At 60.1% G+C, this 129,894-nt stretch overlaps 5 protein-coding genes and 5 long non-coding RNA genes across 14 annotated transcripts; 5 read left to right on the top strand and 5 right to left on the bottom strand.

The window, feature by feature from the left end:
- Positions 1 to 13,921: 13,921 nt before the first annotated feature.
- LOC138845949 (uncharacterized) lies at positions 13,922 to 18,840 on the top strand. Its single transcript, XR_011383264.2, has 2 exons — positions 13,922 to 14,186; positions 18,424 to 18,840. It is a non-coding gene; the product is annotated as an uncharacterized LOC138845949 (long non-coding RNA).
- On the bottom strand, positions 17,414 to 41,166 carry LOC149121085 (uncharacterized). Its single transcript, XR_016223987.1, has 2 exons — positions 40,992 to 41,166; positions 17,414 to 18,357 (listed from the first exon to the last, which is right to left on the bottom strand). It is a non-coding gene; the product is annotated as an uncharacterized LOC149121085 (long non-coding RNA).
- Positions 23,292 to 29,582, top strand: LOC149121086 (uncharacterized). Its single transcript, XR_016223989.1, has 2 exons — positions 23,292 to 23,496; positions 29,358 to 29,582. It is a non-coding gene; the product is annotated as an uncharacterized LOC149121086 (long non-coding RNA).
- GPRC5C (G protein-coupled receptor class C group 5 member C) lies at positions 34,871 to 51,406 on the top strand. 4 transcript variants are annotated; one of them, XM_017339273.4, is made up of 4 exons: positions 34,871 to 35,412; positions 45,831 to 46,910; positions 49,010 to 49,104; positions 50,857 to 51,406. In XM_017339273.4, exons 2-4 carry the CDS (start codon positions 45,863 to 45,865, stop codon positions 51,037 to 51,039), a joined length of 1,326 nt encoding a protein of 441 aa, XP_017194762.3. In that variant the 5' UTR covers positions 34,871 to 35,412; positions 45,831 to 45,862; the 3' UTR covers positions 51,040 to 51,406. The 4 variants fall into 4 exon arrangements, with proteins under 4 accessions (XP_017194762.3, XP_051696546.3, XP_089173834.1 ...); XM_051840586.3 differs by lacking the exon at positions 34,871 to 35,412 and adding an exon at positions 39,936 to 40,933; XM_089317708.1 differs by lacking the exon at positions 34,871 to 35,412 and adding an exon at positions 40,300 to 40,532.
- Positions 50,002 to 56,834, bottom strand: LOC149121084 (uncharacterized). Its single transcript, XR_016223988.1, has 3 exons — positions 56,700 to 56,834; positions 54,500 to 54,653; positions 50,002 to 50,127 (listed from the first exon to the last, which is right to left on the bottom strand). It is a non-coding gene; the product is annotated as an uncharacterized LOC149121084 (long non-coding RNA).
- A 10,275-nt stretch (positions 56,835 to 67,109) lies between these two features.
- Positions 67,110 to 78,360, top strand: LOC103346051 (CMRF35-like molecule 8). The gene is made up of 7 exons (XM_070060358.2): positions 67,110 to 67,380; positions 68,718 to 69,047; positions 69,590 to 69,734; positions 71,775 to 71,869; positions 75,666 to 75,703; positions 76,080 to 76,187; positions 77,405 to 78,360. The coding sequence occupies exons 1-7, from the start codon at positions 67,233 to 67,235 to the stop codon at positions 77,549 to 77,551; spliced, it is 1,011 nt and encodes a 336-aa protein (XP_069916459.2). The 5' UTR covers positions 67,110 to 67,232; the 3' UTR covers positions 77,552 to 78,360.
- A 14,669-nt stretch (positions 78,361 to 93,029) lies between these two features.
- On the bottom strand, positions 93,030 to 104,469 carry LOC103346052 (CMRF35-like molecule 7). The gene is made up of 4 exons (XM_089317685.1): positions 104,283 to 104,469; positions 97,452 to 97,781; positions 95,812 to 95,908; positions 93,030 to 95,205 (listed from the first exon to the last, which is right to left on the bottom strand). Exons 1-4 carry the CDS (start codon positions 104,320 to 104,322, stop codon positions 95,040 to 95,042), a joined length of 633 nt encoding a protein of 210 aa, XP_089173811.1. The 5' UTR covers positions 104,323 to 104,469; the 3' UTR covers positions 93,030 to 95,039.
- Positions 104,470 to 106,472: 2,003 nt separating this feature from the next.
- Positions 106,473 to 114,378, bottom strand: LOC138846023 (CMRF35-like molecule 6). 2 transcript variants are annotated; one of them, XM_070060357.2, is made up of 4 exons: positions 112,956 to 114,378; positions 111,774 to 112,103; positions 110,359 to 110,458; positions 106,473 to 109,292 (listed from the first exon to the last, which is right to left on the bottom strand). In XM_070060357.2, exons 1-4 carry the CDS (start codon positions 113,044 to 113,046, stop codon positions 109,163 to 109,165), a joined length of 651 nt encoding a protein of 216 aa, XP_069916458.2. In that variant the 5' UTR covers positions 113,047 to 114,378; the 3' UTR covers positions 106,473 to 109,162. The 2 variants fall into 2 exon arrangements, with proteins under 2 accessions (XP_069916458.2, XP_089173810.1); XM_089317684.1 differs by lacking the exon at positions 110,359 to 110,458.
- Positions 114,379 to 115,836: 1,458 nt separating this feature from the next.
- LOC138846022 (CMRF35-like molecule 6) lies at positions 115,837 to 121,360 on the bottom strand. The gene is made up of 4 exons (XM_070060356.2): positions 120,447 to 121,360; positions 119,232 to 119,558; positions 117,841 to 117,952; positions 115,837 to 116,774 (listed from the first exon to the last, which is right to left on the bottom strand). Exons 1-4 carry the CDS (start codon positions 120,535 to 120,537, stop codon positions 116,645 to 116,647), a joined length of 660 nt encoding a protein of 219 aa, XP_069916457.2. The 5' UTR covers positions 120,538 to 121,360; the 3' UTR covers positions 115,837 to 116,644.
- Positions 121,361 to 123,048: 1,688 nt separating this feature from the next.
- LOC149121083 (uncharacterized) lies at positions 123,049 to 128,997 on the top strand. The gene is made up of 3 exons (XR_016223978.1): positions 123,049 to 123,167; positions 124,370 to 124,489; positions 128,763 to 128,997. It is a non-coding gene; the product is annotated as an uncharacterized LOC149121083 (long non-coding RNA).
- The last annotated feature ends 897 nt before the right edge of the window (positions 128,998 to 129,894 follow it).

The raw sequence follows: 129,894 nt of genomic DNA, 5'->3' as shown, positions 1-129,894 counted from the left end.
GTGGATGGGTGGGTGGGTGGATGAGTGGATGGATGAATGGATGGATGGATGGATGGATGGATGAGTGGATGGGTGGGTGGATGAGTGGATGGATGAGTGGATGGGTGGGTGGATGAGTGGATGGATGAATGGATGGATGGATGGATGGATGGGTGGGTGGATGAGTGGATGGGTGGGTGGGTGGGTGGATGATTGCACGGGTGGGTGGCTGGATTGGTGGATGAGTGGGTGGGTGGACGGCTGAGTGGATGGATGAATGGATGGATGGATGAGTGGGTGGGTGGATGAGTGGATGGGTGGGTGGGTGGGTGGATGATTGCACGGGTGGGTGGCTGGATGAGTGGATGGGTGGGTGGATGAGTGGATGGATGAGTGGATGGGTGGGTGGATGAGTGGATGGATGAATGGATGGGTGGATGAGTGGGTGGGTGGATGAGTGGATGGGTGGGTGGGTGGGTGGATGATTGCACGGGTGGGTGGCTGGATGAGTGGATGGGTGGGTGGATGAGTGGATGGATGAGTGGATGGGTGGGTGGATGAGTGGATGGATGAATGGATGGATGGATGGATGGGTGGGTGGATGAGTGGATGGGTGGATGAGTTATCCCCAGGCTACCCCCTTTCCCGGTCCTGCCTCTGGGTGTCCACATGGATCTCCTGTCTGGCTTCCAGTGTCAATGCCAGGGAATGAAAAGGAAGACAGCTACACGACTCCGGGCGTTTCCTGGGCTGGAGCAACGAGCCTCTTTGGCTGAGCAATGGGAGGGGGAGTCTTTAGGGGGAGAGAAGTGCCCAGGGCCTGCAGAAAGGGGTGGGCTTAGAGCAGATGCGAGCCAGGCCTGTCTCTGGTCAGCCCAGGGGGAGACACAGCCCCTCGGGTCCCGAGCCTCCTGCTCTGATTCTACAGTGCACCCTGCCCTGGGGCTGGAGCAGGTTTGGGGCCCAGAGTGGGCACTGGGGCTGCACCAGCCGAGCCAGGAGGGAGGGATTCCCCGGAAGCGATCCTTCGTCTCTGCTGACCTCTCTCCCCACGGAGAAGGGGCTTTCTCTCACCACAGGAGGAAGGAAGTGTCCTAGCCCCTCCGCAGCCCCCTCAGGGCCCCTGTCCTCGTGCTGCAGGCCTGGGGTGGCAGCTGGGAGAGATTAGCAGATGGGACTCCCACCTGCTCCAGCCTTGGGTAAACACATTAGGCGGCCGAGCGGGGGCTGTTTCTGCTTCCCGGTCAGACCGAGCCGACCTTTCCCCTGCAGGGGGGGCTGGCCTGCCCTGCCCCCACCTTCCCCCTCAGGGCCAGGACACAGGTCCTGGATGTGTGCCTGGTACACAGTCAGTGCAGAATACATGCCCAGCTCTCGCCCTTTCCTCTCCACTTTGCCCCAGAGCAAGACGCCCAAGCAGGGGGTTTCAGCTGTGCCCAGAAAGCAGAGGACACGGGTCCCCTGGGCGTGGGGGTGAGGATGATGGCACAGCCAGACTTGTGAGCTGCAATGTGACCAGGAACAGCCAGCAACGGGTTGCGGGGGAGAGGGGGAGGCTGTTTGAGGCAGGTAGAGTTCTGCACAGGTGGGAGCCATGAGCCGCCAGAATCCGGGGTTAATGTGAGTGACCTCACCTGTACTCAAATGCTAAGGCAACGTCGGTGTGTTCAAACAGCCCTACTTACAGACGGAGGGAACTGAGCCCAGGTCAGCGGCATGCCCACAGCCCCAAAGCCGGCCAGCAGTGGCGCCGAGACTCAAACCCAAGCCTGCCTGACGCCCCCAGCCCCATCCTGGTACACACAGCATAGTGGGTTAGAGGCAGGGCCCCTCAGGGATTCTCGCCATGGTCCCACACTTAGCAGACTGCAGGGAAGGTATCTATTTTCCTAATAAAATGCACCAGGGTCACGGTCATTTTTCAATGCACTTGCATTCCCTGATGAAATGGAGACATCATTGCTTTGCCAAGCACCCCGCTGAAATGCAAAGGAAAATCTTCTTAAATCCGCTCCGGTTGACTCTTCTATGCATTTCCGCTCCTAAACCCCCAACCGACTGCTGGCCGTCCGTGTGCCTTAGAGAGCGAGTTAATCACCGCTCCGAACGCCCGCCCTCTGTGTCTTCCCGTCACAGCTGGGTGGCTGCCCCCTCGCTCCGTCACTCCCCTCTGTCCTTGGGGGGCTGTTCTCCTGTCGCTGGCTGGGCCTCCCCCAGGCCCCTGCACTGCTCCAGCCCCAGGGGCCGTCTTCGTTTGGGGTCGGGGCTCCAGGTCTGTGTGGGTCGCCTCGCACTCCTGTCTCCTCCCACCAGGTGCTTCCAAACGCTGTCCCCACTCAGCATCTCCGGTGTTGCCTTGGCCCCCCGATGTCCAGCTGAGACCAGGTCATTTCTACAGAGCGGCAGCGTACTTGGCTCCTGGTTCTGGAAGCTGGGTAGCCAGGAGCGTGGTGCTGCCACCTGCTCAGCAGCGGGCGGGCCCTTCTTGCGGCACCGTAACATGGCAGAGGGCGTCCCGCGCTGAGACGGAGCAGGTGCGCCAGCTCTGGCCTCTTCCTCTTCTTTCTCTCTCATTTTTAAAGATTTATTTATTTATTTGAGAGGCAGAGTTACAGAGAGAGAGAGAGAAAGAAAGAGAGAGAGAGAGAGAGAGAGAGAGAGAGAGAGAGAAAGGTCTTCCATCCTCTGGTTTACTCCCCAAATGGCCACAACAGCCAGAGCTGGGCCAACCCAAAGCCAGGAGCCAGGAGCCTCGAGCCTCCTCCAGGTCCCCCACATAGGTGCAGGGGCCCAAGCACTTGGGCCATCCTCCACTGCTTTTCCAAACTATGAGCAGCGAGCTGGATCAGAAGAAGAGCAGCCGGGACTTGAACTGGTGCCCTTATGGGATGCTGGTGCCACAGTTGGAGGCCCAACCTACTAAGCCACAGCTCTAGCCCTTCTTCCTCTTCTTTCAAAGCCACTGACACCCACCCTCATGACCTCTCCCAAACCTAATCACCCCCAAAGACCTCACCTCCAAATGCCATCGACACGGGTGTGAGTTGGGGATGAAATTTCCAACATGTGAACTCAGGGGGACCCACTGGGACTGTGGCCAATGTAGCAGGCAAGCTGGTTGGACACAAGGCAGCCGTGGGGTTCCAGCTGTGGCTCCCAGGTCTCCACAGGGAGCCCTGCGACCCCTGGCTCTGCAAGGCAGGTGTGATGGGGACAGGGAGACAGGCATCTTGGGAAATCCTGCAGAATCTGGCCCAGGGGTGAAGCCCCCCAGGAAGCAAGACCACATTTTCTAAACTTTGACCCCTCAGCGGGCTGGGCTGAAGATAGACTAACAGGAACCGCGGATGCTCTTTGGCAAGGGGGTGTCCTGCTGATCTCACCTCGCCTCCCCTGGGCCTGGTGGGGGGCTTCCTGGAGGAGGGCCCACCTGGATCCAACTCCTGCTTTCTCACAGCCCTGTTGGCCCTGTTGGCGCAGACAGCAGGGGGCACTGCAGGACAGGCTGCACCACACAGGGCCCGGCTCTAAGCCAGATTTACAAGATCAAGTTCTCACACTGAAGCCTGGTCTGTCCTGGGAGCCACGGTCAGCGGGGAGTCCCTGGGTGGGAGGGCTCAGCTGTTCCCCAGAGCCACGTCACCCGCCCACCAGGGCTGGCCAGTGCAGGATGTCGTGTTCTGCAGCTTTCAGAGTGCATCTGGGCAAAGCGCGGTGTGAGGGCCTTTCGTCACCTGCCTCTCTCCATCCCCCTGTGGCAGGGGCCAGTGAGCCCCTCTTCCTGCCCTGCCCACTGTGGGGGGCTCGGCCTACCTGGGGGCAGACCCCAGGGCCTCAGTCAGTGTGTCTGGGGCAGCTGGGGCCCTGCCTGCCCCCACCCCAGTGCAGCTCCACCAGGGTCCGCCTTCCCCCCAGCAGTGGCTCCTGTCCCTGGCAGCCACTTGGGCATCCAGCCCAAGGGAGGGGTGGGGCAGGTGGTCAGGAGCAGAGTGGGAAGGGGACCTGGGGCTCCATCCCTTGTCTGCCACGCTTGCTCCCAGAGGGGTCCCTGGAGCCACACCAAGTCCCTCCCTCTTGCCACAAAGCAGAAGGGCGGGTCTTTGGGCTTCTACCTCTTACCTCCTGCCCCAGCCTGCAGTCCCCAACTCCCCCCCACCTCCCTGGAGGGCCATGCTGCGCTCTGGGGCTCTTGGGCAGATGGGCCCAGGCGGAGAGGTGCCGTGGCCAGAAGAGAGGGCGGGAAGGGATCCAGTGTCACCACAAGGTGCCCACCCCCTGTGTCTGGACCTGCCCCAAGACTTTTTTTTTTTTAAGATTTATTTGAAAGGCAGAGTGTCAGAGAGATTTTCCATCCTCTGGTTTACTTCCCCGCAATGACTGCAACACCCAGGACTGGGCCAGGCTGAAGCCAGGAGCCCAGAACTCCATCTGGGGCTCCCACGTGGGTGGCAAGGCCCAAGCCCTTGGCTCATCACTCACTGTCTTCCCGGGCACATTAGCAAGGAAGCCAGATCAGAAGTGAAGCAACCAGGACTCGAACCGGCACTCTGATGTGGATGCTGGCACCAGGGTGGCAGCGTAACCTGCCACGTCACAGGGCTGCCCTCCCCCCGCCCCCACAGGGGACAGAATGGGCACCTGCCAGGCCACCCCTCCCTTCTCTTGAGAAGAGTGCTGGGCCTTTGGCTCCTCCTGGAGAAAGCGGGAGGAGGCCTGGATTCGCGGGTGCCTGCCTTGAGATTGGAGCTCAGAGGCACACAAGTGCCCGCCCCGCCCCTTCCCCATTCCCTCCTGCTGGGCAGAGAGGGTGGCCTGGCGGGGAGGCCGTGAGGGCATCCTGAGTCCCCTCCCACAGGCCAGCCCATCATCTCCCCAGCCTGGTGCGGGGGCCCCTCCCACCTGTCCGATCTCCTTGCCGGCTGCCGGGGGGCCAGGGTTAATTACGCCTGGGTGGTTCCTTCCCGGACTCCTCGGGAGGTATATTTAGCAGGCAGGGCGGGCGGGTGGAGGCCACCACGGAGACGCCTGGCACTACCCCAACGGCTGCTGGCGCTGGGAGGGGCGGGGTGGCTCTGAGTGCAAGGTCATGGCCTCGGAGAGCTGCTCGGCCCCCGGGTGCCTGTGGGGGAGTGCTCTTTGTCCATGGGAGAAGGACGAGGGTCAGGGTCTCTCAGGGGTGTGCGGGGATTAGGGGGAAGGGGCTGGGGACAGAGCATCACCGTGAAGGCTGCTGGACAGGGGTGACTGGACGTGCTCCTGCCACCTACTGCATGGCTGAGACCGGGCCTGGGGACGCGGTGGCGTAGAGCGTTGGGGCAGGAAGGTCCTGCGGGTGCAGGTGCACCTGTTCTCAGAGCTGCGTTTCCTCTTTGGGGGTGGCTGCCAGCTCCAGGGTGGTCACTGGGGACAAGGGCAGAGGGTTTTCCTCTGTGAAGGACTTCCAAGGCCCCCACCCTGCACCGTGCGGACCAGGGCTCAGGGACGAAGCCTGCAAACCGCCTTAACCCCATCCCTCCGGGTCACCAAGACCTCTGTATCTAGTGCACGTGTCTGTGCCTGCGTCTTGTTGCATGCATGTCCACACGTGTGCCTGGTGTGCGTGTGTGTGCACATGTGTTCTGATGTGTGTGCGTGCATGTCCGGAGTGCATGTTTGCACATGTCCACGTGTATCTGCTGTGCGCAGTGGGTCTGGTGTGTGCATGTGTGTGCACATGTGTGTGTGCATGTGTGACTACATGTGTGTGCACACCTGTGCCTGGTGTGTTATCAGCAGCGTCTGCACCCTTACAGGACTCAAGGATGATCATCAGCCCACAGGTCAGCCCTCAGGGCGGAGACGGAGGGCCTGGCCCTGGTGAGTGGGGCAGGTGGGCCTGGCCCAGGGGAGCCCCTGGCTTCTTCTGGAACATTCATCCCTGGCTCCTCCTGGCAACACAGAGAGGCGGGGTTTGCCAGGTGAGGCCCTTCCAGGTACCACCTCGGTTCCTTGTCTGTAAAACCTGGAGGTTGGACTCGATGGGATCCACGGTCCCTTCCACTCCCCACGCTCTCTGCTCCCAGTGAGGAAGGGGGCGGGGCACCCAGCAGGACCGGGCCAGGCTACGTCCTTCAAGCATGTCCAATGAGCAGGCCACTGGCTCAGTATTTTTTTAAAGATTTATTTATACCTACTTGAGAGTCATAGTAACAGAGAGACAGAGAGAGAGAGACAGACAGAGACAGAGAGGGACAGAGAGAGAGGTCTTCCATTCGCTGGTTCACTCCCCAAATTGCTGCAACAGACAGAGCTGCACTGATCTGAAGCCAGGAACCAGGAGCTTCCTCTGGGTCTCCCACGTGGGTACAGGAGCCCCAAAGACTTGGGCCATCTTCCACTGCTTACCTAGGCCACAGCAGAGAGCTGGATTGGAAGTGGAGCAGCTGGGACTCGAACTGCTGCCCATATGGGATGCCGGTGCTGCAGGTGGATGCTAAAACCTACCATACCACAGCGCCAGCCCTGGCTCAGGTTTTTCTAGTCCCCATCTCCTAAAATCCCCCAGACTAACCCCACCAGGCGAGGATTGATGCTACGCCCACTTTATAGAGGGGCATGCTAACGGCCCAAAGATTTAAACCCCAGCAATACAACCAGTTCACAGAGGAGGCAGGATTCGAACCCAGGTCTGTTCATCTCTGAATTCTGTGCAGGGAGCCTTCGTGGGCAAGGCACAGGGAGAAACAAGGCTCAGGCTGTGCGCTACGTGTCCAAGCACTCAGGAGCACCCCGCCTTGATTCTACGCAACAACGGACATGGCAGGTGGCAGGGGCTGCCGGTGACGGAAGATGGAGCCGAGAGAGTGAGCTGGTGCCCGCGCGGGAGACTTTCCAGGGCAGGCTGGGAGTCTGAATGCACTGATGACCCAGGAGCCGGGGTGGCCGCACCCCGGCCAGGGAGCCCAGGATGGTGGGTGGAAGAGCGGCACACACCTGGGCAGGTGCCCTGGGGCTGGAGGAGGAGAAATGGGCACGCCCCCTGGGGCCCTTCTGGGGAGCAGGACGAGGACTGGAGGCAGAGGGGATCACTGTCCCCCCCGAGTCCACGGGGGTGTCGCACCCTGGGACTCCACCACTCCGCTCACGATAGCGCCGCGCCCGCGGGGGCTCCGCCCTGGGGCCCAGGATTTCCGAGGTGCCCCAGGAGTGGTATGAGGGCAATAGGGTGACTGGGGACAGCACCCTCCCTGCCCCCTTCCCCACCCCCCTTGCTCACTCTACTTGTGCAGGACTCCGCGGCCATCTGACCGCTGTCCACGACACAGCGGCCTACAGCGAGTCTGGGGGTGATGAGGAAGCCTAGGCCACTCCCCTCCTCTGACACCCCCTGTGGTACAGACCTCAAATCTCCTCACAGTACCCCGGCTCTGCACTCTCACCCAGCATTCCAAATTCCCTAACTCCGTAAGCAAAGCTAGGGCTATTTATGGGGGCGGGGAGGGGGTGCAGCCACAAGGGCGTGGGCCGCCAGCAACCCTGGCTGTGGTGATGCAGACTCCCCTGGGTGCCGCTGGTCAGCTGGGTGTCCGGGACTCCTTCCGTGGTCCTGTGGAGACAAAGAAGCAGAAGAAACTGCCTCCCAAAATGGCCGCTTGGCCACGGCCCCACCCTTCCTGCCTCGGTTTCCCCTAGAACCACAGTGTGGAAGGGCCGCACCGGCCCGGCAGACAGAGCAGCAGGTGTGGCTGTTGACTTTTCCAAGTGCAGTTTCTGCTTCCTGCGAACACCTCGGGCCACGTGGCGGGGGTGTGGCCACAGCTGACGGGAGCCAGGATGCTCCATCAGCCTCCTCTTCCACCACATCACCGGGCAACAGAGTCCAGGGAGGGAGGGGACTGGCCCTCAGCACCCCTGCTCCTCTCGCTGCCGGAGGCCGGGTGGGCAGGGGCCCCACACCTCCTCTGAGTGTCCCGCGGCTCTGCCTCCTCCCCTCCTGTTTCCTCCAGTGGGGGTGGGGGTGCAGTGGGGTCCTGGGCTGAGCAGCCAAGGCAGAAACAACAGCGTGGGTGGGGCAGGAGGAGAGAGCGAAACACAGACCCCCCCTTCTTCCATCAAGCGCTCCTTGGGGTTTCCTTCTCCCCAACTTCAGGACAGAAAATTCACTCCCACTGCGGCTCTCAGCGGCTCGGCATATGACGGTGGTTTCTTCCCCCCTCTCTCTCGGTAAATGAGAATTTTCGCCTTTTCCCTGAAGGAGCGCTCTTGGCAGCGGTGGCCAATCCGAGCCGCCGCCCGCACCCCTGCTCCGGCATCCGGGGCCTGAACGCGGGTGCCAAAGGGCCATGGTCGCTCTCACCGCGGCTGCGGCTCCAGGACGGCTCCAGAGATGCCGCCGGGGTAGCTTGTGTCACAGTACATTGCTAGGACTGTTCTGGTGGATTAATAGTCTCTTCCTACGCCTAATTTAGAAACTGAACTTTTTAATAAGTGTGTATGTGGGGCCGGCGTGGAGGTGCAGCGGGTTAAGCTGAAGTCAAAGACTCTGGATCCCATATGGGTGCCGATTTGAGTCCCAGCTGCTCCACTTCTGATCCAGCTCCCTGTTAACGCGCCTGGGAAGGCAGTGGAAGATGGTCCGAGTCTGTGGGCCCCTGCACCCACGTGGGAGACCCGGATGGAGCTCCAGGCTCCTGGCTTCAGCCTGGACCAGCCCCTGCCATTGCGGCCATTTGGGGGAGTGAACCAGCAGGAGGAAGACCTCTCTCTCTCTCTCTCTCTCTCTCTCTGCAACTCTTCCTTTCAAATAAACAAATATTTTTAGAAGGTGTGCATCTGTGGGAAGAAACACAGTGGCTACAATACAGGTTCAGCCTTATCTGGTGTCAGGCAGAGGTCGGAGGATGTGGGGTTGGGAGGGAGAAGCCGAGGGCTCAGGGGAGCGAATGCCCAACGGTGCACTTACGAGACAAAGCTCTCCTTTGGCAGAGTGCTTGGTGCCAAAGCAGAGCAGGCAGAGGCACACTTGGGTGTTATTAAGGAATCAGTAGTGGATTATCGGTGGGGTTGGGGGAGCCTTGCTCCTGGACCTTCCTCCCGCTCCAGGATTGCAGCCCTAGGTCCCCGCCTCTCTCCTCCAGGCTGGTCCTGCCCTCTCTTGGTGCCAGAATCCTCCCCCCTCCCCCATGCAGGCCTGGCTCTGTCGCTGCGGGCAGCCCTCCTCTGCTCCGGGAGGAATCCTGACTGCCCGGCGTAGCCAGCCCGGGGTGGGGGGCTTCCCGCTCCTGGCCTCTCAGCTCCGTCTCTGCAGCCTACCCCCGCCCCCGCACCCCACCAGCCGTGCTCCAGTCAAGCTGTGGGGTTCACCATCGGACTCCGTGCACCTGCTCAGGGCCTGACAAGTGGCCACTGCTATCCATGGCCTTGATACGTATGGGCAGGCATAGCAGGTACGACACTGGCATCCCATATGAGCACCTGGGAGAGCAGTGGAAGACGGCCCAGGTACTCGGGCCCCCTCCACTCATGTGGGAGAGCTGGGTAGAATTCCGGCTCCCACCTTCAGCCTGGGCCCGCCCCGTCACAGCAGCCATCTGGGGAGTGAACAGCGGGTAGAAGATTCTCTCTGTCTCTGCCCCCTCCTCTAGCTCTGCCTTTCAAATAAACAATTTTTTTTTTTAAAAAAGGCAGGAAGGATATTTTGCTTTGATCTTTGCAAGGCCCGAGATGGGCAGGCCCCCCAGGCACACGTGCCTTACCACCCTGGCTGTGCCAAACCCCACCCTGTGGCCTTGCACTCAGAATCTTGAGGGCCTTCTAAGCCCTCCGACCACCCACATGCCGGTGGCCCGCGGACAGTCCTGCCAAGCCTCTTGCTGCCCCCAGCCCCAGGACCCCAGGGGAGGGGAAAAGTGCAAGGCCGGGCAGGTGGCTTCCCCTGGGAGCTGGGACTGAGTTGATTGGCTGCAGACAGAGGGACCCTCTGGACCTCTTCAAGGGCCTGCAACTCATGGCTGACAGCAAAGGCCAGGGCTGAGGGGGAGGGGGCTGACTCAGCTCCTGCGGGGACAGGCGGGCAGAGGTACCAGTGGCTGTGCTGCTCCGTGGTACCGCCGGAGGGAGGCCCGGCAGGTAAGGCCGGCACTGTGCGGCTGCAGGGGAGAGGCGGTGCTCCACTTGGCCTTGCTGTAAGGAACAGGCCTGGAGAGGGGTAAGATACCTGTTAAGGATCAGCCCCTCAGGGAAGCAAGAGGCCAGGCTGAGAGAGGGGGCCAGGAGCTGGGTCTTCCCCCTCTGCGTGCTTCCCAGTGTCCCATGTCAGGGCATCTGTGGGGACAAGCCAGGAGCCGGGTGACCAAGCGATGGCCAGGGCAAACCCAGGGGCTGCCTGTCCAGAGGTCACTGGGCCCAGGCCTGCCTCCTCCCTCGGGGTGTGTGTGTGAGGAGGGGTGAGGTGGGAGAGTGGGAGGTGGGAACTCCAGAGTGCAGGGCTGGGGGTGTCAGGGAGGCAGGCCAGGGCCATTCGCGCGTGAGCTCCATGACACGGGAACAGCCGGGGACACCCTTGTGCATAGCTTTGGGCCTCTGCTCAGGGTCCGGTTCCCTGGGGCTTCAAGAACAAGGAGCCTGCAGAGGGTGGCCGGAGACCTCCGGAGCTTATGGCAGGAGCTGAGGCCTGGTCGCCCCACGATGGCTGGGGGAACCACGCAGGGCACCGATTTGGCCAGAAGACAAGCCCCCTTAGCCACCCTGGGTCCCAGCCCCCAAAGCCTGAGATGCTGTAGGGAATAGACCTCTTTTTTCCAACTTATTTTATTTATTTGAAAGGCAGAGTCACACACACACACACATACACACAAGGGGAGGGGAAAGAGGCAGAAAAAGAGAGAGCTTCTATCGGCTGGCTCGCTTCCTAAGTGGCCCCAACAGCCAGGGCTGGGCCAGCCCGAAGCCAGGAGCCTCATCCCAGTCTCCCATGTCGGTGACAGGGGCTCGAGCACTTGGGCCATCCTCTGCTGCTTTCCATCAGCAGGGAGCTGGATTGGAAGTGGAGCAGCCGGGACTCGAACCTGCACAGGAGCATACTTCGACAGCCCCTGGCCTCTGTGCCTGGGCCTTCCCCTCTTGATTCGTTGCCTGGCCAAGGGGACTCAAGGAGTGTTCCAAGTGGCCGGCGAGTGGATCTTCAAATAGCGCAGGTCCCCGGCACAGCCTGTCGTGAGCTCACGCAGGGCAGCTTGTCGGGCAGCAGGAAGGAAGCTGGGGATAGGAGTCGCTGCACCATCAGCGGCTTACAGATGGGGCTGCTTGAAAGCCGCCTCCGGGAGCTGCCAGAGACCCCCCGTCAACAGCCAGCAAGCAAACAGGGACCTCACTCGACAGCTGTAAGGAACAGGCGTGGAGGTGGGTTCTTCCCTGGAGCCTCCAGACTCACAGCGCAGCCCCTCAACACCTTGGCCTTGGCCTTGGCCTTGGCCTTGGCCTTGGCGTGCTCTAAGCAGAGCCGCCGTGGAGAATGGCCCACAGGACTGTGGCCTCACAGGTGCCTGCTGGGTCCGGCTGCGGAAGGGGCGGTGATTTGCTCCACGGGCGACCGCTGGACGAAGGCTCCAGGCTCTGGATGCTGGAACTCAGCAGAGGGAGGAGAAGAGGGCAGCACTGGGGGTGTGGCCTCCCCCTGCTCTCTGTCAAGCCCCTCCTCCACACGGGGGCATCTTCCTCTCGTCCACACACATTAACCGGAGGCTGGAGCTCCTACCTGGGGCTGGGAGGTTTGGGCGCAGGCTATTTGTAAAGGGACCAATTGCAGGTGGGCTTGGCTGTAATTATCCAGTTTCCTCTACATTGGCTTCTCTGCTAACCCTGCCCCGCGTTTCTGCCCGGCTCTGACGCCGTCAGGTCTTCCAGGCCGTGGCAAAAGCAGAATGAAGCTGTCTCCAGCAGGTGAGCTGGGCAGGTCTCCCCAAGCTGACCCTCGAACTGCCCTTCCGGGACTTTCTCTCTCTTTCTCCCTCTTCCTCTCCCTCCCTCCCTCCCCTGACTTAAATACCTGGGCTTCGTCCTGTGCTAGGGATGGCCCGCTGTCTCCCACAGTCCCCACCGCCCTCATCCCTTTCACCCTGCAGAGCTGTCCCTAAGGGAGCAGAGACCATATTTCCCAGGTGCCCTTGCGAGGCAGTGTGGTCACGTGATGGGTTCTCACCAACAGGATGGGAGCAGAGCCCCGCTGCTGAGCCAGGGCAAGATCCTCCCCTCTGCCAGCTGGAGGCAGGTGATGAGGAGGCCCTGGGGAATGGCAGGGCCCAGAGACAGAGCCGCCCCAGGCTCTGAATCACCGGGCGGAGGAGAGCCGCTGGCCAACCAGCCGTGTCCACCTTGGGCTGTGTGTGAGGACGACATCCCTAAGATGTTTGAAGCAACACAGATTTGGGGGTGTCCTCTCCCGGGTCCTGCCTAAATCCAGTCTCACAGGATGCCGACTTAAGTCCCGGGATGCAGGCCTCCAACCGGCCCAGTATTTCACTTTCCCCGCCTGGCTCCAGCCCGCCTGGGCTTGCGCTGTCTGCTCGCTCCCAGGTCCTGTTGACTCAGCCCGCCCGGGCCATCATCCGTCTGCTGCCCATGAGCGCCTGGCTCCCGGCAGAATGCACGGCTCTTCCCCCAAACACAGGGCTCTTTTTCTTCGTGAAGGCGGCACAGCCCTGTGTTTGGAGAAGGGAGCTGCCCGGCAGCCCGGGGCTCCTGGTTACTTTGGGACTCAGCCAGCGAGCGCAGGTCTTCGGCCCTCCCTCCCGGAGTAAGCACCTCCAGTGGTTGGGGAAGGCGTGGCGAGGGCGAGGATACCAGAAGGAGGTGACAATTCTCTTAGAAAGCAATTAAGCATTTCTTGGTGGCCTTGGGGACAGACGGCCTCAGCTGTGTGTGCTGCCCCCCAGGGAGGCTGAGGAGCAGGGAAAGAGAGCGCCCGGAGCCGGTACCCCGTAGGTCCCACCTGCCCACTCACCACGCAGGGTGCTTCCTCCTCAGAGGCCTCAAATGCACCTGCTGGGGCCCAAGATGTAGGGCGCCTCTGCCCGCAGCCCCCTTCTGAGGTGTAGCTCAGGACGGCCGCTGCAGAGGGGAGCGGAGATGCCGGGCTGTGGACGACGGTTGAGCTGAGACAGGCTCCCCGTCTCCAGTGTGGCTGGCAGGTGCAAGAGCCCGGCTCCTGCCGAGGTGCTGTGTCCCAGACGCTGCCATCCTCCAAGGGGCTCCAGGAGGCCTGGGCCTCAGCAGTTTCTAGTGCAAATTCACTCTGTGTTTGAGCCAGGAAAGAACGGGCTGCAAACTCCCCAGGGGCCCAGGAATCCAGCCAGGGGCTCCACCTGGCTTCTGTCCCCTCCCTCTCCTCCTGGAGACAGAGCACAGGGAGCAGCGCAAAATTAAACTGCAACTGACCTGGGCTGCCTCCAGGATACCCAGAGACTCCACTTAGCCAGGGTCTGTGTGGGTCCCTGGGCCTCTCCCAGTATCTCGCTGCTCCTCCGTGCACAGCCAAGGGCGTGTCTCGACTTCAGACTCTCGAAGGTCTTTGCACTGCCCCTGGAGTGGCCATGAGCTGCGAGCTCACAGCAGGGGCTGCAAGGTGCATCTCTCGAGGTTTCCAGGGAGGACTTTCCCAACGTCCCTGTCCTGTTGCGTGGCTCACTGCTCCCTCACCTCCCCCAAAATCTTCTCCACTCCTTCCACACTCAGTCTGGTTCCTCTCATTTTCTCGTTCACAGCTTAGGACTTGCCTATTCATCCCCCCACCCTCAATGGCCATGCTCTCCCAGTCTCGCTGGGTCCTTTCCCTGCAAATGTGTTGCAAGTGTGTCTGAACCGCTCCCGTCTCCCGGGGAACTAGGAAGGCCATATTTGGCAGGTGCAATTCCCAGGCTGCTGGACACCCACAGGGAATGGCAAGGTCTTCCCAGGACTGGCTCCCGGGGCAGACAGAACCTGAGCCTGCTGCCCGTCCCTCCGTGGAGTAACTCAGCGAGAAGCCTGAAGACAGCCAAGCAACCCTCGTCCTGGGTCTTGCGGAGAGAACAGCAGGCAAGGCCACGGCCTCAGGCAGTGCGCGACGAGTGCTGGAGCCCACCCCGAGGCCCGGGAGCTGGACAGATGCTCAGCATCACCAGGGGTGGGAGAGACGTCTGAAAGCTGCACCCAGACCCCGCTTGGCACCAGGCAGACCCCGAGGATGGAAGGTTTGGTGACTCCGTGGGCGGGGGTGCGGGTGGGGGGAGACAGCACGTTTGTGCTTTGCTGCTGGGGCTGCAAACTGATACAACATCCCCCCCCGCCCGCCGCCGAGACCCTTTAGACACTATCTGCTAGATGCAGAACATCAGTGACCCAGCAGTGCTGCTTCTAGAAAGTACCATCTTGCTACGCTAGCACATTTGCGACGTGGGCTGGGGGGCACTGCTCGTTTATAAAATGACGCAGGCTCCCCGACAGGAGATGGGTTCCACACGCAGGGTGTGCCCTGGGGACGGGACACCGAGGCCCCTCAGGTCTGCGGAGCACGGGGTGGAAGGAGACTGCACACCTCCAGGAACGCCTTAAAGACCTCCTGTCCAGCGGCAGAGACAGATTGGCACCGCTGAGTTGTGAACAGGGCACAACGTGGGGCCCGCTGTCCTCTTCTTACTCCAGGCTCTTACCTCGCACAAAGATTTTTTTAAGATTTGTTTATCTGAGGGGCCGGTGCTGTGGTGCAGGGGGTTAACGCCCTGGCCTGCAGTGCCGGCATCCCATATGGGCACCGGTTCTAGTCCCGGCTGCTCCACTTCCAATCCAGTTGCTGCTCCACTTCCAATCCAGTTCTCTGCCATGGCCTGGGAAAGCAGTAGAAGATGGCTCAGGTGCTTGGGCCCCTGTACCCATGTGGGAGACCTGGGTTCAGATCGGCGCAGCTCCGGCCATTGCGGCCATCTGGGGAGTGAACCAGCGGATGAAAGACCTCTCTTTCTCTCTCTCTGCCTCTCCTCTCTCTGTGTAAATCTATCTTTCAAGTAAATAAATAAATCTTTAAAAAAAAAGATTTGTTTATTTGAAAGGCAGAGTTACAGAGGGGCAAAGGCAGAGAGAAAGAGAGAGAGAGAGAGAGGTCTACCTTCTGCTGGTTTACTCCCCAGATGGCTGCGACAGCCAGAGCTGGGCCAATCTGAAGCCAGGAGCCAGGAGCTTCCTCTGGGTCTCCCACGTGGGTGCAGGGGCCCAAGGCCTTGGGCCATCTTCTACTGCTTTCCCAGGCCATAGCAGGGAGCTGGATTGGAAGTGGAGCAGCTGGGACTTGAACCGGAGCCCATAAGGGATGCTGGTACTGCAGGTGGTGGCTTTACCCACTACATCACAGAGCTGGACCTAATAAGATTTAAAAAAAAAATTATTTATTTATTTGAAAGAGCTACAGAGAAAGAGAATTTCCATCCACTGGTTCACTCCCTGGATGGCTTCTGGGAGCTTCCTCCAGGTTTCCCATGTGGGTGGCAGAGACCCAAACATTTGGGCCATCTTCCGCTGCTTTCCCAGGCGCATTAGCAGGAAGCTGGATCAGAAGTGGAGCAGCCGGGACTTGAACCAGAGTTGCAGGTGGCAGCTTTACCTGCTACACAACAATGCCAGTCCCTGATAAGGTTTCTAAGTGCAGACACATACAAAGTGATAACAAAATTTATTAAAGTGGCCGGTGCTGTGGCATCGCAGGTAAAGCCGCTGCCTGCAGCACCGGCATCCCATATGGGCACCAGTTCGAGTCCTGGCTGCCCCACTTCCAATCCAGCTCTCTGCTATGGCCTGGGAAAGCAGCAGAAGATGACCCAAGTCCTTGGGCCCCTGCACCCACGTGGGAGACCCGGAGGAAGCTTGCAGCTCGTGGCTTCGGATCAGCCCAGCTCTGGCCATTGCAGCCATTTGGGGAGTGAGCCAGCGGATGGAGGCCTCTCTGTCTCTCTCTGCCTCTGCCTCTGCCTCTGTGTAACTCTGCTTTCAAATAAAATAAATAAATCTTTAAAAAATTGATTCAACAGGTGATAAAGTGAGTGCACACGCAAGCCTGAGCCTGGGTCACTGCACGGGGAGAAGCCAATGACGAATGGTCCAGAGCACGCCCCAGAGGAGGAGGCGGGGTGGGGGCAGCACTCCCCTGACTGCTGGCCTCTCGATGAGGTAGTGGGAGGAGCCTCTACAGGCATGAAGCCACCTGGGAATTTTGTGCGAACTTCGCAAGTTCCACACAGAGCTCAACATCTATGTTCCTGACACTCCTCTCTCCCTCCCCCTCCAGCTGAGGTCCCAGAAGAAGCAGGTGCATCCTGGGAAAGGAGTGTTTTGGTTGGCAGGTAGAGGGGTAGCACTACATCGTGGGTTCGCAGGGACACCCAGCTCGCCGGCTGCCCGTTCACCCCACGCCAGAACCCTGTCCTAGATGCATCAGCAAGTAGAAAAGCAAAACAAAAGGAGAGAAGGACCTGGCGTGGGGCTGGCTGGTTTCAGGTCTCAAGGAGTGAATGCGACAGCAGCTCCCGTTCGGGCAAGACCGGGTGGCAGGCCGGCACCGTGGCAATAGGCTAATCCTCCACCTTGCGGCGCCAGCACACCGGGTTCTAGTCCCGGCCGGGGTGCTGGATTCTGTCCCGGTTGCCCCTCTTCCAGGCCAGCTCTCTGCTGTGGCCCGGGAGTGCAGTGGAGGATGGCACAAGTCCTTGGACCCTGCACCGCATGGGAGACCAGGAGAAGTACCTGGCTCCTGGCTTTGGATCAGCGCAGTGTGCCGGCTTCAGTGTGCCAGCCACGGCAGCCACTGGAGGGTGAACCAACGGTAAAGGAAGACCTTTCTCTCTGTCTCTCTCTCTCACTGTCCACTCTGCCTGTAAAAAAAAAAAAAAAAAAAAAAAAAAAAAAAAAAAAAAAAGACCAGGTGGCAAAGAATGGGTCTGCGTGGACACCAGGAAGCTGCTTTGGCCGATTCGACGGAACACGCATTTTCACTGCATACCTCTCTGTTACTTGAGCATTTCGGAGTGTGTGCACCTGTTCCCTGTTGTGGCAGGCAGTCGGCCCAGCAGGTACCTGAGACGGCCGTGTCTCCCACTGCACTTTGTGAGTTTGAGTCTTGGCTCCGCTCTGATGCCGGCTTCCTGCCCCTGTGACCATGGGAGACAGCAGTGACGGCTCCGAAGTTGAGTCCCTGCCCCCTTTAGGGAGATCTGGACGGAGGTGCTGGCTCCCAGCTCTCACCTGTCTGCTGTGGACATTTGGGGAGTGAGTCTGCAGATGGTGGATTTGTCTCTCTCCTCTCTCTGCCTCTCCAACAAACATAAAGAGAGAAAAATGTGGTTTGAGATCCGTGCGTCCCAATTCTGTAAAGGAATAAAGTGACTCCAGGACTGCAAAGATGAGCTATTTTACTTTCACTTTACCTGTTGTATTTTTTTAAGGATTTATTTATTTACTTGAAAGGTAGAGTTACAGAGAGAAAGGGAGAGACAGAGAATCTTCCGTCTGCTGGTTCTCTCCACAAATGGCTGCGATGGCTGGGGCTGGCCGGGAGCCTGGAACTTCGTCTGGGTCTCCCATGTGGGTGCTGGGGCCCAAGGGCCTGGACCATCTTCCACAGCTTTCCCAAGTGCATTAGCAGGGAGCTGGATTGGAAGCAGAGAAACTGGGGCTGGAACCGGTGTCCCTACGGGATGCCAGCACTGCAGACGGCGGCTTTACCCGCTGTGCCACAGCGCCGGCCCCTTTTCCCTGTGGCATTTGTCTGCCACAGTCAGCCTGCGGGAAGGTCTGTTTCAGAGGAAGATACAGAAGCTCAGAGAGGCCAGGTGACTTCTCAGACGTCACACAGCGAGTGGTGAGCCGGGGCTCACGTCCGGGTTTCCCCGCAGCCCCTCACGTGCCTTTTGCCACCTCCCCCTCCGGCAGGCGGGTCCTGCGGGTTCTGTGACTGCTGTCCCGGCTGCCACCTGGATGCAGCCCGCGGTGTAGACTGGATCATCCGATGCCAGAAGACAGCGTCTGGGTCAGCTGCATCCCACCTGGGCGACTCAGCGGGGAAGCCGCTCACCGGGCCATGCTGTGGTCTGAATGCCTGCGTCTCCCCCACACGCACTCCCCTTGTGAGGGTGCTACCAGCTGGGGCCTTTGGGGGGTACAGTGACCTCACAGAGGAGGCAGGAAGGACCTTGGCCGTCCCTTCTGCCACGGGAGCTCCCAGCAGCCTGGTGGGAGGGGTCTCCCTGAGGCTCTGTGCAGAGATCTGTGCTGGGGCAGCCGGCAGGGGAGGGAGGAGAAATGCGGGTGCCCAGCACTGCATCTCATCGCCCAGCACTGAAGTACCCCAATATTTGTCTTCTCCGGAGTCACAGTCACCTAGAAATAGGCAATGGAGGGAACGGTTAATAAATAACAGGTTTTTTTTTTCTCTTTCTCCACCAGGTCGAGCTGGACTCTAAGCCTCTAGCTGGACACGGTCCCTTACAGAAACAGAGCAAAACTAGACAAGAACTCACTTTCTTCTTAATTCCACCCGCTCGCTTGCTCTTCTTCAAATGACAGGGCCAGCGTTGTGGAGCAGCAGGTTAAGATACCACCTGTGACGCCGGCGTCCGATTGCCAGTTCGAGTCCCGGCTGCTCCACTTCCTAGCCAGCTAATGCGCCGCGGAAAGCAGTGGGAGATGGTTGGGCCCCTGCACCCACGTGGGAGACCTGGACGGAGTCCCGGGCTCCTGGCCCAGCTCTGGCTGTTGCGGCCATTTGGGGGGTGAATCAGTGGAAGGAGGGTCTGTCCCTTGGTCTCTGCCTCTCTCCCTGTAACTCTGCCTTTCAAATAAACAAGTCTTTTTTAAAAAACTAAGCTATAGTAAAACTGAATATTTTTTCTTTGTTTTTGGTGTTTACTTTCACATAAACACGGCTATAATCAGGATACGGGAATATCCCGTCACCCCAAGAATCTCAAGGGTGGTTTTGGGGTGTCATGTCCTTCTCCCCCCTGCCAGTCCCTGCCTACCAACCACTGATGGTCCTGTCACTGTGGTTCCGTCTTTCTGAGAAGGTCGTAGAAGCGGAATTATCCGGAATACAACCTCTCGGCCGGCTTCTTTCGCTCAGAATACTGCCTGTGAGATGCTTCTTGATGCGTGCCTCAAAAATTCGCCCCTCGCCGGAGTCTGTCCCGGTTGCCCCTCCTCCAGGCCAGCTGTCTGCTGTGGCCCGGGAGTGCAGTGGAGGATGGCCCAAGTACTTGGGCCCTGCACCCCCTGGGAGACCAGGATAAGTACCTGGCTCCTGGCTCCTGCCTTCAGATCAGCGTGGTGCACCGGCCGCAGCGCACCAGCCGTGGCGGCCATTGGAGGGTGAACCAACGGCAAAGGAAGACCTTTCTCTCTGTCTCTCTCTCTCACTGTCCACTCTGCCTGTCAAAAAAAAAGAAAAAAGAAAAAAAATCGCCCCTTTGGGTTCCTGAGGAGTGTTCTGTTGTGCACGTGTACTGTAGTTTTTTTTTTTTTTTTAAAGATTTATTTGGAAGATAGATTTATAGAGAGAGATCCTCCATCTGCTGATTCACTCCCCAAATGGCCACAACTGCCAAGGCTGGGCCAGGCCAAATCCAGGAGCCAGGCGTGTCTTCCGGGTCTCCCATGTGGGTGCAGGGGTCCACGTACTCGGGACCCATTCTCCACTGCTTTCCCAGACACATTAGCAGGGAGCTGGATCAGAAGTGGAGCAGCCGGGCCTCAAACCCGTGCCCAAACGGGATACAGGCCCTGCAGGGGGAGGCTTAACCGGCTACACCACGGCGCCTGCCCCAGACCACGGTTCACCCACTCACTAGCGGAAGATGTTCGCGTTGTTCCCAGGGTCCGGGAATTATGAAGAGAGCTGCTACGGATACTTGTGAGAAGATTTTTAGGTGAACGAAACTCAACTGCGGGGAATTTTGCCCTCGCCACCCCTCCCTGGGGAACCCTTTGCAACAGCTCAAGATATTTTTGACTGTCACAGGTAGGAGTGCGGCTGGCATCTAACGGGCGGAGCTCAGGGACTCTGCTAAGCATCCTGCAATACAGGGGAGAGTGCCCCTCCCCCTCCATCCAACCCAGGTCTGCCCTAATGCTCCCCAGTGCCGGGGCTGCGAAAGGAGGCGCAGAGCCCCGGGCTTGCGAATGCTCAGCTCTGAGCAGCACCAGATGGTCTCCCAGCAGGCAGCACGGCGGTGCCCTCCCACCGCGCAAGCCTGCCTGTTCTCGGTGCTCTGCACCCTGGCCACGCGAAGGGGGCCCTCCCGGTGTTAGCCATCACAGCAGGGTGCAGTGGGGCGGCTTCGTGCGTTTCCTGAGTGGCCGCTGGGGCCGAGCCTCCCTCCCCGCGCTCTCCTGCCGTCTGTTTAGCCTCTTCGGGGAAGTGTCTGTTCCAGCCTTTTGCCCAGTTTTAACCTGGCTGATTTTTTTTACCGTTGAGTTTTGAAGGTTCCTATTATTCAAGGTTACTTCCGAATATTTGTGGAAGGTGGCGTTAAAAGGTGTTTGTTTTGGCCGGCACCGAGGTTCACTAGGCTAATCCTCCGCCTTGCGGCGCCGGCACACCGGGTTCTAGTCCCGGTTGGGGCGCCGGATTCTGTCCCGGTTGCCCCTCTTCCAGGCCAGCTCTCTGCTGTGGCCAGGGAGTGCAGTGGAGGATGGCCCAAGTGCTTGGGCCCTGCACCCCATGGGAGACCAGGAAAAGCACCTGGCTCCTGCCATCGGATCAGCGCGGTGCGCCGGCTGCAGCGCGCTGGCCATGGCAGCCACTGGAGGGTGAACCAACAGCAAAGGAAGACCTTTCTCTCTGTCCCTCTCTCTCACTGTCCACTCTGCCTGTCAAAAAAAAAAAAAAAAGGTGTTTGTTTTGGTACAAAAAATGTTTTTGAAATCCGTGCGTTTTTTTTTTCATAATATGCATTTCCATAAAGTTTTTGAAGGCCCCTCCTGGGGAGTACACGTGGTTTGACGTTTCTCCCAGGCTATGGGTCATCTCCCCAGCCTCTTAGAGTGTCTTTGACAGAACGAAAGTTGGTTAATTTTAATGAAATCCAATGTTTTGAATTGATTCACTTATTTATTTGAGAGACAGAGACAGGAGCTCCCATCGGCTGGGTCACTCCCCAGATGCCTCCGATGGCTGGGGCTGGGCCAGGCCAAAGGTGGGAGCCAAACACTCAGCCCAGGTCCCCCATGCAGATGTCAGGGACCCAGTGACTTGAGCCATCACGGCTGCCTCCCAGGATCTGCAAGTTGAAATCCAGGGCCGGAGGTTGAATCCATGAACAGCATCTCAAAGGGTCACAACAGCTACAAGCAGGGCTGGGCCAGGCTGAAGCCAAGAACTCCATCCGGGTCTCCCACGTGGGTGGCAGGCGCCCAAGCACTTGGGCCATCATCCGCTTCCTTCCCAGGTGCTTTGGCAGGGAGCTGGGTGGGAAGTGGGGCAGCCGGGACTCGAACCTGTGCCCTATCTGGAATGTCAGCATTGCATGCAGCGGCTTAGCTTGCCTTGCCACAACACCCATCTCTCTCTCTCTCTCTCTCTCTCTCTCTCTCTCTCTCTCTCCCCCTCTCTTACAGTGGGTGTCCAGTCATTCCACTGTCAAGAATCAGCCAGGTCTGATTGTGTTTGGCCTGCTCCTGGCCTCTTTGTCCTGTCCCATTGGCCCGTGGCTCCTACTCCCTCTCTCCTCCTTTTCAAGGCTGCTCTGGCTCTTGCCATCCCTTTGTTCTTCCGTAGCTAGGGTCGTCGCGGCTCCATCTGCAACCTCCCTTTGAACTTGTTCATTCGGGACGTAGGCTGACAATGCCCCGTCTGCGTCCTTGTTCCAGGGAGGCCTTGGACACAGTGCTCCAGGCAGGAGCTCTGGGCAGGTCCTAAAGGAGGGAGGAGAAACGCTGCTTCCATAGAAAACTCACAAACAGCCATTCGCCTGCTTCCTTCTCATTCACTGTGGGGTTCATGCTTCTGGAACGTTCCATAGGCTGCCACGTGCTCCAGGCCAAGGTCTGCTCACTTTCTGACAACAAACTGGAAACATTTATAACTGGTCTTGCAAGACACCAGGGTCCTTCCAAAAGTTCATGAGAAAACAGAATTTAAAGACAAGGTACGGAGCCGGGGCTGTGGCACAGAGGGTTAAGCTGCTGCTTGTACTTGTTAGAGTCCCGGCTGCTCCACTTCACATCCAGCTCCCTGCTGGTGCGTCTGGGAAAGCATCAAGGATGGTCCAAGAGCCTGGGCCCTGGCTACCCATGTGGGAGACCCGGATGGAGGTCCTGGCTCCCCGGTTTGGCCTGGCCCAGCCCCAGCCATTGCAGCCATTTGGGGAGTGAACCAGCAGATGGAGTCTCTCTCTCTAACTCTGCTTTCCAAATAAATATATATTTTTTAAAAAGTTTATTTTGGTGCAACACATTTTTTTAATCCATGCATAGGGTTTTTTTTTTTTTTTTTTTTTTTTTTTTTTTTTTTTTTTGACAGGCAGAGTGGACAGTGAGAGAGAGAGACAGAGAGAAAGGTCTTCCTTTGCCATTGGTTCACCCTCCAATGGCCGTGCTGATCCGAAGGCAGGAGCCAGGTGCTTCTCCTGGTCTCCCATGCGGGTGCAGGGCTCAAGGACTTGGGCCATCCTCCACTGCACTCCCTGGCCACAGCAGAGAGCTGGACTGGAAGAGGGGCAACCGGGACAGAATCCGGCGCCCCGACTGGGACTAGAACCCAGTGTGCTGGTGCCACTAGGTGGAGGATTAGCCTAGTGAGCCGCGGCGCCGGCTCATGCATAGTTTTTTTATACCATGCATTTTCCACGGACTTTTTAAAGACCCGCCACTCCTTGTATCCCTCATCTCTTTGAAGCAGGCTTTTGAGCTGGGCAAATAACCTACAGAAACCAGACAGTAAATTCCTTCTACAGGTGGGATGGGAATTCAACCTGCTCCGTGATTGGCGGATGTGAGCGTCACTCAGGCCGGAAGCTAAGAGCGGAATCGAAGTGGGAGTGGGTGCTGCCAACCATGGTCCCCGTGGTCTTCTGGGGCCTGGGCCTGACTGTCCATCTGCTCCTCTTCTCCCTGCCCCCTGCTGTGCATCTGGGGAGCTGCCCTGGCTCAGACCCCCTCTGGATGGAGGCAGGGAGGACGCCAGAGCTGAGCCCCACCCCGCCCAGCCCCTCACTGTGTCCTGTGTGACGCCCTGAGTGGAGACTTCAGCTCCGGGAAAACTAAGCGTGGTCAGAATTAGGACAGCCAGTGCCAGGGGACAGAGCGGCGGGCGTGGCCTGGGCTGGCACAGGTGCCTCCTCCAGCTCGGCCGCTGCCCTGCCAGCGAGGCCGGGGACAGGGGGCCGTGGCCCGACTCCCCTGGGGCCCCTTTTGCTCACCTGGTGACACTGCATCTGCGCCTGACCTGCCAGTCCCATGGAAGCAGCCAAGCCCGGAAAAGGTGCAGGCCAAGCTGTGGCTTCTCCCCGGGGAGTGGAAGAGGTGAGCAGGTACAGAGGGCACCGTGGGGACTTCTGGTCTCCACCAATTCTGGTCTTGTTTCAGAACAAAACAAAAAAATTTTTTTAACAAGTCTGAGTTCCTTTTGTGACCAGCGATGGCCATGTGATCATGCTGAAGTCTCCAGCCCTGCGGAGCTGCCTCCTCCAAGTGGGGGGCGTGGGTTGCCTCCCCAGTGTGGATCACACACAGCAGGACGGCTGAGGCTCCAGGCTTTGAGATCTGAAGGTGCAGGGGAAATCAGCTTAGGTGGGGGGAGGGGGAGGCTGTGGGAGGAGCAGGCAGGGCTCGGTTTTGGCTGAGAGGATGCCCCCTACCCCTGGACCTCCCAGGTACAGGACATATGTCTCTCCCTTGTGATCTGGCTGGACCAGCCAGCTGGCAGTGCCAGAGAGAGGGACAGAACAGAACGGAGTCAGCACGGAACACATTACAACGATCGATGGATCGATCATGGGGGCAGCAGCCCCCTGGAGCCCGGGCCGGGCAGCGGCCGTCCGGGGTGGGGGGGGGCTGACTGCAACTGCAGGTCCTGGGCGGGGGTGGGGTGGGGGTGGCTCAGCAGACACGGAGGCCAGCCTGTTCGGTGGCCAAAGGCACAGCCGGGCTGGCACAGCCTCTCCAGGCAGCGAGGGAGATGGGGGCCGTGTGCATCTGCACTTGTTTATCAGGTCTTCTGGCCCCTGGCTCCCAGGTGGGGTTGGTGCCCTGGTCCCCTCCTGTGGCTGATGGCCGCCCAGAGCCCCTCCCAGATCTGGCCCGTGGCAGGAGGAGGCACAGCCCCATACAGAAGCCAGGATACTAGGAGCAAGGGAGGAGGCCCTGGAAGGAGACCGCAGCTTTTCCCCATCCAGGCCAAGGACAGGAGGGCAGGCCCCCAGGACCTCTCCCTGGAGGAGGGAGAGAGGGTGGGGCTGGCCCAAAGCCCAGGACCCTCCAGCCAGCCAGAGAAAGCAGGTCACATGAACAGCGGAGCTCAGGTTACAGCGGCTCGCAGCCCTGGGCTCCGCTGGAACGGGAATTCACCTCTGCAGTCACTTGGGGGCCTGGGGGGAGGGGAGGGGAGGGCCGGGAACTTCTGGGTATTCTGGGAACAAGTTCTGTCCTGTCCGCCCGGGCTGCCTGGACCTGGGGACGGCTTGGGGGAGGCTGCTGTCCCCTGCTGGTGGCCTGCCTGGGCCTGGGGGGCTGCAGCTCAGGGCAGGGTGGGAGGACCAGGTCCTGAGTCCGCACCACCTCCCCTGCCCCCCTCATTCTGAATAAATCCTGCCCTGGGCGATGAGACGCAGACCGTGGCAGGTCCACACTGCAGCCAGTCTGTGATTGAAACACAAGCCGCCTCTGTGAGCCCCGGGCCAGAGCAGCTCCAGTCCCCCTTCTCCAGGTCACATTTCCTGTAAAGGGCCAAACAGCCAAGATTTTCTACCTCGCGGCCACGTCACAGCACTGTATCAGCATGGCCGGCTTCTAATAAAGCTTTATTGTTTTTTTTTTTTTAATTTTTTTTTATTTTTTTGACAGGCAGAGTGGACAGTGAGAGAGACAGACAGAGAGAAAGGTCTTCCTTTTGCCGTTGGTTCACCCTCCAATGGCCGCCGCGGCCGGCGCGCTGCGGCCGGCGCACCGCGCTGATCCGATGGCAGGAGCCAGGAGCCAGGAGCCAGGTGCTTTTCCTGGTCTCCCATGGGGTGCAGGGCCCAAGCACCTGGGCCATCCTCCACTGCACTCCCTGGCCACAGCAGAGGGCTGGCCTGGAAGAGGGGCAACCGGGACAGAATCCGGCACCCCGACTGGGACTAGAACCCGGTGTGCCGGCGCCGCTAGGCGGAGGATTAGCCTAGTGAGCCGCGGCGCCGGCTTAATAAAGCTTTATTGTTAACAACAAGAGGTGGGCCGGCCACGGCCTGCGGAGTGCATCTGCTGACCCCTGCTCCTCCTGGAGCAGGCCTGAGCACCCCTTGGTTCAGCCATCCTTCCAGAAACTTCTCTGGACTTGCAGCTGCTAGCCCAGGTTCCACCAGGGCCAAGGGCAGGAGAGCTCAGAACCCCTGTGTGTGGAGGGAGAGGAAGTGGATGTTTGCCCAAGGTGAATCATCTTACACTCACAGATAGCTGGCTTCAGTGGATACCGCCCCAGTGGGCACAACGCTTGTGGCCCCGTGCGTGGCCAAGGCAGGCCACGCGGGGCTCACGGGGATGAAAGAAAGGCCGGTGCACCTGCGCGGAGCCCGTGTGTCCGAGGAGAACAGGTGCGGAGGGGCCCAGGAGCGAGAGTTTTCACCCTTGTTCGCCTCACTTTGGGTTCAGCACCGGACTGCAGCCGCCATAAAGGGGTTCCTGTCTCGGACCTGCTGTCACTCACGAGCTGCATGGCCTGGACGGGTTAGTGTCCTTGATTTATAAAGTGGAGGTACAGCTAGCTCCTGGCTCCCGGGGCCCTGAGGTCATCATCCAGTGACACTCGTACAGCACCTGACACGCCTGGGGCAGTGACTGTGACTGGTAGGCTACTCCCTGGGCACCTGCCACGCGCTAGGAACCCCCGAGTTGGGTCTTACCTCCTGCTCATGGACAGTGCTGTGAGGCAGTGCTTATGCCATTGTTCAGGTGAGCAGAGTGAGGCCCAAAGAGATGACAGCCGTCTCGGGGGCACACAGGTTTAGTGAGCCAGCATCAGTGTGCGTGCAGAACCCTGGGACCCACCCAGATGAGGGGCAGACCGGCCGCCGTGCGGGAGTAGGATGAGGCATTGGCCACTAAACGCGTGCACTCAGCTGGGGGACCTGTCGCTCCTACACCTGCCAGTCTTCCCCAGGAAAGCCGGCAGTCCTGGGCGGGACGATCCCCTGGGTGCGGTTGTGGTGGACACCCAAGGCCAAGGGTAACAGGCTGATCCACGTCCCTCACTTTTATTTTGTTCAATTTTTAAGATTTATTTTGAGCAGCAAGACACAGAGACAGGCAACATACCGATGGAAAAACAGACAGAGCTCTTCCACCCACTGGTTCACTCCCCAAATGCCCGCAACAGCCAAGGCTGGGCTGAGAACACCAGGACACCAGGACTGAGTCATGGAGGCAGCAGGAACCAAGATCGCGAGCCATCACCTGCTGCCTCCAGGGTCCGCGTTAGCCTGAAGCGGCAGTCAGAGTGGACACAGGAATCACATCCGGGCACTCCGGTGTGGGACACGGGCAGCCTCACCGGCACCTCAGCCGCTGGGCCCAATGCCCACCCTGCCCTTCATGTCCTCCGTGTCCACTTGGAAGCTCCCAAGGTGGCCTTATTTGGACACTGCGCCTTTGCATTTGGGTGTAATTGAGGTGAGGGCTGGGGCTGGTCTCAGCAGGTGAAGATGGGCCCTACATCCAATGAGACTGCCCCAGTGGGACCAGCAAAGGATGCTTAGACGTGGAGGAGAAGGCAGAGTTGCCACAGAGACAGAGATGAGAGCCGTGCCTGCACAGGCCACGGAACACTAAGAACTGCAGCAGCCACAGGAGCCGGGAGAGGCCTGGGGCGATTCTTCCCCAGCACCTCCAGCAGAACCTGAGCTGTGAGCCTGGATTCTCTGGAGCCTGCACCACACTCACACCTGCAGTGCACACCACACTCACACCTGCAGTGTGCGCCACACTCACACCTGCAGTGCACACCACACTCACACCTGCAGTGCACACCACACTCACACCTGCAGTGTGCGCCACACTCACACCTGCACTGCACACCACACTCACACCTGCACTGTGCACACCACACTCACACCTGCACTGTACACCACACTCACACCTGCAGTGCACACCACACTCACGCCTGCAGTGCGCGCCACACTCACACCTGCACTGCACACCACACTCACACCTGCACTGCACACCACACTCACACCTGCACTGCACACCACACTCACACCTGCACTGTGCACACCACACTCACACCTGCAGTGCACACCACACTCACACCTGCACTGTGCACACCACACTCATACCTGCAGTGCACACCACACTCACACCTGCACTGCACACCACACTCACACCTGCACTGTGCACACCACACTCACACCTGCTGTGAAATTCAGAGGGCGGTTCCAGCGTCCTTGGTGCTGGTCCCCCTTGAAGTCCCCGGAGATGCTCACACAGGAGAAAATGGACGGGGAAGGGACAGAGGACTGGCTGGTGGAGCAAGGGTGGCTTGGGAAGCCAGGGTGGGGTGCGGGTACGGCGCCAGCACAACCAGGAAATGCTCCGAGCTCCCGAGCAGCTGTGAACAGATGGGGTGGGGACAAGTCCCTCATGCAGAGGGAAAAGGCACTCAGTGACAGAGCTGTGTGGTCAGGATGTAGGAGAGGCTGGGCTGGGCTGTGGCTCAGCCTTGACCTTGAGACACCAGGGTCCTAATTTCCATTGCCCCAGACAAGCCCAAAGTATCTGAGTGAGAGGGGGAGGGGCTGGGCTGCCGAGTGGCTTCCCTGTGCGGGTGGGGTGGGGGGGCTTCTGCCTCCCCCTATGGCTCTCCCCAGCCAAAGTCACCACCCCAGACCCCGCACGGTCACAGCCACAGCCCTTCTATCAGGCAGCTCAGGAGTCTTGGGGTGGGGCTCGTCCCTGGCTCTGGGCGGGAGGGCAGTTTGTCTCTGAAGGTGTTGGTCTCATGCCTCCCTCCTTGTCACCACCCTGCTGGGAGGTGGGGTCCCTCCCTCCGCCCTCTTCTCTCTGAATGGGGCAGCCTCCACCTGGGATGCTGCCAGTTAGGAATCCTGGGCCATGTGGTTGGAGCGAGGGCACGGGGAGGAGCCCAGGCTGCCAACTTGGTCGTCCAGCCCAGTGTGGGGTCTTCAGGGGATGCCAGCCCCAGGGGCTATCTGATTGCAACTGCACAGAGACCCTCAAGGAAGACCCGGCCAACGGAGCCCACGCAGCCGTGAGAAATCAAAAACGAACTCTTTAGAGCCCCTGCGTTTCAGTGCGGTTTGCTTACGATGCTATCGATTATAGGAATACTCTGAAAAATGCATCCATTCACCCCTCCCATCCTGGCTACCTGGGCCCACAGGGACCCCTAACCCCCCCAAAGCCCTCCCACAGCCCCCTCATTCATGACTGGCCCCAGCGGTCTCCCTGGAGACCAGCCCTGGATACAGGCAGAGTTGCTGGGTGCTGTTGCCCCACGTGGGGCTGGTAGGAAACCTTTGAATTCAAATCAACAAATATTTGTAAAGCTACGGCTCTCTGTGGACGCAAGACCCAGATAATGCCTGTTCTTTGGAAGGCATTAAGCAGCTTTGCATGCCCTGCAACACGACTAACCTCATTCCACCATGACGACAGTGAAAAGCCCAGGGCAGGCAGCACCCCTTCTGTTACGGAGCAGAAAACCGCATCAGGGCCACAGAGACAGGAAGGGCAGAGCCAGGGCAGGGAGCCAGGTGCTCCCTGTGGCGCCCAGACCAACCTGGACTGGCCAGGCCCATTTTTCCAGGTGGGAGGGGCATAAGAGGGAAGAGGCAGCAGCCTTGGCGGTAAAGTCCTGGATTGGACCGTGGCTCTGCCCTGAGTGGCAATGACGCAGCAGTCACTCAAGCTGGCTGAGCCTCAGTTTCCCCATCTGTCAGTGGCGATGCACCACTGCAGTCAGCCGGGGGAGACCTGGGGGAGGGGTGGGGCTGTGTGACTGCTCCGGCTGACGGTGCACAGTGGAAGCGGCCCTCTGTGACTCTGGAAGCTGGACCACAAAATGTGTGTTATCAGGGCTGGCCTCGTGGTACGGAGGGTTAAGTCACTGCCTTTGATCCCGGCATCCCAAATGAGAGGCGGTTCGAATCCCAGCTGCACCACTTCCAATCCAGCTCCCTGCTAAGGTGCCTGGGAAAGCAGTGGAAGAGGATCCGAGCGCTTGGGCCCCTGCACCCACGTGGGAGACCCAGATGGAGTTCCTCCTGCCTTCAGTATAGTCCAGTCCCAGCCGCTGCAGACATCTGCAGAGTGAACCAGCAGACGGAAGTTCTCTCTCCATCTCTTCCTCTCTCTGTAACTCTGCCTTTCAAATAAATAAATAAATATTTTAAAAAAAAGTGTTATCTGTACATCAGGAAGCAAGGGGACTTCCCTGAGGTCACCCAGCTCAGCAGAGGTGAGCTTGGTCTGGAAACCAATCCCCAGCTGTGTGTGTGTGTGTCTGTGTGTGTGTGTGTCTGTTTTCTCTCGCATGGGGGCCGGTTGGGTTGAGGAATCAAATGAGTGAGCACCAGGAATGAGGGGCCGGGCCCTGCTCTGGAGGGGCACCAGAACTCTGCCCAGAGACGAGGTGCTCAGAGGTACGGTGGTCTCCCCAACACAGAGGGAGACACTGGCCCCGGCAACGGTGGGGACAGTGGGGAGAGAAAGTGCTGGGGCAAAAACTGCCGCAGGCGATGGAAGAGCCAGGAAGGAACGAAGGCAAATTCTGAGGACAGAGTCCGCCAAGAATTCCAAGGACGCTTCAGTGAGAGAGGGCGGCGTGGCTCGGAAAATGGCCCAGGCAGCAAGAACTCCCAGAGTGACAAGCACTGCTCATTGTGCGTCCACCTGACGACAGCGGCAGGGCCACAGCCAGCGAGTCCACCCAGCCCTCCTTCCTCAGGCCCCGCCACTCCTGTCCCTAACAGCCCCCCGCACGGTGACAGCGACACGGACTCACACACGCACAGGCCTGGAGGCGCCTCCTAGCAGGTGCTGTTGGCTGAATTGTGCCCCACGCCCTCTCCATATGTGGAAGTCCTAACCCCTGGCCCCTGTGACTGGGACCCCATTTGGGGATAGGGTCTTTGCACACGTCATTTATTTAGGATGTAATCACCCTGGGTTACGGTGGGCTCTGAATCCAACGGGACTGGGTCCTTTTAAAAGAAAGTTTTATTTATGTATTTGAAAGTCAGAGTTAAAGAGAGAGGAGAGGTAGAGAGGGGGGATCTTCCATCCACTTGTTCACTCCCCAAATGGCTCCAAGAGCCAAGGCTGGGCTAGGCTGAAGCCAGGAGCCAGGAGCCTCATTTGACTCTCCCACAAGGACTTGGGCCACCTTCCGCTGCTTTCCCAGGTGCGTTAGCAGGGAGTTGAATCTGAAGCGGAGCAGCCGGGACTCGAACCGGCGCCCATATGGGATGCCAGTGCTGCAGACAGTGGCTCAACCCAACTTGCCACAGCGCCGGCCCCGGGGCTGGGGTCCTTTCAAGAAGGCCACTGGAAAAGACCGAGGGGAAGGCCACGTGGCCCGGGCAGCAGAGGTTGGGGTGGTGCCACCACAAGCCACAGGACGCCATGGATGGCCCACAGCCACCAGAGGCTGGAAGGAGCAGGAAGGATTCTTGCCAGCGCGTTCACAGGGAACGTGGGTCTGGGAACACCTTGACTTTGGACTTTTCTCCTCCAAGACGGAGACAATCGTCCCTGAACATTTAAGCCACCTGATTTGTGGTCCTTGGTCACAGCCACCTCCAGGAACTCACAGGGCTCCGTCTCCCCGGCCACCTGTGCGTGCACGCCTGTTGCTACTACAGGCCCATCTCTCCGGTGTTCACCTGCCCCGCGGGCCCCAGAGGCTCCCTGAAGGTGACAGTGCGTGGCTTCCCTGTGGTGCGGCAGCCTTTGCCTCACCTTCTCTAGGATCCTGGCGGGGGGGGGGGGGGGCACACTGGTCCTCACCGAGGTCTCCGTGCTGAGGAGCGGCGGCCCAGCCATCAGCAGCTTCCTGGGGGGAAGCCCCACCCAGTCAGGCCCCCATCACTCCGGACCCGACCCAAGCCGCGCCCTGATGCTGCACCCACAGACAGGGCCTGCCATCCTGGGGGTGACTGCTTTTCTGTCGCATCCCAGGTGGAGGAAATCGTGTGTCTTGGTGCCGTTAGGTAAAGCTCTGGGCCCAGTCACCTACTGACCTTGAACCAGTGCCTTCCGCCTCTCTGAGTTTCTTCTTTTATGAGCAGGTAGATAATTGTAGCTGCTTGATATGGTTGTTGGGAGGAAGCAGGAGTTAATATGTAACTTCTGTCGGTTCCCACAGCTATTAGATTAGATTGCTATTAGATGTGTCAAGAGAGACAGGCTGAGCCCAGAACCTGGGTTCCTGGCCTCCCTGGACAGCGCTCCTGGTCCAACTGAATGGGGAGGCAGAACGGGGTTGGGGGTAGGGGGAAGTTGGAGCATGCCATCATCATGGCAGGGCCCGGCTGTGCACGCTATGGCCGGTGGGGTCAGACAGCGGCTCTGGGCCTGGGAAGAGAGCCCCTTACCCGCGGCAGGAGGGGTGTTAGAAAGGTGACCAAGAGCAGGCGGACAGCAGGCTGGGCACCCTCCGAGAGGGGCTTTCCCGGATCCCGTTTCTTTGCCAGAGCAGGGCCCAGGGCAGGGACGGAGCCAAACGCGCGGCTGTTTGCAGGCCTGGTTAGGGGGGGCCGGGACAACTGTTTTGAAACGCAATCCGGCATTAGGTGAAAGGGCTGCCGGGACTGGCCGCTTTAGATTAAGCCGATCCAAATGACCTTGGAGAAGCAGAGGCCCAGGTTCCCCTCGAACGCCCCCTCCCCGCTCCCTTCTAGGCCTGGGGTTTTTCACCAGGAAACAGCCTGCCGGGCAAAATGCAGGAACAGAGAAGGCAGTGGCAGGTGAAACTCACCCCGGAAAGAGCAAGTCACCTAGGAAAATTGAATGCAAAGAGCCCCCAGGTGTGCGGTGCCTCAGCACCGGCCAGGTGTGGCGCTTTGAGACACATCACGGAAAGTCACTGGGTGTGGTTTTTCCTAAACAGTCACCTTTACCTAAAATGCCTCATGGCAGCACCCAAGGCCCTGAGGCTGCCAAAGCTGACTTGCAGAGCGGAGCTTGTGTGGGACGGGGCAGGACCAGACTCCGAGGGAAAATATTTAGTGGGGGAACTGGTGTTGTGGCATAGCGGGCTAAGCCACCGCCTGTGACGCCAGCACCCCATACGAGCGCTGGTTTGGGTCCCAGCTGTTCCACTTCTCATCTAGCTCCTTGCTTATGTGCCTGGGAAAGCAGCAGAGGATGGCCCAAGTGCTTGGGCTCCTGCACCCACGTGGGGGACCCGGAGGAGGCTCCTGGCTCCTGGCTCTGTCCCAGCCATTTGGGGAATAGCTGAGCTAAAGAAAAATCTCTGTTTTACCGAAATAAATCTTCAAAAAACAAAAACAGGGCCGGCACCGCGGCTCACTAGGCTAATCCTCCACCTAGTAGCGCTGGCACACCAGGTTCTAGTCCCGGTCAGGGCGCCGGATTCTATCCTGGTTGCCCCTCTTCCAGGCCAGCTCTGCTGTGGTCCAGGAGTGCAGTGGAGGATGGCCCAAGTGCTTGGGCCCTGCACCCCATGGGAGACCAGGAGAAGCACCTGGCTCCTGCCTTCAGATCAGCGCGGTGCTCTGGCCGCAGCGCGCCGGCCATTGGAGGGTGAACCAACGGCAAATGGAAGACCTTTCTCTCTGTCTCTCTCTCTCTCACTGTCCACTCTGCCTGTCAAAAAAAAAAAAAAAAATCCCACCCTTGTTCCCAGGAGTGCCTGTCTCATCACACTCCCCTCCTACCACGCCCTACCCGTCACTGAGCTCTGCTCGTCCGCTAACTCCCTCCCTCCCCCGGGAGTTGTTGTGGGTGTGTAGCGTGCATTTGTAGGTCAGCAGCTCTCAAACCTTGTTACACCTGTCACCACCTGCAGCACTTGTTGAACTATAGATTCTGATCTACCGGTTCGGGTGGGCTCAGAAACCTGTGGTAGGACTAAGCTCCCCTGAGCTGAGCTTTGAACCCCGAGCCTGACCTCAGATGGGGCTGGGAAATCTAGGAAGTGGGCACGAGGACAAGGGAAAGGAAGAGAGCAGTCTAATAGTGACTTCCTGTGCTTTCCCCACCCTGCCCATGGAGGCAGGCGCAAGCAAGGGACGCGGGGAGCAAGATATATAAGGCTTGGCTTTCTGGACCACCCTCGGTGTTCCCCCACCGCGCCCCCACTCTCCCTCTGTGTCCATCCTTCTCCGGGACTTGGCCAGCCTGACCGTGAAGATCCAGAACTCTGCAGAGGGGCACCTGTGGTTTGGGTTTTGCCCAAGTCTCCCGGCTTCAATACTGCCCGTGGACTTGGTCTCACTGGTTCTCAAGGTCCGTGTGCATTGCCCGGCACCTGGCGGGGAGTGGGGGTGTCGGACAGATCCCCCGGCCTCCTTGTGTAGAGACTGGACTCTAGCAATGCTGAAGCAGCGGGCCGTGTCCGAGAAAACCTAAGAACCAGCTCCCTCCCTCCCCCTCCCCCTCCCCCACACCATGGAACCTATGGCAGAGAAGCCCAGACGAGACGCAGCTCCAGGCACGGAGGTGAGGGGGGCTCTCAGATCTGGGGTTTCGTATAATGCGCACAACAATGAGTCACTCGAGGCAGGGATTATGACCCCTTTTCAAATAGTTTATTTATTTCTATTTATTTGAAAGGCAGAGAGAGGGAGAGAACGAGAGATCTTCCACTCGGCGGTTCACTCCCCAAATGCCCACAACAGCTGGTTCATCAGGAGCCAGGAGCCAGGGACTGCATCCAGGTCTCCCACGCGGGCGGCAGGGACCAAGTCCTTCACCTGCCGCTTCCCAGGGTGCATTAGCAGGAAGCTGGATCGGGAGCGGCGTAGCTGGGCCTTAAACCGGGCACTCCAGCGTGGAACGCGGAAGTCCCAAGCGGCGGCTTAGCCTGCTGCATCGCGCTGCCTACACCGATTCCTACCCCATTTGCAGACAGGAGAAGCCATGCCCCCTCGTTCTCCGCTGCCCCTCCCACTCCTCGAACGCCTTGGTCCCAGGACACGTGGTCATAATGCCGGGCGTCAGCTGTCTGTCCATCAGCCTGTGGCTCCTGCCCCACCCTGGCCTCCAGATGAGGACAAAGTCAGCCCCGACGTCTCTGGTGCTCTGTGGGGCCATCCCAGGCCAGGTTAATCACTGGGCTTAGCTTCACTGTACACGGGGTTGGACTGCAACTCTGATCTTTTGTCTCCCAAACTCAACCTTCATACTTTGATTAAAGAGAGAGAGAGAGAGATCCTCTATCCTCCACCTGCTGGTTCACTCCCCAAATAGTTACAAAGGCTGGGGCTGGATCAGGCCTAAGTCAGGAGCCACGAGCTCCAACTGTGTCTCCCATGGGGGCAGCAGGGGCCCAAGCACTCAGGTCATCTGCTGCTTTCCCAGGCGCATTAGCAGGGAGCCGGGTCAGAAGCGGAGCAACTGGGACTCGAACTGGCGCCTGTATGGGATGCTGGCTTCGCAGGCAGCAGCACCAAAACGCCAGCCCCAACCTTCAGACTTCCACTGCTTGCACGGCAGGTCACCCAGTCTCAATTTTGAAAAGCAGAGACGGAGCAACAGGTGCGGGAGGAGACCCACGATTGCACCTCGCAGGGAGGCCCTGAGCTGGGGTGGGGCCGAGACCAGTGCAGAAGGAAGACGGCTGTGGGCTGTGACTGACAGCAGGAACGAGGACCGCCGCGCAGGGCCGGAGCTCCGACCACGTTCTGCCCACGTTCCACTTTAGCGCGACCACAACTGCTCTTAAGACCCTCAAATGCGCTCTCGGCGGTTCTGAGCTCTGCGAGACGACTGAACTTGGCCTTCTCATCAGCGGCGAGGAGAACGGCGTGCAAACCAGAGGGGCTGAGGCTGCAGCTGCTGCCGGCTCCCGGAGCCCCATCTCGCTCCCAGAATAGCGCAGCTCAGTTCCCGGCAGCCTCAGGCCCCACCGCAGCTGGGCTTCCGCCACGGGCGGCGAAAGAGACAGTCAAGCCCCACCAGCCCTGGGAACAGCTGGGACTGGACACGCCCAGAAGCCAGCTGGCTGGGCCTGCCTGCCCTGCCCTGCCCGAGGTGCCATCTCCGGTGAGTGTGGCTGCGTCTGGCCCTCCCACACCGCCTGGGGGTCCCTGCTGAGTTGAGTCCGGGGGTGGTCTCACCAGCAACGGGGTAGGGGCAGCGACTGGTGGCTCCGCGGAGGGTACCGTGTCGGTGTTGGCTGGTGGAGGGCGGAACGGCCCTGCAGGGTGCCCTCGGGACCTGGTGGTCGCCAGCAGACCAGGGACGGGGGAAGGAAGAAGGACAAAGGGCGCTATGACAGGCTGGGCGCTGACCCACGCAGCGGTCTTGGAGGTTTGTGGGGAGCAGGGCGGGCAGCCGAGCCGGTTGCTGGGACGACAGCAGCTCTGCCCTGTGTCCCCTCCGGGCCCGCGCAGATCCTTGGTCTGTCTGTCCCCTCCTGTATTGGCTGAGGTCCTACAGGGGCGGGACGGCCAGGGAAATGCAGAGGGTTCAAGGACACACCTTTCCCCCAGTGGGGAATGAAACAGGTAGCTGAGCAGCCACACGCAGCGTGGCCGAGCCACGCCAGGGGTGGACAAGTGCTTCGGTGCGCTCCGGACAAGTGGTTCCAACCCACGGCTGACCACTCAGCCTCCGGGAACCTCAGTTTTTCAATCTGTAAAATGGAGACGACCACCTCCACTCTGTGGAGGTTTCCGGGGTTGTGAGCATCAAACACCTGTACAGGACGCTCTGGGATGGTTGGGTGCTGGGCAGAGGTAAACCCATTTCACAGCCTCGAGCACTGTAAAGTCACCTCGGCCCGCAGCTCTCTCACCTTCTCCACCCAAGACTCTGGGAGTCCGAGGGAGCCAGGGGCCCTATGCCCTCGGCTCCTGTCGGCAGCAGGGCCGAACCCAGTCCCTGAACCTCCAGTCGGCCTTAGGCTGACAGCCCCTCTCTGGTCCAGGCCAATCAACCCACCGATATTTGATGCCGCTCTGGGGATGTACACAGCGTGATGCCAGGGGCTGCGGGGATGGAGATGAAATGGCAGGGAGTTTAGAATCCATGGGAGGAGGGAGGCAAGATACAGCATAAGGTTAGCAAATGTCGGCCCGAAGGCGTGGGGAGGAGCCCAGGGCCTCAGAGGGTGCAGCCTGGATGGTGGTAGAGTGTGAGTGAAGCCACAGGAAAGGAAGTGGGGGCCAGGCTCGCCGGGGTGATGGCTTCCTGTGAGGAGGAGGAGGGAGATGGGCTGAGCCCAGGTGGGTACAGGTCGCTGAGAGGCCTTGATTGGCAGGTGGGGGAGTCAGCTGTGGGCGCTGGTAAGGTGTTCTGAGCCGAGTGGCGGGGCGAGGTCAGTGAACGGCCCACGTCGGGCAGGGGGCTACAGGGTGGCTACGGGCAAGACCGCAGGCAGGAGCGCCCACTCTGGGGGCCCGGCCCATGGTGCACCGGCCCTGCAATGCTCCTGGACTGGCAGCGATTCCTTTCTGGTGGTGGAGGGGGTGGGGGCTGAGTGGCCTGTCTCCCTGGACCTTGGCTTGGAGGCCTGGTCTTTAGCCTTGGCTCAGTCCGAGGACAGAGGGCATCCGGATCTGGGCCGCTCAGAAAATCATTCCCAGGGAGCTGGCGAGCGAGCCACCGCGGACAGGGAGAGGGACAAGGGAGAAACCGATTCCGCAGCTGCTGTTCGAGGGTTCAGCATCAGGTGACATTCCTGCAGGCGGCGGCCAAGGCCTGCTTCCGGGTACATTTCCAGAAGGCTCAGCCGTGGGCAGCCGGTCGTGGTGAATGAGCGTTTCACTCGCCTGCTCCCTGGAGCCTGGCTTCCTGCTCCTTAAGGGGCCCCTGTGGTATCTGAGTTGTCCGCAAAGACCAGGCGGGCCCTGCTGTTCCAACAGGAGGTCCTATGAGCTTGTAAGAAGGGCAGCAAGGAGAGGCCAAACACAGCCTTGCTCAGGCCCGGGAGGGAGGGGGCCGCACCCCTACGTATCAGGGAGCCAGGAGCCTCACACTCACTCAGTGCAGCCTTGCTCTCGCTCTGCTGAGGCCTGGCTGCAAGACCACGGGTAGGGAACCCCTAAGAAAGGCAAGCAGGCGTCCCACTGCCTGGAGGAAGAGGTGGCTCCTGGGAGAGACACTGCCTGAGGAAAAATTGCCATCCAGGACTTCAGCTTGGGGAGGCCCTCCGGCAGCATGAGGACTCCCTGGTGGGTGCTTCTCCGTTCCCAGTTCCCAAGTGGTCGCAGGACGCCCTCCCTGGTCCAGGGCAGGTGGACTCCAGCAGGCACGGGGGCTTCCTGCCTCCTGGCACGGCATGGCGTGGGTGCGGCGGGGGTGTGGAGGAGGCAAGTGTGGTGCTGTGTGCAAGGCTGTGTGTGTGTGGTGTGTTCCACAAGCATCCACTGCAAACATCTACCACGTGCCGCAAGCCGAGTGAGGGCCCAGTCTCATTGCCAGCCGGGCTATTTAGAAGGCTAATTACGACACATCAGGGTAAATGTTATACAAACAAGGCCCACGGGCTGTGGGGAAGCAGCATGGTCAGCAGGGGCTCCTTCAGGGAAAGGCGAGTACGGCTTCCTGGAGGAAGCGCAGCCCCTAAGCTGAGATGTGAAGCAGGGAAGATTTTTAAAAAAATATCTGGTGGGGGCTGGGGGCTTGGCACAGCACTTGGGACGCCAGCAGTGTGGGCTGCTGCGTTAGCCGCCCGGCCCAGCTGTGCTTCTGAGTCCAGCCTCCAGGTAACGTGTACCCTGGGAGGAGGCCATGCCACCCACGCGGGAGACCCTGGGAGGAGGCCGTGGCACCCACGCGGGAGACCGGATGGAGCCCCCAGCTCCCGGCTTTGGTCTGGCCCAGCCCCCGCCATTGCACACATTTGGGGAATGAACCAGCAGATGGAAGGGCTCTCTGTCGGAATCTCTTTTCAAACACACAGGACTTTAAGGAATAAATACAAATTCGGAAATAAAAGCAGTGTGGGACGGGGGAGACAGACTGTCCAAGGTAGAAGGAAGTGCACAGGGGATGCCTGGCGTGGCTGCCCCCATCCTTTCCTAACAGGGTTGAAAGAAGTCAGAGGAAATGCCTGGAACCAGGACTTTGGGTGGACACCTGCCGGACCTCTATCAGGGAAGAGGGGGTGGACAGTCGCCCGGGAAGGAGGGGCCGACCACTGCCGGCCTGAGTGCCAGACCTCCTAGAGCGCGTCATTCGGGTGCTGTTGTACAGACAGGAAGTGGAGCTCAGAGGGATGAGCGACTTGGCAGGTCACCCAGCTGGCAGGGGGCACAGCTGCTCTCACCTTGGCCTTGTCAGAACCTCAGCCCCAAGGAGGAAGCTCCTCAGGGCAGGCAGGTCGCTTCACCTGCGGTGGGAACCCCAGCACCACCCAGTGAGGGGGAGACCCGGATGTTCTCCAGAATCCAGCAAATCCAAGATCTCCGGACGGCGGGCAGGCAGGGCTTGGTGGGACCCTTCTCCAAGTGCTAGTTTCTGGGTCCTGTGCCTCCTGGTTATTAAATCAGGGCGAGGGGCTTGCAGGAGCACGGGTGGCCCTGTGGTTGGATTCTAGAAAAGCCATGGCACCCCCCTCCTCATGACTTCCCACCAGCCCAGCCCACTGGGGGCTGACCCGCAGGGGCTGGGGGTGGGGGTACGCTTTGTGCCTCAGCGCCCCTCCCTCCCCCATCCTGCACAGCCCCGGCCTGGGAGAGGACACTCAGAGACCCAGGTCATGTGCCTGGAGGGACTTGCTGTGTCCTTTGAAGTCAGATCCGGTTCCAGGGTGAGCCTGGGGAACCGGGAGCGAGCACTGCTTTTACTGTGCAGGGGGGCAGAGGGCGCGGCTCGGCCACCTGGTGCCCAAGGACCCTCTGCGAGGGGCTCCCCACAGGTGGCCGGGCAGGGAGACAGGAGCGGGGTGCAGAGAGGAGCTGCCTTTTGGAGGAGCTGGGGAGGGGGAGGGAGTCCCCTCGGATGCACAGTTCCTGTTCTGACTCCCCCTGCACCTTCCAGCTCTTCTCCCCAGCCAAGAGTCACCCCTCCCAGCCTGCACAGTGACCTCTTGGTCTCACTGAGGTCTGGCGGCTTCCTTTCCAGTGTGGGCACCATTCAAGGTTTGGCCCCCCCGCAGTGGGGGGTCCCCCAGCCCCCGGGGGGGGGGGGGGCGTGGACTTAGGGAGGGAGCTGAGGAGTGAGGCACAGCTCCGCCGCGGTCAGCAGCTTTTCCTTTGCGAACTTAAGAAGGGATGCCGGGTTCTAGAAGGTCAGGGCCCCACTGCCAGCCCCCCCCCCCCCCCGCTGTTAAGGAAACATTCCCCCCTGGAGTCAGCTGGGGGAGGAACCGGCCTGAGGTTTATCGCGCGGGCCACTGTGGGTGATTCAGAGTCTACACTGCTGGTTGTCATAGACCGAGGCTGGAAAACAAACAGCCCGGGAGGTGCCCTCCCCTCTCCCCCGCTCGCCCCCACCTGGCCGCCCACTAGTCCGTGACCGGCGGCCCCCCTCCCCCTGCGGCCGCCCCAGGTTGAGCAAACACGCCCGGCCTCCAGCCCCGCCACCGGCTGGCTCAGGCCGCGCGCTGCTGGCGAGCCCCCAGGCAACTCGGCCGCCAGAGACCCGGCACCCGCCCTCCCCGCGTCCCCGGGGGCCACCGCCAGGCCCAACAACCTCTCCCTTCCCTGGGCACCTGGGTCCCTGCGGGCCCCGAGCACAAGCTAACTGGGCCCCACCCCGGGCTCCGAGCTCCCGGCACAGCTCGCGGCCCCCGGGGGAAGGCGGCAGGAAAATCGGCTTGTTTACTGGGCCGGAGGGGTCCCAGCAGGGATTAGCGTGCCGGTTCCTGCAGATTCCAGGGGGCCGGAGCGGAGAGTGGGGCAGCCCCGCCGATCCGGCTCAGGCGCGGAGTGGGGGTGGGGCGCAAGGGAACAAGAACTCCTGGGCAGGTCCCTCCGAGTCGGGGCCAGCGTGTCCCGGAGCTCGGAGACCGCGGGGGCCGAGCCAGACACCGCACCTCGGGGAGCAAGACCGTGAAGACTAATTAGGACAAGCCGGAACAGGGAACCGGGACGCGGGGAGGGGAGCGCGCTCGGAGTTGGGGCCGGGTCTAGGGCGGCCGCAGGAAGCCCGGAGCAAGGTCTACCCGCGGCCCGCGGTGGTGCTGGGCTCGGCCGGAAGGAGCGCGCGTGCAAAAGGTGGACTGAGTGTGCGGTGTGTCCACGTGTGCGCCTTGGGGAAGGGAGGGGGCGCGGGAGGCGTGACAAAGACGGACTTTGTGTCCAAGTGTGTGCTGAGATCCAGCCCAGAGCTGCGAGCCGTGCCCGGGCCGGCCAGCCCTGAGGTGTGCGAGGCCGGGTGCCCGCCACGCAGAGACGAGCCCGGGTGGCCTGCGTGCCTGTCGGGGCGCGCGCAAGCTGGGCTGCCCCCCGGCCCGCTTCCCGCGGAGCGAGACGGGTGCAGAAAGTGAGTGCGCGCGAGTGAGCGCGCGCCCGCGTTCGGGGGCGTGGCGGTAAACAGCAACAACCCACTGGCCAGCTCCGCCAGAAACTCCGATCAGCCCTTCCCGGCCGCCAAGTGCACTCGGCCCAGCCTGGAGGTGAGTCGAGGGGGCGGGCCGGGCGGGCTTTGTTCCCGGGCGAAAGGATCGCACGTACCTGGAGCGCTGCGGGCGCCCGATAAGCGCCGAGAATGGAGGTGATGTCACGGTGATGCAGGCGCCGGCCCACCCTCGCCGAGGGGAAAGGCGCTGTGCGCGGGGAGAGGTCGGCCGGAGAGCGAGCGGGAGTGCGAGCGCGCGTGGCCAGCGCAACCGGGGCCCCGGGGAGAGGCAGGCTCCGCGCCCCCGCCCGGGCCCCGCCACCCCAAGCCAGGGCTGGGCCTGGCCCCGCGCCCCGCGCCGAGCCCCTCCCACCGCCGCCCGTGCCCCGCCTGGGGCTGGAGTTGGCCCCAAACGCCGCGCTGGAGCCGGGCCTGCGGCGCGTCCCAGGTAAGGACTGTCGACTCCGCTCCGCCCTCCCTGGGCGCCCGGAAGAATCGGGTCGGGCAGGCGGGGAGGGGGCCGGGGCCAGGGCCAGGGCCAGGGCCTGGGCCGGGGGACAGGGCACGCCCTGCCAACTCCGCTGGGTGCCCAAAGTTTCCAAACCCGAGCGGGCCGGGGACTGGGGATAGAGAAAGCCTGGAGCTGCCGCCCGGCAGAGGGCGGGGGAGGACCCCACCATCGGGGGTCCCCAGGGGCGCCCCTAATCCCCCCGTGGCCGCCGTCCTCCCGGCTGCCCACTGCTGGGCGCCGGGAGGGCGGGCTTTTGCGGCCGGAGGGAACAGGAGAGAGTAACCGGCTCCCCTGCGCCTTCTGTTCGGACGACCAGGGAAGCGCGGGTGTAGACGGCAGTGGCTCGGGCGGGAGCCTGGAGGGAGGGCCAGGAATCTGTCTGCGGGAAGTTTGGAATTCCGGACCCTCAGAGCCCGCGCTCCTGACCGCCGGCCTCCAGACCCCGCCCCGCCCCCACACCCCACCCTCGGCTTTTCCTGCCTGCCAGAGTGCCCCCCCCACCCCCGACCCCCGGCCTGCGCTTTCCCCCAGGGTTTGGCCCCTGGGGCCCCCACCCCTGCCCTGTGCCTTCCGTTGTGTGGGGGGGAGGTGGGTGTTGGGAGTGACATTCCAGAACTTACCCTGGGAGTCTCAGAATAGTGTATGCGTTTGCATCCCCACTGCCCACGCCTGGTGTGGGGTCTGGGCTGAGATTCCAGAAGCCCCCTCCCACTTGGCCACTGAGGGGCTCCATCCAGGCCCAGGCACACACACCCCCGCCCCTTTTTATTGGATGTGTTAAGCCCCAGAGTGCCTGGACAGAGGGTGGGACGGTGGGACCTGATGAAGGGGTAGACACAGTGGAGTCGGGAGGCTGCGGGGTGGGGGTCATCCATCCTCCTGCCTGGGCTGCTCCAATGGCACTGGGGAGGGAGGTCGAACCACAGAGGTCCCTGCCCCCACCTGCCTCCGGCTGTGGCTCCCTGGGAGCCCTGGGGTGGAGTCCAGGGAGCTTTTCCCAGGGAGGTCCCCAGTTCCCCACCAGGGGGGCGTTTTAGGGCTTGGTGAGGATGGTGGGGGGGTTGGCTGGAAAGCTCTGTGTCTCCCCTGGAGCTGGGGGGAGCCGGTCATGGCCGGCTGGGCCTCTGAGCCCACCTCTGGGCTCCCCCTGGAGAAAGAGGAAGGGGCTTCTGGCACTGGTCTGGGCTGCCTGAGACCAGAGCTGAGGGCTGAGGGGCCAAGCCCAGCGGTGCATACAGCAGAAGGGCCCATCTGTCCAGGAAATCGTCTGAAGCTGGGCTTTGGCTTTGGGGTCTGGAGACTCACAGGGCAGAAGAGGGAGGGCCCCCTCCCACCTCGCCTCCCACACTACTTTTAATACAGGACCCTCGAGAGTGGCTGGGAGGGAGGCGGGTGTCGGGTCCGTTCCAAGGACGACTGTCCAGTGCCCGCTGGGCCCGAGGCCAGGTGTTGCTGGGGTGCTGTGGTCACCAGTCCCCGCTCCCCATGGGAGAGACCCGGACACAGGATTCAGGTGTCGGAGGCCCAGGAGGCCCCATCTAAGGGTGGGGTCTAGGGACCCACAGGAGGCAGGAGGTGCTCCTGGGGCCTCAGAGAAGAGCCGGTGGGCAGAGCTGGGTCCGCCTTCAGCCCGCTTCTCCAAGGACTGCATTTGAGCTGTTCTGAGCTTCCTGTTCCTCCATTCTGGCTGGTCCCCAAGGACCCCCGTCCTAGGCAGAGGAGATGGCGAGGCCAGGCCCGGTGCCCCTTTTTTTGAGGACCAGAGAGAGGCGAGACCTCCCAGGGTGGGAGCGGTCATTGCATGGGAGGTCGGCAAGCTTCGGGGCAGCCGGGCAGCAGCGTGCCACTGGATGGAGGCGAGGGCAGTCCTCGGCACTCCCCATGGGGGGTGCGACTTGCAGGTAAGGCCAAGGAGGAAATTGTTGACAGGAAGTCAAGAGGAAGGGGGGGTGCTGTGAGGTTCTGGGGCCGGAGGTGCGTGCCCAAGTCCCCAGATTTCTAGGGCAAGAGGGAGCAACAAGGGGCGCCTGCACCAAACGGGACCTGGCCGGGTGTTTTGTCTAGGCGCGCCTGTTACCACATTGGAACTTGCCGTGTGTGCTTCAGCCCAATCCCCACCCACCCAGTCCTTAGATTTGGGTTTGGGGAAGGGTGCCTCTTTGGGACCTGCCCCTACGGCCTCGATCTGCCAGCTGGGATGAAGGTGTGCCCAACAGAACCATCACCTGCCTGGTGCTGCTCTTGCCGGACTGACCTCTTAGAGCGAAACCCTGGCCACACCCCCCACCCCCAGGGCTAACAGCAGCCTTTCGGGGGCTCCGCACTGCACACCTGGTCTGTGTGACTCTAAGCTGCCCCCTGCCAGCCACACTCAGCTCGTGCCTGGGGGAGTGGCTGCTGTCTTTGGCCCTGACCGTGGGCTCAGCTTGGGGCTTTGACCTAGGTCCTGGCTCCTGCCTTTCCTTCCCCTCTTCTGCTTGGTCCCGTCCCCTACCTGACGTCCCTCAGCCTTAGCGGCTTCGTGTGCCTGGCTTGTGGCGGTGTCTGGGACTGGGACGAGGCGCCTCTCTCTTACATCTTCAATAAGATGCCCCTGGAAGGTCTTTGGCTTCTGTCCCTTCCTCTTCTGCCTGCCTGCCGCACCTGTCTCCCTCCTAGAGGCGAACTCTCTTGTGTGGCGTTGAGCGTCTGTTTTCTCCTTTGTATAACTCATCTCTCATGTGCTTCCAAATCCCACCAAGTCGCCGCTGTGTTTGGTCCTGTGTGTTCCCCAGCTCGGAGAACAGCAGCTGCTGTCTCCACCGAGATGTCGGGAGTAAGTGGCGGGAGTAACACATTACCTCCCCGGTAACTTTGCATTGGGAATGAAGGACAGTCAGTTCACACACCCAGCTCAGTTTTAAGAGTTACCGGTGGGTGGTGTTTGAGGAGGTGAAAATGAGTAAATCCATCTTTCTCATGTCAGCTTCAGTTAATTTGAGGAGTTTCAATCCCCCTGGTGGCTCAGCTGGCTTCCACTTCGCAATTGCGGGGAGACTGTCTCTGTCCACCGAAACTTGGGGTGTTTGTTTGCCTGTTGGACGTTCGTAGCCAGATCGGGAAACAGCAAGGAGGTGAGCCAGGGCCAGTAACAAGCCCCTCCCAGCTCTCACCTCCAAAGGGGAGGCTGAGAGGTGGTGGGAGGATGGGGAGCTGGTTGGTGCTGTTCCCTCGCCAGCCACCAGTGGCCGCTGTCAGCCTGGGAAAGCTTGGGTGCTGTTTTCGGAGACCGGACTGGAAGAGGCAGGATGACCACTTGTCATTTGAACATGTGGGTGACTTACCTTTGGAGTATTTGCGTTTCATAATGTGGCACTTTACACCTTTCTTCTCAAGGCATTAACATTTCTGTGCTGAGTACGTTTTCGATGGGAAAACTCACGCAGTTGGTCTGTAACCTCCCTCCGCCTGTCCCTCCTCCGGTCCCACACGGGGAGAATCCGATTGGCGTTGCGAGCCGGGGTTGGGTGCATATTGGCAGAACTTCTGTGAGTGGCGGGAGTGAGAAGTTACCTTCCCGGTGTTAATAAAAGATGCCTCTCTTGCCTTCTGCCTACGGCGGCTTGAAGTCTTCCATTACAGATGAATTCCTTGGGGTTTTGCCTTGCCCTTGCCTGGTTCTTGGCTTTTAAAATGTTAATGTCTCATAGGAGAATTGTTGCATGAAGTCATTAGCTCCCTGGCTGAAGGATGAGTTTATTTTATCCTTGCCTTGAGCACCTGAGCCAGACAAAGGCTGTACCTCCACCTCTCCCCTAGTTGCTGGAGCCTGGGGAATGGTAGAACCTGGGTTACGGTGGTGGAGGGGAGGGAACCCACATCTGACCCCCAGGAGCGTCCTTTTCCATGGTGAGGAATGGGGATGACAGATGGGTTCCATTTCACTGGCCTCTGTGGTCCACGGGCATGCCTTTGGAAGCTCTGTGTTAAGAAGGATTCTGGGCCGGCACCGCGGCTCACTAGGCTAATCCTCCGCCTTGCGGTGCCGGCACACCGGGTTCTAGTCCCGGTCGGGGTGCCAGATTCTATCCCGGTTGCCCCTCTTCCAGGCCAGCTCTCTGCTGTGGCCCGGGAGTGCAGTGGAGGATGGCCCAGGTGCTTGGGCCCTGCACCCCATGGGAGACCAGGAGAAGCACCTGGCTCCTGCCATCGGATCAGCGCGATATGCTGGCTGCAGTGCACCGGCCGCAGCGGCCATTGGGGGGTGAACCAACATCTGTCTCTCTCTCTCACTGTCCACTCTGCCTGTCAAAAAAAAAAAAAAAAAAAAAAAAAAAAAGGATTCTGAAGCTCATATCCACTCGCATTGTCTGCCCAGGTCAAGCAGGAAGCAACTCTGTGCATGTTGGAGTCTGGCCTTGGAGGACTGATTTTGCTCACCCCCTCTCTCTCTCTCTCTCTCCAGGGTCCCAGCTGGAGCCTGGCCCGGGAGCCAGGATGGCGGCGCACAGAGCCCTGCTGATGTGCCTGGGACTGCCTCTCCTCCTACTCCCGGGAGCCCGGGCCCAGAACGCCCCTCCTGGCTGTAGCCCAGACCTCAATCCCCTCTACTACAACCTGTGCGACCGCTCTGGGGCTTGGGGCATCGTCCTGGAGGCGGTGGCCGGGGCGGGGGTCGTCACCACGTTCGTGCTCACCATCATCCTCGTGGCCAGCCTGCCCTTCGTGCAGGACACCAAGAAGCGCAGCCTGCTAGGCACCCAGGTCTTCTTCCTCCTGGGCACCCTGGGCCTCTTCTGCCTTGTGTTCGCCTGCGTGGTGAAGCCCGACTTCTCCACCTGTACGTCCCGGCGCTTCCTCTTCGGCGTCCTGTTTGCCATCTGCTTCTCCTGCCTGGTGGCCCACGTCTTTGCCCTCAACTTCCTGGCCCGGAAGAACCACGGGCCGCGGGGCTGGGTGATCTTCGTGGTGGCTCTGCTGCTGACCCTGGTGGAGGTCATTATCAACACGGAGTGGTTGGTCATCACCCTGGTGCGAGGGGGCGGCGAGGTTGGTGCCGCGGCCAATGGCAGTTCAAGCTGGGCAGTGGCCTCCCCCTGCGCCATTGCCAACATGGACTTCGTCATGGCGCTCATCTACGTCATGCTGCTGCTCCTGGGCGCCTTCGTGGGCACCTGGCCTGCCCTGTGCGGCCGCTTCAAGCGCTGGCGCAAGCACGGGGTCTTCGTGCTGCTCACCACGGCCACGTCCATTGCCATCTGGGTGGTGTGGATCGTCATGTACACCTACGGCAACGAGCAGCACAGTAGCCCCACCTGGGACGACCCCACGCTGGCCATCGCCCTCGCCGCCAACGCCTGGGCCTTTGTTCTCTTCTATGTCATCCCCGAGGTCTCCCAGGTGACCAAGGCCAGCCCCGAGCAAAGCTACCAGGGGGACATGTACCCGACCCGGGGCGTGGGCTACGAGACCATCCTCAAGGAGCAGACCGGCCAGAGCATGTTTGTGGAGAACAAGGCTTTCTCCATGGACGAGCCAGCCTCAGGTGCGTGCGCCCCCTGCCTGCAGCCTGCGTGATTTTGCCGTACCAGGGTAATTGGCCCCCAGGGCGAAAGCGAAGATTCTCTAGGTTATCTACAGTTTTTGGCCTTAAAGCCCCTCGATTCTACTTCTAAGAACAACTTTTATCTGTTTACTTGAAACGCAGAGTGACAGAGAGAGGACAGAGACAGAGAGATCTTCCACCTGCTGCTGGTTCACTTCCTAAATGCCAGCAACAGCCAGGGCTGGGTCAGGCTGAGGCCAGGAGCCAGGAGCTTCTTCCAGGTCTCCCACGTGGGTGCGGGAACCTAAACACTGGGGCCATCGTGTGCTGCTTTTCCCAGGCCATTGGCAGAGAGCTGGATTGGAAGTGGAGCAACTGGGATTCGAACTGATGCCCACATGTGGGATGCTGGTGTCATAGGTGGCGGCTTTACCTGCTGTGCCACAGCGCCGGCCCTGAACTTGTTCTCTATTATGTGTGAATCCCTGGTTATCTTCATGTCCTTTAAAACAAGGTCTTTTCCGCGAGTGCTGTGCCTCAGCAGCCCGTGGTTGACTGGAGGACCACGAGCATCTGCTGGGCGCCTGCTGTGTGCCCAGCCCCTGTGCTAAGCCCCTGTTGCATGCAGTCCACACCTTTCCCAGCTGCAGCCTCTTCCAAAAGCTGGCATGAACTCGAAGGCCTCCCCTCAACCCCAGACACCCTGTGCTGACTAAAATGGCTGGGGACTGGGGGCCGGCGCTGTGGCATAGAGGGCAAAGCTACCACCTGCATTGTCAGCATCCCATGGGGGCACCGGTTCAAGTCCCGGCTGCTCCACTTCCGATTCAGCTCCCTGCCAATGGTCTGAGAAAAGCAGCAGCAGATGGCCCACGTGCTTGGGCCCCTGCCACGCACATTTGAGACCTGGAGGAAGCTCCATGCCCAGCCCAGGCCGTGGCGACCGTGAGGGGAGAGAACCAGCGGATGAAGATCTCTCCCCTTTTCTCTCTGCATCACTGACTTTCAGATAAAATAACTCGTTTTTTCTTTTTTTTAATGATGGCTCAGGGGCTTAGGACTTCCTTTTCTGCCTGTTTATCTGCTGGAAAGGCAGAGGCGTGGGAGCTCCGGAAAGAGAAATCCCTGCCTCTCTGCAAACTGAGACCATGTCCTTCAGGGCACTTGATCTTGACCTGCCCACCTGGGCTGAGCACGCCCCCCCCCCCCCCCGCAGGTGCCACTGAGTGTGCACGGGGTGGGCGGCAATGATGAAGCCACAGGAGGGAGGGGGCTTGGCGACCCCCGCCCACCGCCCCTGCCTCTGCTCCTCCCCTTGTGCCTGTCTGTCCCGGCCAGACACTTCCCGGCCTTTCTCCACCCCCAGCAAACATTTCTGGGGCTGTGAGTTTTTACTCCCCCCCCCCCCCTTATTTTTCTAAATGGAAAGATCAGTAGCATGAGGCCAGCATTTAGGGAGCCCTGCGGGAGACAGGCGTGCGCGGTGGCTCCCAGGCCCAGGAAGCCAGCGGCCCGCAGGCAGGCCTGGGGGGAACTATTCCTGGAGCTGCAGACGCTTCTGGAAGCTCGCCCTCCCCCGCACCCCCAGCCCGGGGGCCCAGCCAGCGGCGTTCAGTCTCCCGGGCTGGCTCTGGGGGAACCCGCACCCAGCTCAGCCCTGCTAGCACACTGAGGAGTCTTGGGCTGGGGAGGGGGAGGGAGGGGCTCAGCTGTATTTACCCTGGCGCCTGGCGGCCGGCCCGGAGCGGTAGAGGCCGGAGCTGGAGGCTGGCCATCTTGGAAGGCGGGCGGAAGGCCCGTGTGCCCCTCTTGGCCTCTGTCCTCTGGTCCTGGAGGGCGGATGGGGATGTGAAGGTTGCTGACCCAGCGTTTTCTCAGAGCTGTTCCGGAGGAGGGAGGCTTGGCGGGGGTCCCACGCTGCAAGGAAGCCGGGCGGTGGGGAGGGGCCCTCGCGGCCGCAGCCTCACCCCGGTCATTCATGGGGTAGATGATACACCAGGCCCCGCTCCCCTGCCCCAGGAGAGCTTTGCTTAGGGTGGGGGTGGGGGTGGGGCCGAGAACCTGGGCATCCTCAGATGGCGCCTGTTTGCCCTTTGCAGCTAAGAGACCAGTGTCCCCGTACAGCGGCTACAACGGGCAGCTGCTGACCAGCGTCTACCAGCCCACTGAGATGACCCTGATGCACAAGGGCCCGGTGAGTGAGTTCGTTCCCCGCATCGCCGCGACCCTGCCGGGGGCCACAGCGCCCAGCCTCAGCAGGTGGACATGAGAGGGCCAGGTGGCCAGCTCAGGGTCGACATGGAGGTGGTCAGCCGGGGCAGCCGGAGCCCCAGTTCTTAGCCCTTTTCGGGGGACTGATATATCCAATGTCTTCCACTCCATGGCGCTGGCACCTGTCCCGTGTCACTGGTGTCACACCCAGACCGGGCAAGATGCTGTCCAGTGCAGCGCCAGCTCTCACTGGGCTGGTGAGAGCCGCCGGCTAAGAGCTTGGGGAGTGACAGGGAAGGGTCTCGAGAGGGACAGGGGCCAGCGGTAGCAGGGCTGGGTAGCTTTTGTGTCTTAAACTCAGCCGTCCGGCAGCGCCCCCCCTTCCCCCCTTCCCCTCCCCCTGCCCGCGACCTTGCACCTCCCCTGGGGTCTGGAAGCCAGACGCTCTATTAGCCAGGGAGGGGGCGGGAACAGGAAGGCGGTGGGTTAGGTTCCTCCTGGGCTGGCAGCCTGTGGGAGAGGTCAGTGGCCTGCGTTGGCAGGATGCTGGGAACAGGAAGCAGAGAAGTCAGTGGGTGGTGTTCTCACCACGCCCCCCCCCCCCAGCCTGGGGCAGGACGGCCAGGGTGTCTGCAACTCCGGCCTGTGCCTTCCGTCTCCCTGAGCCTGAACCTGTGGCCAGGGCGGGGCTGTGAGGGGCACAGGAGCTCCCAAAGGAGCCTGAGTGAGGCTGCCTGCCCAGCCCCTCAGCGGGCAGCCGGGGACTTGGGTGGGAGGGGCAGTGGCAGCCACAGGCTGTCCCTCGAGGGCCACCTGGCCAGCTAGGCTGCTTTCTTCTAATTCTCAGAACGCGGTGCCCGAACCCCCCGCATTAGGTCACCTGGGAACTGGCTACCAGCGTAGGCTGGGTGAGGCGGGAAGTGGGCCGGAGCCAGCTGTTGCCAGGTTGCCAGCAGCGGTGTTGCATTGACATCACCTTGGACGGGAGTGACTGCCCCAGGCAGATCTGCAAACAGTGCAAATCAGAGCTCCCACTCCCGCCCGCTTGTTAAACAGATATCACCCCCATTTACCACACTGGGTGGGTCCCAGCTCCCAGGGGTGGGGGTGCATGACAGACAGACCAGGTGACCAGGTTTGAGACCCCTTAGATGTTCCTGGGACCCCTTTCCATGGGGACAAGGCAGGTGGGCCCGGGACTCCACCTTCCCTCCAGGGTGGGAGCTGGGACGGAGGCCTCGGCACCCTCTTCTAACAGCCCCAGCTGCAGGCTCCCGCTACAGCAATGGGGTTTTCGGGCTTCAGGTCAGACCGGCCACAGACCCACAGACAGAAAGGCTGGGCACTCTCAGAGCCCCACAAGGGTGCGCTGGGCATTGTGGGTGAGGGTCTTGGAGGAAGGCAGCCTGGGGGCTGCAGCAGACAGGTGGTGGCAGCCCAGAGCGGCCCACCCTCCTTGGGAACCTAAGAGTTCCTTGAGGAATCGGAGGCCGGAGGGGCTGGAGGTGACCTCGGAGGTGCCTGGAAGCCATGCCCAGGGGCAGGGTGAGGTCAGGGGCTTGGGGTCAGCGGCTGCATTCCCAGCCCGGGTCTGGCTGCCGGGGTGGAGGGGGCGGAGGGGACGCGATATGGGAGCTGGCAGGCTCGCTCTGCAGGAAGCTAAGTGCACGCATCCTGGCTGGCGGAACCGGCCCCCCTGGCCCCTTGCTGTGACACCGCCTGTTCTTCCTTGTAGGCTGAGGGAGCTTACGACGTCATCCTCCCGCGGGCCACGGCCAACAGCCAGGTGGTGGGCAGTGCCAACTCAACCCTGCGGGCCGAGGACATGTGCGCGGCTGCCCAGGGCCACCGGGTGGCCACACCGCCCCAAGATGGCAAGAGCTCACAGGTCTTTAGAAACCCCTATGTGTGGGACTGAGGCGGCGCAGCCGGGAGGAGCGGAGGAGCCGGGCCCTCAGGACCCAGCCCGGGCGAGGGCCCCTCCTGGAACCCGTGCCCTGTGGCTCATTCTCCTTTGCTGGCTGGCCCTTGGCAGCTCTCGTCTGAGCGTGAGGTTACCCGTATGCCAACGTCTGGGTGGGTGTCCTGGGCGGCCCCACCCACTCCTCAGTGTTTGTGGAGTCGGGGAGCCAGCCCCAGCTTCATGCCAGGGTCCCCCACGGCGGTCCTGCTCCAGCCAAGTAGTGTTTTGGGGGGGGTGGGGTGGCCGCCAGGCGCTCCGGGCCGGGCTTGCTCCTCTGTGAGGAACAAGGCTGCCTAATAAAAGTCTCTGCTTTATAAACTCATGCTGTGCGATCGTGGTTTCTGACCTGGGCACGGAGATTCTGTGGCCCTCTTTTTTTTTTTTTAAGACTTCTTTATTTATTTGAAAGGCAGAGTTAGAGAGAGAGAGAGAGAGAGAGAATCTTCCATCCGCTGGTTCACTCCCCAGATGGCTGCAACAGCCAGAGCCAGCCAGGCTGAAGCCAGGAGTAGGAGCTTCATCCAAGACTCCCACGTGGATGCAGGGGCCCAGACGCTTGGGCCGTCTCCCGCTGCTTTCCCAGGCGCATTAGCAGGGAGCTGGATCGGAAGTGGAGCAGCCGGGACTTGAACCAGCAACCGTATGGGATGCCGGCATCACAGGCAGAGGCTGAACCCGCTGCGCCACAGCACCCGCCTCTGGGTGACTCTTCTCTCCTCTCTCCAGACCCAGCTCGCAAAGAAAGTTATTGTTGAGTTTTCCTTCTGTGTTCAGTAGCAGAGCCGCAGACTGAGGAGGGGGCTGGAGCGGACCCTCTGCCTGCGTTGAGTGCACTGGGAAAGAACTCCTGGGCTCCTGTGCGTCTGGGATGCTGTCCTGTGTCCCAGCTCGTCTGATGCAGGCAGCTTTCCCCTGGGGCCTCCTGGGATGGGGACAGAAGAGGGAGGCGGCCCTGGTGCAGGCAGGTGTGTGGAAGGGCACCTCCTCGTGGGGGAACGGAAAGAAGACACTTTGCGGGGGGGTCCTGTGGCCTCCCCAGGGCTGTGGGGACGGATGGTGCAGAGAGGACCAGGGCTCGCTGCCCCAGGTGGAGAGGCCAGACAGGTCCCGGCTTCTTCCCAAACAGTCATGGACCTGTCCGCACGCTCAGTACTTGACCATCAACAAAACCCTTTGCACCTCCGCTCCCTTTAATGGCCACAGCCGCCCTGGGACGGGGACAGGCCTGGTGTTCCCGCCCCTTTGCAGACTCAATCCCAGCATCAGACCATTGCAGGGTCGGATCGGGGCTCGGCGCCGTGGTCCCGCCCCCTCGTACAGGTAAACAGCGTGGCCTGACCCAGAGACTTTCTCCTTGGCCAGCCCTGGGAGAGCCGGCAGGCTCCAGTGTCCTAGGCTGTGTGGACGAGACAGCCGAATCCTGACCCCAGGGCACAGCCCCAGGGAGTCTGCCCCTCCTGGGCTTGGGAACGTTTCTTCCCAGGCAGTCGGAGCTATTTTCATGGAGGGAAAAGAATGTTTTGGTTGAGAGGGAGAGAAAAGTTGCCGGAAGGAAGAATAAGACTTGCAAACTTCTCCTTCTATGTTCAGATGGCCCCAGGCCCCTGGGGACGGGCTTTGCTTAGGAAGGACCTTTCATGGGCCTTTCATGGGCCTCCTGTCGTCCGCTCCCCTTTGACGCCTGTTTTTTTTTTTTTTTTTTTTTTTTTTTTTTTTTTTGTTACTTTAGGCTCAGTCCCCGCAAAATAAAACGAGATGGTAACGCCATGGCACCTTCCTACGTCCTCACTCTTCTCTTCCCGGGCTGGGCGCGGCTTAGCACCTTCCTGCCCTTGGCATTGGAGCTGGGAGGGACTGGAGGTTATCACCAGAAGCAGTGGACTGGGCAGGGATGTGGGGAGGCCTGAGACATGACTGGGGCTCCGGTACATGTCCCCCGGTGACTGTGGCTGCAAGAACCGGTCTGCAGCCTCCCACCTGTCTCCCCATCGCTGTGCCCCTGGCCCCACACGTGGCGCCCCAGGTGAACCACAGGCCTTCTGTGCCCGTCCTGACTGACGCTGGGCCTTCCCGGCCTGACCACCCTGCTGTCGGCACTGGCCTGGCCCGCTCTGTGCCTTGGTGGATCTCAGGGTCATTTTTGCCAAACCACGGCAGAAGGCGGCTCCGCCCTTGTCCCAGGGCTGCCTCCTGGGCTGCAGGAGGCCAGTGAGCTGAGGCCAGGCTCCACCTGGACAGATGTTGCGTCTCTGCAGGGCCTGGGGGCCCCGGCTGTGCGCCCTTCTCACTGCGACCCTGACCCAGCCGTCCCCACCTTCAGGGTCAAGTGCTGAGAGTGAATGCCCTGTCCTGAGGGGTGCGGTGTTTTCTACCTCACCCTGGGTGGCAGGTTCTCTCGGGCCACCCAGGCGAGTGCTGCTCGTGTCACCAGTGGACATTGGTGTCCTCAGCCTTAGCACATACCCCAGGGGGTCCCGACAGCCACCCTGGCAAGAGGGGGGCTTTCTGGGGACCCGCGGGATGCCGGCAGCAAGGACAGAGACACCCGGATGCTGACTCCTGGGTGGGACATGTGGCAGCGTCCTGTGTCCTGTGCTTGGGGACCAGGCGGAGCTGACTTAGCCAAGGCCACTTCCTCCCCAGGTGCTCCCTGGAGCCCAGTCCTCAGCCCAGCGTCACCCGTGGGTGCCAAGGTGCAGGGTGAGCCCAAGAGTGGTTCTCTGGGGAGACACTCTGTAGACGGTCCCACAGCTCTCCAAAGCCACCCTTCCGGCCCCAGCTGCCAGTGCCTTTGTCCTGGGAGCATTTTTCAGAGTTAAGTTAGGTGAACAGAGATGGGTGTTGTAGTGCAGCAGGTTAAGCCACGGCCTGGGATACCCGCATCTCCTATCAGAGTGCCTGGTGCCAGTCCTGGCTACCTCGTGCTTCCAGTCCAGCTCCCTGTAACGCAACAATGACCCAAGTACTTGGGTTCCTGCCGCCCACGTGGGAGACACGGGTGGAGCTCCTGGTTCCTGGCTTCACCCTGGCCCAGCTGCAGCTGTTGCTGCCTTTGACCATGTGAACAGCAGATGGAAGCTCTCTTTCCCTCTCCCTGTCACTCAGCCTTTCAAATACACACATAAGCCTTTTTTTAAAAAAAGAAAATACATTGGATGATCAGTCGCCGCAGAGGAAGACTTACCCAGGTGTGACTCCCCCAGCTGTGACCCCCCCAGATGTGAGTCCTCCAGGTGTGAGCACCTCCAGGTGTAACTCCCCCAGGTGTGAGCACCTCCAGGTGTGACTCCCCCAGGTGTGAATCCCCCAGGTGTGAATCCCCCAAGCGTGAGCACCTCTTGCTGTGACCCCCCAGGCGTGAGCACCTCTTAACACCACCATCCCTCCTCCCCCGCCTGTTCGCCTCGCCACTTACCTGTCCGAGTACAAGTTGAGGTTGTACGTTCCTCTGACCAGTGGGAGGGTGAGCTCCGTGAATCTCTTCTCTTGATCTGGGTTCGTGGCCCTCAGACCCCTTCAGTAAATAAAGATGCAGCCTTGCTTTCCTAGGCGAGCGTCTCGGAGGGTCCCTGGCGGTGCCAGACAGCAGTGAGTGTGTACTGCCTGAGCCTCCTGGGGGTCTGTGGGCGAGGGTGAGGAGGGGTGCGCCTGCCTGGACTCAGGAGCGCACGGGGCCCTGCTCCCCCAGTCCTGGGCTGGGAGGAGACGCCAGTGCTTTTCGGGGGAGATGGGACAGTCTCTGCAGGTGGCTGAGCTGTGTCCCACACAGCCTGGAATGGCCTGAACCCACCACAGATCCCTCCTCGTCAGACTGTGCTGGGTAAACTTCACGCCCACCATCAAACCTCACCGCTCGGAGAAGTCGGGCTCCATCCTGCCTGCTCCGCGTGGGACCACCGATCCCGATTGTGGGAGCTCCCCGCTGTGTCTTCCTGGGTTTGTTGAACACAAACTCTTTTCCTTCTACGCCAGCGAAGGCTGTTTGATTCTGGTTGAGCTTGTTCTTGCTCTAAGATAAACCAAGCCTCCAGCAAACCCTAAGCTGTCAGCCAGCCGAACCCAGAGACCGGGGACCCCACACAAAATGCGGGAGAGGTGGGGTGGGGGAGGGGCTGGGTGGGTGATGCAGGTCACAGAAAGCCATCCTGGGGCTTGGCATGATTGACTGCTCCAGGGCGGGGCCTGCCAAGGGCACAGCCAGCGCCGGTGCACTAGTGCGGCTCTCAGAGCTCCCGGGCCAGGCAAGGGCCAGGCAGCGTGACGCGCTCCGCCTACAGTGTTGCTGCGGCGGGGAAGGGTCTGTCAGCCCCTCCAGGGGGACACCCCAAGGTCAGCCGCAGGTGCCGGGGGCCAGGCGTTGCTTCCTGTCTGCTGTCTCCACTCTGGGGCCTCCAGGAAGCTGCAGCCCCTGCTCTCAGCAGCCGTATGAATTATTTAGCATCCACACCCGCCCGCCCGCCCGCCCGGGAGTGCTCTGACCTCCCTCGTCCTCCTGGGCTCAGGGTGTGGCTCTGACCTCAGCCTCCTTGAAAAGCGCTTGCTGCGAAGGTCAGAGGCCAGGGTGGCAGGTGCCTCTGGGTGGGGTCGAGCGAGGGGGTCACGGCACCCTCAGCGAAGGGCATGGGACCAGAGACCCAGCTGCCCCTCACAGCGGGAGGCAGGGTGGGGACAGGACTCGGGATCAGGTGCCCACAGGCCGAGATCCTGGCTCTTAGCAGCTCCCTTAACCCTCCCTCTGGTTCTTTACCTCTAAAATGGACCCCTATGCCTCCCGTCCCTTACGCCCTGGGGTTGGGGTCCCCCCTGCAGTGTGCATGGGTTGTGCTGCCCGCGGGCCCCAGCGGCCTCCGCTCAGTGTCTGGGGCAGAACTGGGCGGGCCCAGGGTCGCCTCCCCATCAGGAAAGAGGCGCTGAGTCCTGGCCCGCGGTGGCCCCGACCTCACACGGCTGCTCGCGCCGCACCCCCACCCCCCACCCCAGGCGCCCTCTCCGCGTTGATCTGCCCAGAACGGATTCGCACAAAAGCGACATCACAGTTTTACTACGGAGCGTTCCAGCGGTGGCCTTGCCCTGCCGGGGTGGGCACAGGGCGCGGGACCCACCTGCGGACACCCCACGGCCCGCGAAGCACCTGGAGCGGGGTGGGGGTGGGCGGTGGGGGGTGGGGCCGGAGCCGCGGGCGCGGCAACGTCACTCCCCAGAGAGGCCACGCCTGCCCCGCCCCAGCCAATCCACGGCCGCCTTCCGCCCCGCCCCAAGCCCCCGCCCTCTGCAACCCGATCCGGCGCCGGCGGTTTGCGCTCGCGCCCTGGAGGGGGCCCGGCCACGTTGCCTAGCCGGCTGCGGTTGTCCCATCCGGACCCAGGACCGACCGCCTTCTAAGCACAGAGCGAAGTGGGGGGCGAGGGAAGCAGGTTCCTGTTCCCACGAGGAGGGATCCTGCGTGGGGTGGTGGACCGGGCCAGGGTGCGCGGGGACCCCTGCCCCGACCCTGGTCTAGGGCCAAGCAGTCCCTTCGGTGCAGCCGCCCGTGCACTGTGCACCGTGCACCGAGGGTGCTGAGCAGCGTCCCTGGCCTGCCCCCACCAGAGGCCAGCAGCACCAGCGGGCCTTACCTGGAGCTGTGACAGATGTCCCCTGGGGGCATCACCTGAGGTCCACCCGCTGCCCCATGCTGGTTGTCCCAACCTAGGGACTGTGACCTTTGGCCACCACCAGAGAGCTGCCGGCTTCTCTCTCCAGCTGCCAGTGTGGGGGCTGGGCAGGTCCTGGGCAGGGCACCAGTGCGGTGTCCACACAGACTGGCCCTCAGAGGCCACCATCTGAGCCCAGCCGAAGGTCAGCGAGCATCCAGCCAGCAGAGCCCAGCTGTGGGGCACAGGTCATGGGTGACGCCATAGCTGGTGGGGCTCTGTCTCTGTCCTCCCAGGGGAACCCAAAGTGGGGCCACCTCTTATAGACACACACGGTCACACACGCACACGGGGTCACGCATGCACACGGGGTCACACACGCACACTCAGTCACACACTCAGTAACATACACAGTCACACATGCACACGGGGTCACACACACACTCAGTCACACACACGTGGTCACACATATACACAGGCTAATGCACACATGGTCATACACGCACACACGGTCACGCACACAGGGTCACACACGAACACGTTTACCTTGCACAGTCACACGAGCTGTCACAGCGGTGGGGGGCGTCTCCCCACCTGCAGGTCTGGTCCTGGGCTAGAGGAACCTCACCCTGCAGGGCGGGGGCTTGCAGGCAACACTCTGGTCTCTGTCCCACTGCTCCAGATACAGGAAGTGAGGGAGGGGGGCGCCGCTCCGCCCCGGCCACTGTGGCTGCACAGGAAGTCCACCCTCCCTCGCGTCCCCTGGGGTGCAAGGCGCTCAGCACAGAGATTTTTTCTCCTAAGATTTATTTATTTATTTATTTATTTGAGAAGCAGAGTTACAAAGAGAGCAAGGTCTTCCACCTGCTGGTTTACTCCCCAAATGACCACAACAGCCGGCGCTGGGCCAATCTGAAGCCAGGAGCCAGGGGCTTCTTCCAGGTCTCCCATGTGGGCACAGGGCCCCAAGGACTTGGGCCATCTTCTACTGCTTTCCCAGACCATAGCAGAGAGCTGGATCAGAAGAGGAGCAGCCGGGACTTGAACCGGCGCCCGTACGGGATGTCTGTGTCTCAGGTGGAGACTTAAAGTACTACATCACAGAGCCGGCCCCAGGAGCACCTGCCCCAGGACAGGAACTTTTAAAAGGGCCTTCCTGCCTCAGCTGATGAGGGCCAGGGGAGGGTGTTCTGGGTACTTCCGGACGTCGGAGTGGAAGGACACCAGGCTGCCCCGGGGCCAACTGGGAGGGGCAGGAGCAGGACTTCTGGGAGCACTGCTCATCCTTGGGAGGAAGGGGGGTGTGGGTTTGATGTTGAGCCTTGAGTTGCGTCTTAGATTTTTTAAAAATATTTTATTTATTTATTTGAGAGGTAGAGTTACAGACAGTGAGAGGGAGAAGCAGAGAGGTCTTCCACCCGCAACAGCCGAACGGTGCTGATCCGAAGCCAGGAGCCTCCTCCGGGTCTCCCATGCGGGTGCAGGGGCCCAAGGACCTGGGCCATCCTCCACTGCTTTCCCAGGCCACAGCAGAGAGCTGGATCAGAAGTGGAGCAGCTGGGACTGGAACAGGCGACCATATGGGATGGCCGGCGCCCCAGGTGGAGGATTAACCCACTGCACCGCAGCGCCGGCCCTGGGTTGGGTCTGTACCAGCATGGCCTCCACGCTTGAAATCCAGAGATCTTTCCCTGCTGGCATCACTCTCGGCCCCACCCCTCCTGCCTCCCAGTCAGGAGGCTGTGAGGTCAGCGGATGGGGTGGGGGTGGGGGTGGGGAACGTGCCTCACAATGACCTCGTGCTGTCATCGTGGCCGTGGCCCCCTGCTCCACCCCCCGTCGGTCACACAGGTGGGAGCCACATTCAGTTATCTTGTCTTTCTGCTGCACAGAAAGGAGGCTGTGGCCCCCCCCCCCATACCCCCATGGCACAGGGGACTCAGCGCTAATTCTCCTCCGGGCTCCAGGGCCCTCCTTGCACCTGGGACCCTCCCCCTAATGCCCCAAGCCTCCAGGAACACAGAGCAATCCAGAGACTGCGGAAAAACTGGGAAGTTCCCCGTCTCCGTACCCCTGCCCAGGCGCTGGGGCTCTGGTGGCCCCCTGCCGCCAACCCCTCCCGCTCGGACGACTCCACGAGCTGCCTGCCACGTGCCACACACAGCTCCATCCTGTGGACAAAGTGCCAGATGTCCCCGTAACTGCTGCCCGCCACCGTCTCCTGAGCGCGTCTCATTGTCAGAATCCTCCGGGGGAATTTGTTTAAGTAGAAGATTCGGACCCCAGACCCAGAGGATCCTGACTCAGCGAGTCCCACCCCATCCCAGCTGTGCTAAGCCAGACCCCCTGTGCAGGGGAGGCTTGGAGAGCCCAACGTCGGGACCTCACAGTCCCAGAAGGGCTGCCTGGGGCCGGCGTCTGGAGAGGGAGGCCCTGCACCTGCTCACCTTTTGTTGGGGGGAGGAGCCAAGAGCCCGGAGGCTGTGGCCCCTGGTATCCCCCATGGCCGGCCAGTGTCCATTTGGGGACAGGCCACGTGGGACAGGGATCCAGGGGCCTGAAGACGAAGGTACAGGGCTGGGGTCTGGGACGCCTGTGCAGATTTCCTGGCTGTGGAAGGCCTGGTCCCCACCTCCCCGGGCCCCTGAGGACTGGCCTTGACTTTCGTAGAAAGTCCTCCTTTTAAAGGAATCCTTTGTCTTCCTGTCTTTCCCTACACCCTTCCCACCAAACCGTGAACTCCCTGAGATGAGATGTCATGGGGTTTAATCTTTGTGTCCCCAGCTTCGGGCCCCAGCACCTGTTTCAACCAGGCCAGTGTTGAACAATTGTGCAATGAATGAATGGTGTCTGGGCTTTGAGCGCCACCTGGTGGACATCAAGAGTATGAGGGCATCTCCGATCCACACCCCTCCAAAGTGTGTGGTCATGTCCGGATAGGGTAGGCTCCCCAATGCCTCTGGTTGGGGGTGGGGGGTGCTTTGGAAGGTGTGCTAATGAGAAACAGGTGAGAAAGAGCTTGAGACACCCAAGTTTGGGGGAAAGTCGAGGAAGGGAAAGGGAGGTGAAGGGGAAGGCTGCACCATGGACAGGCCAGGAGCAAGGAGGCTGACCCATGTGAGGTGCCCAGGACCACGCGGGCCAGGAGTGTTATAGTGAGGGCCGTGGAGATAACGTCACCCCCAAACCTTTCTGGGGTAGGGACACTGTGGCAAGGGGTACCCGTCATCCCCATCTTGTAGATGGAGAAGCTGGGGCTCAGAGGTTAGGAACTGAGCCAGGTCACACAGCCTATCCAAGGCCGGCACTCCAGGGCAGGCAGTGCGGCCCCGAGCCCACGCTCTCCAGCACTCTTTCTCACACGTGTGTTTTCAGAAGCGGGGTTGTGGGTCTGCTGCAGGAGTCCCCGCCCTCTGTCCCCACTGCAGCGCCAGGGCCCAGGGCTCCACCCACCAACTACATGGAAAAGGAGTTGGCAGCTGGGGAGGGGGCTCAGGCCCCCAGGGAGTTCTTGTCATTTTTAAAATACATTTTTATCTATTTGTTTTTAAAGATGAATTTCTTTATTTGAAAGACAGAGTTACACAAAAAGAAAGAGACAGAGAGACAAAGAGGAGAGACAGAGAGAGACAAAAAGATAGAGAGGTCTTCCATCCTCTGGTTCTCCCTCCAAATGGCCACTGCCGCCTGCGGTGCCGGCATCCCATATGGGCGCCGGTTCAAGACCCAGCTGCTCCACTTCCGATCCAGCTCTCTGCTATGGCCTGGGAAAGCAGTGGAAGATGGCCCAAGTGCTTGGGCCCCTGCATCCACGTTAGGGACCCAGAAGAAGCTCCTGGCTCCTGGCTTCAGATCGGCTCAGCTCTGGCCATTGTGGCCATTTGGGGAGTGAACCAGTGGATAGAAGACCTCTCTCTCTCTCTGTCTCTCCCTCTCTCTGTAACTCTTTCAAATAAAATACATAAATCTTTTTTTAATTTTTTTTATTTTTTATTTTTTTATTTTTTGACAGGCAGAGTGGACAGTGAGAGAGAGAGACAGAGAGAAAGGTCTTCCTTTTGCCGTTGGTTCACCCTCCAATGGCCGCCGCAGCCGGCGCACCACGCTGATCTGATGGCAGGAGCCAGGTGCTTCTCCTGGTCTCCCATGGGGTGCAGGGCCCAAGCACCTGGGCCATCCTCCACTGCACTCCCTGGCCACCGCAGAGAGCTGGCCTGGAAGAGGGGCAACCGGGACAGAATCCGGTGCCCCGACCGGGACTAGAACCCGGTGTGCCGGCGCCGCAAGGCGGAGGATTAGCCTTGGGAGCCGCGGCGCCGACCAAAATACATAAATCTTTAAAAAGTGATTAAAATTTTATTTGACAGGAAAAGTGCATGGGGGGGGGTCCTCTGTCCTCTGGTTCACTCCTCAAATGCCCACAACAGCTAAGGCTGGGCCAGGAACTCAACATGGGCCTCCCATGTGGGCGGCAGGAACCCAGGTGCTTGGGCCGTCACCTGCTCTGCCCCGGGGCGCAGGCCGGCAGGGCGGAGACTCTGACCCGGGGTGCGGGCGTCTTCACGGCTGTGCCGAGCCAGGGTGGTGCTGCGGTGGGGGTGGCTGGGACGCATCTGGGTATGAGTCTGGCAGCCTTTGCTGGGGAAATGTGGGCGGGACCAGGGTGGGAGGAGCCTCAGGACTCCGCCTCTTTCTGCTGCACCCCTGGGCCCCCTCCAGGGCCCTCCCCACCCCCACAGCATGCGCAGATCCCAAACTGCCTGTGACTAAATCCAGCTCTGTAGACGCAGGAGCCTCAGCAGTCACACCCTTGCTCACTTCCCCAAACGCACAAGGAACCGTTCTTGTCGCCTCACAGGGACAAGCCACACCTTCCCGGGGGACCCCTCCCTTCCCCTGCCACTGCCATCTCAGCGCCCCCATACCCTCCACTCCCACCCCACCCCTCCCCTCTTCTGGAACATTCCAGGGAGGCCAGAAGCAGAGCAGGTGCACAGCTGCAGGGCAGCCTCAGGGCTCCAGGTCCTGTTGGACACTTGAGCCTCTTCTGGGTCTCATTGGAGGCCACCAGGGAGCCGGAGAGACCCAGAGCTGAGGCCCCGTCCCTCCCGGCTGGCGTGGACCAGGGCTGGGCCCTGTCACCTTCCCTCGTCCTCTCCTCCTCCACCGCGAGGGCCGCCTGTCTCTCTGAAGCTGCAGATCCTCTTCCCAAGGGACTGGAGCCTCTTGTTCCCAGTCTACTTGAGTCTGCGAGGGTCCTGCCCAATCCAGTGACCCCCACAGGAAAACCAGCTGTTCCAGCATCCACCAGCAGATGGCGACAGGGGCCGCGGGTGGCCGGTCCTGGGTTCCTAGAACAGCCGCTTTGCTACTGGGCGGCCGAGGCCGAGCTGGGTGCTGGTTTCCAGCCACCTCAGCAGGAGGGGGGACCAGGACAATGAGAGTTCCCTGAACATCTGCCTGCCCAGGTCTGGCCATCTGGTCTACCCCAGCTCCACTCTGTCCAGTCTTCCATGACCCCTGGAGGCCGAGCAGGCAGTGGGCAGACAAGCAGGGGCAGGCTGGGATGGAGCCGAGTGGAGGCAGGTGCACAGTCCGGAGTTGCAGCATGGGAGGTGCTGGAATGAGGTGGCGGGGCACCAGGTAGGAATGGGCTGGACACACTGGGTCCAGGCCAGGCACAGGCAGCAGGTCCTGCCTTCGGCTGTGTCGCTACAGCCCCTCCCTGCTCCTACACACACAGCTCCTCAGCCCCTTGGAGACACCCAGTCCCTCCGTGGGGGTTTGGCCCCCTGGGGTGCCTGGCTCCTTTGCAGAATTCGCTCTGAGTCACTGCCACTCTCCCCAGCTGCAGGTTCAGCCAAGCAGGGGCTGAAAGTGAAACAAGATTGCTGGACCCAGCGTGGACAGGCTGCTTCCTTGTCACCTTTCCTAAAGAACGCAATGTGAACAGCACCAGTGCATAGCGTTTCTGCTGTGTCCCGTATCAAGAAGAGTCTGGGGGCCAGCGCTGTGGCGGAGCGGGTAAAGCCGCCACCTGCAGTGCCGGCATCCCATATGGGTGCCGGTTCAAGACCCAGCTGCTCCTCTTCCGATCCAGCTCTCTGCTATGGCCTGGGAAGGCAGTGGAGGATGGCCCAAGTCCTTGGGGCCCTGTACCCATGTGGGAGACCTGGAGGAAGCTCCTGGCTCCTGGCTCCTGGCTTCGGATCAGTGCAGCTCCGGCCGTTGCGGCAGGGTCTTGAGCGTCTGTGGATCCGGTTATTTCGAGGGGTCCTGCGACTTTATGAGCAGCTGCAGAGATCAGGAGGGGTCCGAGAGAGGGCGGGGCAGTGGGGGGATGAAGGAGAAAGGTGAAAGGAGTCGGGCTGCCGGCACCACGGCTCACTAGGCTAATCCTCCACCTTGCGGCGCCAGCACACCGGGTTCTAGTCCCGGTCGGGGCGCCGGATTCTGTCCCGGTTGCCCCTATTCCAGGCCAGCTCTCTGCTGTGGCCCGGGAGTGCAGTGGAGGATGGCCCAAGTGCTTGGGCCCTGCACCCCATGGGAGACCAGGAGAAGCACCTGGCTCCTGCCATCAGATCAGCGCGGTGCGCCGGCTACAGAGCGCCAGCCACGGCGGCCATTGGAGGGTGAACCAACGGCAAAAAGGAAGACCTTTCTCTCTGTCTCTCTCTCTCTCACTGTCCACTCTGCCTGTCAAAAAAAAAAAAAAAAAAAAAAAAAAGGAGTCGGGCTGATGGGTGTGGTGGTGGCGGGTGGGTGGGTAGGGGGCGGCTTTTGCCACAGAGGCACAGTGGGCTTTGTGTTTACGTTTTTTTTTTTTGAGATTTAAAAGGATTGATTAGAGGCAAAGAACTCCAGCTGCAGGGGCACGGAGAGGGGGGCTTCCGAGAGAGGAAAGAACCGTGGCACTGGGGTTTTTAAGGACAATTTCAAAGGAAAAAAAACCTTGACAATCAGACTGTCATTCAATTATGAGGCAGGTGGAGACAAAACCCATCCAAAGACCCGATTTACGATCCTTTATCCTCAGATAGAACACACAGAAACCCAGAAGGTGGGACACTTGTTTTCACAATAAACCGTGAGCTCACACGCAATCACCACTGCCTTGCTGGATTTGGAAATTCTCCAGGAAGGGGACGTTTTGTTCTCGCTCCTGTTTACTTTTTAAAAAATTTAGCCAGGGGTCGGCGCTGTGGCGTAGCAGGTAAAGCAGCCGCCTGCAGTGCCAGCATCCCATATGGGCATCGGTTCCAGACCCGGCTGCTCCACTTCCCATCCAGCTCTCTGCCATGGCCTGGGAGAGCAGCGGAAGATGGTCCAAGTGTTTGGGCCCCTGCACCCACGTGGGACACCTGGAAGAAGCGCCTGGCTCCTGGCTTTGGATCAGCGCAGCTCTGGCCGTTGTGGCCATTTAGGGAGTGAACAGCGGATGAAAGATCTCTCTCTCTTTCTCTCTCTCTGCCTTTCCCTCTCTCTCTCTGTAACTCTGCCTTTCAGATAAATGAATAAATCTTTTTTGCTGATCCGAAGCCAGGAGCCAGGAGCTTCTTCCGGGTCTCCCATGTAGGGGCAGGGGCCCAAGGACTTGGGCCATCTTTTGTTCTCCCAGTCCACAGCAGAGAGCTGGATTGGAAGCGGAGCAGCCAGGACTGAACTAGAACTGGCGCCCATATGGGATGCTGGTGCTTCAGGCCAGGGCGTTAACCCACTGTGCCACAGCGCCGGCCCCAAATGAAGAAATCTTTAAAAAAAATTTTTTAGCCAGGGAGTGGGCATTTGATGTGGCAGTTAAGATGGTGGTTGGGTCTCTGCTAATGCACCTGAGAAAGCAGTGGGAGATGACCCAAGTGCCTGGGCTCCTGCACCACGTGGGAGACCCGGATGGAGCTGGCTCCGGGCTTTGGCCTGACCCAGCCCCAGCTATAGCAGCCTCTTGGGGAGTGAACCAGCAGATGGAAGCTCGCTCGCTCTCTCTCTCTGCCTTTCAAATAAATAGGTAATTCTCTTTTGTTTTTTAAAGATGCTGCTTCAAGCTCTGGGGTCGGAGTCCTGGTTCCGCTCCCAGCTCCAGCTGCCTGCTAACGCACACCCTGGGGCGGGCGGTCAACGTCAGTGAAACGGCACTGGCTGCCTAAGCCCAGCCTGGCTTCCTAGAAGTCAGGTGACCCAGGGGCCCCATCGCAAGTGCCAGCTCCACCCCCCCCAAGGGATTTGCCCTCCCACTTCCTCGCCTGGGCAAAGCCGTGTCAGACCTGCTCTCCAGGACGGGCGGCCGTTATTTCTGTGTGCGGGGAGGGGGAGGCAGCCTGTCGGGTTTCCCCCACTGGACAGTAAACCTTTTCCCTTACCCCGGTGTTTGGTGTGTTTTGTGGCGGCCTTTCCTTGCAGTGATGGCCCAGGCAGGTGGGTCGCCGCCACCCACGCGGGAGCCCTGGGCAGTTTCTCAACCTCCTCCTCCGGCCTTGGGCCCCGCCGTGGTCATGTGGGCGTTTGGGGAGTGAACCAGCAGATGGGAAATCTCCCTCTCTGCATTTCAAATAAGTAAATAAATAACAATGCAAAAATATAGCTACACCTTAACGTAACATTTATCCGCTTAAGTGTGTATTTCAATCATTTTTAATAAATTCACAGAGATTTGCAGCTATTACCAGAACTCAACTTTAGAATATTTTCTCAAACATTCTTTTGATGGTATGTCCCAGTGAGTTTATCCTTAAAGACACGGAATCAGGTGTTGTGGTGAAGCCGCTGTCTGTGGTGCCGGCATCCCATATGAGTGCTGGTTCGAGTCCCGGCTGCTCCACTTCTGATCCAGCTCCCTGCCGATGCGCCTGGGAAAGCAGCGGAAGATGGCCAAGTCTCTGGGCTCCTGCCACCCATGTGGGAGACACAGATGGCGTCCCAGGCGCCTGGTCCTGCCTTGGCCACTGTGGCCATCTGGGGAGTGAACCAGCAAATGAAGATCTCTCTCTGCCTTTCAAAAACAACAACAAAAAACAAACCAGGATCTCATTTGAGCCCTGTTATCAGCAACACCTATTTTGTGGGTCTGGGAGCTGTCTGGTTTTGCTGGCAGGCGTTCGTGTGTATGTGTGTGTGTGTGTGTGCGCGCGCACCGGACGTCGAAAGCCCCGAGTTACTGGGTGCTTGGTTCCACAGGTGCTGCTGCGGCGTCTCTTCCTTCTGGAACATAGTAAGAGGCTCAGGGAGTGGAGCCCAGGACGCGCTGGGACTCAGGAAACCAGAGGAAGGGGAGGAGGCGGAACTGTGCCTCGTCCAGGCAATCCGCTCGCTCGGCCTGCGCTGCGCTCACCGGCTGCCTGCGAGCGGGACCCTCCTTCCACAGCTGGCCCTGGCCTGGCTCCGGCTTTGCCTCCCGCACCGTTAGAATCACATATTCTCCAGCTTCGGGAAGTGTCTGTGGGGAGAGGGGGGTGGTGGGGTGCAGATGGCTGGGGCAGGGGCTGGTGGGGGAGGGGGTGTCTACCTTCCCCAGTTTGTCCCTTGGTGGTGAGGGGGCAGACACTCATGCGCTCCAGCTCAGGGTCACCCACGCCCCTCCAGCCGATCCTGCGGTGAATCGAGGAGAGGAATCAGCTGGGAGGCAGCGTGGGCAGTGGCAGCGTGTCGGGGCGGTGGGAGTGGGCTCCCTGGCCACAGCGGAGCCCCCTGAGGGTCCCCATGGGTGCCCTGATCCCAGTGACTGTGACGAGGGAAAGTGGCGAGGCCCTTGGTCCAGGTGGAGCCCGGAGCAAGCCGACAGGTGGGTGGTCCCCTCTTCCACCCCCCACCCCCGCCCCGCTGAGTTTCTCAGGTCTCTGCCCATCAGGCCCAGGCTCCCATGAAGGGAACAGGGCCTACGTGGCGCAGGGGCCCTGTGATGCAGAAGCTGGGGACGGCTCAGGCCAGGACCCCAGGGTCTGCAGCTTCCCCTCCATCTGTCTTGACCACGGCACACTTGGGACCAAGGAGGCCAGCGTGCCGCAGCCAGCGTGACCGCTGGGGTGCACTGGGACCCGGATTCGCCAAGCTGCCTCGGTCCTGGAGGGTGGCCTGGGCTGGGGGAGCGTCTCCAGAGATCGGAGGGTGAGGCGTGGGCAGTGCCCGGGAGGCCCGCAGACCCACAGGCCAGCAGCTGGCATCCCTCGGGCCCCTGGGGAAGAAAGCAGCCCCTCCCAGTCCTCAGGGTGCGCTGCCCCCCACCCCGGCCTGCTTCTCACTCAGGCTCGGGTCTGTTGGCCTTGGGGACCTGGGAGGTGCACATGAAGCAGGTGCTCACTCCGCGGGGGGTGGGCCCCAGGTTTGCAGCAGGAGCTCACCCAGGACCCACTGCGGGGAGCACCGTGCTGCAGGCACAGCCCCTGGGCCACCCGGAAGCCGCACCCACGGGGCTCAGAATCCCCAGGGGTCTCAGTCGGCTGCCGGCCACAATGCACCCTCGGCTTCCTCCATTTTCTGCTCAGTCCTGGTTCAAGACCGAAAAGAAGTTGAACAAGGAAGCTGATGGCTCAAAGAAAAGCGGAAGTGGGGCCACAGCCTGCAGTCGTGCAGGGGCCCGGTACCGCTGCGGGAGCCGCCTGTGTGGGAGGAATGACCCCGCGGGGCCGGGCCATGGGGCTGCCGTCAGCTCTGCTGCTTCTCTGGGTCCCAGGTGAGGACTCTCTGCCTGGGGGGCGTCTACGGGGGGTGGGGGGGGAGGGAGGGTGCAAGAGCTGGGGGAGCAGGCTGTCACACGGGGCACCCAAGCCTGGGATCTGTGCTGGACGCAGAATGGGGCATGCTGTGACGGACAGACAGAAAGACCCCAGCCCTGGGGGGAGAAGGGTGAGGGTCTCTCCGTCCTCGGCACCCATCTGCCTTTGGATGAGCCACAGAGGGGCACAGAGGAGGGGTACGTGCGAGGATTTGTGGCGGGTGAGTGTCAGAAGGAAGGGGACCAGTGTCAGAGGCAGGAAGTTACAGAGGGCGGAGGATGGCCACACGGAGCACACCTGTGGGCGCCAGGTGGCCTCACTGGATTGCGGGTGTAGACGGAGGGTGGGGACGGGGGTGGTGGAGCTGGCGTCGGGCTCGGAGACCGGAGACTCAGCCAGGAAAACTCAAGGGCTGAGCCGGAGCCGGGAGGAACCTCCTGGGGTTGGCCAGTAGCAGCTCACCTCCACGGGACCTCCAAGGAGGGGAGCTGGGAGCTCCTAGAGGAGAGAGGGCGGGGGAGCGGGGAGGGAGGGGACTTGGTCTGCAAGGAACCGCGGGGCTTCGGCTTCCCGTGCCAGGGCGAGGTTTGGCCTCCATCTGGTTAGGCTGTCTTGGGGTAGTTTGTCTTTTGGGCCACTTTTCTTAGAAATCGTGTGCTTCCTCTATTATGAAGACGCTGGCTGTCCGTGGGAGAGCGCTGACTTTCTGTGGGTTCATTAACTCTGCTCGGTGGCACCTTACGCCCCGGCTTTGTATCTGTTTGGGAAAATGGCAGATGCAAACCTTGGAAATAAAATATGAGCTTCCTGGGAGAGTGAGATTGCAAGGCCTGTGCCCGTGAGGGTAGGGCCGGGGTGGGGGTGGGGTGGGCACGGGAGGCCCTCGGAGACCTCTGGGAGCCACAGGCTGCAAGTGTGCCTGGTGCTCCTGTCAATCGCTCGGATGCCCCGTGTCTGCCCTGCTTGGGGCCCAGCAGGGTGGGGCTGGGTGCAGCTGCCCAGGATGCTCAGGGCTGGGGTGGCCGTCCCCAGAGCCGGTGGCCTGGGGGTGACGTCTTCTGGTGCTGTAAGTGTGGGAGCAGGAGGCCCCTGGTGGGAAGACGGGGTTGGAGGAAGGGACCCCGCTGTGATCAAAGTCGGGGTGGCCGAGTGCAGGCAAAGGTGTCGAAGCTGCGAGTCGGCTGACCAGACGGAGGTGCAGGAAGGAGTGGGGGGCCCAGGGCTGGGGCCTGAGGAGGTGACCCCGGGGCGCCCAGCCCCAACCCACCTGGGGACTTGGGCTTGTGTCTTCCAGGCTGTTTCTGTCTGAACTGCCCCAGCACTGTGAGCGGCACCGAGGGGGGATCCCTGAGCGTGCAGTGCCGGTACGAGGAAGAACACAGGACGCGGGCCAAATTCTGGTGCAGTCACCAGTGTTTGCCAGGACAGGAGATCGTGAAGACAAAACTGCCAGAGGTAGAAGCGCGGAGCGGCCGAGTGTCCATCAGGGACCATTCTGCAAACCTCACCTTCACCGTGACCTTGGAGAACCTCAGCATCGAGGACGCGGGCACGTACCAGTGTGGGGTGGATGAGCCATGGAAGTGGGACACCTTCTTCCTGGTGACGGTGTGCGTGTCCCCAGGTGAGTCCCCTCGCCCCAGCACCAGGGCTGCCCTGCCGAAGGCACCTGGAACAGGAATCAGATCAGAGACTTGGAGCAAACTGTGGGGTGGGGGTGGCGTGGGGCCGAGGAGGGACAGGGCCAGGGAGGCCGCAGCTGCCACCTTGGACAGCACAGTTGCACCGAAGGTGCCTACGAATCAGCCCGGAAGCCCAGAGCTGTGTGGGGCGGGGGCAAGGTGCTGTGTGCAGGAGCGGCTGAAGCAGGTGACGAGTCAGACAGGCTGTGGAACAGACGGCTCCGGCAGCGTGTGGCTGCAGCCAGAGGGGACAAGGCGGGGCGCGGGGAGGTGACTGGGGACTTGATGACAGCTCCTGCCCCCGCCCCCACCCCAGCGGCTCAGGACGGCTCACCAGGTGCAGCAGGATCCTGGGAAGCCCCCCCCCCACCGCCCGGGGTCCCCATCTGGCTCCCTTCCCGAGAGAGCACTGTGTGTGAAATCAAACCCTGCAGTGGGCGGGTCACAGGAGGGACCCCGGTCTGATTTGTGGTTTTGCCACCAGCACCGACGACGTCACCAACACCTGCAGGTGTCACTGCAGCCAAGACTGTGACCACCACAGCGCAGGTTTCAGCTGTGTCGTCCACCACGCTGGCCCCTGTCACACCCAGCAGCCAGGAGGACTCCCAGTGGGGCCCCGGCCCCGGGTAAGGCTCCTGGCCCCGACCCACGACCGCCTCCTTCCTCCCGTGGCCAGCTTAGGCTCCAGCTCTTCGGCCATGGGGTCCAGCTGGGGTGAGAGTCGTAGCCCTGTGCTGGGGGCCTTGGGCGCCCTTTGCTCCGGGCTCAGATTGGGAACCGAGTCTGTCCTCTCCTGGCCTGTGGAGGCCACACTGGACACCCTCGGGGGGTGGGGGACGTCCCCCAGCCTGTGCTTTCCCCTTTGCCCCTCACTGCCATCCACACCATCATTGTGCCCATTTTACGGATGCGTAGACCAAGGCACAGACAGGTTCAGGTTCAGCATAGCTCCGAGTAGCAAGGTCACCCAAAGTCTGGAGTTCTGCTCTCTGAATAGTGGTTCTTAGCATCTCCTGGGGTCACCAACCCCACAGAGAATCTGGTGGCATCTGGAGACCCACTCCCCAGGAAAACACGTGCAGACATGAACTGTGTTCAGGCTCCAGAGGTTCCCCATTCTTTTTTTTTTTTTTTTTTTTTTTTGACAGGCAGAGCGGACCGTGAGAGAGACAGAGAGAAAGGTCTTCCTTTTGCCATTGGTTCACCCTCCAATGGCCGGCACAGCCGGCGCACCGTGCCTATCCGAAGGCAGAAGCCAGGTGCTTCTCCTGGTCTCCCATGGGGTGCAGGGCCCAAGCACTTGGGCCCTCATCCTCCACTGCACTCCCTGGCCACAGCAGAGAGCTGGCCTGGAAGAGGGGCAACTGGGACAGAATCCGGCACCCCAACGGGGACTAGAACCCGGTGTGCCAGCGCCGCAGGCAGAGGATTAGCCTAGTGAGCCGTGGCGCTGGCCGAGGTTCCCCATTCTGACACCTGCTTGGCACTGCCGTGGGTTCTGGCACCGCCCACTGGGGAGTGCCGGAGACCCCACCGTTTAAGGGCTCCGACCTTCCCAAGACCCCACTTAGGGACCCCCAGGCCACTGCACACTTGATCCATTAGCTACAAATTTGGGGGTTCCTGTGACCCCTTTGAGTTAATTAATTCCCTGGATTCAGAGGTCTGGAAAATGGAATTAAAATATAAGTTCATTTTGACACAAAAAATTTAAATGCATGCATAGTTTTTTCACAATGCACATTTTCTGTGAACTTTGAAAAAACAAACTCATTTTTTAATTCAATTTTTCCTTGAGCCTTTAAAAAGATTTGTTTATTTATTTATTTGAAAGGCAGAGTGACAGATCAGAGAGAGAGGGAGAGACACAGAGGAATCTTCCATCCGCTGGTGCACTCTCCAAATGCCCACGTCAGCCAGGGCTGGGCCGGGCCGGAGCCAGGAGCCGGGAACTCCATCCAGGTCTCTTGTATGAGTGGCAGCTAAGACTCAAACAGGCGCTCCGGCGTGGGATGGGGGTCCCAGGTCGTGGTTTAACCTGCTGCACCAGAATGCCTGCCCCCGTGTGAACTGTATGGTTTTACAGTTTTTCTGCACCAAGATAAACTTACCTTTTCGTTTTATTTTCCATGAACTTTTTGTAGTGAGTCCATACATTTATATTTGCTTGTGTAGCAATAAAATGTCTCTGGAAGATTCTAAAGTACACCTCCTATGGGGGGGGTTGATTGTAGAAAGGAGATCATACCAACTATTTTTTTAATTATTTGCTATTTATTTGAGAGAGAGAGAGAGAGAGAGAGATGGGCAGGGTGCTCCTACTCCTGTCTGTTGGTTGACTTCCTCATTCCCTAAATGCATGCAAAAGCTGGGGCTGCGCCAGGGCCAGAGCCAGGAGCCAGGAACTCAATCCAGGTGTCCCATGTAAGTGGCAGGGACCCGACTACTTGAGCCATCGCCTGCTGTCTTCCAAGGTGTGCGCTGGCAGGAAGCTGGAGCCAGGAGTCGGAGCTGGGAGCTGAACCCAGGGACTCCGATGTGGGGCACAGGCACTAGGCTAAAAGACTGCCCCCCATGTTGTTTTTGAACTTTGACCTTGTTTGTTTAAGAGGTGGAGGAAGGTGAGCTGCCTTCTCCCCCTCCCCCACCCCGTGCTGTCCCTCCAGGCTCCCCGTGACGCTCTCCTTGTTAGCGCTGTTGCTGCTTCTCTTGGCGGGCACCTCGCTGCTGGCCTGGAGGATACTTCGGAGACCCGTCAAAGGTGAGTTCGCTCCCGCGCCCTCTGACCAACGGGCATCGGCCGCAGGCCCTCAGAGAACACGTCCCAGCTGACCCTAGAGGGCGGGTGCCCTGGCTCAGCCTGGGGGGTGGAGCACCCGAGAGGGGACGCACCTGCTGCAGGCCTGGAGGCGGCTGCCCCAGGAAGCAGTGCCCTCCGTGTTCCAAGCTTGCAGGACAGTCAAGGCCCTCCGCGGTCTGGCCCTGCCCGCCTCTCTCACCCCATCCTTGCACCTGGAAGGCACCTTCCAGCAACTTCTTGGCAACAGTGGCAAACTCGGTCTTTCCTTCTGGGTTTGCCCTGGTGTGTGGTGTGCCCGCTCCCCCGTGCTGCCTCTCTCTCTGGCTTGCTGCCCTCCTGCATGTCCCTCTGCCCCTCAGCTGTGGTGGCCTGTCCTTGTCACTGCCTGCCTTCCCACTGTCATGGGTGTTTGCTGATTCCTGTATTATTATGTAATATCTCTAGCCACAGCGAATACACCCCCCCACCACACAAGCTCCAGGCATCTTGTCACTTAGTCACCTCCCTCTGAGCAGAGAGAGCACACGCAGTGCACACGGCACCGTATCGGGAGTCAGGAAGTCAGTTCCGTGCTCAGTGAACATCCGATGGGCAAATTAAATGCGTGAAAGAAGGGAGGGGTGAGTGGGGGTGGGGCAGCAGGAGCCTGCACTCACCTGCAGAGGGGCGGCTTGCTGGCCCAGGTCCAGAGGGAGCCTTAGAAGTCTCCTCCTCCTTCTTCTTCTTCTTCTTCTTCTTCTTCTTTTTTTTTTTTTTAAGATTTATTTATTTATTTGAAGGGCAGAGTTACAGAGAGGCAGAGGCAGAGAGAGAGAGGGAGAGAGAGGTCTCCTGTCCACTGGTTCACTCCCCCAGATGGCCGCAATGGCTGGAGCTGCGCCGATCTGAAGCCAGGAGCTTCCTCCGGGTCTCCCACATGGGTGCAGGGGCACAAGGAGTTGGGCCATCTTCTACTGCTTTCCCAGGCCATAGCAGAGAGCTGTGTCGAAAGTGGAGCAGCCAGGGCTTGAACCAGCGCCCATATGGGATCCTGGTGGGCAACGCAGGCTGTGGCTTTCCCCACGGCACCACAGCGCCGGCCCCTCCTCCCTGTTGGAAAAACTCAGGATTCTGTGGGTGCAGGAGCTCCAGGGAATACGCTCACAGGGAAGTCTTCAGGGTGGCTCTGGGGTGCAGGTGGGGCTGGAGGTTCTGCTGTGTGGCCGCAGGGCGCGGGGAGCCACTGCCCCCCATCCCTAATGCAGCCCCTCCCCCGTGGGGCTCAGCCTCAGCCCCTGGGGGCCCAGGCTTGGAGGGGGAGGCAGGGGTGAAGCCCAGCCTGTCTGAGCACAGCCCTCAGAAAGAAGCCCCCTTCCTCCACCCCCTCCTCCGTGCCCCGTCATTCTCTGGTTCCCTCCTCCCACATAACCACGCCGGCCACACGCTGGCTTCCCCAGCCCGGGCCTCTGCTCTGAGTCCCAGCAGTCCCCTCGGCTGCCCCTTCACCGAGAAGCTGTCGCTCAGAAAGGGAGATGTGGTCACCGTAGAAAATCTGAAAACCACGCGGAAGTGCCAAGGGGGGCATGGATCCCCGTGGTGACGGGGACTCCCGCCGCCGGAGGACACCAGCCACTACCGTTCGAGCCACTTCCTTCCAGGCTTTCCCCTGCCTGTGTGTGCACAAAAATTTTCTTTCTTTTTTCTTTTAAAGATTTATTTATTTATTTGAAAGTCAGAGTTACAGAGAGAGAGAGGTCTTCCATCCACTGGTTCACTCCCCAAATGGCCACAATGGCCGGAGCTGGGCAGATCTGAAGCCAGGAGCCAGGAGCTTCTTCCAGGTCTCCCACGCAGGCATGGGGACCATCTTCCACCGCTTTCCCAGGCCATAGCAGGGAGCTGGATGAGAAGTGGAGCAGCCAGGACTGGCTCCCATATGGGATGCTGGCACTGCAGGTGGTGGCTTCACCCACTACGCCACAGCGCCGGGACCACAAAAGATTTCTTAAAACATTTGCTTCATACCCTGAGTCTGCTCTAAACCTGGTTCTTTGCACCTGTACCATTTACCCTGCTCTTTTATTTATTTTAAAAGATTTATTTATTTACTTGAAAAGCAGAGTGACAGAAAGGGTGGGGCGCGGGGAGAGAGAGATCTTCCACCTGCTGGTTCACTCCCCAGACGGCTTCAATGGCTGGGTCTGAGCCAGGCTGAAGCGGAGAACTCCATCTGGGTCTCCTAGGTGGGGGCGGGGTCCACGCACGTGGACCACCTTCCGCTGCCTTCCCAGGCGCATCAGCAGGGTGCTGATGCTCAGATATGGGATGTTGGTGTCACTCTCCGCACCACAACCTGGGCCCCTCCCCCGCTCCTGCAGGCTCAGAAGCCGCATGTGCGGGCATGTGAGTGGGGTGTGGGTGGGGTGCGCTTTGTCTGATGGATCCTAAGTGACGTCTCTGTCCCCTGCTCTGTGAGTCCCAGCCCTGCCTCCTGACGCTGTCTGGGACTCCCTTCCCACTGCCCAGCTCCCCCACCCTAGTCCTGACGCCAGCTCATCCCACCCACCCCCAGCCCACTCACTCCATCCATGCATTATCCGCGCACTTGTCCACGCCTGCCACGTGAAGGCCCTAGGGACACGCTGGGGACCACCGCAGACTGGGCCCCGCCTGCAGCGAGCCGCTCACAAACCTTCTCACAGCCACCTTCCTCCCCAGCATGCGACTTCCATCTCCTCCCCACCTCCCCCTCCTCCCTCCCTCAGAACACCTGTTCCCCGTGGGGAGGGGGACGGTGGCCTGGAGCCCACACGGAGCAGTCGGGAACAGAGCACCCGGCTCTGTTTTGCATCAACTGACAGCTCAGCTCCTGGGCCGTCTGAGGCCTGTGTCTCCCAGCTGTGGGCTCCCAGCTCCCTTTGAGTCTGGGGCTCCCTGAGAGGCAGACAGTCCCTCCAACAGTGTCCAGTGTAGTGCCCGCTTGGACAGAGACCAAGGACGACCAGCTGTGTGCAGAACCCACTGCCACCAGGGCCTGAGTCTCCGGGTTGAAAGGGTCAGGGTGGGGCCGGTGCTGTGGCACAGTGCTCGAGGGGCCACCTGGGACGCTACTTCCCATACGGCGCTGGCTCCTCTTCTGATCCAGCTCCCTGCTAATGCACCTGGGAAAGCAGAGGGAGGTGGACCAAGTGCTTGGGCCCCTGCACCCACGTGGGGGACCCGGATGGAGCTCCTGGCTCCTGGCGTCTGTCTGGCCCAAACCTGGCTGTTGAGGCCACTTGGGGAGTGAACCAGTGGATGGAGTTCTCTCTCTCTCTCTCTCTGTAACTCTACCTTTCAAATAAATGAATCTTTTTAAAAAATGAAAGAAAGGGTCGGGGTACAGAGCGCTGAGCAACGCTGCTGGCGCTGGAACCCCAGGACTGGCTGAGCCGGAGCTGTGTCGGTCGGGTTCTGGCTCAGGGCGGTGCAGCAGATGCCCTGGTGGCGTCCAGGTCCCTGTGAGGCCGGGTTCTCTCTCAGGGGGACAAGCTCCCTCTCCTGTTCCCCCGCTGGGGTCTTTCTGTCACTTTCGGGCACCGGGCTTTGGTCGCCCTCCTCCGGCTGAGAGTTTTCTGTTGTCCGTGTGTTCACTCACTCACTCATGTGCTCATTTACTAATTCACTCGCCCAGCAAACCCCCGCTTCACGCCTGGGGGACAGGTGCCCGGGGCTGAGGTCTCCAGGAAAGAGCTTGTCCTGCTCTGGGGCTCAGCCTCCTTCCTCTCCTGTCCCCTAGGTGGCCAGCATTCAGAGCCACCCCAGAGCACCGGGCAGGTAAGGAAAGGCCCCGGCAGGGGTGCTGGGTGGTGGGGGAGGGGCACAGAGGGTGCTCTGGAGTGGTCAGTCCTTTCAGCCAGGGGAGGTTCCGGGGGCCTCACAGCCATAGCAAGTGCTTTCCCAGAGCAAGAACATGACCTGGAGATCTGCTCGTGGGGTCTGTCCCCTCCCCGACGGGGGAAGCGGAAGGGGGAGGGGTCCTCTCCTCCGATCTGCCCGTAGCAGAACATTGGAGGAGGCGGGGCTGGAGCATGGGGGCTGGGGCACCCAGAATGCAGAGGCAAGGGTGGCGGGAGGTGTGGGCAGAGGAGTGGGGGTGGAGACTGGGGGGCTTGGGGGCCCCACCAAACCCTGCACTTCCTGCTTGCCCCAGGTGGTTGTGCAGAGTGAGCCCTACTATGCAAATCTGGAGCTGCAGCCACAGCGCCTGCGGGAGGAGTCCGCGCCCACCAGGCCAGCAGAGGTGGAATACAGCACCGTGGTAAGTGCCAGAGCCAGAGCTGGACCCTGCACTGAGCAGGGCGTCCCCTGGTGGCTGGAGCAGGCACAGAGGGACATGATCCCTGCCTCCCCAGGGCAGGGCTGTGCAGAGGAGGGGCAGGTGTGTGGTCAGAGCTTGGTGTCATTGCAGCTGCGGGCATGGGGTGGGGATGACAGTGCTACAGAGTGGCCCGAGTCTGCCCCAGGTACTAAGCACCTGCCATGCAGCGCAGACCGAGGTCAAAGTCTGAGATTTCTCTCAGCCTCCATCCCGTCCTGCTGTTCGGTGTGAACTCCGGCCTCCGGGGTTTCGTCCTGGACCTGCTATGTGTGGGTCCCTGCTTAGGCACAGCCGCCTTAAAGTGGGCTAGCACAGCAGGCTGCCGATGAGCCAGCCGTTGGCGGAGACTTTCCAACAGAGTCAGATACCACGCAGTAGGCTGCCCTGGAGACCCCCACGCCCCTACTGCGGCCCCTGGGCCCACTGAGTCCTCAGACGCGCTGACTGGCATGAGGGTGACAGACCGCGCTGTCTAAGGCCTGCTTCGGAGAGGAGCTCAGCTCCCAGGGAGTGTCCCCCAGCACTATCCTCCCCAGGGATGCCGTTCCTGCTCCCTGCAGGGGGTGGGGGACCTGCATCCTGCACCGTTCTGGGTCCTGCGATAGCCACGCCCCGCCCTGCCCGCACCCGCCAGCCATCAGCACCAGTGAGCCGAGCGCCTTGGTTTCCTGCAGCGGGGCCTCTGAGGGGCTGGCATGGTCTCGCTACTTCCCGATGGCTGCGGGCCCTGTGTCTGAGGGCCCCTGTGGACTCCCCTTGCTGTGTATAGCCCAGTCCTGTGCCCGCAGCACCGAGGGGCCGTCAGGGCCGCAGAGCCAATGCAGTCGGGCGCTTCTGGGTCCTTGCTGAGCCCGCACGGCGGCTTCACTGCGAGAGCTCCCGTCAAGAGGGGCACAGAGGGAGCCTGGCCAACTCTGTAGACCTGTGGGGGCCCCCGGACCCCTCCTTGTAGAATGGATGGGGCTGGGTCCCCCCAGACCATCCCAGGGACCCCCAACACAGGCGATCTTTGTGCTGTGCCTTGAGCAGGCTGACAGTACAGCGGGGGGAAGTTGGAGCCTCCACCATGGAGCCCCCGGGGGTACCCCCTTCCCTCCTGAGCCGGGCTCTGTCCTTCCCGCACTCCCCCCCTAAGCCGCGGCGCCCTCTCCTTGCAGGCCGCCCCCAGGGAAGAACCTCACTACTCCTTGGTGACGTTTGACGGACAGCTTGAGGATTCCAGCATCAGCAGGACGCCCGCCCAGATGGGCTCCAAGCAGGAGCCCGAGTACAGCGTGGTTAGGAAGCCCAAGGGCGGCTCCTGAGCAGACCCCGCCCCCCGCAGCCCCCTCCCCACCATGGCGACTGACAGGCACCTGGACTCCCAGGTGACTCCGGGCAGGATGAGCAGGGCTGGGGTTCTGGGGGCCAGCAGGAAGCCCCCGCCGGCCTCTTCCTCCTGACCCCTGCTTCCTTCAGCTCCTCCCCACTGTGGCTCCAGGGGGTGACAGCTCCTGCAGAGCAGCACCCGCAAAGAGTATCGTCACTCGCAGCTCCGCAGACACGGCCGGGGCTGCCGCGCGTGGGGACGCCGGGCAAGGTTGGAAGGAGAACGCAGAGAAAGAGGCTCGTCCGCACACTGCGGGACACGGGGACACCAAAGAGCCACTGCCGTCCCATCTCACACAAGAAAACTGAGGCCCAGAGAGAGAAGGACCTTGCCCATGGTCCCTGAAAGGAGGCCTTTTCCTCCGGACTCCTAGACAGCTTCAGCAGTTCTATTTTAGTAGAAGAGACATAGACAGGGGCCGGCGCTGTGGCGTCGCGGGTAAAGCTGCCGCCTGCAGTGCCGGCATCCCATGTGGGCGCCTGTTCATGTCCCGGCTGCTCCACTTCCGATCCAGCTCCCTGCTAATGCACCTGGGAAAGCAGTGGAAGATGCCCAAGTGCTTGGGACCCTGCACCCATGTGGGAGACCTAGAAGAAGCTCCTGGCTCCCAGCTTCAGCCTGGCCCAGCCCTGGCCATGGGGGCCATCTGGGGAGTGAACCAGTGGTTGGAAGACCTCTCCCTCCCTCCTTCTCTCCCTCTTTCTATAAAACTCTTTCCAAATAAAATTTTTTTTTTAAAAAAGAGGTACAAATAAAGTTTATCTTAATAAGGGAGAAGGGAGAAGTTACTTAAACAACGGCTGCTGTGTGTCTGCAATCATGTATCAAAGCAAGGGGCTGGCGGGGGCCCTGCTGAGCACAGAGGCGCTGGGAGGGCGACCCCGAAGGGGACCCCAACATCAGTGGGAGGTGCTGTCGCAGCTGCTTCCCCACAATGGAAGATGCAGCCGAGGTTTCTCGTTGGATGCAGTGCAGTCGGTGAGCGGGCTGCCCTGCACACGTGGCCACCACCAGCTCCGCCACCACGTTCCCCACCCTCGCGCCGGGCTCGAGATTTCTTTGACCTTCTGTTTGTAGTAAGTAACCACCGGAAGTAGGGGCTGTGTTTCCTGTGAGTCCAGGATCTCTGACCTTGTAAGTTGATTGTGGGCCGGCGCCACAGCTCACTAGGCTAATTCTCCGCCTTGCGGCGCTGGCATACCGGGTTCTAGTCCCGGTCGGGGCGCCGAATTCTGTCCCGGTTGCCCCTCTTGCAGGCCAGCTCTCTGCTGTGGCCCAGGAGTGCAGTGGAGGATGGCCCAAGTGCTTGGGCCCTGCACCTGCATGGGAGACCAGGAGAAGCACCTGGCTCCTGGCTTCGGATCAGCGCGGTGCGGCCGCAGCAGCCATTTGGGGGGTGAACCAAAGGAAGGAAGACCTTTCTCTCTCTCTCTCACTGTCTAACTCTGCCTGTCAAAAAATAAAAAAGAATAAAAAAGTCAGTTGTGACTTTGGGGCAGTTTTCTGAGGGATGTGGCCCACTGCTTCCAGAAGGATCTTGGGGGTAGGAGGCAGGGACGCTGCTCTGGATGGCGTCCCCTTCACATTTCTAACGGGCCCGTGTGTGCGCCAGCATCAGTCGTCTGGAGACTTTCTCCCTCTTTCTACCAGTGGTCTGAGATGCAAAAGGTAACCGACACACACACACACTCACGCACATGCACGCACACAGACACGCATGCACACACATACATGCACACGGACATGCACACACATACATGCACACGCACAAGCAGGGAGGCCCAGCGGGGTGTGGTGCTGGGAAGGGCTGGGTGTCAGCCGCAGGGCCCAGGGGTGGAGTTCACAGAGCCCCAGATGCTCTCAGTTCTCCCCAAGGCTTCTGCTGGGCCCCACCCTCTCTGTCCACCCAAGCCCTAGGCAAGCAGAGGGGACCCTTTCCCATGGGAGGAAGTGGGCCAGCTGGGCCCCCACCTAAGAGACAGGGCTGGGTCCCTGAGCAGGGCGCAGGGAGGAGGGAGGGGATTCTGGGTGTGGGCTGACTCATCTCCGGGAAAGTCTGGTTTCCATCCACACAGCCAAACCTAGCTTCTCCCCTCCTAGGCTCGCAGGGCCGCCTCTCCGCCCTCCTGGGGCAGCGAGAGCAATCTCTAACCTCCACCCTCCTGGTGATCCCTCTGCACCTGGAGATTCCGTACTAATTTTTATCAAGAATATTTATGCCCTCTACGGAGACATCGATACAATTCCAGTACAGGCCCTAGCAGGTGATCTAAATAAATGGGCAGTTCTGGCTCTTAAAGTTAATGAATGAATCACAACTATGTCATTCTTCCCAAATGGATCAATAAATTAGTGCCGTCCCAGTAAAAATCCCAGCTGGATTTTTAAAAAAGATTTATTTATTTATTTGAAAGGCAGAGTTACAGACAGGCAGAAGCAGAGAGAGAGAGAGAGAGAGAGAGAGAGAGAGAGGTCTTCCATCTGCTGGTTCACACCCAAATGGCCGCAACAGAGTGGTCACAGGTAGTCTGACCTTTGGCCTTCTCATTTATGAAATGGGACATGCCTGTCATTCTCCCTGCGTGTTTGCAATGCAGATACAATGACAGCAAAGTCCTGTAGTCCCATCTCTCGCTGCGATGGGACACAGGCCTGCTCAGAGGGGTTCACTGCCTGTCTCCCCAGCCCCCTTCCCCCCTGCAAGGCCATCACCCGCCAACCAGCCTCTGCCCATTGTCCCCACACCAACACAGCGGACGCTGCCGAGTCTGCAGCCGGCAAAGAGGTTAACCCCGGGGTCGCTGCCTCTCCGGGTACACAGGAGTTGGGGGATCCTTCTTCCATGCAGGGGTGGGGCTGTGTAAGGCCCACAAAATATTTGGTCTGATCCTGCCAAGGCAGTCACAGGCAGGACCCAAAATTCATTATGTAAGTCTGTAGCAGGCTAATTTTGAAGTCGATAATTGTGCATGGCCCGGCAGTGATGTGAGAACTATCCAAATGGCCTTTGGCAGAAAAAAAGGTTCCCCACCCCTAATCAGAGTAGGCGGTGTCCGCTGCGCCTCGCCCAACCCCAACACACGCCCGGGAGGACTCACGGTGTAGAGGGAGAGCAGCTTTGAGATGCGTGCGGTTCCCAGGTCACTCTGAGCCACCCTGTCGGGGCGCCTACCACCCCCAGTGCTCCGGGCCAGGGGCGAGAGGGGTGGGGGCAGCAGACGGTGAAGGGTACACCTGGATTCTGCGGCTCCCAACCTTCCAGGCTTCTGGGGGAGAGGGAGGAGGACGGGCAGACTGTGGGTTTGACAGAACATCCAGGAGCCAGAGTGAACCTCCCAGGGCCAGACCACCAAAGGCTGCCTGGACTGCAGGGATCGCAGGGGGCCTGGAGTTACAGCCCAGAGACCCGCGCTGCCCAGCGTGGGACCAGGAGGCAGAGGCCGCCCCTGCGTTGAAGGTGCGCTGAGCCAGCCCGAAACAGCACAAGTGAAGGCGTGCGGACAAGCCAGCATGTGTGATGAATGGTGTTAGCACGGGGACTGGTGTTAGCTGGGATATATCGGGGAAAATACAATCTACTACCAAGCCCAATGCCCACCTGCTTCTCTCTCTCTCTCTCTCTCTCTCTCTCTCTCTCTCTCTCTCTCCTGTCTTCTTTCTTTCCTTCCTTCCTTCTTTCTGGGACTCCTGGGGCTGAGGGTCGTTCGTAAAACGGGATGCTTTTCAGCAGTGAGGAGAGATTGTTAGAACCGGGCCAAGGAGGTTACCTGAAATTGAATGATGCCGCTCAGACGAGTCACAGGAGATCTGAATCTTGCTTGAATCCAAGAGTCCTGGGTTTTAGTATTTAAAAACAACTTTCATTTTTATTTATTTGTTTATTTTTAAAGATTTATTTATTTATTTGCAAGTCAGTTACACAGAGAGAGGAGAGGCAGAGAGAGAGAGAGAGAGAGAGAGAGGTCTTCCATCCGCTGGTTCACTTCCCAATTGGCTGCAATGGCCGGAGCTGCGCCGATCTGAAGCCAGGAGCCAGGAGCCTCTTCTGGGTCTCCCACGTGGGTGCAGGGGCCCAAGGACTTGGACCATCTTCTACTGCTTTCCCAGACCACAGCAGAGAGCTGGATGGGAAGTGGAGTAGCCGGGTCTCGAACCGGCACCCATATGGGATGCCGGCGCTGCAGGCCAGGGTGTTAACCTGCTGCACCACAGCACCAGTCCCAACAACTTTTATTTTGAAACCATTTCAGACTTAAGGGAAAAATCTTTAATGCAAATTCGCCTATTTTTAAATTTTGCACTTTTTTTTTCATTATTCCATCCATAACTGTGACTTTTTTTTTGAGCCAGCTGAGGTCAGACTGTTGGTATGCTTCTCTCTCTCTCTCTCTCTCTCTCTCTCTCTCTCTCTCTCTAACTCTGCTTTTCAAATATATAATATAAATCTAGAGAGAGAGAGAGAGAGAAACAGAGAGAGAGAGAGATCTATTCTCTGCTTCACTTCCCCAAATGGTCCCAATGGCTGGGGCTGGGCTGGGCTGAGGCCAGGAGCCAAGATTTCCCACATGGGTAGCAGGTGCCCAGGTACCTGGGCCACCTCTGCTGCCTTCCCAGGTGCATCAGCAGGGAGCTGGAGTAGAAGTGGAGCAGCTGGGACGCCCGTTTGGATGCAGGCGTCTCAGGCAGTGGCTGAACCTGTGCCCCAAGGCCGGCTCCCGAGGCCATGGAATCTGACGCGCAGTGACACCGAGGCGCCATCGTGGTGGTGTGTCGTCCAGAGGCTTCCCTGGTGTGCTTGGTCTTTGTTTTACAATCAAGCTTTCCCTTCACCATGCAGCACCTCATCTGGCACAGAGCGACGGAGACTAAACCTTCGCAGGGTGAAATCGCGTTTGTCAATCATGCATCAGTGCACTCACAACGGCACAAGGAGGACCAAGCCCGTCAGAGACAGGACCCAGGCTGAGTGGCCCTGGGTTTGGAAAACTGCTTTCTCCCAGAAGGTCACCATCTGGGCAAAGCCCAGCAGCGGGTTTTGCACCAAAACTTGGAGCTTGCACGACAGCATGTCTCCACCCTGTGGCCGCCTCTGGAATGCGCATGCTCCAGCAGGTCTGTTTTCTGGGTCAGCACAGCCAAGGAGTGAAAGGGCTTGGAACAGGGAGAGGAGAGAACACGGCTCGGCTTTCCAGGCCCACCCCGGGGTGTGTCTGTCCCTCCCAGAGCCTTGCGCTTCCTGATTCATGCCCAGCTCTCCTTTCCTGACCATGACCGCGGGCGTCACGGTGAAGGGCGGTCACCCCGCCTGTGGCTCAACAGACGCGGGCCAGGTCTCCCATCTCACCTGTGCCCTTGCCATCGCCATGGTCATTCCAGGTTACTTGAGCCTCAGTTTCCCCATTTGAAATGAACAATGGCCCGAGGCCCAGAGGCGAGCGCTTTGCCCAGGGTACCTGCCGGCTCTTCGCTGTGCTCCGGGTTGCCCGACCTCAATCCTTTTCTTTACTATTTGTCAGAATCCTTTTAACTTCCACTCTGCAAATCTGGGCCGCCCAGTGGGGTCGGGCCCACGGCATGAGCCTGAAACCCAGGTCGAGGCAACACTGGCCCGCGCGTGTATGGAAGGGGCCGTGGGGAGCGGGGCTGGCAGAGGCCACCTTGAAGCCCTGTTCAGACAGCTCGGAAACAGCTTGTGGGGTCCTGACCCAAGGACGACCCCTCTGTGTGAGCGTTCACTCGGTTCCCCCTCCCTCCCTCCCTCTCTCCCTCCCTCCCTCTCTCCCTCCATCCCTCCCTCCCTCCCTCCCTCCCTCTCTCCCTCCCTCCCTCCCTCCCTCGCTTCTTCCTTGCTTCTATCAGTAACTGCTAGATAAGTCTATACGGCTCCGTGACCTTTGTTTTAATGCATCGTACGAGGGCACAGAGTTGGCCACTTTTCCGCTTTAGTGAACCAGGTTGGCACAGTGGTGAGGTGACGCAGTCGACGTCAGCTGCCCATGCAAGCTAACATCTGGAACAAATTGTCAGGACGGTGGCCATGCCAGCCGGACACATGTGCCTGCGTCCCTTAGCGTGGGCCGTGGGCGGAGGAAGAATGCCAGGGACCAGAGGAACATGGGCTGCAAAGGAGCAGTGAGCTTTGATTCCCACGGGTCTGTTGCCACTTACCAACGTGCTGAATTCAAGGCCAAAGTCTCCTGCAGAATGCCTATGGGCCACGCGGCTCTTGGCCGCCACGGAAGCAGAGTGGGGTCAGATAACTCCGCTCCAAGCCTTCCACGGTCAGTCAGTGAGAGGCGCCAAGCGTGCCCTCAACCTGTCGGGACGCTGGTCTCCGGGCCGTCATCCGACTGAGAGGACAGGAGAAAGGCGTGAGGAGAAAGGGCTGTAGAGAAGTCCCCCCTGGAGGCCCAGAGCCGGCTGTGGGAGTGGGGTGGGGGGGTCCCCTGGTGGCGCCTGGGGCCGTGCACAGGGGCAAAGGACGGGGAAAGCCAGGGAACATGGCGTGGCTGGAGGTGGGGCCAGCCCACCCGACCCAGGGATTGCGTGGCCACGTGGGAGTACGGAACCCCAGGTGGCTCCCACGTCTGTCACCTGAGCAAGGCTTTGCTGAAATGAGAAGGGGGAGGGCCAGGAGTGGGCAGAGACTGGGGACTCCACAGGTGCCCCGAAGAAGACGGCAAAGCACCTATGGGCTGCCCTGGTCAGGGACCCCGAGAGGTAGACTGTGTACCCCTGGAGCCCACTCTGTGTAAGCAGCTGTGTGCTGCAGGTCTGGAGGTTACTGTGTATTTATTTCAGAGAGAGAGAGAGAGAGAGAGAGAGGTTTAATGGGGTGGTTCATTCCCCAAATGCCCGCAAGCAGGTCCCTCAATCCAGGTCTCCCAGGTGGGTGGCAAGGACTCGAGCCATCCCCGCTGCCTCCCAGGGTGTGTGTGAGCAGGAAGCTAGAAGTGGGGGCCGGGTGAGCTGGGGCTCAAACTCAGGCTCTCCAACATGGGATGCACGTGCCCTAAGCTGTGTCTTAACTGCTGCCCCAGGGGCTCTCTCTCTCTCTCTCTCTGTGTGTGTGCACATCCTTGTGCCACTACCCACCACGCATGTGTTCCTGTGTCTTGGCGTGTGACTGAACGAGCCGGGTCCCACAGCGGAGCTATCGCCAGGAGGCCCGGCACCTGCGGTCTCCGCCAGCGACTTGCCCTCCCGAGGAGTCCCCATGGTGCTCCCATCGACAGCGCCCGAAGGCGCCTATCTTGCCACGCTCTTGCCAGTAGTGGATATTTTTAGATCTTTATTTCTTTCAATGGAATGGAGAAGGTAATATGATATTCAGAGCTTGCTTTCCTTTATTTTCTATTTTAATTTCCTGTGAACTCCCTCGCTCACTTTGCCATTGAACTGTTTGTTGATCATTCTCATATCAAATTCCTCTCTGAGTGTTTTGTGAATCAAGAAAATGAGCCTTTCGTCAAATGTCTCCAACCTACCGTCCACAGTTTATCTTTTTTTCTAGAACTTTAAAAGCTTTTCAAAATAATTTTTGAAACTGTTTTATCAATATTAATCCTTACTTTAACTTTTTTTTTTTTTTTTGACAGGCAGAGTGGACAGTGAGAGAGAGAGAGACAGAGAGAAAGGTCTTCCTTTTGCCGTTGGTTCACCCTCCAATGGCCGCCGCAGCTGGCGTGCTGCGGCTGGCGCACTGCGCTGATCCGATGGCAGGAGCCAGGTGCTTCTCCTGGTCTCCCATGGGGTGCAGGGCCCAAGCACTTGGGCCATCCACTGCACTCCCTGGCCACAGCAGAGAGCTGGCCTGGAAGAGGGGCAACGGGACAGAATCCAGCGCCCCAACCGGGACTAGAACTGGGTGTGCCAGCGCCGCAAGGTGGAGGATTAGCCTAGTGAGCCACGGTGCCAGCCCTTACTTTAACTTTTAAAAATATTTACTTACTTTCATCTACTGGAGTGACAGAGAGAGAGGGAGGGGGGAGAGAGAGGGGCAGCTGGAGGGCTTTCACCCACCTGTTCACCCCCCAAATGCTCTCAGCAGTCAGGGCGAGCCAGGCGGAAGCCAGGAGCCTGGAACTCTGTGCAGGTCTCTCAGGTGGGCGGCCAGAGTCACCACCTGCCACCTCCCAGGGCGCCGGATCAGCGGAGAAGCCGGGCTCTGCTTCTGCCCTCTGACGGGGTGCAGGCAGCTCACATGCCGGCTCAATCCCCGGCATCACTGCGTCCGCCCCGCTAGGGCTGTTTTCTCCCAAACATTTTATGAGATCAGGTTTCTCAGTCTTTTTTTAAATTTATGGCTTATAAGGTTAGAATCCTCTGCAGGCCTTTTGCATCTCAAGAGTCTAAGATAATCACCCATTATTCTAACATTTTCATAGTTCCATTTATATCTATCTATATACATTTTTAAGATTTTATTTATTTAGTTATTTGAAAGGTAGAGTTACAGATCAAGAGAGGGAAAGACAGAGAGAGGTCTGCTACCCGCTGGTTCACTCCCCAAATGGCCGCAATGGTCGGAGCTGGGCTGATCCAAAGCCAGGAGCCAGGAGCTTCTTCCAGATCTCCCATGAGGGTGCAGAGACCCAAGGACTTGGGCCATCTTCCACTGCTTTCCCAGGCCACAGCAGAGAGCTGATCGGATGAGGAGCAGCCAGGACTCGAACCGGTGCCCCTATGGGATGCCAGCACTGCAGGTGGAGCCTTAGCTTTCTACACCACAGTACAGGCCCCTTTATGTGTGTGTGTGTGTGTGTGTGTGTTTACATGTACATGTGTATGTATATGTGTATGTATATATTTTATATATGTATAAAATATATTTGATAGGTAGAGAGGCTGAGAGAGAGAGAGAGAGCATCCATCCACTGGTTAATTCCCTAAATGCCCATGTAGCATTTCCATTGAGGTGGGATCTCAATCCAGGCCTCCCACGTGGGTAGCAGGAACCCAACCACTGAGCCATTGCTGAGGCCTCCCGGAGTCTGCACTGGCGGGGAGCTGGGAGCCGGGAGCTGGAGCCGGGAGCTGGAGCCGGGAGCCGGGAGCCGGGAGCTGGAGCCAGGAGCCGGGAGCTGGAGCCGGAGCCAGGAGCTGGAGCCGGGAGCTGGAGCCGGGACTCAGACCCAGGCACTCAGTGTGGGACGTGGGCATTCCGACTGCTGCGCACCTGCTCCTCGCTTTGTTTGTCTCTGACCATCCTGGTTTACAGGGTGGGCGTGGGTGGAACCGTATTTCTTCCAAGACTTGGCCAGTTCTCTGCACACCACCTGTTGGACAAGCTTTCCTGCCCCAGGCCCCGTACCAGGCTCTTCTCCGCTCTACCGAAAGCTGGGGGCGGGGAGGGGCGGAGGTGCCGTGACCTGCTGGGATTCGGAACACAACTTGTTCAGCACAGAAGCCTCTTTTAGTTAAAATTAACCCTGGAGCAAGACTCCTGGGCTTCGGCGTCTGTTCTTTGACGTACGCGTGACAGCAAGTGACGTGACAGCGTCAAGTTCACATGGCCCAGGGTGGGTCAACAGGTCCAGGCCACATGGACTCCAGCAGGCACCATGTGCACCTGCTCTTCAACCCCCGGGCCGGGACTGTAGAGGACAGGGCTCAGCAGGGGCTGGAGGGCGCGGTCACTGGGGTCACCAGGTCGCAGGCGCAGCTGCTTCTGCTCAGGGCTATCCCAGGGCCTTGAGGAATCCCTGCTCACCCGTGAAAGAGCCTGGTTTGGTTGGATCTGCAGCCTTCACCACACCCGATTGCTTGCTCAGGGCAGGGGCGGGGAGACCTCAGGGCTGGGAGGGGCGGACCCTGGGCTCCAGCGCTACTTTGTAACTTTGCTCTTGAAATGTCAGGGGTGCTTTTGACCTGTCACTCACCCTAACGCAGCCACAGGAGTGCAAACGAGACCTGGGTGGGAGAGCGCGGATGAGGGGGCTGTCTGGGATGCTCCGTGGTTCTCTCGTGCATTAGGCAGGGTTGGTACCCATGCAGGGCGCTCTGAGCCCCCAGAGACCCCAGAGCTGGGGATGAGCAGCCACCATGCGGCTTGAGCCACATCTCACCAGAATTCCCAGGCTGCTGCCGACAGCGCCCCAGCCTGTGAGCCCGGCTGCCCAGGGTCACGGACACACGAGGAGCACAGCCCAGAGCACTGTCAGGATCCACGTGCCCGAGGGACCTCCAAGGCCTTGAGAGCCTGGCCAGGAAGGAGTGCAGACGGCAGGACTCTCTCTGCCTCCCGGTTATCTCCATCCGAAGTTTGCCGACCCGCCCCTGGGGCTCCGGCTTTGGGCCCCGCACCTTGTCCTTAGCATCCTTGCTAACAGGAGCACAGCGGAAGGAACTACCCTGTGGCTGAAGCAAGCCCCCCACACCCCCAACTTCGACTTCTCTGCTGGCAGAGGCGGCACAGCAGGGCTGGGGATCAGAACAGGCTGAACTGGACATCAGGGAACAGGCCCAGGTCGGGGAGACTGGTTCAGGGTCTTGCAGAATCAGAGCCGAGAGATCGCACTCTATCCATTTCACAGATGTAAACCCTGAGGCTCGGGTTGGCGCAGGGTACACCCAAGATGTGCACACAGCCTGGATGCTGGGTCAGGCTCGACCTGAGTCACCTCCCTTGAGCTGAGTTCCACTGCCTGGAAAGTGGGCTGAGATCGACCTGCCCCTGTCCCCCCACCCCTGTCCAGGGCTGCAGGAGGCCAGGTGGGACGGGATGGACACTGTGAAATGGAGGAACCGTTGGCTGCTGAGACGCTGAGTGCCCAGGGGCCGGGTTGCGGTGCAGCCTGCTGCTTTAGGGACTGGCGTCGGCTGTTCCACTTCCGATCCAGCTTCCTGCGGATGCGCCTGGGGGGCAGCAGAAGGCGCCCCAAGTCCTTGCGCACCTGCTACCCACATAGGAGATCCGGATGGAGTTCCTGGCTCCTGGCTGCAGCCTGGCCCAGACATGGCTGTTGTGGCCATGGGGGAAGTAAACCAGCAGACCCAAGATCTCTCTCTCATGCTCCCGCGCCCGCTTGCTCTCTGTTGTTCTGCTTTTCAAATAAATAAACAAATCTTTAAAAAAGAAGTGGGCACGTGCTGATGTTGTAATGCGAGTTCCCTCTTCCTTCTCCTGGCTGCCCACCCGACTTCCCTCTGGTGAGGTCAGTGTAGGGTCAGTGCCCATACGGGGTGGCATACGTGGGGAAACTTCCCATGTGTTTTCTTGTTTCCTATCTACCTCCCCTCCCCCCCCCGCCCCCGCTAGGTGCTGCCTTTGCATCCAATCAGCTTGTCCGTCCCTCGCAGCCAGGTCCCACTCTGACTTCCCGGTCACTGGCCCACTCCCTCGTTGAGCATCTGTTTATTGGCCATCCACTGGGGAGCGGGGGACGAAGGGAAAATAAACAGATAAGCCGGCTTCCTGTTTCAAGCCTTCTTCTTCCTCCTCCTCCTGCTCCTCCCAACAGTACACACTGCCCAGGGCTCGCGCATTCTGGAGAAGTTTCCAGCAAAGAGGCTGCCAGATGGTTAGTGGGCCCATCGCCCGTGTGGGCCTTTGAGGCCAGCACAGGAGCAGGGGACTCGGAGAGGGAGCAGAGCGGGAAAGGAGAGAAAAGACTAGAAAACTCGCTGGCAGTCCTTGTCCTAATTTGAATCTCAGAAACCCATGATCTGCTTAGGGCGGTACTGGATGCCTTCATGACCCGACGCACCCTGTTTATCCAGCCTGTGTCCCCTCCTCCTGCTCCTGCAGCCCTGGGAGCCGCCAGCTCTGTCCTCGGTGCTGTGGGCACTCCCTCCTTCTCTGCTTGGGGGCTCCTGGCTCCAGGCAGCCCAGCCCTGGCTGTCGCAGTCATCTGGGGAGTGAACCAGTGGATGGAAGATCTCTCTCTCTCTCTCTCTCTCTCTCTCTCTGCCATTCAAATAAGAGAGAGAGGGAGGTACTGCCCATCGGCGGGTTCACTCCCTGAACACCTGGAACGGCTGGGGCTGTGTCCCTCCGAAGCCAGGACCCTGGAACTCAGTCTGAGTCTCTCAAGTGGGTGGCAGGGACTCAGGGACTCAGGCCATCACCTGCTGCTCCCCGAGCACTCACTAGCAGGAGCTGGAGCCTGACTCACACGTGGGCACTGTGGTACAGGATGTGGGCGTCCCACGTGGTCTCTTACCTAACACAGCAACACCCCCCCCCCCGCCCATCGCAGTCACATCTGCGGGGGCTTGAGTGCCACATGTGGTTTGTGGTCACCATGTTGGTCTGGATGCTGGTGACCAAGCCCTCAAATCTGCAGCTTGCCTGGCCCTTGTGGTTCTCGCTCATCCATCTCTGCTCCGGCTGAGAAGCGGAGGGAAGGGTCAAAGTCATGGCTGCAGCCACAGAGCACCCTGGCCCCGGGAGCTGGCTGGGAGCGCAGGGTGCTGGATGGGTCCGCGAGCACCAACGTGCAGGACCCAGGGAGACGTGAGAAGAGTCACAGCGTGGAAGGTTCTAGCAAGGCTTCTGTAGCAAACAACTTGGTCACCTCCTACCCACCTTCCACTCCCTGGGTGTCAGGGGAGAATGGCCCCAGTCACCTTGTCGCTGATTGGTTTAAGGCCGTGCACCTGAATCGGAGCCAGCCAATGAAACTTCAGGGGAGATGTGGTGGGAGGGGCTCTGGGAAGGTTCCCAGTGGAGGCCTGGATCTTCCTCCTGGGAAGTCCCTGTGTCTGGGCCTGGTCCTGTCTGCTGCCGACTTCTTGGGAACAGGAGGCGGGCGGCCTCAGGATGAGGATGAGGCGGAGGCAACTGTGTGAATGACAGAGACGCCTCCAGCGGGCAGACCAACCGCGAGGGCCCCTGCGGAGCAGTCAGCAGCCAGCCCGGAGGAAGCCAAGGCCAGCGTGGGGCGGACCCCGGAGCTTAAGGCACGGCAGATCCGACTATTCCAGGTGGAGGCTGGGCCGGCGCTGTGTACGTGAGATGCCTGCGGCTTAACCTGCTAAGCCACCACACTGGCCCCAGGACCAGAATTCTTAGAGTTTAACCCCTCAGTAAATGAAAGACTAGAAATTATAAATTTTTTTAAATCTTGGAAAACTGGATATCCACATGCAAAAAACAAGTGACGATGAGGCTTCACTTGACATCATACTAAAAATTACTGCGCCTTTGTCCAAGACAGAAAGGAAAGCCCTGAAACCATAAACTCTCATAGGAAGCAGCAGCCAAAAAGTTCACGACAGGGGCCGGTGCTGTGGCATCGTGGGTAAAGCTGCTGCTTGCAGTGCCGGCATCCCACCTGGGCGCTGGTTCTAGTCCCTGCTGCTCCACTTCCAATCCAGCTCCCTGCTGTGGCCTGGGAAAGCAGTGGAAGATGGCCCAAGCCCTTGGGCCTCTGCACTAGCATGGGAGACCCAGAGGAAGCTCCTGGCTCCTGGCTTCGGATTGGCTCAGGTCCGAACATTGTAGTCACTTGGGGAGTGAACCAACTGATGGAAGACCTTTCTCTCTCTCTCTCTCTCTCTCTCTCTCTCTCTCTCCCTCCCTTTCAAATAAATAAACTAAATCTAAAACAAAAATTCATAACATTGGATTTGGGAATGATATCTTAGACATGACACAGCAAGCACAGATAACAAAAGACAGATTTTTTTAAATGTGTGCATCAAAAAACAGTGTCAGGGCTGGCGTTGTGACATAGTGGGCAAAGTACCACCTGGGATGCTGGTTCATATCCCGGCTGCTCTCTCCCTACCACACCCTGGGAAAGCAGTGGAAGGTGGTCCAAGGGCTTGGGTCCCTGCCCACCACATGGGAGATCTGGATGAAGCTCTTGGCTCCTAACTCCAGGCTTCAGCCTGGACCAGTGCTGGCCCTTGCACCCCTCTGGGGAGTGAACCAGAAGATGGGAGATCTCTCTCTCTCTCTCTCTCCCTCCCTCCCCCACTCCCTCCCTCTCTATCTAACTCTTTCAAATAAATAAATAAATCTTTACAAATAAAAAGGACACTAGCGCTGCGTGGCTCAGTAGGCTAATCCTCTCCCTTGTGGCGCCGGCACACCGGGTTCTAGTCCCGGTCGGGGCGCCGGATTCTGTCCCGGTTGCTCCTCTTCCAGGCCAGCTCTCTGCTGTGGCCAGGGAGTGCAGTGGAGGATGGCCCAGGTGCTTGGGCCCTGCACCCGCATGGGAGACCAGGAGGAAGCACTTGGCTCCTGCCTTCAGATGGGTGCAGCACGCCAGCCGTGGTGGCCATTTGGGGGGTGAACCAAGGGAGGGAAGATTTTTCTCTCTGTCTCTCTCTCTCACTGTCTAACTCTGCTTGTCAAAAAAAATTAAAACTCACCAAGAAAAGAAGTTGGGCGGTGCGATTTAAAAGTGGGCGAAGGAGTGGAGTCGGCATTTCTCTGAAGACACTCAAGCAGAAAGTAGGAAAGGACGCTCGGCATCACGAATGATCAGGGAAATGCAAATTAAAACCACAAAGAGGCGGCCGGCGCCGCGGCTCACTAGGCTAATCCTCCGCCTAGCGGCGCCGGCACACCGGGTTCTAGTCCCGGTCGGGGCGCCGGATTCTGTCCCGGTTGCCCCTCTTCCAGGCCAGCTCTCTGCTGTGGCCAGGGAGTGCAGTGGAGGATGGCCCAGGTGCTTGGGCCCTGCACCCCATGGGAGACCAGGAAAAGCACCTGGCTCCTGGCTCCTGCCATCGGATCAGCGCGGTGCGCCGGCCGCAGTGCGCCGGCCGCGGCGGCCATTGGAGGGTGAACCAACGGCAAAGGAAGACCTTTCTCTCTGTCTCTCTCTCTCACTGTCCACTCTGCCTGTCAAAAAAATAAAAAAATAAATAAAAAAATAAAAAAAAAAACACAAAGAGGCATCCCCGCACATCCGCTGGGGTAGTAGTTCAAAAAAAAAAGCAGGAAGCCACCAGCGCTGTTGACAATGTGGAGGAAGCGGGACCCTGGCGCCTTGCCGTGGGAATGGAAAATGGCACAGCCTGGAGCTGACTCAAAAAACAAAAAGCAGATTTCTCTACAGCCTGACCACCCCCCTGGTGGGGATTTAGCCAGAGACACGGGAAACAGGAGGGCGACGCGCCTTCCGCGTTACCCACATAGCCGAGAGGCAGAAGCGAGCCAGGTGGCCACCAGGGGAGGAAGGGATGAAGAGTCGGCGGTGCACATACCCGGCGGGATATTATTCAGCCTTGAGCAGGAAGGCAATGCTACCGTGGACTCCCATGGTGGACGCCGGGTGAGATCAGGCAGATTCAGCAAGCCCTTGGTGGCCCTTGGTGGCTCTGCCCACAGGAGGCAGCCAATAGAATCACACTCACACTCACAGGGGCACGAAGCAACATGGGAGGAGCTGGGGGCGGGGGCGGGGGGGGACCGCTTTGCAACATCATACAGCAACACAAGAACACCCCAGAAATCCGCTGCGTCGTCACGTTGTATTTATTATATCATAGCCATGGTTGCCCTGGAAAGCTTGTCAGTGGGACACATTTTGTGTTAGGCATTTTAAAACACAATTTTAAAAGAACTCCTCGTGTCTCAGGCCCCGGTAGGGACCTCCCCTCCCCCCACTGCCACTGTCACCCTTCTCCTGGCCGGGTGCTGCTGGCTCTGGCTCCGGCCCTGACCGGCTTCTCCCGGCTCTGCTCTCTCTCCTCCATGGCCCAGCAGGTGCTCAGAACAGCAGACCCCTGCAGAAGGAGAAGCCTTGCTCTCCCCTTCACCGAGCACCGCACCTGCTCCCTCTACTTCCCTACCTGACCGCTCTGGGTTGTGGGGTCAGCGAGCTGAGTCTGCCTGGCCTATGGTGCCTTACGTTTTTTTTGCGGGTGGGCGTGTCAGGCAAGCTGAGCTCCTCGGATTTCATCAGAACCCCAAGGGGCTGCTTCCCGGAAGTACGACGGGGGAGGGGGAGCCAGGAGTGGGGGTGGGGCTGGCACTGGGGCCAGGCAGCCCACAGATGCCCACGCTCCTCCAGGGAAGTGGCGAGAGCGCCAGCCCAGCCACACAATCTCCACGGAGAAGAGGAACCGTGAGATAGGCGTGGGCAGCCGCCGTGTGGTGCTGGAGGCGGCATCCGGGGCGCAGTCCCGCGGCAGGGCCGCTGCTTCTGGTGGACGCGTGAACTTGGCCCCAAACTGAGTGACCCTGAGGCTCTCAGTTGGCCTTAAATGCCCACCTTTCTGGACACTGTGGGATCTTCAGTCCCGAGTTGGCCCGAGCCCTCAGCCAAGTTCAAAGTCGGAGGGCTGATTGACAGCAGGTGGATTACAGAGGCCCCAGCAGGCAGGGGCGGCTTCAGGGACCAGGCTGCGGGCGGGAGATGCCCTCACCTCCATCTCCTCACGCTGAGCACGGGGCTGGTTTCTTAGGCCCCAGGCGGGCTGGCCTGGCCCCACGTGGCCTGGACACGAGTGTGCGTGCGTGTCTGGGGCGGGGCTGCTGTTTCACGCCACACTCGCTCGAGCTCCTTTGACTCCTATGGCCTAGAATGACAGCGTCCAAGGACATCTTTGCCGTGGGGAGGTGTTTGGCAGAGGGGTCACTTCCTGTGCACAGTTTTAATCGCCGGGTTGATCTCAACCTTGGCACTTTAGAGAGCTGTGTGACTTCCACATGCTGGCTGTCGGGACCCTGCCCCTACCGTGAGAGGGCTCTTGGGGTGCACCAGGGCCTGCGGGGAGGGGCGGCTGTGCTGAGGACAGCACTGAGCCTGACCCCCAGGCTGCAGCCTCCAGGAAGCCCCAGCCCCTGGGATAAGAAAGGGGCAGGGGGCCTGGGAGCCAGGAGGGAGGAGAAGGAGGGGGAGGGAGCCGAGCTCTGGCCTGAGCCCTCATCAGCCCTGGGGGCTCATAGCAGAGATACCCCCACCCGGGAGACATCCCATGCCAGGGACTCAGCCTCTGGCAGAACAGGTTCACTCTTGGGTGGACATGAGCTTCAGACTCAACTTGAGTAGCTGAAAAAGACCTCCATGTCAGGTGCTCCGGCAGAAGCGGTGAGCTGGCTTCAGGGATGATGGGAAACACGGAGTGGACAGGTCTTCTTCTCTGTCTCCCTGCGCTCTGACCCAGGCTCTGCGCCAAGTTAGTCTGGCGGGGGCAGGGGAACGCAGCTGTCCAGTGGTCCAGCTGCCCAGATGTTGGCTGTCCAGCTGTCTGGTTGCCTTCTTGGCCGTAGTTTGGACTCCATCCCAGCGGCTCCTGGCCACGAACCCAGCCCTCAACGCTGAGGAAGAGGGAGCGCAGTGCAAGTGCTCCAGCTGCCCATGGTGCCCCAGGAGGGGCCAGAGCAGCGTCCCCCGCTGGGCGGGACAGGAAAGTGCACAGCCAGCACCCACGACCCTGACCTTGGTCATCACACCCCCAGGACTCAGGGCGACTGCTCTGGACCTGGGCTCCCGGGCGGGCAGGCTCTGCTCTGTGTCCACCTAAGGGCTTGCGTGGTCAGTGGGCAGCGGAGAGCGTGTATTCCCAAGGGCAGCCAGGGTCCGCAGCTCCACTAAGACCCTCCGGGAGCCCTTCAGCCAGAGGACAATGCTGGCCAAGATGAGCAGGACGGGCACCTTCACAAACACCAGGAGCAGATAGTGGCCCCTGTAAGAGGCGATGCGGCTGTCAGAGCCCCGTCACTCCCGGCCCTGGGCACTCAGAGACCCCAGCCGCCCCTCTCTGCAGAGACCCATGGGCCCCTTCTGCCATCCACTCCCGAGGGCTCCTCGGGTAGTACCCGCAGCTGACCTGGTCCTGGGTACCTTCTGGAGTTCCCCTCTGCCCGATAGAGGCACCTGGAGCTCACCACACAGGCCATCTGCCCAACTCTGTTCCCGGGAAGGCCCGCCCCACGTTGGTCACCCACCGCTCCTGCTCTGCATCCCTTGTGTCTTGCACCAGGGAGCTGGTGCCTCCTGTCCACCCCTGGTGCTCACAAGGTCACCAATGTTTCCCTGCTCACACTTGGGTGGGTAGGTGAGGGGCCAGAGGAGGCTCTGCAGAGTTGTTTTCTGGGGCGGGCTGAATGGGGGGTGGGGGGTGAGGCGTAACAGGTGCAGCAGTGAGACGAGGGTGGTCCCGGGGCCTCGGCTTTGGTGGTAACAAGCACTGACAACTGGTGACAGAACACAGCCGGGAGAGGTGCCCAGGCCTGGCTTCCCCACAGCAGGGGCCCCGAGAGGGGCAGGAAGAAGGACCCTTGTGACTCACCTGTTATAGGAGCCAGAGGCTGGCCCCATGTTGCTGGTGGCAGTTGGCCTGGCCGGGGATTTGGTAGACGGGATTGCTGGCAGGTTGGTGCTTCCCACTAGACACGGGCAAAGTCAGCCACAGGTCATTGGCAAAGGCTGGGGATCTGTGTGTGGCTCCCACTGCCACCCCCGCCATGCCCACCCTCTCCAAGACAGCCCTCGCCCCCTGGGTTAGGGAGCTTCACCTCTTGGGTACAGCCCCTGGGGCTTCTCTAACACACGGTCACTGCCCCATCACATTCAGGTGCACAAGAAGGAAAGAATACCAAGTAGGAGAAAGCTCTGTGGTTTATTCCGGGGGCCAGGGAGCCACCTTTCCCGTTCTCTTTCCACTCATCCCTGTGAGTGGGTCAGTCAGATGAGGGGTGGTGCCTGGCGGAGCCCCAGAACAGAAGGTTCTAGAAGCAGGGTGTCTGGTCTTTAGGGCGGTCAGGGAGGTGGGGACTCCAGAGTCCTGCGGTTTGGGGAGCATATCCTAGTTAAAGAGGGAGCCAGGGCTGGGCAGAATGAAGCCTTTTGATGCCGGCAATTTATGGGGCACAAACGGCGCCTGGAACCCCGAGACCAGCTGCGAATTCCTCCTCTGAGGTCCCAGGGCCTGGTCCTGTCGGGCAGCTCCCCCACAGGGCCCTGATGACCCTGCCGTCTGGTGCCCGCTTTGGTTCCCTGCCCAAGACCCCCAAATGCCCGTCACCCTGAAGCTCCACACGGGGCCATTTTCAGCCCCTCTGCCCCCTGCTCACAGGTTTACTCAGTCCCCTTTCTGCCCCCACAGATCTCAGCTTCCCCTGCGTGGTGGCTCTGGAAAATTGCAGAGCTTGGGAGAACCTTCCCGGCCCCACTGCAGCCCCTGTGGCCCTCTTGGGTCCAACCCTGACAATACATGGCTTATCAGGGCGCCGGGCACCACCCAGCGAGCCCGAGGGCGCTCGGGCTGAGAAGGGGCTGCTTATCAGCTTCCAGCGACAGCACAGGACCCGGAGCCCCTTGATGAGAAGTCAGCAGCAGCCAGACAGACCCCAGTTTTGGCCTCGTGGTAGAAGCCTTCCCTGCTCTTCAAAGCTGTCATCCGGGCACCTCCTGGCCTCTCTTACCCCTTGCTCGATTCTTCTGCAGGCAGAGAAAGTGGGGAGGGGGTGGAGGGAGGCACTGGAGTCCCAGAGAGGAGGGGGCTGAGGGTCACTCCAGGTTGGCTTAGTTCCTGGATTCAACACTGGAACATTCCGGGCTGCCGCAGGCCCCCCACGGCCCTGGGAACTGGCCTCCTCCTGGCATGATGCCCTGGGACTCTGTGCAGGTGTCTCAGCCCACCTGGCGCTCTGGTGAGAGAATGTGGGGCTACAGGGCTGCCCGGCCCCAGGAGAGCAGGCCCAGGCCATAGGTCACTGATGCTCACCTCCCCTCACCCTGCCAGCCCTGCTGTGTGCCAGCGGGACACCTGGGAGGGACCGCGATAGGGATGGAGGCGCTTGGCTTCCCATTTCCCTCCCCAGCCATCTGTCCGTCCTTCCGTCCGTCCATGTGCTGGGCTCCCAGCCGTCTCCCTTCAGCCCTTGGGGGTCCTGAGGCCCTGAACCTTGCGGGACAGAGAGTTCTCACCTGGGTCAATGGTCACCATCACTCGTGTCCCGCGGTCGGTCCCGACTCTCTTAATGCCACACCAGTAAGTGTCTGCGTCGTCCTGCCTGAGCCCTTCCATGGTCACCGTGATGGAGCGGTCTCTGTGATTGTCCCTGATGGACACGCGGCCGCTCCTCTCTTCCTGCTCCGTCCCGCTGGTCTGGACAAGCACCTGGCAGAAGCTCCAGATCCGGCCTCGGCACCACCACTTGCTGTAGCTCTCCCAGCCTGGGCGGTAGTGACACTGCACCGTCATTGACCCCTGCTCCACTGCGGTCACTGTCCCCGGGCCCTGGATGAAGAAGCAGCCTGGAAAGCAGAACTCGAGATGCAGCCGCTGCTGCTGGGAGCCAGGCCCCACGGGGCCACCGCGCCTGCCTCCCGGGCAGCCCCGTGAGCCGTGCCGCAGGCTGGCCTGGCCTTGGCTCCCCGCGCCTGCTCGCAGCACGAGGCACCCCCGACTTGGTGCCGCTGTCTTCCCAGATGCCCTCCTCATCCGATCTTCTCCTTTTTTGACTTTTCTGTCCCCAAAGTCTCAATCAGCTCCCTGTCTCTTAGCTTCTCCCTAAGTCTGCGGGAAGCGGTGCTGTGTGGGTCAACATGGAGCAACATGCTGCCTCATTAACGTTTGCTGCTGTCTCTGGCGAGAATCCTCCCCCTGTGGCCGACGCCAGGCTGTCCAGGGGTTGCTACTGGGCGCACAGGACTAGAAGAGGTGCCCAAAGCCACTCTTGTGAGCTGGCGTGAGCCGCCCCCAGCACACCCCGGGGGGCACCGGGAGGCTCCCCCTCTAGCTGAGTCCAGTCCCGCTCTATCTGCCCCACAGAGGGGTCCCCTCCACTCCCACAGCTTCAGTTGTTGCCGAAATCCCGATGATTGCCAAGTCTGCTTTTATAGCTCAGATGTTCCCCTCAGCTCCAGCCCCCACCTGCACCCAAACACATGGGGTGTGCCTCCTCCCAGTCCCACAGGTGTGCCCCCTCCCAACCCCACAGGTGTGCCCCCTCCCAACCCCACAGGTGTGCCCCCTCCCAACCCCACAGGTGTGCCCCCTCCCAATCCCACAGGTGTGCCCCTCCCAATCCCACAGGTGTGCCCCCTCCCAACCCCACAGGTGTGCCCCCTCCCAACCCCACAGGTGTGCCTCCTCCCAATCCCACAGGTGTGCCCCCTCCCAATCCCACAGGTGTGCCTCTCCCAATCCCACAGGTCTGCCCCGTCCAAATCCCACAGGTGTGCCTCTCCTCCCAACCCCACAGGTGTGCCCCTCCTCCCAACCCCACAGGTGTGCCCCTCCTCCCAATCCCACAGGTGTGCCTCTTCCCAATCTCACAGGTGTGCCTCTCCTCCCAACCCCACAGGTGTGCCCCTCCTCCCAACCCCACAGGTGTGCCTCTCCTCCCAATCCCACAGGTGTGCCTCTTCCCAATCTCACAGGTGTGCCTCTCCTCCCAATCGCACAGGTGTGCCTCCTCCCAATCCCACAGGTGTGCCCCCTCCCAACCCCACAGGTGTGCCCCCTCCCAATCCCACAGGTGTGTCTCTCCTCCCAATCCCACAGGTGTGCCTCCTCCCAATCCCACAGGTGTGCCCCCTCCCAATCCCACAGGTGTGCCTCCTCCCAATCCCACAGGTGTGCCTCCTCCCAATCCCACAGGTGTGCCCCTCCTCCCAATCCCACAGGTGTGCCCCCTCCCAATCCCACAGGTCTGCCCCCTCCCAATCCCACAGGTGTGCCTCCTCCCAATCCCACAGGTCTGCCCCCTCCCAATCCCACAGGTGTGCCTCCTCCCAATCCCACAGGTGTTCCCCCTCCCAATCCCACAGGTCTGCCCCCTCCCATTCCCACAGGTGTGCCCCCTCCCAATCCCACAGGTGTGCCTCCTCCCAATCCCACAGGTGTGCCCCCTCCCAATCCCACAGGTGTGCCTCCTCCCAATCCCACAGGTGTGCCTCCTCCCAATCCCACAGGTGTGCCTCCTCCCAATCCCACAGGTGTGCCCCTCCCAATCCCACAGGTGTGCCTCTTCCCAATCCCACAGGTGTGCCTCCTCCCAATCCCATAGGTGTGCCTCTTCCCAATCCCACAGGTGTGCCCCCTCCCAATCCCACAGGTGTGCCTCTTCCCAATCCCATAGGTGTGCCCCCTCCCAATCCCACAGGTGTGCCCCCTCCCAATCGCACAGGTGTGCCTCTTCCCAATCCCACAGGTGTGCCCCCTCCCAATCCCACAGGTGTGCCTCCTCCCAATCCCACAGGTGTGCCCCCTCCCAATCCCACAGGTGTGCTGCCTTCCAATCCCACAGGTGTGCCCCCTCCCAATCCCACAGGTGTGCCTCTCCTCCCAATCGCACAGGTGTGCCCCTCCCAATCCCACAGGTGTGCCGCCTCCCAATCCCACAGGTGTGCTGCCTCCCAATCCCACAGGTGTGCCTCCTCCCAACCCCACAGGTGTGCCCCTCCTCCCAACCCCACAGGTGTGCCTCCTCCCAATCCCACAGGTGTGCCTCTCCTCCCAATCCCACAGGTGTGCCTCCTCCCAATCCCACAGGTGTGCCTCTCCTCCCAATCGCACAGGTGTGCCTCCTCCCAATCCCACAGGTGTGCCGCCTCCCAATCCCACAGGTGTGCTGCCTCCCAATCCCACAGGTGTGCTGCCTCCCAATCCCACAGGTGTGCCCCCTCCCAATCCCACAGGTGTGCTGCCTCCCAATCGCACAGGTGTGCCTCCTCCCAATCCCACAGGTGTGCCGCCTCCCAATCCCACAGGTGTGCTGCCTCCCAATCCCACAGGTGTGCCCCCTCCCAATCCCACAGGTGTGCCTCTCCTCCCAATCCCACAGGTGTGCCCCCTCCCAATCCCACAGGTGTGCCTCCTCCCAATCCCACAGGTGTGCCCCCTCCCAATCCCACAGGTGTGCCTCTCCTCCCAATCCCACAGGTGTGCCTCTTCCCAATCCCACAGGTGTGCCCCCTCCCAATCCCACAGGTGTGCTGCCTCCCAATCCCACAGGTGTGCTGCCTCCCAATCCCACAGGTGTGCCCCCTCCCAATCCCACAGGTGTGCCTCTCCTCCCAATCCCACAGGTGTGCCTCCTCCCAATCCCACAGGTGTGCCTCTCCTCCCAATCCCACAGGTGTGCCTCTTCCCAATCCCACAGGCACAGCCTGCGGGGCTGCCTCTCCCAGCCTGGCCCTCTACTCCCCTTCAGCATTTTCTCTCTCTTACGGGGACTTGGTGTGGGCAGGACCAGACAGGAGCGGGACAGCTGGAGGCAAGCGTGCGCCTATGGACTCCGGGCAAGCTAGGGATGTGCACGATGCGCCTCCTGGGGAAAGATCTCTGGTTCCCTAATCGCATGGAAGTGGAGCTGGGGGCAGCCTCTCTCGACCCTTGACCTCAGCATCAGGCCCAGCCCCGGGGTCTCTGCAGGGCGGAGGGAGTCCACTCTAGCACCGGGCAGGCGCCCGCTCCGCAGAGCTCGGCTGTGCCCCGATGCTCTTTGAGCTGACTCAGTTTGCGTGTGTGGCTGGCAGCATCAGGTCCGCCTTCAAGGTTGCAGGGAGGACCTGAGGGCAGGGGCTCTTACAGGGCCCAGGGGGCTTGGCAGATGGGACGAAGTCGAAGACCCTGAGATGAGGAGGTTGTCCCGGGTTGTCCTGGAGGATTGGAAGGGAAGTAGTTCTGAGGACGCCTGCGGTTAGCTTGGAAGACAGAGGAAGGGGCCCCGGGCCAAGGAGAGCAGGTGACCGCTAGACCCTGGAGAGAGCAAGGTTCTCCCCTGCGCCTCCAAAAGAACACAGCCCTGCCTGCCCCGGACTTTGGCCAGGACGGTCATTTCAGACTCCTGGTCTGCTGGACACTGCCGCTGCTCTAAGGCACCGACTTGGGCGCTGCCTGTGACAGCAGCCCCGGGAAATTCTGCCACATTCCCTCAACAGCGCCAGCTTCGGCTCCTCACAGACAAGTGCGCTGGGGACCCCCCGCCCTGCCCCTCCAGCCTGGCGTCTCCTTCACACCGGGCCGCTGCCTGCCAACCCGCTTGGTCCACTTCACTTGGCAATGCTGCCCTTTCGCACTGCCCCCTCCCAGCCCGGCTGAGGACGGTGTGACGCAGCAGAGGGAGAGAGCTTTGGGTCCAGGAAGACGCCTCGCCCATGGGCTGTTGGGAAACCTGGTGAGTTACGTCACCTCTGCGGGCCTCACTTCTCTGAAAGATGGCCACGCTGCCTTCCACCCCTGCACGTTGTTGTGAGACTGGCATGAGTGTGCAAAACTACGGGGGTCAGGTCCTCGGCGGCCGCCTGGGCCCTGGGAACTTGCCCCGGCTCCGGCTGCACCCCCTCTCCACTCCCCCTCCCTGTCGCTGGGGGAGACTCCCCACCCCCACCCTCAGCTCGTCCAGGGAACCTCCCCATCCTTCAGACCTCCCTGGTAGCCACTCAAAAGCCCTCAAAGCTCTGGCTTGACATTGACCTTGTACTCATCCGGACCCCATGTCCCCATGCAGCCCTGCCCCTCCTCGTTCCCCGCTGCGGACTTGGCTTAGATTTGAAGATGCTACATGCCTGGCTTCCAAGATGGAGGACGGGTCCCCAAGCCCTGAAAAGGCCAGGGAACAGACTCTGCCCCGCGCGCCCCGCCCGGAGGGACCCAGCCCTGTGACACCCAGGACCCAGCCCTGTGACACCCGCCGCGCTCTCGCTGACCCTGAGGAACCCTCGCAGGCTGGTGCACTTCCTCCGCCGCTACCCTCGACCGCTGCCTGCCCTTCCGCCCGGCCCCTGCTCACTCACCCCCTTGAGGCCCCGGCTTCTTTGGGAAGTCTTCCTGCCGGTCCCAGCCAGACCTGCCTCCCCGGTGGCTCCCCGTCCTCGGTCCTCGAGCTTTGCTGCCGTCAGCTGTCTCCCGCTGTCTCCCCGGCCAGGGCACTCTCTGCCTGCCCTGCCTTTGCCCCTCTCTTTCCTCCAGCCCCAGCCTGCGTGACTCGCTCAGGGCCTGGCTCAGGTTGGTACTAAGTTAATTACTGTTTATTAGAAGCAGCCGGTCATGACCTTGGGCTTGATCATTTCAGTTCTGGGATTAGCTATCATTCCACACCAATGAACAACCAGGCATAAGGATGTTAGTGGGGGCTGGCATTGTGGCACAATGGGTCAAGCCTCCACCTGCAGCACCGGCATCCCATAGGGGCACCAGTTCGAGTCCTGGCAGCTCCATCTCTGATCCAGCTCCCTGCTCATGCACCTGGGAAAGATGACCCAAGTGCTTGGGCCCCTGCATCCTCTTGGGAGACTCGGATGAAACTCCTGGCTTCAGTCTGGCCCAGCCCTGGCCATTGTAGCTACTTGGGGAGTGAACCAGTGGATGGAAGACCTCTCTCTCTGCCTCTCTCTATATATAACTCTACCTTTCGAATAAATAAATATTTTTTAAAAGGATGTTGGTTGTAGTACTGATGAAACAGTTATCATCGAAAACAAACTCAGATGCTACTAGTGGGGATCAGGCTGATGCCTCATGGTCCAGCTGCGACGTTACTAGAAGGAACGAGAAACCCCAGGAAGGAAGGACGTCCTAGCTATGTTATCAGTCGGATAACAGCAGGGTGCCCGGGGCAGGCATTTGGCAGAGTGACTGGGGCGCCTACATCCCAACAGAGCGCTTGGGTTTGAGTCCTGGCTCCGCCCCTGATTCCAACTTCCTGCTAATGCAGACCTTGGGAGGCAGCAGAGACGGCTCAGGGCTCAGCTGTGGTTCCCTAATGGAAGCGCAACCTGGGGCGGGGGTGTGCCCCCGTCTGAATGGCTGTCCCTCCGCTTCATTAATCTGGCCGCTGCCCTCGGGCAGGCCCCCTGACCCCTCCCTGGGCCTCAGCGGTGACAAACACCAGGCCCAGGAGCAGCGGTTCAGGGAATGCCCCCAGCCTCGCATCTGACGCAAATTCCAGAGTTCTACAATGTCAGACCCGGGAATCCAGAAATCCGGGTCTTGGGGCAGTAAGGGCCTTGCTGGGACCAGACAGATCCCCTGGCCTGGACTGGAACTCGGGCCTCAGAACTCCCTGGCCATGCCCAGTGAACCTGTCTGTGTCACATGGTCAGGGGCCAGGCCCCAGAGAGGACTGTGCGACCGGCACACGGGGCACACAGGGCACAGGCTTCTAGACTGCTCCCTATGTCCTCTGGGTGTCCACAGATTTCCCCACGGAGAGACTGTCCAGCCCCTCCTCCGTCCGTGGCCCACCTGGGCCGCTGGGCGATTTCCTCCCCCTGAAAGTCTCGGTCCTGGGCTGAGGTCCTCCACAATCTGTCTTCTGCATTTCCAAGCTCAGGCCAGTCAGCCCGGGCAAGGCATCCAGCGTGCCCGGAGCCCCCTCGGCCTGCAGGCACCGCCCTTCCCAGGCCCGGCTCCTGCGCACACGCAGCACCCGCTCCCTGGAGCGCTCCTCTCTCTGCTCCGCAGGGAGCGCCGCCTGCCTTCCTCCAAGGCCCGTCCATGGACGCCTGCGGGAGACGTCCTCCGGCTCCCCGAGCCGGAGCTGTGTCGACCTCTGAGCACACACACACCTCGGCCAGTGCCTCGGGTGCTGCCATCAGTCGCTGTCAGCATGGACATTTCACCACTAAGCCACCGGACGTCTTTGATCGTGGCAGCCCGATTTCTCCAGAGCCTCCTGTCCTCGGGGCCCCTTGCGTGCCAGGCACAAGGTAGGAGCCACAGGCTCCCCCTTGAACCTGAGACAGATGCCTCTGCCTCCCGCCCTGCCCCTGCAGCACCAGGTTCCCCCCAGGTCTCCGTGCACTCACCTGGGAGGCTGAGAAGGAGCAGAGCTGGGGGCAGCCACATGGTCCCGGCTCCTCCCTCCCGGCCCGTCTGACCCACAAGCAGCAGCAAATGCAGATCCCGGCTGGACCCTGGAAGCGGTGCCAAGCCCAGGCGCACGCCTTCTGTGCATGCAAACCGCCTTGGAGCTTCTTCCTCACCCACTTCCTTTTACACAGTGTTTCCTGCTTCTAGTTATTCAGCAAAAGGGGCGTCGTTTCCTGGGAAGCCTGGGTCACAGGTCAGGAGTGTCCTCCCAGGGGGCAGTGCAGGGGAGCCCCGTCTGCAGACAGGTTGAGGGGCCATCTGGTCTACTGGGTCTTGTGTCCAAGGGGCACAACACTGAGGATGTCAGTTCCAGAAGTGGCTCTAGAAGGGGGGTCCCAGATGCAGGGAGTCCTCGACTCAGGTGCCAGGTGCTCGGCGTACCTGGAGGTGCACTTGTTCAGGTGTCATGGCCAAGGGCAAGAAAGTGTAGACTGCAGTGGGTGGTGTTGGACTGATCCAGACTCTGACCCCTGCATGCACTACTTTTTTTTTTTTTTTTGACAGGCAGAGTGGACAGTGAGAGAGAGAGACAGAGAGAAAGGTCTTCCTTTGCTGTTGGTTCACCCTCCAATGGCCACCGTGGCTGGCGCTCTGTGGCCGGCGCACCGCGCTGATCCGATGGCAGGAGCCAGGTGCTTCTCCTGGTCTCCCATGGGGTGCAGGGCCCAAGCACTTGGGCCATCCTCCACTGCACTCCCTGGCCACAGCAGAGAGCTGGCCTGGAAGAGGGGCAACCGGGACAGAATCCGGCACCCCGACCAGGACTAGAACCCGGTGTGCCGGCGCCGCTAGGCAGAGGATTAACCTAGTGAGCCACGGCGCCGGCCCCCTGCATGCACTACTTAGAAGCTGTGTGACTGTGGACAGCTTACTTAACCTCTCTGAACCTGGGGTTCTGTATCGGCTTGTAATGATTGTTGATTAAATGAGAGAAAAGGACGCCAAGTTCTGAGGACACAGTCCTAGGAGAGTTAGCACAGTGAGTTGGTAGCTCTGTGCAAACCAGATGGAAGAGCAGGATAAAATCAACCGAGGGCAGAGGTTAGAAGGAGGCTGCCGGGTTCCCTCACAAGGAAGAGGGAAGGTCCTAGCCCTCGCCTGACGTCGCTGAACTGGGACCTTCGTTCATAACCCAAGGGCTAAATTCTCAAAGAACACTCTGCCCAATTTCTTTCCAGGTCTCCAGAGCCTGCCATGGGAGAGGACTCTCTCCCCGGAAGCCCTGTGGTTGGGGCAGCTCAGGACACACTCAGGGGTGCTGAGGGATGGAGTGGGGCTCAGTCCTGTCCTGGGGGGGCCTGGGAGCACCCAGAAAGCGTGGGGCAGCAGCATGGGGTCTGGGGCGTGGGCCTCGCCTGCTGGGTGTGAGCCAGGTCATTGCCTCCCCTGTCCGTTCCTCGGGGAAATTGGAGCGAGTTTGCTTTAGTATAATTCATCACGCTCGTAAAGGAGAAAAGTCACACAGTCAAATAAGCAGGTACACACAGCACCTCTGAAGTCCACGACTTTTCCTGAGAAGCTGCGAAGGCAGGAGGTCCTCCCTCTAAGACCCAGAAGAGGACAAGGACCCTGCAAGTCCCCACCTTGCTCCAGCATTTGCTTAGCTTGCCCAGCACAGAGGACGCGAGGGTTGGGAAGGCAGAAACCTCTATCTAGCACCAATACGGAAACATATTTAAAAGTAGCATATAAAGATCAATTACTTATCTACACACACAAGGAGCAACTTTATTTATTTATTTTTTCTTTGACAGGTAGAGTTAGACAGTAAAAGAGATGGGGGGGGGGGGTCTTCCTTCCGTTGGTTCACTCCCCAAATGGCCGCTACGGCCGGCTCACTGCACCGATCCAAAACCAGGAGCCAGGTGCTTCTCCTGGTCTCCCATGGGGTGCAGGGCCCAAGCACTCGGGCCATCCTCCACTGCACTCCCTGGCCATAGCAGAGAGCTGGACTGGAAGAGGAGCAACCAGGACAGAATCCGGCGCCCTGACAGGGACTAGAACCCGGTGTGCCGGCGCCGCAGGTGGAGGATTAGCCCAGTGAGCCGTGGCGCCGGCCCGGAATTAAAATTTGAGCAAATATCTGAGCAAGTTTCAAGGAGAAAATAATATGTCAGCAAAAGACATTTGTTTTTAAGATTTTATTTATTTATTTGAAAGGCAGAGTTAAAGATAGTGAGAGGGAGACACAGAGAGAGAGGTCTTCCTTCTGTTGGCTCATTCCTCAAATGGCTGCAATGGCCAGAGCTGCACCAATCTGGAGCCAGGAGCTGGGAGCTTTTTCCAGGTCTCCCATGCAGGTGCAGAGGCCCAAGGACTTGTGCCAACTTCTACTGCTTTCCCAGGCCATAGCAGAGAGCTAGATGGGAAGAGGAGCAGCCGGGACTAGAACCGGAGCCCATATGGGATGCTGGTGCCAAAGGTGGAGGATTAACCTACTGCACCACGGCACCAGCCCCAGCAAAAGACATTTTAAAATTCAAAAATAATTGGAATTACCTACCATGTTCATGGATAGGGAAATTATCATGATGATGAACTTGATACACTTACATCCAATGTTTCAACAGAGATTTTTTTTAAAAATTCCATTTTAGAAACTTGCCTAATTCCAAAATTTTTGTAGACAAGGAAATGGCCAACATTTGCAAAGACAGTCGATAACAAAGAACATGACCTACCAGATATCAAGATTTCAAAATCCAGCTGTAGTGCTGATAACAACGTTGTGTAGGCTCCCTGATTGGCAGTTATCAGTGTAATCAGAATAGAGGTGAGAAACAGATCCACACAGAAACTGAAGGGAGAGGATGCCGGGAGCGCCACTGCAGGGCAGCTGGGAAATCTGGATAATGTTGAAGCAGACAGAGGAGAGACAGTGGATCACTCCTCAGTCTAGACACAAAGGTCACTGACAGGCAGCTCAAGGGATTACATGTGAAAGGGAAACTCAAAAACACTTAGAGGTAATGTAGAGGAATATTTTTAAATTTTGGGGGTGGGTATCAATAATTTCTTTAAAAAAAGATTTATTTTATTTTCTGAAAGGCAGAGTAACAGAGCAGGGAAAGAGATAGAGAGTGATCTTCCCTCTTCTTGTTCACTCCCCAAATGGCTGCAATGGTCAGAGCTGGACCAGGCAGAAGCCAGGAGTCAGGAGCTTCATCCAGGTCTCCCACGTGGATGCAGGGGACCAAGGACTTGCCTATCCTCCACTGATTTCCCAGGCCATAAGCAGGGAGCTGGATTGGAAGCGGAGCAGCCAGGATTCGACCTGACACCCGTATGGGATGCTGGCACGGCAGGCAGTGGCCTAAGCAGTTACACCACAACGCCGGCCCCGGGGACAAATACTTTCTTAAGCAGTTGCAAAAAGTATGAACCATAAAGGAAAATACTGAATAATTTGCTACAGGAAAGTGAAAACCCATTTCCCAAAGATCTCATGAAGCTGACAAGCTACGAGAGTGTATTCAGAGCCCACAGACTAACGAAGGACTTGCAAAGAGTTTCTGCAAACACCCGAGGAAAACTCAGACAACAGAAATAGATGGAGGGGCCGGGCTGTGGCGCAGTGGGTTAATCCTCCGACTGTGACACCAGCATCCCGTATGGGCGCCAGTCCTAGTCCCGGCTGCTCCACTTCTGGTCCAGCTCTCTGCTATGGCCTGGGAAAGCAGTAGAAGATGGCCCAAGTGCTTGGGCCCCTGCACTTGCATGGGAGACCAGGAGGAGGCTCCTGGCTTTGGATCAGCCCAGTTCTGGGCACTGCAGCCATTTGAGAAGTGAACCAGCGGATGGAAGACCTTTCTCTCTGTCTCTCCCTCTCATTGTCTGTAACTCTACCTGTCAAATAAATAAATAAAATCTTATTTAAAAAAAAAGTAATAGATGGAAGACCAGAAGAGACATTTCACAACAATGTGATCCAGGTGGCCAACAAACCCGTGGGAGGGGCTTCAACTCCTGGGTCCTCTGTGCAATGAAAATGCAAATGACATGCAAATGACGACACAGAGATCCCATTTCTTCTGCCCTCAGTGGAGGAGGCTGGAGAGGCCTACAGGGTTGGGGCGAAGGGCCAGCAGGTGGGAGGGGCGGCTGCTGCGGTGATTTTGGGAGACACTTTGGGGTTGTGTCCGCGGGGAGCTGCCTGAGCAACACAGCAAAGCACGGCCATGGCCATGGAGTCTGGGGAGGCGCCTGCACTCCAGGAGCCGTGAACACGAGGGACCCAGGGGGACATGTGCTTAAGGATGTCCTCAAGAATGTTGTAACAGTCGCCAAAAACAAGGAGGGGGAAGCACAAAGACAAAGAAGAAGATGACCGATGCCACCGACAGAAGGGACAGACGAGTCTCAGTGCCTTCATGCACAGAGCACAGAGCTTGCAAAGGACCGGCTCAGCCACGACCCTCCCAGGGGCAACGCGGGCGAGAACATCCCCGCCCTCAGCAATGAAGCTGGGTCCTCTCGTCTCGGCACAGTTAAGAGCAAACGAGGCTGAAGGAGACGCCCCTTGGACATCCCGTGTGCTTCCTCCTCTGGCAGAACCCAGGCAGTGGCGAGCCCGGAATTCCACAGAGCTGTGCAGGGGACGGGGCTCCCGCGCTGTGTGAGCTGCTGTGGCCCGCAGTGCGAGGCATCCCCCAAGCACCACCGCGGGTTACAGGCACATCGCGTGTGTACTGGGCGCGTTCATTTCTGTGTGGGCCTCACTGGCAGGTTAGGAAAAGCAGAGAGCATTCTCATGGAAATCCGGATCCTTCTGTTCCCCAAGGGTCTCCGTGGCATCAAGGCTGTGCACTCTTCCAGCTCAGCTGACTTGGCCTCGCCCAGGGCCCCGCTGCGGCCGGTTCACCCACAGGACAGCAGCCAGTATGGCCAGGAGCAGGGGCAGCTTCAGGAAGACCAGCAGCAGGCCGTGGACGCTGCCGAGCAGGGACCTGCAGGAGACGCCGTGACACAGTGACTCACCTGGCCCCAGGGAGGCCCCGCTGCCCTGTGCTTCCTTCCTGTCCCTGTGGCTCAGGTCCTGTGTCCACTACACTCCAGGACAGGACCAAACCTGGACAGGACAGCCCTGAGCCAAGGACCCGGGCCCTCTGACTGCCAGCCGAAGACTTGCCCTTGAACTTCGCCTGGTGGACGTCAGGAAAGGCAACGCCATGGCAGGGCTCCAGGGCAGTCCTGAGCCAGGGAGTCCCCCTCCGCCTGCCCCATTTGGGGCCCGCTCCTCCTGGGATGCAGCGGTCAGTGCCGAGGTGTTGTTTGTTTCCTGTCTGCCCCTCCCAGGGCAGCACTCCCCGTGTTGGAGGGGCTGGTGTCGTTATGCTCAGGGAGGGAGCGAGGGCCTGCCCTGCGCATGTGCAGTGGAAGCCTGGCACGTGATGGTTGGAGAAGGAGGGATGAACGGCCCAGCTCGGGTTTGCTGGGCCTCAGAAGGTGGGGTTGTCAAAGTAGGATGGCACCGGTGACCAGGTGGAGGGGCGGAGGGAAGCAGAGGGGAGAGAGCACCCAGGTCCCTGCCCCCCACCCCACAGCAGCTGCTCCTGTGCAGCCCAGCCAGCCCTAAAGGCTCCTGTGCAAGGCATTGGCACTCCCTGCACAGGGGTGCCCGGGACTCCCGCCCCTGGATGCCTGACCCCCGACCCTGCAGGTCACTCACAGGACACGCGTGCTCCCCGAGGCTGCAAAACAGCAGCTCAGCAGACCCCGCCCACTGCCCCCACCTTCAGTGCCGCCGTCTCTCCAGACAGTCAGCAGACACCACAACTCCCAGCTCATTCCCGTGGGACTCCACCCCGCAGGTCAGACCTCCCGGCCTAGCGAGAACCATGTCCACGTGCTCACCCTTAGTCCGGGCTGAGAAGAGGGTCCCGCCCCAACTAGGACCTTCTCAGTGAGGCATGGGACCATGAGTACAGGCAGGGCTGGGAGGAGGGAGACACAGCCACACCCACCCAGAGGAGAAGCCCCCAGGAGGCACAGACCCAGACGCGGGCCCCTTACCAAGGGTGTGGGCTGGGCTGAGGGGGCTTCTCTCCGGTGTGTGCTGGCAGGGTCTTCGCTGGGATTGTGGGGCCTCCGTAGCTGGGGGCTGTGGCCGGGGCTGTGGGTGAAGCACAAGTCAGCAGGGGGCCCTCCCTGGGTCTCCCTCGCTCAGGCACAGCTCTGACTCCCACACACCAGGTCCCCCAGGGTGGGAGGGACGGAGGGCCCAGGGCCAACTTGTCCAGTGGCACAGCCAGGCCTGACCCAGGCTCCTGGGCCCCTCTCCAGTCCCGGGGCCAGGTGCTCCAGGGCCAGGTGTGCTCTTTCAGTTTGGCGGGGGGATCTGAGCACCTGGGGAAAGGCACACGGTGCCCAGGCCCGCCCCAGCCACACCCCTCCTTCTCAGGGAAGCACTTGCGATGCCCACTCTGCAGGCCCATCTGGCCGGGCCCTGGGCGTGACCAGGCAAGAGCACGGACAGTCAGCTGGAGCCACGCTCTACGTTGGATCCTGGGATCTACCCAGACCTTGGCCCCAAGCAGGTCCCCGGACCGCCCTCTCCAAGGGGCCTAATGACCAGGAAGAAAGATCTAGAGAGAGTGGACCGTGGGGGAGAGCGGCTTCTCCGGAAGCCAGCAGGGCAGAAGGCGTTCCCGTCAGCCCCAGCGCCCCGAGTGCGAGTTCTGCTCCCTGCTCTTCAGTGTGAGCCCACACGGGGGCCAGAGGGAGCCTCCCATGGCCAGAGAGCAAGGAGGGAAGCAGAGGAGCCCAGGACAAGGTCAGCAGACCCCGAAGGCAACGCAGCTCCTCGTGGGTGCGCTCAGACAGGCTGCGTCCCATTAGGGAGCGTGAGCAGCCCCGGGTGTGACCGCCCCAGACCCGCTTCCCACCCCAACCCCCTGCCCCGGGGAGCAGCCACTTTCAGGGGCTGTCTGGGCTCCCCCACAGGACAGCCTGGGGCAAGGATGGGGGAAGCCCACCCAGGAGCCTGGCTCCCCCTGCTGCCCCCTGGTGGCCGCTGCCAGGCTGGCTGCTGGGATTGTGGGTGGCAGGTGCAAGGCAGCAGGGCCAGGGTCAGGGCAGCCTTGGGGGGAGGGGAGCTGTGCACTCAGGTTCAGTTCCCCCCAGGGAGGCTCCCGGAGACAGGGCCACGGGAGGTGGGTCTCATCACGACAGGAGGGCAGCAAAGACCCTGGGCCACGCCCACTGTCATCCAAGAAGACTTAGGCCTTGGGGCAGTGAGGTGGAATGTCAAGAAGGGGGTGGGACCGCGTAGAAGCCAGTGCGCTCCCTCTCCCCTCACAGATAGTGACACACACACAGGGGGTCCTGAGCACCGGCCCAACCTCACCCTCCATCCCACTGCTCTCCTTAGGGAGGGAACGGGCAGCCCTGGCCTCAGGCAGCCCTGGTGCTAGGGCGAGGGGACTCACCTGGGGACACGAGCACCGTCACCAGGAAGAAGATGTCCCACTTCCATGGCTCATCCACCCCACACTGGTATGTGCCCGCGTCCTGGATGCTGAGGTTCTCCAAGGTCACGGTGAAGGTGAGGTTTGCAGGATGGTCCCTGATGGACACTCGGCCGCTCCGCGCTTCTACCTCTGGCAGTTTTGTCTTCACGATCTTCGGTGCTGGCAAACACGGGTGACGGCACCAGAATTTGGCCCGCATCCTGTGTTCTTCCTCGTACCGGCACTGCACGCTCAGGGATCCCCCCTCGGTGCCTCTCACAGTGCTGGGGCCGCTCAGACAGAAACAGCCTGGAAGACACAAGCCCGAGTGCTGGGCCCTCCCCAGGCAGTCACGTGTGGGTCACGTGTGCTGAGGGCCAGCGCTGGAAAACAGCTTGCCCCCGCCCCGAGTCTGGAGTTGGGGGTGGGGTGGGAATGCAGAAGTGGCCACACAGCCGGGAAGGCTGGGCACAGGAAACAGCTTGTGTGTGTGTGTGTGTGCACACGTGTGTGTGTGTGCACACGTGTGTGTGTGATGTGCTCGAATAGCATTTCAGGCTGTATGATCAGGCCAGTAACTTTCTTTTTTTTTTTTTTTTTTTGACAGGCAGAGTTGACAGTGAGAGAGAGAGAGAAAGGTCTTCCTTTGCCGTTGGTTCACCCTCCAATGGCTGCCATTACAGGCGTGCTGGGGCCTGCGCATCCCACTGATCCGATGGCAGGAGCCAGGTACTTCTTCTAGTCTCCCATGGGGTGCAGGGCCCAAGCACTTGGGCCATCCTCCACTGCACTCCCGGGCAATAGCAGAGAGCTGGCCTGGAAGAGGGGCAATCGGGAAAGAATGCGGCGCCCCGACCGGGACTAGAACCTGGTGTGCCGGCGCCGCAAGGCGGAGGATTAGCCTAGAGAGCCGTGGCGCCGGCCCAGGCCAGTAACTTTCCACAGCACCCCTCTTCCTGAGTGCTGACTCTGCAGTGGGTGCGGGGGGTCCTGACCTCGTGGATCGGGCCCTGCAGCCCACCTGTCACCTGTGAGCAGGTGCTGGAAGCCCCTCAACCTCCCGCCCTCTCTCCACAACCCACCGCCCTCTCTTAGCTGACCCTTGCCCCTCGTCCCGTCCAGCCCTGCCCCTCCGTCCTGGTCCAGGCCCGGCCCACCCACCTTGAATGAGCAGGAGGAGCAGGGGAGGAGACAGCCACACAGCCCTGCGCCTGGAGGGCGTGTCTCCAGCACAGGTGTCGCTGGCAGCCATGCCAGGCCCAGGCAGGAACAAAGTGGAGCCTTGTCACAGAGGCAGAGTGTCCACTGCCCCACTGGGCTCTTCCACCCTCTCTACTTTCTGGTCCGGCCTCAGGTCTGACGCTAGAGGTGGTTCTGATGCAGGCAGTGAGAGACAGCAGGCAGCGAGAGACGGCAAGTGGCAGGGACTTAGAGTCCTGGCTCCTCTCACTCCCAGTGCCGGGCTTGGCCAGGGCTGTGGGTGTGCGTGCAGCTGCTGGTCTCAGGGCCCCACCCACGCCCAGCAGAGCCCACTGCACTGTTTCCTCCTCATTGGGACCTCCTCCCCTCTGTGATATGTAACTTCCTGTCTTCAGAAGTGATCGCCCCAGGGGTGGAGGCCATTCCCGTCCATCCTCTCTAGTTACTGTGATGACACTGAAGGGCTGTGTCCCCCCCACCAGCTGGACCAGAATGGTCGCTAGGGGGCCTGGACCCTCGGGGCTCTTTGATAATGGCTGATGGACCATGGTGCTCCTAGGGCGGGGGTACAGCGTAACTGAACAAAACTGAGGAGGGAGAGAGGGTGTGAACAGAAGGCAGTGTTAGCTAATCAGTGGGAACTCGTGAGCCCTCCCTCCGTGTTCGCACCTGTGACCTTTCTCAGACTCAGTGTCCTCGGCTGAGATGAAATCCTGGGCTCTTTGAGGACGCTCCCTGCAACACCGCAGCCAAAAGAGAGGAGAGCGGCCTCCCTCAGCCTCACCCACCGCGGCGTACAACACCCCTGGGAAAAGCCAGACAGGGAGGCGCCCAGACCACCCCAGGGCTGTCAGGTGGACCCAACGTCTGAGCTGTCCCTGCTACCAAGGGACCCTCAGACACCATCCCTCTGCAACGTGATCCCTGCTGGGGTGCAGCCTGTGTGGAGGCCAGCCCCATCTCACCAAGCGTCCCGTCCTGGGCATCTGGGCACCATGGCCATATTAGGTCACGACCACATAATTGGGGTAGTTTTCTTAAGAGCTGCTAGGAGGCCAGCGCTTCGGCTCACTAGGCTAATCCTCTGCCTTGCGGCGCCAGCACATCAGGTTCTAGTCCCGGTCGGGGCGCCAGATTCTGTCCCGGTTGCCCCTCTTCCAGGCCAGCTCTCTGCTGTGGCCAGGGAGTGCAGTGGAGGATGGCCCAAGTGCTGGGCCCTGCACCCCATGGGAGACCAGGAGAAGCACCTGGCTCCTGCCTTTGGATCAGCACAGTGTGCTGGCCGCAGCGCACCGGCCGTGGCGGCCATTGGAGGGTGAACCAACGTCAAAAGGAAGACCTTTCTCTCTGTCTCTCTCTCTCACTGTCCACTCTGCCTGTCAAAAAAAATTTGCTAGGACCCACATTTTGGCCCAATGTGCTAACAGAGACAGGATGGCAGGAAGCTGGACCCCTCCCCCACGGCGGTGCAGGCTAGTGCAGCACCACATCCCGAGGGCTGTGGGCGAGATGGATGACCTCCTTCAAGATCTATGGATGGGGGCTGGCGCTGTGGTGTAGCAGGTAAAGTTGCCACCTGCAGAGCCAGCATCCCATATGGGCACGTTTGAGTGCCATGCTCTACTTCTGATCCAGCTCCCTGCTAATGCGCCTGGGATAGCAGTGGAAGATGACCCAAGTCCTTCGGCCCTGCACTCCCATGGGAGACCCAGAAGAAGCTCCTGGTTCCTGGCTGCTGGGCCACCTAGGGAGTGAACCAGTGGATGGAAGATGGAAGACCTCTCTGTCTCTCTCTGCCTCTCTGTAACTCTGCCTTTCTTTGATTTCTCTTTTTCTTAAATAACACTAATTCTTTTTTTAAGATTATTTATTTGAGATATAGAGTTACAGACTCACTGAAAGGGAGAGACAGAGAGAGAAGTCTTCTGTCCTTTGGTTCACTCTCCAGTGGCCCCAAGGGCTGGAGCTGCACCGATCTGAAGCCAGCAGTCAGGAGCTTCATCCAGGTCTTCCACATGGATAATGCAAGGCACCAGGACTTGGCCATCCTCCACTGCTTTCTCAGGCCATAAGCATGAGTTGGATTGGAAGTGGAGCAGCCAGGATTCAACCTCACACCCGTATGGAATGCTGGCACGGCAGGCAGTGGCCTAAGCAGTTACACCACAACGCCGGCCCCGGGGACAAATACTTTCTTAAGCAGTTGCAAAAAGTATGAACCGTAAAGGAAAATACTGAATAATTTGCTACAGGAAAGTGAAAACCCATTTCCCAAAGATCTCATGAAGCTGACAAACTAGGAGAGTGTATTCAGAGCCCACAGACTAACGAAGGACTTGCAAAGAGTTTCTGCAAACTCCCGAGGAAATCTCAGACAACAGAAATAGACGGAGGGGCCGGGCTGTGGCACAGTGGGTTAATCCTCCGACTGTGACACCAGCATCCCGTATGGGCGCCAGTCCAGGTCCTGGCGGCTCCACTTCTGGTCCAGCTCTCTGCTATGGCCTGGGAAAGCAGTAGAAGATGGCCTAAGCGCTTGGGCCCCTGCACCCACATGGGACACCAGGAGGAGGCTCCTGGCTTTGGATCAGCCCAGTTCTGGGCACTGCAGCCATTTGAGAAGTGAACCAGCGGATGGAAGACCTTTCTCTCTGTCTCTCATTCTCATTGTCTGTAACTCTACCTGTCAAATAAATAAATAAAATCTTATTTTAAAAAAAGTAATAGATGGAAGACCAGAAGAGACATTTCACAACAATGTGATCCAGGTGGCCAACAAACCCGTGGGAGGGGCTTCAACTCCTGGGTCCTCTGTGCAATGAAAATGCAAATGACATGCAAATGACGACACAGAGATCCCATTTCTTCTGCCCTCAGTGGAGGAGGCTGGAGAGGCTTACAGGGTTGGGGCGAAGGGCCGGCGAGTGGGAGGGGCGGCTGCTGCGGTGATTTTGGGAGACACTTTGGGGTTGTGTCCGCGGGGAGCTGCCTGAGCAACACAGCAAAGCACGGCCATGGCCGTGGAGTCTGGGGAGGCGCCTGCACTCCAGGAGCCGCGAACAAGAGGGACCCAGGGGGACATGTGCTTAAGGATGTCCTTAAGAATGTTGTAACAGTCGCCAAAAACAAGGAGGGGGAAGCACAAAGACAAAGAAGAAGATGACCGATGCCGCCGACAGAGGGACAGACGAGTCTCAGTGCCTTCATGCACAGAGCACGAGCTTGCAAAGGACCGGCTCAGCCACGACCCTCCCAGGGGCAACGCGGGCGAGAACATCCCCGCCCTCAGCAATGAAGCTGGGTCCTCTCGTCTCGGCACAGTTCAAGAGCAAACGAGGCTGAAGGAGACGCCCCTTGGACATCCCGTGTGCTTCCTCCTCTGGCAGAACCCAGCAGTGGCGAGCCCAGAATTCCACAGAGCTGTGCAGGGGACGGGGCTCCCGCGCTGTGTGAGCTGCTGTGGCCCGCAGTGCGAGGCGTGCCCCAAACACCACCGCGCGTTACAGTCACATCGCGTGTGTATTGGCTGCATTCATTTCTGTGTGGGCCTCACTGGCAGGTTAGGAAAAGCAGAGAGCATTCTCATGGAAATCCGGATCCTTCTGTTCCCCAAGGGCCTCCATGGCATCAAGGCTGTGCGCTCTTCCAGCTCAGCTGACTTGGCCTCGCCCAGGGCCCCGCTGCGGCCGGTTCACCCACAGGACAGCAGCCAGCATGGCCAGGAGCAGGGGCAGCTTCAGGAAGACCAGCAGCAGGCCGTGGACGCTGCCAAGCAGGGACCTGCAGGGGACGCCATGACACAGTGACTCACCTGGCCCCAGGGAGGCCCCGCTGCCCTGTGCTTCCTTCCTGTCCCTGTGGCTCAGGTCCTGTGTCCACTACACTCCAGGACAGGACCAAACCTGGACAGGGCAGCCCTGAGCCAAGGACCCGGGCCCTCTGACTGCCAGCCGAAGACTTGCCCTTGAACTTCGCCTGGTGGACGTCAGGAAAGGCAACGCCATGGCAGGGCTCCAGGGCAGTCCTGAGCCAGGGAGTCCCCCTCCGCCTGCCCCATTTGGGGCCCGCTCCTCCTGGGATGCAGCGGTCAGTGCCGAGGTGTTGTTTGTTTCCTGTCTGCCCCTCCCAGGGCAGCACTCCCCGTGTTGGAGGGGCTGGTGTCGTTATGCTCAGGGAGGGAGCGAGGGCCTGCCCTGCGCATGTGCAGTGGAAGCCTGGCACGTGATGGTTGGAGAAGGAGGGATGAACGGCCCAGCTCGGGTTTGCTGGGCTTCAGAAGGTGGGGTTGGTCAAAGTCGGATGACACCGGTGACCAGGTGGAGGGGCGGAGGGAAGCAGAGGGGAGAGAGCACCCAGGTCCCTGCCCCCCACCCCACAGCAGCTGCTCCTGTGCAGCCCAGCCAGCCCTGAAGGCTCCTGTGCAAGGCATTGGCACTCCCTGCACAGGGGTGCCCGGGACTCCCGCCCCGGGTGCCTGACCCCCGACCCTGCAGGTCACTCACACGACCCGTGTGCTCCCCGAGGCTGCAAAACAGCAGCTCAGCAGACCCCACCCACTGCCCCCACCTTCAGTGCCTCCGTCTCTCCAGACAGTCAGCAGACACCACAACTCCAGGCTCATTCCCGTGGGACTCCACCCCGCAGGTCAGACCTCCCGGCCGAGCGAGAACCATGTCCACGTGCTCACCCTTAGTCCGGGCTGAGAAGAAGGTCCCGCCCCAACTAGGACCTTCTCAGTGAGGCATGGGACCATGAGTACAGGCAGGGCTGGGAGGAGGGAGACACAGCCACACCCACCCAGAGGAGAAGCCCCCAGGAGGCACAGACCCAGACGCGGGCCCCTTACCGAGGGTGTGGGCTGGGCTCAGGGGGCTTCTCTCCGGTGTGTGCTGGCAGGGTCATCGCTGGGATTGTGGGGCCTCCGTAGCTGGGGGCTGGGGTCGGGGCTGTGGCCGGGGCTGTGGGTGAAGCACAAGTCAGCAGGGGGCCCTCCCTGGGTCTCCCTTGCGCAGGCACAGCTCTGACTCCCACATACCAGGTCCCCCAGGGTGGGAGGGACGGATGGCCCAGGGCCAACTTGACCAGTGGCACAGCCAGGCCTGACCCAGGCTCCTGGGCCCCTCTCCAGTCCCAGGGCCAGGTGCTCCAGGGCCAGGTGTGCACACGGTGCCCAGGCCCGCCCCAGCCACACCCCTCCTTCTCAGGGAAGCCCGGGGCGATGTCCACTCTGCAGGCCCATCTGGCCAGGCCCTGGGCGTGACCAGGCAAGAGCAGGGACAGTCAGCTGGAGCCACGCTCTACGTTGGAACCTGGGATCTACCCAGACCTTGGCCCCGAGCAGGTCCCTGGACCGCCCTCTCCAAGGGGCCTAATGACCAGGAAGAAAGATCTAGAGAGAGTGGACCGTGGGGGAGAGCGGCTTCTCCGGAAGCCAGCAGGGCAGAAGGCGTTCCCGTCAGCCCCAGCGCCCCGAGTGCGAGTTCTGCTCCCTGCTCTTCAGTGTGAGCCCACACGGGGGCCAGAGGGAGCCTCCCATGGCCAGAGAGCAAGGAGGGAAGCAGAGGAGCCCAGGACAAGGTCAGCAGACCCCGAAGGCAACGCAGCTCCTCGTGGGTGCGCTCAGACAGGCTGCGTCCCATTAGGGAGCGTGAGCAGCCCCGGGTGTGACCGCCCCAGACCCGCTTCCCACCCCAACCCCCTGCCCCGGGGAGCAGCCACTTTCAGGGGCTGTCTGGGCTCCCCCACAGGACAGCCTGGGGCAAGGATGGGGGAAGCCCACCCAGGAGCTAGTCTCCCCCTGCTGCCCCCTGGTGGCCGCTGCCAGGCTGGCTGCTGGGATTGTGGGTGGCAGGTGCAAGGCAGCAGGGCCAGGGTCAGGGCAGCCTTGGGGGGAGGGGAGCTGTGCACTCAGGTTCAGTTCCCCCCAGGGAGGCTCCCGGAGAAGGGCCACGGGAGGTGGGGCTCGTGACGACAGGAGGGCAGCAAAGATCCGGGGACCCTGGGCCACGCCCACTGTCATCCAAGAAGACTTGGGCCTGGGGCAGTGAGGTGGAGCATCAAGAAGGGGGTGGGACCGGGTAGGAGCCAGTGCGCTCCCTCTCCCCTCACAGATAGTGACACACACACAGGGGGTCCCGAGCACCGGCCCAACCTCACCCTCCATCCCACTGCTCTCCTTAGGGAGGGAACGGGCAGCTCCTGCTCAGGCAGCCCTGGTGCTGGGGCGAGGGGACTCACCTGGGGACACGAGCACCATCACCAGGAAGATGTCCCACTTCCATGGCTCATCCACCCCACACTGGTATGTGCCCGCGTCCTGCATGCTGAGTTTCTCCAAGGTCACGGTGAAGGTGAGGTTTGCAGGATGGTCCCTGATGGACACTCGGCCGCTCCGCGCTTCTACCTCTGGCGGTTTTGTCATCACGATTTCCCATCCTGGCAAACACCAGCGACGGCACCAGATTTTGGCCCGCGTCCTGTGTTCTTCCTCGTACCGGCACTGCACGCTCAGGGATCCCCCCTCGGTGCCGCTCACAGTGCTGGGGCCGCTCAGACAGAAACAGCCTGGAAGACACAAGCCCGAGTGCTGGGCCCTCCCCAGGCAGTCACGTGTGGGTCACGTGTGCTGAGGGCCAGCGCTGGAAAACAGCTTGCCCCCCCCCGAGTCCGGAGTTGGGGGTGGGGTGGGAATGCAGAAGTGGCCACACAGCCGGGAAGGCTGGGCACAGGAAACAGCTTGTGTGTGTGTGTGTATGTGCGTGCACATGTGTGTGTGTGCACACGTGTGTGTGTGATGTGCTCGAACAGCATTTCAGGCTGTATGATCAGGCCAGTAACTTTCGTTTTTGTTGTTGTTGTTGTTGTTGTTGTTGTTTTGTTTTGTTTTTGACAGGCAGAGTGGACAGTGAGAGAGAGAGACAGAGAGAAAGGTCTTCCTTTGCCTTTGGTTCACCCTCCAATGGCTGCTATGACAGGCGTGCTGGGGCCTGCGCATCCCACTGATCCGATGGCAGGAGTCAGGTGCTTCTCCTGGTCTCCCATGGGGTGCAGGGCCCAAGCACTTGGGCCATCCTCCACTGCACTCCCTGGCCACAGCAGAGAGCTGGCCTGGAAGAGGGGCAACCGGGACAGAATCCGGCGCCCCGACCAGGACTAGAACCTGGCGTGCCAGCACCGCAAGGTGGAGGATTAGCCTAGAGAGCCTCAGCGCCGGCCCGGGCCAGTAACTTTCCACAGCACCCCTCTTCCTGAGTGCTGACTCTACAGTGGGTGTTGGGGGTCCTGACCCCCTGTATCAAGCCCTGCAGCCCACCTGTCACCTGTGAGCAGGTGCTGGAAGCCCCTCAACCTCCCGCCCTCTCTCCACAACCCACCGCCCTCTCTTAGCTGACCCTTGCCCCTCGTTCCGTCCAGCCCTGCCCCTCCGTCCTGGTCCAGGCCCGGCCCACCCACCTTGAATGAGCAGGAGGAGCAGGGGAGGAGACAGCCACACAGCCCTGCGCCTGGAGGGCGTGTCTCCAGCACAGGTGTCGCTGGCAGCCATGCCAGGCCCAGGCAGGAACAAAGTGGAGCCTTGTCACAGAGGCAGAGTGTCCACTGCCCCACTGGGCTCTTCCACCCTCTCCACTTTCTGGTCCGGCCTCAGGTCTGACGCTAGAGGTGGTCAGGATGCAGGCAGCAAGAGACAGCAGGCAGCATGAGACAGCAGGCAGCGAGAGACGGCAAGTGGCAGGGACTTAGAGTCCTGGCTCCTCTCACTCCCAGTGCCGGGCTTGGCCAGGGCTGTGGGTGTGCGTGCAGCTGCTGGTCTCAGGGCCCCACCCACGCCCAGCAGAGCCCACTGCACTGTTTCCTCCTCATTGGGACCTCCTCCCCTCTGTGATATGTAACTTCCTGTCTTCAGAAGTGATCGCCCCATGGGTGGAGGCCATTCCCGTCCATCCTCTCTAGTTACTGTGATGACACTGAAGGGCTGTGTCCCCCCCACCAGCTGGACCAGAATGACCGCCAGGGGGCCCGGACCCTCGGGGCTCTTTGCAATGGCTGATGGACCATGGTGCTCCTAGGGCGGGGGTACAGCGTAACTGAACAAAACTGAGGAGGGAGAGAGAGGGTGTGAACAGAAGGCTGTGTTAGCTAATCAGTGGGAACTCGTGAGCCCTCCCTCCGTGTTCACACCTGTGACCTTTCTCAGACTCAGTGTCCTCGGCTGAGATGAAATCCTGGGCTCTTTGAGGACGCTCCCTGCAACACCGCAGCCAAAAGAGAGGAGAGCGGCCTCCCTCGGCCTCGCCCACCGCGGCGTACAACACCCCTGGGAAAAGCCAGACAGGGAGGCGCCCAGACCACCCCAGGGCCGTCAGGTGGACCCAACGTCTGAGCTGTCCCTGCTACCAAGGGACCCCCAGACACCATCCCTCTGCAACGTGATCCCTGCTGGGGTGCAGCCTGTGTGGAGGCCAGCCCCATCTCACCAAGCGTCCCGTCCTGGGCATCTGGGCCACCATGGCCATATTAGGTCACGACCACATAATTGGGGTAGTTTTCTTAAGAGCTGCTAGGAGGCCAGCGCTTCGGCTCAATAGGCTAATCCTCTGCCTTGCGGCGCCGGCACATCGGGTTCTAGTCCCGGTCGGGGCGCCAGATTCTGTCCCGGTTGCCCCTCTTCCAGGCCAGCTCTCTGCTATGGCCTGGGAGTGCAGTGGAGGATGGCCCAAGTGCTTGGGCCCTGCACCCCATGGGAGACCAGGAGAAGCACCTGGCTCCTGCCTTCGGATCAGCACGGTGTGCTGGCCCTAGCGCACCAGCCGTGGCGGCCATTGGAGGGTGAACCAACGTCAAAAGGAAGACCTTTCTCTCTGTCTCTCTCTCTCACTGTCCACTCTGCCTGTCAAAAAAAATTTGCTAGGACCCACATTTTGGCCCAATGTGCTAACAGAGACAGGATGGCAGGAAGCTGGACCCCTCCCCCACGGCGGTGCAGGCTAGTGCAGCACCACATCCCGAGGGCTGTGGGCAAGATGGATGACCTCCTTCAAGATCTATGGATGGGGGCTGGCGCTGTGGTGTAGCAGGTAAAGTCGCCACCTGCAGAGCCAGCATCCCATATGGGCACGTTTGAGTGCCATGCTCTACTTCTGATCCAGCTCCCTGCTAATGCGCCTGGGATAGCAGTGGAAGATGACCCAAGTCCTTGGGCCCTGCACTCCCATGGGAGACCCAGAAGAAGCTCCTGGTTCTTGGCTGTTGCACCATCTGGGGAGTGAAGCAGGGGATGGAAGACCTCTCTGTCTCTCTCTGCCTCTCTGTAACTCTAACTTTCTTTGTTTTTTTTTTTCTTTTTTAAAGAACACTAATTCTTTTTTAAAGATTATGTATTTATTTATTTGAGAGGTAGAGTTACAGACACAGTGAGAGGTAGAGACAGAGAGAGAAGTCTTCTGTCCGTTGGTTCACTCCCCAATGGCCGCAACGGCTAGAGCTGCGCCAACCCGAAGCCCAGAGCAAGGAGCTTTTTCCTGGTCTCCCACATGGGTGCCGGGGTCCAAGGACTTGGGCCATCTTCTACTGCTTTCCCAGACCATAGCAGAGAGAAGGATTGGATGAGGGGCAGCCAGGACTTGAACCGGTGCCCAAATGGGATGCCAGCACTGCAGGCGGAGGATTAACCTACTGTGCCACGGCACCAGCCTCTCTGCCTTTCAAATAAATAAATAAATCTTTTTAAAAAAATAAGAAGCAGCTGGCAATCAGGTCATGCTGCCCATGTTCCTTGCCCGGCGTTTCTCCCACCACCGATGCCAGTGATGGATTTGCTGTGTGGGGGGCGAGCAGACCCAAGATTGTCGTTCCGTAAAAGGTCCTGCCAATGTCAGCCCAGCGTGAGGTGCAGCCACAGAGAAGGCGCAGGAATCGGGGTTTCCCTCGTCTCTTGCCAAACTCGATCCCACAGTGAGAAGCAAGAAACGGAACTGAAAGGGGTGGGGCGAGGGACTGCAGTTCAGATACTGGAGGAGGAAGTTGGAGGCCACATCACGTGGCTGCACACCGCAACCTCACAGCCACAGGCTCACGGCTCCGGCAGGTGTCTCAGAGGGCAGCTCCTGGCCAGTGGTGCCCTCCCAGCGTCTCTTCTAGATCTTCTGCAGCAATCGGGGTCTCCCCAAGGAGCAGGTTGGAGAAGTGCTTCCTGGGAGATGCAGGCAGGAGCTGGAAGGAAGCTGAGTGACAGTGCAGGCGACGCAGCTCAGGGGGGAAGCCGGAGGGCAGGAGACACAGCCTCCCAGGCCAGCAAGCACAGCTCCTGGGCCACTGAACAGTGTGACTTTCCTGTCACCTGCCCAGTCACCATTCCCGTGGCCCTGTCTGGTTGGCCCTAGAGGAGGCTTGATGGGCGGTGCACAGCTCAGGGGGTTCAGGAAGGGAGTGGGCAGAGGCTGGACACACGGGGCAGGGCTGGAGCAGGCAGGCCAGGAACAAAGGTTTGGAGCCTAAATCCCCACTGCTTGCAGCACTGGCATCCCATGTGGGTGCTGGTTCGAGTCCCAGCTGCTCCACTTCCAGCCCAGCTCCTTGCTAATGCATCGAGACAGCAGTGCAAGATGACCTATGTACTTGGATCCCTGCCCGCATGAGGGAGACCCCGATGACGCTCCTGGCTTCAGGTCAGCCCTGCTCCAGCTGTTGCTGCCATTTGGGGAGTGAACCAGGGGATGGAAGCTCTATCCCTCTCTATCTGCAACTCTACCTCTCAAATAAATAAATAAATCTTTAAAAAAGATTCTATAATGTGTAACTTTTTTATCATTAGTTGAAAGGCAGAGTTACACAGAGAGGAGGAGAGGCATAGAGATCCCCCAACTGCTGGTTCACTCCCCACATGGCTGCAGTGACTGGGGCTGAGCCAGGCCAAGTCTAGTCTAGCTTCATTGGGGTCTCCCACATGGGAGCAGGGGCCCAAGCACTTGGGTCATTTTGCACTGCTTTCTCAGGCCATAGCAGGGAGCTGGACCAGAAGTGGAGCAGCCGGGACTCGAACTGGTGCCCAAATGGGATGGCGGCGTCACAGTCGAGGCTCAGCCTCAGTGTGTAACCTTTATCCACTGTGTTCACTCCAGCCCCATAACTCCCTTTAGGTTGGTTTTTGTTTGCTTTTCCGAAATTCAAGGACAGAAAAGCCTCTGTTTGACTTGTTTGGGCTGGTCCGGGTAGCTGGTCTGCAGGCAGCACAGGAAGTTGTTCGGGTTCCGAGGAGGCCCGGAACGGCAAGACCTGAAGGGGGTGCTGCCACCTGATCCCCAGTCACGAGGCAGGCAGCAGGGCTGGCTCTGCCCCTGAGCGCCAGGTAGAGGCTGGCCCACGCCTCTTCCCTGCAGGGCCATCTGTGCACCTTAGAAGGTCAAAGCCCCTGCCTGCTGGGGACACCATATGGCCCAGGCACGGATACCAGGCTCTGAGGCTCCAGGAGGACACTCACGACTTAGGCAGACTTGCAGGTGTGTTTCCGTTTTGCTCACCATCTTTTTCCCAGTGGAGTGTGTGGCTTGTGTGTCAACAGGAAAAAGTTCCATTTCTGCTTTTCTTTAGAGAGTAGGAGTGCCTGGATCCAGAGGGCCACCAAGCCACGTGGTGACGGCTGGCTGAAGGATGGCTGTCCCTCAGAGGGGGCGTCCAAGGGTCCAGCCCTCCTCACCCACCACCGCCTCCTCTGCTCTACCATGTCCTCCAGAGAAGGGGCACCTTAGCTTCCTGCTCCTTGGCCTGCACAGGGGAGTCCCTCTGCCAGCAGGGGAGCCAGCGTCTGCCTCCTCCCCGGCCCCAGCCACTTCCTGGGCTCCATGCGAGTGCACCGTGGCACGCCTGCCACTGGTGTGAGCTGGTTTGATGGGGGCACTGGCACAGCTGTAGCCCCTCTCGTTGGTCTTGACTGATCTGTGGGTGCCAGGTCTCTGCTCCCCTCTTGAGGACAAAGCCTTTCCAACCCTTGTGCTGTTTGTCTCTGATCCCAGAGGGCATGAGCCTGTGCCTCTCATGTTTTATTTTAACATCCTCTGGCTCCAGGACCCAGGCTCAGGTGCAAGGCCTGGAGGAAATGAGGAGATTGTGGGGCACAGGTATCTGGACTCCAAACCACCCCATATAAGCATCTTGGCCCTCTGTCCTGCATCCAAGCCTTCTCTAACCTTAGTTTATGCTTTGCTCATGAAACCATTCTCCTCTCCTACAAAGAGCCACCGCTCTAGCCACCACTTCCCCATACTTGTATATCCCTGTGTTCAGGGGGAGATTTGGTTTAGGCTCTTTGCATCGGCCCTCCAAATTGCGGGATTCTTGGGAGAACGGCTCAGGCAGGACAGGGCATAAAAGTGAGAATTCTGGAAAACCTGCCTCCAGGGTCCGGTGGGCAATGGGAATTCTTGGAGACCCCACCCACCCGTGTCTTATTACAGGCACCCTCACGGAGAAGCTCTGGTTTACCAGGACCAACTCCTGTTCTGGGGTTCACCGTGCAGCCTCCCTGGAGGGGGGGGGTTCAGGACCAAGGACAGAGCCCTCAGAGCGCAGTTAGGGATCACAGGTAGAAGGAAGAGACACAGGACAAGGACGATGAGCAACCACGGACCACGGATGTCTCAGGAGGAGCAGAGGTAGAGTGAGAGGCTCCCAGTTGCCTGAGCCATCACCACTGCCTCCCGGGGATTGCGTGAGCAGGGAGCTGGGGTCAGGGGCAGACTGCAGGGCAGGACATGTGGTCTCAAGAAGTGGCTCTGGTGGCCACAGCGTGGCGCACTTGGTTAATCCTCTGCCTGCGGCGCCAGCATCCCATTTGGGTGCCGGTTCTAGTCCCGGTTGCCCCTCTTCCAGTCCAGCTCTCTGCTGTGGACCAGGAAGGCAGTGGAGGATGGCCCAAGTGCTTGGGCCTCTGCACCCGCATGGGAGACCAGGAGGAAGCACCTGGCTCCTGGCTTCAGATCAGCCCACTCTGGCTGTAGCGGCCATTTGGGGGGTGAACCAATGGAGGGAAGACCTTCCTCTCTGTCTCCTCTCTCACTGTCTAATTCTATCTGTCAAATTAAAAAAAAAGTGGCTCTGGTGGCAGCGTGGGACAGCTCTGGCTCAGAGGCATCTTCCCCACAGAGAAACAGGAACCATCAGGGGACGGAAGTGCAGATTTTGCTACATGAGGATTTCAGACTTTTCCGCCTGTAAGTTTGACAGCAACTTAGGGGCAGACAACTTCAGTGCTGGGGAGAGTAGGAGAAGGGACGTCCTTCGATTCCAGCCACCGTACCTTGCACCTGCACTGCTGCCTCCCCACACCCACCATCGGTCCACCCTTCCTGAAATCCTTGCCTCTGGTGACGTGCTATCCTGAACAGCATCGGTGACTCAGAGAAAGGCCAGCGGCCTCTTCCCCACCCTGGCTCACCTCCCGCTCCTGGAGTCAGAGCTGGGAACTGAGCCCAGGTGCTCCGATATGGGATGCAGGTGCCTCGTCTGCTAGGCTATATGCCCCCCCTCCTGAGAAGTCCTTTATATGGGTTTGGGGGTCTGGGCCTAGGAGTGAGTGGAAGAGGGAGGCTGCTCTTTATAAGCAAGAGGGGTGATTTTGGACCTGGGTGGGGCAGAGGGAAGTGGGGAGTAGAGTGTGGGAAGCAGAGCGTGAGAAGCCGATGTGCAGGAAATGGGAGGCAGGCAGCTGCGGGGGGGTGGAAATCCACGCCTTGCACCACATGACACTCGCTGAGCTCCCCACAGCTTGAGCAAAGATCAGACACTCCCGACAGCTTGGTGTGGACTTGAGCGTGTGCACGCGTGCACATGCGTGTGTGAGAGGACGCAGAGAAGGGGCCGAGTGTGGCGTCCAGGCTGACGTGAGTCGGCAACGGGAGGACACACGTGCGGCGGCCGAGGGAGCAGCGGGGCTGGGCAGGGATGGTGGAGGAGCTCTGGGCATTGACAGGACGGCCCAGACCTGAGCACATCCCCTCCAGACTTGACCAGAGACCAGAGCATGCGATGGAGGAGCCCCTGACCTCCGGCTCCTATGCCTGCCCCTCCCTCCCTGTCACCACCTGCCTCTCCTCCCCCTCTCTGCCTCGAACCTTGGCTGCCTGCGTTAGGCCCGGTGCTCACCGGGGAGATGCTGCCACACTCAGCTTCCTCACTGCACCAGCCAGACCTGGCCCAGGAAAACCCCAGTGTGGCTGCCCAGCTCTCCTCCCCCCTCCCCCACCCTCCTCTGCTCACCCCCCCGCCCATGCTCCCTTGACTCCTGGGAAGTGGCTTCTGACCTGGCACCTGCTGACCTCTCACCGTCTCTCCTGCTGTGAGGAAACTTCCCAACCCCCGCTCCACACCTGTGGTCGCCCCAGGCCGGTGTCCCTGCAAGGTTAGAAGTGGCCCCTCCCCCACCCCTCACCTCCTCCTTTCCCACAGAGGGTGCAGCCCCGGCCACGCCTTCTTCCAGGTGCTGCCCAGAGTTCAGAACTGCTCCTCCCCACAGTGGAAACGTCCAGCCGGGAGCCCCGGGAAGGGGACCCAGGACTGCTCGTGCAGCTTCCACCAGGAGCTGCCGCTGCAGAGCGGTGAGCCCTGCCAGGGCTGAACTCCTGCCTCTCCAGTCACGAAGGTTCCAGCAGCAGATGGACAGAGTAAAGATGGCCTCCCAGGCTCCCCCTCCTGGGAAGGCTTTGATGCTATTTGAAAAGGCAATGCAGGCAAGAGCTGGCCTGAGTGTCCCTGGCTTCAGGGAGTGTGGGAGGGGCTCCCTCCTCTGGAATTGACCCTGACCCGCTTACATCTGGACTAACAGGAAGTCTCCCTCCAGCCCCTACTGCTCCCGGTACCCACTCGTCAATGGTGGTAACTCACAAATCGTCCACCGCGTTCTCTAGTGCGTCGTCACCATCGACATGAGTTCGGGCACCGGCCACGTGTAAGGAGCTACATCTCTTCCAGTGTCTTCCCAAATCTAAGGGTCTGGATTGGGGGAGTCCGTGGAGATCAGCCAGTCCTCGCCCATTTGCCTATGCTACTGATACCTACGTTCAACCAGGGTCCAGCGTACTCTTTTTTTTTTTTTTCCCCATCTCTGTCTTTTTCATCCATCATTCTGGAAGGTGTCCCGTCATTGCATGGGCAATTTCAACCACAAAGCTCTTCCTGCAAACACTAAGGATGTTCTCTAAGACTTCTCTTGAACCTACTCCCTGCAGAGAGGCGAGCTTTTCTGCATTTTCAGACGCTGGGTGTCTTTCTGAGGATTTCCTCTTCTGGGGCCGGGGGCGGATTTCATTGACTTGTTTACACCATGCCCTGTTCCGGGGAGGATTCGAGGGGGATTCTACAGCCGTCATTATTTCTTTCTCACAACCCTTCCCGATCCCTTTAAGCTAATAAGCTCTGGCAAAACAGAACAGTTGCTGATTCCAGAACTTTCAATGACCCTTAATATCCCCACCTTTTGCATAAGATACTCCTTTCCAGCTTCCTGCTACTGTGCAGCCTGGGAGGCAGCAGCTCCAGTGCGCGGGTCCCCGCCACCCACGTGGAAGACCCACGTTGAGTTCCTGGCTCCTGGCTTCTGCCTGGCCCAGCCCTGGCTGTGACGCGCATCTGGGGAGTGAACCAGCACATGGAACACCTGTAACTCTGCCTTTCAAACACATTAATGAGCTAACTTTTTTAAGGTCATAATTTTAAGCACGTAATGAGCTAACTTTCTTTTAAGTTTTTTTTTTTTTTAAATATTCCTCTTCTACTTAGTCAACTCATTCACCCTTCAAGAAGGACTTCCAGGGAAGCCTCAGCGAGGTCTCCCTTTCTCCCAAAAGCAAAGTTCAGGTCCCTGCTGCGTGACCTCAGGGCCACACATGAGAGAATTTCCAGAAAGTTCCACGTTGGAAGTACATAGGATCTCCAGAAAGGTCATCGAAAATGCTTATTATGAAAAACTATGCATGGATTTCAATTTTTCTGCACCCAAATACACTTATTTTTAAATTGCAAACTTTTAAAGTCTCCTCATATTGTGGTTCTTTTACTTTCTGTTTTGTTCAACTGGGAGTCCCTTGAGCACAGAGCTTAATCTTGATCATTTTTAAAGAATATAGGCCGGCGCCGCGGCTCACTAGGCTAATCCTCCACCTTGTGGCGCCGGCACACCGGGTTCTAGTTCTGGTCGGGGCGCTGAATTCTCTCCCAGTTGCCCCTCTTCTAGGCCAGCTCTCTGCTGTGGCCAGGGAGTGCAGCGGAGGATGGCTCAAGTGCTTGGGCCCTCCCCATGGGAGACCAGGAGAAGCACCTGGCTCCTGCCATCAGATCAGCGCGGTGCGCCGGCCGCAGTGCACCAGCTGCGGCGGCCATTGGAGGGTGAACCAACGGCAAAGGAAGACCTTTCTCTCTGTCTGTCTCTCTCTCACTGTCCACTCTGCCTGTCCAAAAAAAAAAAAAAAAAAGAATATTTGTTTTATCTATTTGAAAGGCAGAGTTACAGAGGGTGGGGAGAGAAGAAGGGAGAGAGAGGTCTTTTGTCCACTGGTTCACTCTCCAAATGGCTTTAACAACTGGGGCTGGGCCAGGCCGAAGCCGGGAGCCAGGAGCTTCATCCAGGTCTCCCCCCAGGGCCCCGGCTCCAACTTCCAAACTTCCTGCAAGGAAGCTGCACCTGCCCATCGCCATGAGCCCAATCCAGCATAAAGGTCACAGTCAAGAGCATGGATTTTAGAATCACACAGACTCAGGGCCAGCACTGTGGCGTAGTAGATTAAGCCTCTGCCTATGGAGCTGGCATCCCATATGGGTCCCGGTTCATGTCCTAGCTGCTCCTCTTCCAATCCAGCTCCCTGCTAATGCACCTGGGAAAGCAGTAGAAGATGGCCCAAATACTAGGGTCCCT

The sequence above is a fragment of the Oryctolagus cuniculus genome, chromosome 17 (assembly GCF_051225735.1).
Source record: "Oryctolagus cuniculus isolate XC-2025 breed Fujian yellow rabbit chromosome 17, ASM5122573v1, whole genome shotgun sequence".
Taxonomy (NCBI): Eukaryota; Metazoa; Chordata; class Mammalia; order Lagomorpha; family Leporidae; genus Oryctolagus; species Oryctolagus cuniculus.
Note: the sequence above shows the minus strand (reverse complement) of the source record. Positions and strands in the feature narration are given on the sequence as shown.

Bases quoted from the DNA above. Each gene is read 5' to 3' on its own strand.
- GPRC5C (XM_017339273.4), top strand. From the start codon at position 45,863: ATGGCGGCGCACAGAGCCCTGCTGATGTGCCTGGGACTGCCTCTCCTC. The intron at 46,911-49,009 runs GTGCGTGCGCCC...TGCCCTTTGCAG, and splicing joins CATGGACGAGCCAGCCTCAG to CTAAGAGACCAGTGTCCCCG. The intron at 49,105-50,856 runs GTGAGTGAGTTC...TCTTCCTTGTAG, and splicing joins CCCTGATGCACAAGGGCCCG to GCTGAGGGAGCTTACGACGT.
- LOC103346051 (XM_070060358.2), top strand. From the start codon at position 67,233: ATGGCTCAAAGAAAAGCGGAAGTGGGGCCACAGCCTGCAGTCGTGCAG. The intron at 67,381-68,717 runs GTGAGGACTCTC...TGTGTCTTCCAG, and splicing joins GCTGCTTCTCTGGGTCCCAG to GCTGTTTCTGTCTGAACTGC. The intron at 75,704-76,079 runs GTAAGGAAAGGC...TGCTTGCCCCAG, and splicing joins CACCCCAGAGCACCGGGCAG to GTGGTTGTGCAGAGTGAGCC.
- LOC103346052 (XM_089317685.1), bottom strand. From the start codon at position 104,322: ATGTGGCTGCCCCCAGCTCTGCTCCTTCTCAGCCTCCCAG. The intron at 97,782-104,282 runs GTGAGTGCACGG...TCTGCTTTCCAG, and splicing joins GCTCCTTCTCAGCCTCCCAG to GCTGCTTCTTCATCCAGGGC. The intron at 95,206-95,811 runs GTGAGTCACAAG...CGCCTCTTACAG, and splicing joins GCCTCTGGCTCCTATAACAG to GGGCCACTATCTGCTCCTGG.
- LOC138846023 (XM_070060357.2), bottom strand. From the start codon at position 113,046: ATGGCTGCCAGCGACACCTGTGCTGGAGACACGCCCTCCAGGCGCAGG. The intron at 112,104-112,955 runs GTGGGTGGGCCG...TGTGTCTTCCAG, and splicing joins GCTCCTCCTGCTCATTCAAG to GCTGTTTCTGTCTGAGCGGC. The intron at 109,293-110,358 runs GTAAGGGGCCCG...CGTCTCCTGCAG, and splicing joins CAGCCCAGCCCACACCCTTG to GTCCCTGCTCGGCAGCGTCC.
- LOC138846022 (XM_070060356.2), bottom strand. From the start codon at position 120,537: ATGGCTGCCAGCGACACCTGTGCTGGAGACACGCCCTCCAGGCGCAGG. The intron at 117,953-119,231 runs GTGAGTCCCCTC...CTTCACCCACAG, and splicing joins GATGGTGCTCGTGTCCCCAG to CCCCGGCCACAGCCCCGACC. The intron at 116,775-117,840 runs GTAAGGGGCCCG...CGTCCCCTGCAG, and splicing joins GAGCCCAGCCCACACCCTCG to GTCCCTGCTTGGCAGCGTCC.